The sequence below is a fragment of the Megalops cyprinoides genome, chromosome 3 (assembly GCF_013368585.1).
Source record: "Megalops cyprinoides isolate fMegCyp1 chromosome 3, fMegCyp1.pri, whole genome shotgun sequence".
NCBI classification, from domain to species: Eukaryota; Metazoa; Chordata; class Actinopteri; order Elopiformes; family Megalopidae; genus Megalops; species Megalops cyprinoides.
Genome location: NC_050585.1, coordinates 50539064 through 50669557, shown reverse-complemented (window position 1 = coordinate 50669557; position 130494 = coordinate 50539064). Strand labels below are relative to the sequence as shown.

At 44.2% G+C, this 130494-nt stretch overlaps 4 protein-coding genes across 8 annotated transcripts; 3 read left to right on the top strand and 1 right to left on the bottom strand.

The window, feature by feature from the left end:
* The first annotated feature begins 7854 nt into the window (after nucleotides 1-7854).
* Nucleotides 7855-18817, top strand: crk (v-crk avian sarcoma virus CT10 oncogene homolog). Its single transcript, XM_036524922.1, has 3 exons — nucleotides 7855-8397; nucleotides 12329-12912; nucleotides 17985-18817. The coding sequence occupies exons 1-3, from the start codon at nucleotides 8178-8180 to the stop codon at nucleotides 18120-18122; spliced, it is 942 nt and encodes a 313-aa protein (XP_036380815.1). The 5' UTR covers nucleotides 7855-8177; the 3' UTR covers nucleotides 18123-18817.
* A 7934-nt stretch (nucleotides 18818-26751) lies between these two features.
* On the top strand, nucleotides 26752-48314 carry LOC118774008 (14-3-3 protein epsilon-like). Of its 2 annotated transcripts, XM_036523090.1 has the most exons (7): nucleotides 26752-27006; nucleotides 40973-41172; nucleotides 41498-41604; nucleotides 42399-42605; nucleotides 42921-43057; nucleotides 44272-44314; nucleotides 47327-47404. In XM_036523090.1, exons 1-6 carry the CDS (start codon nucleotides 26943-26945, stop codon nucleotides 44277-44279), a joined length of 723 nt encoding a protein of 240 aa, XP_036378983.1. In that variant the 5' UTR covers nucleotides 26752-26942; the 3' UTR covers nucleotides 44280-44314; nucleotides 47327-47404. The 2 variants fall into 2 exon arrangements, with proteins under 2 accessions (XP_036378983.1, XP_036378982.1); XM_036523089.1 differs by lacking the exon at nucleotides 44272-44314 and having other exon boundaries at nucleotides 26753-27006; nucleotides 47327-48314.
* A 4765-nt stretch (nucleotides 48315-53079) lies between these two features.
* LOC118774375 (unconventional myosin-Ic-like) lies at nucleotides 53080-104509 on the top strand. 4 transcript variants are annotated; one of them, XM_036523718.1, is made up of 33 exons: nucleotides 56144-56159; nucleotides 56440-56654; nucleotides 82310-82465; nucleotides 83093-83208; nucleotides 84687-84885; nucleotides 85949-86029; nucleotides 86178-86357; nucleotides 87471-87569; nucleotides 88556-88669; nucleotides 88978-89049; nucleotides 89517-89636; nucleotides 90660-90742; nucleotides 91753-91858; nucleotides 92705-92785; nucleotides 92968-93059; nucleotides 93800-93894; nucleotides 94030-94076; nucleotides 94468-94548; nucleotides 95058-95163; nucleotides 95606-95723; nucleotides 96496-96609; nucleotides 97542-97618; nucleotides 97758-97826; nucleotides 98266-98350; nucleotides 99338-99497; nucleotides 99843-99926; nucleotides 100203-100296; nucleotides 100446-100501; nucleotides 101043-101178; nucleotides 102230-102300; nucleotides 102647-102744; nucleotides 103060-103159; nucleotides 103838-104509. In XM_036523718.1, the coding sequence occupies exons 3-33, from the start codon at nucleotides 82337-82339 to the stop codon at nucleotides 103862-103864; spliced, it is 3090 nt and encodes a 1029-aa protein (XP_036379611.1). In that variant the 5' UTR covers nucleotides 56144-56159; nucleotides 56440-56654; nucleotides 82310-82336; the 3' UTR covers nucleotides 103865-104509. The 4 variants fall into 4 exon arrangements, with proteins under 4 accessions (XP_036379608.1, XP_036379610.1, XP_036379611.1 ...); XM_036523715.1 differs by lacking the exons at nucleotides 56144-56159; nucleotides 56440-56654 and adding an exon at nucleotides 53080-53535; XM_036523717.1 differs by having other exon boundaries at nucleotides 56137-56654.
* Nucleotides 104510-109706: 5197 nt separating this feature from the next.
* On the bottom strand, nucleotides 109707-111436 carry LOC118774570. Its single transcript, XM_036523921.1, has 4 exons — nucleotides 111281-111436; nucleotides 110992-111093; nucleotides 110558-110767; nucleotides 109707-109934 (listed from the first exon to the last, which is right to left on the bottom strand). The coding sequence occupies exons 1-4, from the start codon at nucleotides 111434-111436 to the stop codon at nucleotides 109707-109709; spliced, it is 696 nt and encodes a 231-aa protein (XP_036379814.1).
* Nucleotides 111437-130494: the final 19058 nt, after the last annotated feature.

Sequence of the window (130494 nt, the reverse complement as noted above, 5' to 3'; positions counted from 1 at the left end):
TCATGTTTCATGTCTTTCCTGATATTGAAATTACAAGAAGATCACGTAAGAACGAAATGTCTTATGTTTTTTTTTCTGTTTTTTTGTCTGTTTGCACATGTGCTGTTGAATTTGCACTGGGATCAGTTCACATTGTTTGTTCACATGTAGTAAAGCGATCCTTCATTTTCCCCAGTGGTCCCTGTCCTTATATTAGGAAAACTATTATAATCTTTGTGGTCTGACAAGAATATTTTTTATCTAGAAATGTTCAGAGCAACCAGCTGGACGACTAGGAAAAGGAAAAACATATGTAACTATTGCCCGAGTGCCTGAGAACAGGAAAATGAAGCAAAGATGTGAAAAAGAATGAAAAAAATAATAAACTGAAAAAATAATTTATGCCGATGAATTGTCAAAAATAATCTCCAGAGAAAGGAATGGAATTTGTGGTGTTTCAAATATTGTGCACAGCAATGGATAACATTGTCTTTGCCTGAAGGTCCAAGGAAGGGATCACATGTGTCCATCAGGACAAAGATGTTTATCCCTGTAGACAGCAGAGCAGAGACAGGGGGTGGCAGAAATAGATGACCCATGAAACACTGGGTGTATGTTTTTTATACTTAGAAAAAGTTTAGCCCATCTGAGGCAAATTCAAAGCAATTATCATAAACTCCTCTCCCAAATCTTTGTTTAAAGCACCAGTAATTAACATATATAATAAATAATTGAGAATGAGTGACTCATATGAACATATAGTACAAATATTAAGTGCCTATAGATGCAATCCTTTCCCAGTTTATTGAATAGCTGTGACACCAAGGGGTCTCTGTGATTCAAGTGGCTGAAGATGAAATGAGCCAGAAATCAACAGAATGCCGATGTGGTATTTTCACCTGGTTTCGAATGAGCAGAATTAGGTGTGGGTTGGGCACTTCAGCGCTAGCGGCAGTGCATTTGTGTGTGTGTGTGTGTGTGTGTGTGTGTGTGTACACTTCTAGAAGGGAAAATGTGACTCTCTTTTCCTCAATCAGAGGCATCAGGTTCGGCTGCAACGAAACGAAGCTTAGAAATTAATTAAGCGGAAAAGCAAATAGATGTTATCAGTAAATGTAATAATGGAATGCCCTGACTTCCTCTCATGCCGTGCAAAAATAAACGAGAAGGAAACAAGTCTGTATATTAGCTGTCCTGTCCTGTTTTTTTTTTCCTTTGCTGTCATGTTCTAGATGGTTGCTTTTGGCAACAGGGCTTGGGGGACTACATCACTATTTGTAGCTTGTCTGCAAAATTCTCTCATTTCAAACAAGGGCATTTCTACTGCCGGTTTATTATGGCAATAGTGTACTTCCACTATTCTATTAAGCAAATTAATTTCATGAGCCAGCCAGCTAACAACTAGGCACAGCTCAACAGTAAAGGAATTAAACAACTTTTCTGTTACTGTAATTAACTGTTAGTTCAATTGGAGAGACTACTGTCATTAAAGGGGGGGGGGGGGGGGGGGGGTGGCAGAGTGTAGAACCTTGTTCATGTAAGCCCCATGCAGGGATGACTCCAGGGAATATGTGGGGGAGAGGGAGGAACATTACAGAGAGAAGGGATGATAAAAATTAATGGTAAGGAATGACCCTCCCAGATACACAAAGCACTGCAGGTAGTTAGTGAAAGTTTATTTGCACTGTCTGCTTCAGGAATTATATCTGTGCAAATTCCTCCCACCCACCTAGCTGTCTCACACTGTTTGCGTTTGTTTTTACGCCATTCATGCTCTGTTGATCACCTTCTGTAGGATCATGGTAATAATTCGATTACGCCGAGCAGTTGGCCTTGAAAAATGCAAGAGATTCATGCTCCATGACTTCACTAATTCAACCACAAATAACTTTTTCCAATATATTGAGTCAAAGCTAATGTGTCTCTTCCTTTCCCTCTACCCTCTCCCCACTGGAAAACACAAACGAATACATACGCACACACCCATGAACATGTGCAATTAATGCACAAGACAATCACACTCATAGTGATATGCCCAACATCAGGAATACAATTATTCTATCTGTGTCTTAATATTTATTTCTGGATTCCTGATCTTGTGCATTGGAAAGGCCAGGAATAAAATGAAAATGCAGATATGGAGATGTGCATAATTTCATAATGATTTGCAGATAAGAGCAGATTAAGGCCAGATTTCCTGTGAGACCCATACAAAATTTATTCCATAGTCATAATTTTGTACATCTACAAGATTCTAAAAGTTTTGTGAGAAGTGTATGAACCTGCTGGTAATACACACTGTCCTGAAATAGCCCAATAAACCAATGTCAATATCTCTTCAGGTGCTGCTGTGTCTCTCCTCATACTATGTATCAAAAATGAAAATGTAACAAATTGTGGGGATACATTTGCAACATATTTCAAAATATGTGATATATTGCAAAAAAAAAATGTAACCCCCCACTTCTATGCCTAAAAATTTATGTATACAGCATATGGTAAATTGTGTCCAAGCCCATCCCAGATCTGTAGGTCATCTGTTCTGAATGAGAGAGATCCCGGTTGTCAAGGCCACGAGGGAGAGGGGAGGTTACCAAGCGAGACAGTTGCTGTGGAAACAAAAAAGGACTTGATTTACTCCTGTGCGGATTGCTGTTCTGAAGGAGCTGAAGTTTTCATGAGAGTGGGTTTACCGGCATGCCTCGGTGGAAGGTATTGGAAAAGGAAATTGAAGCTCTGGATTCACTGTAGGTCATGAATGTGGTAAAGAGCAGGGCCAGCAGACACACCACGGCACATCTTGCATCCTCTATTTTACAACCCTTCTGTACTGAGCAACATGATATAAGTCTTCATTTGAAGTAATCTGAATCTGAATTAGTCCTATTATCATTTGAATAAGTCTGAAATTCCCTCACAATTTCCCGAAACTGTTACTAATATGTGTCGAATAAATCTATCAAACTATTTGTCTTTTTTACAATAAAAGCATCTAATAACAGGCTTTACTGGTGGGTTCTGTTGTGAATACCTTTTACACATTTTTTTTAATGTAACTGAATTCTAATTACAGTTGTAATGAATCAACAGTGATAACTCTCCTGTCTGACCCTGCAGAGGCTACTTGTTTGCCTTTCCCATCTACAGCAGCAGACAATGGCGTGGGTGTTAAGCACAGAGGAGTCTGACTCTATCAGTGATGCACCTCCGGAACACTCAGGTATCTGCAGCAAACAAAAGCACAGGTTTATATTGTTAGATAAAAATAACTTGGCCTTCAGCTTGATGAGAAAATAAGCTTAATAAAATAAAGTGAAGACCCCTCTACAAAATAGCCAGTTAAGGTAGGTTTTTCACATTGAAAGAAATTATGCCTTTCCTCAAAAATCATTCTGATGACATTCCTGTTGGTGCTTCATTGTGTTCTTTCAGTTAATACAGAAATCCTGAAGATTTTCCCAGTATATAAAGTCGCCCTTGGTGTATGAAGACATAATTCTTAAATTACTCTCTTCCCCATGTTCTCTGTTGATAAAATGTGAAATTACTGTAAATGTAATCTTTGCTCCCTATCAAAATTATGCTTCTTAGCTCCGAGAGTTTGAAGTGCATTGAGATAAAATCCATTAATTACTATGCCCGTTGTTCTTGCAGTAAATCTAAAAAGATATTGCAGCTGTAACCATTGCTTATTTTCTGCCTTTGCTCTTGTGCCATAAACTGTTCCACTTTTATACTGCATGTTGTACGTAGAAATTAAATATTGCAGTTATTCTGGGCTAGGTCACTCTTGATATGGGTATTTTATGGGACTACATGGTTAAATGATAAATACAAGTTAACATGGAATGACAAAATCTCCTCCTAAGATGCCCCCTATATTCCTTTAACCATCTAACCTCTTAAAAACCACTCCAGTCTTATCTTTAATCTGAGGTCCCTATCTTGGAAAATGGGAAAAGTACATCCACATTTCATTGCTCATTCTAGATTTTTTTAATGTAAATCTTATGACTGTGGATTGGTTTCACCACCAAAGTGTTGATGGAGAAGTGACATGTATTTGAGTGTATAGCTCAAATGAGTTCATGCATAATGTAGCCAGTGAATGTGATTACAGATTCTCTGCTTGTTCACTGGCACAAATTCATTTCATGTGCTGCAAGGATTGAGTAATCTTTACATCAGATAGGCAGGCTGATGGAGAAACCATATGCTTCAATTTGAATATCCATACACTATAAAGCCTGGTGAATCTGCACAGTGCCTGCTCTGATATCATATTTATAAATCACAGCTTGCATTTGGGTGCCGTAGAGGAGACAAGGCAGGAAAGTTGGCATCAATCTATAGGCTACCCTGCATGCACAACCGCTCTCTCATTTCATGCCTTTAATGACTATGAAAGGAGGAAGTCAGTGCAAGGTAATTGGAATCTGCATGAAAGAAGCTGTGACAGTCAAAAGCCGTCCTTTTCTCCACATTTAAAGGAAAAGCTCTTCACGGTTTAATGTCTGAGAATTGACATTCCTTTAAGTAAATCTGATTGGGGTTGTGCTCAGATTCCATGCTGAAGAGAGTTTTTAAAGCTAGAGTTTAAGCCTAAAATTACTCCTGCTTGTTAACGTGCTCTACACTGAACAATTGCTCACCGAAGAAACATTTATAATCTTTCCGAAAGCCCAAATGATTTATTTAACGTAGTATCTTCGGATATGAAAATAAGTCAGGTTGTTTATGACTGCATCCGAACTTCGAGGACTTGAGGGTTTAACAGTAATTTATTGAAAGCATTAAAATATGTTCACGGGATCCCGGAATAATTTGCAAATGAACGTCATAGGCCCTTTACTGTACTTCATTAGATTTTAATGTCTCGCTGGTAAGGTGCATGTTGCGAGGGAGCACTTGTGTTAAATTGGTAATTTACTCACAGTCATCAACAGTAGCTGCCAAAAGCGCAATGAGCACATCCTCTACGACTGAATGATCCCGCTGCACTTGCGCTCAGCGGTGCTCTGCCCCCTCCCTTTCCGTTATCCCCCCCAGGGTTAATGACGCTAAAATGTTTAAAGATATTACTGTTGAATATGCTTGAATAACATGTACATTTCTATTCATAGCCAAATATTTTCTCGCCAGCAGATCTGCCAAGACGTATGTATATATTTTTTGTTTTGTTTTGTTTTCCTCCATTTATTCGTGGTCTGTGGTTGCCTATGAATTTATACATACCCCAGCGAGAATTGTGAATGCAACGAGCACACATTATTAGACTGTCGCAGATGATTATAAATTTAAATGTTTAAAATATGGTTACGTTTGTGTTACAAGTATCTATTAACAGGACTTTGGTCTGATTTAGCTGACATTTGACTGACACCTGGCGATAATTTACTGAAACTGCGCTTCAGGCAACGTTTCATTGTGGTATAATAATAAGCATACCCATTTATTGCCTACACTTTACTCGCCGTTTACAGCGTTTAGGCTTGAGTTTCTTCTACTGTGGTATCACATCTGCTCTGTGTGTGTGTGTGTGTATGTGTGTGTAAGAAGACACCGAAACCAAAATGTATTTTACAACACAAAAAGGAACGACGAATCTTGAAATAGTTTTAATGTAAACTTTATATAATCTTTTGGCAAAATTTATATTGGATATGTAATTTAAAATTAAGAGTATTAATTAAGTATTAATGGCATTCTGCATATAGCTGCAGGGAGTAAAAAGTTAAGTGTGGCTCATAACGCTTTTTAGCCATAAGAGTATTCCCATCCTGCCAGGTATTATTATAGAGTCCTCACAGGTTAGGAATAGCCAGCAAATGGCTGCTGTAGCAGCACCCGCGCCATTTAGAAATTAAATACTTTTTATAGCTGTAAAAGGATGCAGGGCCATTGAAGCAGTGTTGTCTTTATTGAATAGGAAGTGTGTTTCTTACCTTCTTCGTAAGATATACCATAATGCTATCCATGCCATCATGTATCTCTTGGCCACAGGTGAAACGCAGCAGTGATGCCCAGTTATTTTGTTACATATTAGCTATGTGGCAAGTACAATATTGCTCCTCCTTGGTCTTTTTTTGGATGTCAGTGTCAACTAAAGGTAAAAATATTGAGGGCAAAAAGTGCACTAGTATTGGGCTATATTTTTAGTCATATCAAAGTTCTTTGAGGTAACTTTATGTTTTCAGTTGTGTAGGTACTGATTTATGAATAGTACATGTGAGTAAATTGGCCTTTTAAGCTGAGAGCATTTTTGTTTAAATATCATTGTCATTTGTATGGTGCCTGTGTGTTGAATTTGTGAAACACAAGCCAAGCAAAAGCATACAGAAATGTACACACACAATGAAAGCAATGATAGGCAAATATGTAGTACTGGACATGCAGTGATACACTTGTGCTGTAGGAGATATCCTTTGAATTTTTCCTAGTGGCAGAAAGTGGTGCAGAATCTATGTGAGTGTTTGCAGTTAAAGGTGTTGCATTACCATTTGAATTTTAAAGACAGTAAGTTGTACTCTGTCACTTTGGATAAAAATGTCTGCCAAACGAATAAATGTAAAATGCAAATGTAAATGTAGGCCAAAACAATTTTAAAGCTGCGCAGTTTGTGCTTCTCTAGCCATTTGTGGTCAATCGCAAAATTTTTAGCAAGGCAGAACATTCCAGTATTTTCCCTGCTGTCATATCCATGATGGCTGGATCTGTGATTTGCTAGTTGGCCACAATGAATATGCAGCTGTTGGCTGAATATGATGAAATAAGATATTCAGACTGGTGGTGAGAAGTATTACTGGGGGTACTGGGGAATTGGCAATGACATAATGCAGAGAGAAAACAAAGATGCACAGGAGGCAGGGGAGAAAGAAGAATAAAGAGAAGGAAATAAGAACGAAAGTATAAAATGGAGATTGTGTGCCTTCAATGAATTCTGTGTCTTCAAAATAAGATTAGATTGTACAAAAGTAAATATGAGGTAATTGTATTTATTTATGTGGGACACTGCAAATAGGGCCACACACTCCATGCTATGTTTGTATGGAGTATATTACCCATCAATCTGTTACTTGGAGAACGGCATACAATCCCTAATACACCACCACTGCCATCTCAGACAAGCTGTTGAACCTGAGCTTCTCGCTCTCCTCTGGGTGATGAATATTAAGATGCAAACTTGCCATCATCTTCCACAGTAAGTAAGAGTTACCTTTCGTTCATTATTTCCCTCCAAACAAAAGTGATCTCAGAATTCTTATTGAGATATATTCATCCACCAAATATTTAAGATTAAGGTTTAGTTTAGTTTTGATTCAGATAACTTTCAAATGTATGGTTGATCCTTTAATTATTATTTTTAATTTAAAATTTTAAAACTTTTGTTTCAAGTTTTTTTTTTAACAGCTTTTGGTTTTTAGAAAGGATCTAACCATAGACAACATATTTTCATTGATGCTGCTGAAGAAAAGACAAAAAACAAAACGTTCAAAAAGTAAATGATTTACTCATTTTTATATCTTAAGTTGTATTTCTTGAGAGATGTCTGGGCTTTGTTTTACTATTCTTTCTGAGTTTGTATGCATGTAACTGGAATTGTACAGCTTGATTTGATATATATTCGTACATGTGTCTATTATATTCACAGTTATTCTTGTTTGTCTCAACTCGGTTACACGTATGGCCTACATTAAGCATGATTTCAGAGAGGTTGGTACAATTCTGAAGAGTCTTTATCAGAACGTTTATCTATCCCGCCCATGTTTTTTTAATAGACGTAAGACCTTCCCAACATGAGTGCGCGTCTGCACCGTGTCTCAGCCGTAATGACTAACCCATTTCCGTCACATCCGGTGGATGAGGTCAATTTTTCTCCTCGCTCCGCCATTTCGGTTTTTTTAAGTTTCTGTGAGAACTTCTGGGATAATATTTAAAATAACCGGACCACATACGCTGAAGATTTGAGTCGTTATTTACTTCTGAGTCTGAGACCGATCTTTTTTTACTTCCGTGGGGACCCAGAATTTTTACTTTTAAGAAACGGGCAACAACAAAAAAGAAACCGTGGTGCGGATGTCGTGCATTTTCTGAGCGTGTTCCACAAGGAGCCAAAGTTTTTTGTATGAGTTGAATCCTGGTTGCGGATAGGGAGAGGCGAAGGAAGGCCTTGAAGCCTCGGTGTTGGAGTGGCAGCCATGGCCGGTAATTTTGACGCCGAGGACCGCGGGAGTTGGTACTGGGGGAGACTGAGCCGTCAGGAGGCGGTTTCCCTTCTCCAGGGACAGAGACACGGCGTGTTCTTGGTCAGAGACTCGATCACTTGCCCCGGCGACTACGTGTTATCCGTGTCCGAGAATTCAAAAGTCTCGCATTATATAATCAACAGCATCAGCAACAACCGACAATCCGGCACAGGTAAGGCATGCATGCGGACTGTGGGACAGTGGGGTTTTCAACCGTGGGTGAACGCCAGCAGCTAACGCTTGCTAGGCTGCAAATGAATGAGATCTCGTTGTTCGGGAGTAGCTAACTAGCTAACTCATATTCCACATGTGAGGTGGCTAGCCAGTCGATGCCGTAGATCAGATGTATGGATGTTGCAGGCTTCATGTTGATTCTCAGTTTGTTCTAACATTAACTAAATTGCCAAAGTTCAGAGAAATAATGTTTTATCTAGATGGCTAGCTTCGTATTTTATTACCTAACTGTTAGCTAAAGAGCAAGGTATTCAGACCCTGGGAATACAGCGCGCAGTTAGGTAGCTATCGTTATCAAGTTTGTTCAATGGAAGAATCGTGGTAGAATTTGGAAACGACCCTCATTTCGGTTCCGGAGGTATTAAAGCAGTTTTTGGCAGGTCAGCTTATACTGGAAGATTCTAGACAACGCTGCAAGCAAGCCAGCAATGTATGCATAACTAGATAGTTATCTGTGCATGCCGTTGGGCTGGCGAGCTAGCATTCCTGTGTTGGTCTCCGATATCTTCGACAGTTTCTCCAAGAAAAGGAAGGATCTGTATGTTTTTGGAAGGCCGTGCGTTAGCTAGCAAGCTGCGCTGCACGAGTGTCTCACTTGCATAGGTAGTGCTAGGAGGGTAAAATGTTTCTAGGGGCCATGGTGTTAGCCAGCTAGAGCTCTGTTGTTTGAAAACTAACGTTAGAAACATCCTTGGGATACGGCTTTATGAAAGACCCAGGTCGTTAACATAGCTGGCCGTGAATGGCTGTATTCGCGGCGCCGATTTGTATGCCCTAAAGGCAGCTAGTTAGCGACATGCTAACTGGAGCATTGATATTTAGCCTACCCAGGATTTTCACCTAGATAACATTTTCAAAGAATCGGCTGAGTGAGTTGTTGATGAGGATATGTTTTGTTTTAATTTTCGTATTATGTATCTTCCCTGTTTAATTTCCTACAACTCACCGGATGTCATAGCTTTTAAAGATAACGTTAGCCATCATATATTTAGATAGGTAAACATTCACCGGGCCTACTGCAATGTAGATCAAACAAAGTTAGTGGCTAGATCTGAAATTAACAAACAAAAAAAATCATGTTTTATTAAGAACGTGTCAAAGGGTGTGTCTCCTGGAAGCCAAACTCTGAGTGACTGTTTCCTCAAGAGCGTAAGTTAACCCGTTCAGGCAGACAGTCCATCTGGGCGTGTTCAACAGGTGTGGTGCGTGAAATGTGGCTCTCAGGTGGCTCCGAGGTTTGGGATAGACAGTGATCGCGATGCGATAGAAGAGTTTTTTTGGGCTGCGACTTTTACCGGAGCTTTACAGCATGTGCATCGCATTACATCCGTAAGATCGCAGTTAATCTGTAATTGACGGGGGGAACATAGATACATGACTTTAATTCAATGAACGCGGCAAATACTTACAAAGAATAAACTGACTGTGTTGGTGGTGAGGCGCAAGACTTGCCAGTACTGTTTCTGCGAATCATGTACCTAACACTGATATGATTTGAATCGTAACGTCGGTGAGTGTATTTTGTGGCAAGTGGTTCAGTCTCGTTTGTTTGGTCCTGGTATGGGCAAGTGGCAGCTGCGAACAGAAACGTCTCCCATAGCTCTCCCCGAGCAATTAATGTTAATCTTAAGTGTTGGTGACTAATAAATAAGAAATCCTGTCTCCACGCGAGTGAGCGAGTCATTTATCCCAGACGGGTTAGACTAGAGTGTTGTGATTAATCTTCTCAACCGTGACACTCGCAAATATGAATCACAGTTGAGTTTTGTTGTTCAGGTGTTCACAGAAAGCCACTTATCAGATGTTGTTTGGAAGTGCGGGTCTTTGAAACTACGCAGAGAAAGGTCCTCTCCCTTGCAGCCGCCAATTTTAGCCTGAGATAGGCTCACCCCACCCACCCTGACAGTCATTGTGAATGGGCTAGTTGGCACAATGGTGGAGTGACTGTTCAGAATGGTGTGTGTGGAATGTGTGTCATGCTAGCTCGTTGCCCAGCTAGCGGTTTGCCTGTGAGTCACTGAAAAAGTCTCAGTATGAACCTGAACTGTGCCCTAGTTAGGCCAAGTTCCCTAACGTGGTTGCATTGCACCTTGAATTCCTTGTTACAACAGAGTCTCCTTTTAGTTGCTTTTTGTTAGCTGGGGATATGCTTTGTTTTGTTGGGAGAGATAATAGCAATGACCTTGCAAATCAAGCTGATACAAGCCAGTACAAACACAGCCTAGATTAGGGATGTAAAGGAGGTATAAAGTTAAACGGTTAAGCAGACGTACTCTTCAGTTAACCACTGATCGATATATGAAACACGAGGTGAGTTTATGACCAAGTGAACTGATGAGGTCAATTCAACAATTAAGAGGGGAATTGCAATTTAAATCAACTGACGTTGCACCTGGCCCTGGTATTTTTATGCTGTTGAAATAAATCAGTTACCTATCTCATGCTATGTGTTGATTTTGCTCCTTGGAGGTCTTGAAATAACCTTTTATGACAAGTACTGGGCCCAAAAGAGCTTGTTTGACAAGCATTTTTATTACCTCTTTTACCAGCTGGTAGAGCAGAGGTTATGAATCACCTCTGTTTGCCTGTCTGTCTGTGAAAAGGATAACTGAAAAAAATGATCAGACTTTTCTGGCTTTTTCAAGCTTGGTGACTCAACTCGATGACTGGTCCTAAAGCAAAGAAGCCATTGAGCGATTTTAGCTTAGATGTTAATGCTGTTAAAAGGGGTGGGGTATCCTTTCTACTGAGAGCAGATCTGGTTTACAGCAGTTTCATGGGAGCGTCGCGTCACGTCACTCCTGAGTTGTAGCAGTGGCAAGGCTACTGTTTCAGTCTTCAGTCAGTGCTGGAGTAGATTGTTCATTGACCAAGGCCAACGAAGACTTTGAGTTGGGGAGTGTTAGAGTAATGTTGTTCAAGCATTGTTAAATTACTTTGCTGTGCGACGGTGAAGTGGCCAGGACAAGTACAGTGTCTTGACCTAGCCTGTGTATGTCTGGTTGGGAGAGGTTCCTGAATGAACTGTGGACTGTTTTGATTTGAATATGTATCTCCTTGTGTAGAGGGACAGCTACCAAGTATTTTCCTCCAAGAAGTACGCCTTATCCTCACTACACTGAAGTCAAGTGGCCACTAAATGGAGTGTTGCGATACTTTGACAAGCAAACCTGAGCTGTGGTAAAATTGACCAGCTCTGAAATAAGTGGTGTTTTCAGTACACCTTGTGTTTACTTTTGTTTTCCAGGCATAGTGGTAGCACTTCAAGTAGCGAGCGGTTTGACCCATTCCAGCTGTTGCGAGAACCACTCTGGTGTACTGCATGGAGAACGGATGATCAGTTTGCTCCCTACATGCTAACCTGTTTACATTACATTACATTACACTGGCATTTGACAGACTCTCTTTTCCAGAGCAACTCACATCGTTTCCAGTAAAACTTGGAATGGTCCAAACTTCCATGTATTTGGGGTGATCAAAACATCCCCAGCGTTCCTTTCCATTAAAACAAGTGTGAGTTTTCTAATATGTGGGCGACGGTGTAGCGTAGTGGGTAAGGAGTAGGACTCCTAGCTGAAAGGTTGCCGGTTCAAATCCCCACTGCTGTTGTACCCTTGGGCAAGGTGCTTAAGCCACAATATTTATTTAAGTAAATCTCCAGCTGTATAAATGGAAAACACATCCAAACCTGTCATTGATGTGAGTCGTTCTGGATAAGAGCGTCTGCTAAATAACGCATCTGCTAAATAATGCCAATAATGTAATGTAATATGACATGAACCATAACAGTGTGAAGCCAATCCGTCTCTAACCTTCCTTTGCTCTCTGTCTACCTTAATCTTCCTCAAACCCCGCCTCCCTCCTCGTAGGATTGGCTCCTCCACGTTTCCGCATCGGGGACCAGGAGTTTGATGCCCTCCCCGCCCTGCTGGAGTTCTACAAGATCCACTACCTGGACACCACCACTCTGATCGAGCCCATCAGCAAGGCTAAGAACTCGGGCTTCGTCAGCGCCAGCGCCGGCGGCCCCCAGAGGCTGGAGGAGGCGGAGTACGTGCGCGCGCTCTTCGACTTCCCGGGCAACGATGACGAGGACCTGCCCTTCCGCAAGGGCGACGTGCTGCGGGTGCTGGAGAAGCCGGAGGAGCAGTGGTGGAATGCGCAGAATTCGGAGGGCCGCGCCGGGATGATCCCCGTGCCCTACGTGGAGAAGTACCGGCCCGCCTCCCCGACCTCGGCCGGCTCCGTCACGGCGGGCCCCGGGGGGTCGGCCCCGCCGGGCAGCGCAGACGGGACGGGCGCTCAGCCCGCCACGCTGATGGGCGAGCCGGGCCAGTACGCCCAGCCCAGCGTCAACACGCCCCTCCCCAACCTGCAGAACGGACCCGTCTACGCCAGGGCCATCCAGAAGAGGGTGCCCAACGCCTACGATAAGACTGCCCTCGCTCTTGAGGTACCTTCTTTCCTCTTCCTGCCACTCCTTTATCTGCATCTTTTTATCCATCTTTTATCACACAGGGTGAGAGGGGCTTTTATAACACAACATCCAGGGCAAAAGTAACAACTATTTGACCCGTAAATCTCAAGGAATTAAGTTCCTGGGGTTTCTGTGCTTCATGCAGACAAAGGGCACTTAAGGCCAGCCATTACTGTCAGTTCAGGAAAAACTGATTTTGTAGAAGTTGCCCGTCCACACTGTCTGGTCTGTGCCAACAGGAGAAAGGGGAGCACCATTGATTTAAACTGCTGTGTCAGTGGAAGAGGGGGCAGGACTGCTGATTTAAATGGCTGTGTCAGAGCCATGCGTAACGGTATTAATGCTGTGTATGTGAGCACAGTGACCATAACTGACAGGTCTGTAACTCCATTGCAGTTGTCATTCCAACTGACGTTCAGAATTAATAACGTTTGACTTGGTTGTCAGGAGTGTGTTTGCAGAAACATTTGGTTGTGAGCTTGTAGTATGTGGTGGGGGGAAATATACAGTAACGGAGCTTAGCCAATCGTTAGCCAGTAGTGAGTAACATTTTAAAGAAAGGACTGAACACAGAAGAGTCACTCAGCTCAGCCGTTGAGCGGCTCCGGTAGGAACCAGAGAAGATTAACGGGTCGATCCTGCTGCGGCTGGCCCGGGCCAGCCTCAGCCTCGGCCTGCCGCTCGCTGACCTCAGGTCAGCGGCAGGACGCGCGTTCCGGGAACAGCCCGTTCGGGGATGACTCTGCAGGCGGGCAGACTCTGTGGCGGGCAGATCCGTCTGTGCTTTCTCCGTCTCCGTGTCCCACGCAGGCTCTCCCTGGCACGCCGCCCTCGCCTTGCACCCATTCCAGCATGGAAGGGCTTTCCTGAGGCACAGTATCGCACAGAGATTGATTCTGTCTGGCGTGTGTAAAGCTCGCCAGTGATTCCACGCGCTTAAAGGGGGGGCACAGAATCCAGGCCTGTTTTTATTTGTGTTGTGGGTACAGGATGGCAGTGGTGTTTTCGCTCAGAGCTCCTGATTTGAGACGTGCGGAGGAGGGTGCCTGACAGCTGCGTGCATTTGGCTGCCGTTCTGAGTGAGCATAGCTGATTCTGAATCAGTCAGAATCAGAACTTTATTCACAAAGTACAAATGTACAAGGAATTTCTCTTGATTAAAAACATGAATGCAAACAACTGTACAACACAAAACAGTACAATAAATACAGTACTGTACAATACCTTTAAAGAAACTGTGCAATGCCATTGGTTATCTACATTTGTGCAATGAGTTCAGAGTTTTACAGTTCCCTTTTGGGATCTTTGGGATGGATAATTGAAGTGTAAGTGTGCATCTGGACAAGAGAGTGGATATGGGAAGGGGCCTTATTTGAAAGGATTACAGCCTGGGGAAAGAAGCTGTTCAGGTGACGTGTAGTCCTAGTCTTTATGGATCTCACTTTGTATTTAAAGGGTAGCTGTTGGAAGAGAGAGTGGCCTGGATGTGAGCGATGTGAGTGTCTCTGCGCGATTGTAGTGTCTCCGTGCGAGCACGGCATCTCTGTGCGAGTGCGGAGGTCTCTGCGAGTGTAGTGTCTCTGTGCGAGTGCGGAGGTCTCTGCGCGAGTGTGGTGTCTCTGCGCGAGTGTAGTGTCTCTGTGCGAGTGCGGAGGTCTCTGCGCGAGTGTGGTGTCTCTGCGCGAGTGTGGTGTCTCTGCGCGAGCGTATTGTCTCTGCGCGAGCGTATTGTCTGCACGAATGCGGTGGTCTCTGAGCGAGCGCGGCGGTCTCCGAGCGAGCGCGGCGGTCTCCGAGCGAGCGTGTCTCTGTGAGTGTGGCGGTCTGAGCAAGCGTGGCGGTCTCTTGAGCGAGCGCGGTGTCTCTGTGAGCACGGCGGTCTCTGAGCGACCGCGGTGTCTCTGTGAGCGTGGCGGTCTCTGAGCGAGCGCGGCGGTCTCTGAGCGAACGTGGTGTCTCTGAGCGAGCGCGGTGTCTCTGTGAGCGCGGCGGTCTCTGAGCGAGCGTGGCGGTCTCTGAGCGAGCGCGGTGTCTCTGTGAGCGTGTCGGTCTCTGAGCGAGTGTGGCGGCGTCTCTGTGAGCGTGGCGGTCTCTGAGCGAGCGCGGCGGTCTCTGAGCGAGCGCGGCGGTCTCTGAGCGAACGTGGTGTCTCTGAGCGAGCGTGGCGGTCTCTGAGCGAGCGCGGTGTCTCTGTGAGCGTGTCGGTCTCTGAGCGAGTGTGGCGGCGTCTCTGTGAGCGTGTCGGTCTCTGAGCGAGTGTGGCGGCGTCTCTGTGAGCGTGTCGGTCTCTGAGCGAGTGTGGCGGCGTCTCTGTGAGCGTGTCGGTCTCTGAGCGAGTGTGGCGGCGTCTCTGTGAGCTGTGTTGTCGTGTTGTTGCGCTGCATTGGGCTGCATGTGTGCAGCAGGGAGGGCGTGCACGCTCCAGGTTCCCTCATGAGTCACTGGAGAACGCCGCCGCTCGGCTCAGACTTTCCCGTGTGAAGTGGGAAGGGGGGGGGCTCCTGAGGAGGCGGCCGAGGGGAGGAAATGCTTTGTGTGGCAGTGAGTTTCCTCACAGGGAGTGCTACGCCCAGCCCGGTGCCGTTCTCCCAGGAGCCACAACGGCTCCTCACCTAGGAGGGACGGCGTAGCCAGCGCGACTCCTCTCCCAGGAATCACTGCTCCGGAGCCGGGGGGGGGGGGGGGGGGGGAAAGAACCGGGAGGGGTCAGAACTGGCCCCGCTCCAGGCTCACTGATAATTCGGCGGGCACAGCTGGCTGTTCCTGTCAGTCATCTGTCAGTGGCGCGTCGGTGCGGTGCGGCCCAGCAGGCGGGGGCAGGCTCTCTGTTTAGGAGCCGCCAGAGCCTCACAGCTGAGGTCTGTTTCTCTAACTGCCCCTTCCTCTCGCGTAATGACAAGCTCCGGCTTTACAGCGTTTCCCTAACAGCGGCGCGACGGCCTGCCCAAACCTGATGAAATATTTATGCAATGTACGTTGCGGCAATATTTACGGGGCTGTGTAACGCTGTTTGAGCCGAATGTTTGCAAATACATTGCCGGTGGCTGGGAAGAACAGTGGGAAGTCTGAAAGGGGAATTATGTGCCATGGCTGCCCGGTCCCATAAAAGATTTTAGGTTCACGGCAGATAGAACTGGCTTATCCCCGGGTGATGGACCCCGCAGAGCTCGGCACAGCTCGGACATCGGCGCAGGGCAGCAGGGGTTGGAGTACTGGTGTTTTCTTGTTGTTTTCGGGAGGAATTATGAGGGATTTATTATGGGCAAGTCTCCCTGCCCATCTCCAAAACAGTGGCAATAGCCAGCCTCCCGTTGTTAAATTCCTCTGCCTCAGCTTTAATATGCGTCATTCTGAACTGACGTTAGGTAAAATGGAGAGGCTTCGCCTTGCTTGATCCCCCGTAATGACAAATGTATGTGCCGATTTCAAACAAAATGCTGAGAGGGGTGTGCATTTCCTCTCCAGGAGGCTGAGGGATTTACATCAATGTTTTTCCGTCGAAAAGAGTGAGTGGGATTGGCAATTACTATATTGCAGCACAGTGAGGCAGGTCCAGATGTGATCTCATTTTAAATGGCTGGTGATTCATTTCAGCTCTTTTCAGTGCAATGGACTGAGGACAGCAAGAGAGTGCACCTTAAGGATGAATCCTTGCTGCTGTTTCCTGACAATGGCGCCCCCGTGTGGGTCAGACCGGGATGTGCAGTTGGAATTTGTGTGTGGAGAGTGCAGTAATAACTTAACCAGACTGCTTTGGGTTAGGAATGTTGTGTAAAGCCCACCCACCCTACCCTTTGGGCGATTTTGTGTGTTATTTATTCAGCCCCCCCCCCCTCCCCCCAGGGGGGAAGAACGAAACGGTAACTCCAGATGCAAACTGGGACATTCCCCAAGCTGCTGGCGCTAGCAAGGGAGGAATGTGTTCAACTCATCAGCTAAACCTGGGCAAATGCTGACGTACGCACATTAGCCATGACCGCACTACATTTTACATGAGCATTATTATGCAGAGTAAGGTAATCTGAAGGTGACTCTGGTCTTGTGAGTGGCATTATTAAATCTGGCAAACGGCAAAGGTGTGTGGGAATAGCTGGTTGCAAGCAACGATGTGAAGAAGTTAAGTACGGTACAATGCATTTACAGTAAAGTTCAGTCACATTTAAGTTGTGATGTTGTGAGTGTGATGATTAACATTTTCCAGGACCACAGGGGTGATTGATGTCATTTGTACCTCTTCTTCCTTCCAATTAATTACAAACCATCAGAACCTTGTATTTTTTAAAGGGATTAACTTCATGTGCTTTCCATTGCCTTACCAGACATAATATGCTTTGCTAGTTTTTTGTATTCATTCTAAAGTATTGGAAATGTTAAGTCATTATTCATAGTAATGTCTACAATACCAATGTTTACAGTGGAAATCTTTCAAGTATAAAAGGAGGTACTGCCAGTCAGGCAAACATGCTTTGCTATAGTAATACCAAAAGTCTGTCTGTGTAGAATATAATGTCTGATAAATGTGTGCAGTACAACTTGTTTGGAGCCACAGTGCTCCTGTGATTAAAACAGTGTTGCATCTCATTGTCTCTGCCATCTTCACAAACTCTTATGCAGCCTGATTGTGAATGCGCACAACACTAAATTCCCCTCTTTAGGGAAATTCAGCAGACGAGTCAGTTCAGAGTGAGTCACTCTCCTTTGCGCTTCAGATCAGTTTTGGTTTCGATCTGCAGGACACTCCTTGAAGTTTAGCTCATTTGCTTGCGAAGAAGCACAGAATGAACTTCGATCCATGTGCGTCCCGGGCTACGGCAGCTGCCCTGCCCTTTAGTGTTCAGAAGCCTCCATGAAGATTATACTGTTGCATACACGGCAAAACCCTAAGCTGTGGTGTGTTAATTTCATGTCAGAGATGGCTACAGGCAGATCTGAAGCTGTGCCGCTGTAGGGCTCAGACAGGCTCCTTTAGGCCCGTGTCTGGCTGTGAGATGCAGCAGGTTGACAGGCTCAGGAGAGCCAGGTTCTCACGCGGTGTTCCCTGTCCGCAGGTGGGCGACATGGTGAAGGTGACGAAGATCAACGTGAACGGCCAGTGGGAGGGCGAGTGCAAGGGAAAGCGTGGCCACTTCCCCTTCACACACGTCCGGCTACTGGATCAGCACACCCCCGAGGACGAGCTGAGCTGAGACCAGCACGCACGCACGCACGCATACACACACACACACCCACACACACCCTCTGCAGCACCCGGCTCCAGTCATCATCCCCCAATTTCAGTCCGTGTCTTCACGGTCAGATGGTGCCATTTAGTCGTCTTCTTTCATAGACATCATTCATCAAAGCACATAACCCCCCCCCTCTTCTGCCATGTGCCATTCCAGTATTCAGTCTCTACACCCCCCGGGTGTTTAAGACACACCCACTCTGCTCTATTGATAAAACCTCCCAGTGCCCAGCCCACACGCATACATACTTACACATACAAACATCCACATTCAAGATAATGACAGTTGCACATATTCACCCCGTGCCCTCTCCTCTTATATACTGTATATACTCACAGAAGCCGTGTACCCTCTCGCCCTCTGCCAAACACAGTCAAATTGATTAGGGAACTTGTGCACATACACACATACAGAGACTGGCCAGTGGTGTGTGTAACCGGGACAGACGGACAGCTAGCTCGTCATCAACGTGTGAGCCATGGAGAGTGATGAGGAGGTGGTCACTTTGCCCAGAAACACGTCTGTGCGCCCCTCGCCGAAAACGGACCACTACATCACAGGATCTGCGCCAATGCAGCAGCAAGACCACTGGGGGGTGCCAGAGAGCGCTACAGTCTACACTACAGTCTACACTACAAGTTACAAACCAAGTTGAATCAAGCCAAGTCCTTTTTTTGTAATTAAGTAATATAGAAAGTACTATGATACAGATATGATATAAATATATATATATATATTTACCATTACATGCTGAAATCATTTTTGCCCTTTTTCATTTTGTGCAATCTGTGCACGTCCTCTTTTGGCCTGTTGTTAATGTATGTGCTCTGGAACACTTGGACTGACTGAGCGTCCAGTAAGGTGAGACAGAGGCACAAAGTCCGAATTCCGGATGGATGGATCATTCAGTTCGGGAAGACTTGGGAGGAGCAGCTGATCTCAGCTGTTGCGTTTGTTGGAGACGGGGGGGGGGGGAAAGGTGGGAGAACCCAGGTAATGGTGACTTGGACTTCCCGGATCATCACCCCTGCTGACTCCCCCCTGCTTCCACCACCGGTTCGTATGGCTGTTCATCACCGTTCTCAGCATCCTCTGCTCTCTCTTCTCAATCAGGAAGGAAACGACAGGAGATGGTGTGCCATGTGACATATTTAGAACACCTTTCATTGGCTGAAACCATGGCTGTTGTCAAGGTTGAATGCGTGTTTGTTGTGAGACCGTATTGGATCACACTCCCCACCCCCCCCACCCCTCCCCACCATATCTTAGTGTTTTAAAATGATCTGTTTTTACACACATTGCTAACCGTGAGCAAACATCCCCCTCTGTGAGCAAATCGTTATTATGCAATCGTGTCGGCGTACGTTGTGGTCGACCCCCTCCGTTCGTTTCTCTCGCACGCTCCCCGCGTCTCTCCCTCTTCCTCCCTCTCTGAGACTAATCAGGCCAGTCACACAGCATGCCCTGCCTCTCTCATTTATCTCTGTCTTTCCTCTCCAGCTCTGACTCACTGGGGAATTCTGCCTGTCCTGCCTCCTCTCTCTCTCTCTCTCTCTCTCTCTCTCTCTCTCCCTCTCTCTCTCTCTCCTCCATATCCTCCCCACCTGCTCTCCCTTTGTTCTGCCCTCGCCTCCTCCCAGGAAGTGTGCTGTCCTTGATGTCAGAAGGAGAGGCGTTCCCCCTGTCTGCTTTTCCCCTGAGCACAGGACAGTTCGGTGCGGTGCTTACCGCTCAGCCCCATTTCCTTGCCTTTTTTGCAGCAGCTCAGACTACTTTTTCCGCTACAGAGAGCGCTAAAGCGTTTTCCGCCAGATGGCTGTACAGGGATGTAGAGCTGTGTGGTGTCTGCGTATGAGATGCGGTTGCCCGTGTGCACTAAACAAGCAAGGGGTTTAAATTTTAACTCTGCATCACTCAGCGAGCGCGCGCCCCTCCTCGGCTGAACTGGCCCGCGTCAGTTGAAACACACAAACCAATCAAGAGTCTGACGTGATGGGTTTTCGTTAAAGGAAATATGACACTAGTTAAGTACAGAGCTCCTTGCTGCTCCTCCCCTCTCCCTCCTCAGCCTCAGAGCTTCTGTTCAAAGTGCCCTTGAATAACTGCCATGCTGATGGAGTCTTCACATATTACGCATGCTGCTGTGTTTCAGGCATGCACCAATCAGCTGTGACTCAACAGGCTTTTTTTTTTTTTTTTTTTGCATGGGCAACTCCAGTTCATGAGCAGTGCTGATTCTCCTGACTTTTTTTTTTTTTCTACCTCATGTCTGTTTGTCAGTGGTTTATTTTATAAACGAGAAGTCAAGTCACCTGATATTTTCCAGGTGTAAATCGGACGCTAATCGAATCAACTGCTTGACTGAAACCTGCAGAGTTTACCCGATATGTGACCTGACGTCGCTGCCAAAATTTGACAGACCCCGCTTTTAGCTTGGAGTGTGTGTATATGAGATTTTATATATATATATACACACCTGATATAGAGGATGAATTGATATACACTTAAGTACAGTGTGTGTGTGTTTTTATTATTGACATATATGACCAACCGGGGGTTAGCATTGAAAACCTGTGACGGCAGGAAGTAATTTTTTAACACATTAATGTGTATTGCTGTGTAAGACATGATTAAATAAAGTTATGCAGTGACATGTGGAAGCATTATTGAGGACATTAAAGATGAGTAGTTCAGATTTAAAGCAAAAGTAACGGAGTGTGCTGATTGGGCCATAACACTGGCCTTCGAAGACTGGAGTTGCCCATGGTTCCGCATTATAAATTTCTACCATTGAACTTCCTACACACAAAAGGTTAGACACTGACTGAGACTTTATTGACTGTCATAAAAGACAGGAATCGCGGCAATTTCTGGGGCTGGATAGGATTTTTTTTTTTTTTTTTTTAAATCTTTTTCGGAAATGTCATGTTTCCCTCAGGAACAGCTGTGGCTCTCGGCCCACCTGCTTCAGCCGCAGCAGGTAGCTGTGTTTGTGAGAGGAACTGGAATGAGCCAATAAAGGACGGCATCATCTGTAACATTCCCATTGACCACGCGTAGTCCCGCACTGGGTTAGCTGTAGACTCCACCGGTCTACTCGTTCCGTTTTTGTGTTGTCTGTAGTGTTGTGTGGTGTCCTGTGTTAAAGATGGAAGAGGAAAACCAAATGCAGTTTTTGCCTTTGTAAGGTTTTGTGGATAGCAAGAGGACAAAGAACTCTACCTTCGAGCTAGGGATGGTCCCATAACACCTTGTCATAGAAACAATATGTTTAAAAGTCAGTGGTTTAATTGCGTATTGCACATCAGGTTTTTTTTTTTTCGTTGTTGTCATTGTGATCCAGACAATTACCCTTGAAGTAGACAATTGACTAACAATGGTTGATTCAGAGTGTTGGGAGGGTTTTTTTTTTTTTTTTGAAATCTTTTTAATTATGCAAATTTAAGTGTGTTGTCCCTGAATAATGTTGTATTAAACAATCATGTACTTAAGTACTATTTCTTTTTTTTTTTTTTTTTTAATCATTGCTTAAGATGTCCTGGTTTCCCAACAATTATTGCCCCCCCCCCACTGCACAGAGAGCCTAGCCAAAACAAAAGTAAAAAAGGAAAGAAAACACTGGATTCTGTCAGAAAATATCCCTACAGCATCTTCAGCAAGCTGTAATGCTCCTTTGTGGTCTGGGACACATTTTTATTATGTTTGTTCATTAAAATGCCATCATTATGCATCCAGTTAGCCTTTCTACATATACAGCAGTATACCGCTATCTGTGTATCACTAAAACACAATCTCCTGATGTCAGCCATGGCAAATGACAAATACTTCTATTTTGGGTTTTTTTAATGGTAATACTCATTTCATCAGACTTTGCACTTAATAATATGAGCATGGTCTCATTCTTAATTTAGCTGTTTTTTTGTAGAAAAAAATACCATGCCAGATTTAAACTTCCAGTGACCATAATGCTGTTAAAAGTAGCTTACAGAAAAGTGTGCCTGCTACCCAGAGTCGTGTTGCACAATTGCTGAAAAAGACTTCCTTCAACTTTACCTTCACAGGAGCAGGAGAGGAAACAGCTGGTAAGTAATGAAGAGTGGGTGTATTGGGGGTATGGGCTGGTTAAATAAACAATCTTCGCTCACGCACGAGTTTTGGTGACAGGGCTGAGGTTAGCTCTGAATCGTATGCATGACGTGGGACAATTTTAACACGCTCTACTCGTGGAACAGCATCTTGCACAGTGAATCCAGTGGAGATGTTTTGCGTTGTTTGCAAAATGATCGTGTCTGTGTGAAAGGTACAACGGAGAGAACAGGTGTTTGTGTGGTTATAGTCAGACTACTTCAAAAAGACACATGGAAAAATGGGGAGCAAAACAAATTGTGTGTGTAAAGGCCTAAGTTGGCTTGACCGTGACTCCAAATCTAAATTCTGACCTCGTTCAGCCCACCCAGACAGTCTTAGTCCCTTTTTTCTCCTTAATTTTTCCAGTCTGTTTCCCAGCATGTTTAATGATCCTGTAATCCATGGTTCATTTTTAATCATTTACTTCTCATAGATGCCTATAAATATTATTAAAATATATTATTTTTTTTAATACCCATGGCAATTTTGTTTGCATTGTTTCTTTTTTTTAGGGGAGGGGGGGATTGCAAAAAGATATTGTGATTAAACTGATATCAAGATGTGCCATTGTACTATAACACTATATTCTTTCAAGACAATTGAAATTTACCTTTTATTTTCTGTAGCATGTAATGTGTTTATAATATACTTAAAAATAAAGCCTAATTGCAGATAAATACCATTTATTCATCCATTTGTCTTTATTTCTACTTGTTTGAATACAGGTGACTACTGATGTGATTGGTTTAAGTCTGGTCCAAAAGGAAAAAGACAATGTCCCAGTGCAGTGATGTGGATGCTATTGTATGGGGAAAGGCTGTCTCTTGTGTAGAATATTAAATCTTGACTGGATGTGTAAACATCGCCATTTTGACTGGTGAGATGAAAGCTTGCCTTTGTATTAACTAACTTGAGGAGAATCGCGAGTGGCTCAATCAGCAAGGCGTTCACTTTGTGCACAGATCGAGCCCTACAGCTAGAGTTTGAAACCAGCCGTGTCATTTCCCAACAATAACCAGGGTTGGAAGGTTGGGCTTCTTTACCTCATCACTCTCAGGCACCGTATGATCCATCAGATGTCTGCGAGAGGCTCAGATGATGTCAGTGGAGTAGCGCCTATCCTCCAATCAGTGCCCACTTCACTGTGGTGCAGCGTGACTTGTAGGGAAAAAAAACAGCTGTGGGCTGCATGTGAGTGTATCAGAGGATTGCATTAGTCTTGCCTCCAATGAGATCAGCCCTGTGTGGAATGGTAATTTCAAGACCTGCATAAAAGGGTGAAAAAGCATAGAAACTAACAAATTCTTGCACAAATGAGTTCTGTACAGTGCCAAATCTATTTCATAATGTACTAATGGGCCATAAAAATGCTACCCATGTTTGTGGTGGTATTCTTTGCTAAACAAGAACAGAACAAGATACAGATTAATTTCCATTTTAGGCAGAATCAGTGGACTCTAAAATTATGGCACATAATCAAATCAAAGGAGGTGAATTCAATATCTCATGTGGCCTGCACTGAAAATGATATGCCACTCATGCTCAATACCGAATGAGGGATGTCCATCTAAAACATATTAAACACGTAAATACTTAATTGTCTATGTAGTGACCTTGACCTTCAAAGTTTACATTCTTTTTTTCATATCGACAATAGTATTTAAAAATATACGTAACATTATGTAAGGTTTTCAGATGTTGGTCTAAAATCTACCAGACAGCAAAAATGTGAGATTTACTGTCTTAAATCTTAAGCAATATTAATAAATATAATATCTTTACCATATTCCTATATATTGTTGCAGACCCTAACAGAATAATGCCAGGGGGATCCATTTATAGTTTTATTAAGAATTTGAACATTTTTGTTAACATTTTGTTATTCACCATAAATTCTTATATTGGTCAACAGATATGAACGAGTAGGATAACTTATTGTTCATATACAGTAATTATATTTGAAGTAAATTGCATCGGGACACACAAACTGCCACATCTCATCTTTGACCCATATACCCCTGGATAAATATTAGAGCCAAAATTATTTTTGTGTTCTTAATGCCTCTCAGTTCACTGAATGCATATTTAGAGCTGTAATGTCATGGTCTTACTGTACTGTTATGAAACACCAAAGCAAATCGGGAAGAACAGTTCCCAACAATTTCAAGCCACAAAATGTAACTGTAAGGTCTGGTGCATGTCAAAATGGAGATGAAAAGGCTATTAGTTTTGACATGCTGAAAATGGCATAAAGCATATGTTCTATTTTTCCTCATTAAAATATGTCTTTTACTAATATGAAATTAAAAAAAAACACAGGTATAAGTATTTTGACTGATACATTTCTCCTCACTTGGGTGACAGAAAAAAAAAACTTGGTGTTGACAATTCAACTAATTGGTTGACTAACTGCGGTCTAACTGACAGTAATTAGCATCAGTTTACTGATAGAGGATATGCATAAATCATCACACCGATCTGTTATGGGTTATAACTGCAAGAACAGAAATGACAGGCAAAAAGGAAAGCTTTTTGGCCTTTCTTTAGCACTACATCTTGGAGAAAAACATTACTAGTAATGTGTGAATTTATTTTAACACAGCCTTGTTGTCTCCTTTTAGGCAATGGCTACAGCTTTCACATTGTCTTAGTAACCTTGCCGAATTCAAGCACTTGATTTCAGCTGAGCACCTGTGTTCCCGTTTTTTGTTTTCGTGTCTGATCTGTTTGTCACTCTCTCCTCCCACAATCGCAGACACATTCTGCTGCCTGCTGTATCAGCCCTGGGTCTGAATAATTTGTCTGGATGTTTAGGAGGAGGCAATGGAAAACTTTTCCTGTAAATTGATCTTTTGGGGGGAGAAGAGGGGTGTTAATAAGTGGTGGTGGTGGTGGGTGTTGTGCTCTGGATGGTTGCCATGGATCTGCTCTGGGAACTAAACTGCACACCCCCTCTCCTTACCTGATCTACCCCTTTTGTTCAACCTTTTTTTTCCCAGTTTTTTTTTTTTCTTCACTGCAAATACATCACCAAAAAACTGGGCTACTAAATGGGTCACTGCTGTATCCTTGCTGAAAGGAGAACAAGCTGAAATAACCGTACTCACTAACAGAACATATACAGATGGAGGTCACCCGATTTAATTCACTGAAACTTTCCTAAAGACGGTACTGGTGTGCTCTGAGGTGTTTCACAGGCCTTTAGACCTATAATTACAGCTGATATTTTGATATTTCAAGGGTTCAAAATAATCTGTAGACAGATTCTTCTCATGTATGACACAACTGCACTAATGTTCCATGGCAGTCCTAGTTAGATACATACGAAAAGAATAGCTAATCCAAACATAAACTCCTGAGAATACATCATATTTACATATCTGTCAGAACTATTGGGAGAGATATTACAGTGCTCTATATGGATGTACTCACCATAGTTACCTTACCATGATCCGACTAATAATAGTAGTCAACATCGTCGTCATCATGTGCCAGAATTAAACCCTTTGTTAAAGATGGTGTGATAAATTGAACAATCCATAAAATAGCTGTGTACTTCCATATGTTCTGATTTTAGAAACCATTAGCTAACCTATTAGTCTTATTCGGAACAGTAACTCATGAAAAGACTGGACATATTCTGACATTGACACTAAATTTATTTTAATGGCTTTAATTCTTCACTTGAATGTAACAGGATCTGATGACGGTGACATTCCTGGGATGCTACTGTTATTGAACCAGTGATTGGCGATTTTTTTTTTTTTTTTTTGGGGGGGGGGGGGGGGGGGGGGGGTCTTGTGATATGATCATTGAGGGGTGTGTCGCATGACACGTGCCTGTCAACAATGTCGCTAGTTAGCTATCTTCCTAGCTAAAGCTAATTGTGTGTCTAATCTGAGAGCAACCAAAACATAAAAGCCTCTTCTGTTTCAGTTGTTAGCCATCATGTCGTACGCAGCCAGCTATCACAATTATGTTGTCAAATTACATTCTGTAATCTTATTTGGTGTAAAGTAACCCAAATAAGAGCTTAGAGATAACAAGTCACTTTAATTAGATTGTGCGTAACATGCGGCTTCCTCACTAATTTGACCTTATTCTATTGCTAATTGCTTAGCCAGCTAGTCGGCTAGGTAGATGTCTGGAGAACACTTGTGTAACGAGAACATGCTTCCAAACGTGCATCGACAGCAAGCAAAATTAGCTGTCTTGAGCGCTAATATAGTTTGTCTCCTGCATGTCCCATGTCCATACAAAAAAAATTACGCCAAACTATTAGAATGGGGTATTGGGATTTTGTGAGGCGGGTTTGGTTATCTAGTTGGAAAACAGTAGGTTAACCTTTGTGGGTTAGGTTCTCAACGTCTCCGTCGTTTCCATGGAGTGGTTGCTATAGTGGCGAGCTGGCGCAAGATGGGAGGGGTGGAGATATGTGTGCGGGGAAGGGGGAGAGAGGGTGGTGTGTGGCGAGGACTGGGTTAGTTTCCCGGATGGAGTTCCGTCGCCATTTTTAGTCCAGTGCTACCGGTAGAGTCGGGACGCTGAGCCACTGTTGCTCCGCTAGGAATCGCTGACTGAGACAGACGCACCTAACGTCGAGCCTCTGCTCCTGCGCCCGGAAAACAAACGCCAGCCCCGGCACCGAACATCATGGCAGATCGAGACAACCTAGTATACCAGGCCAAACTCGCCGAGCAGGCGGAGAGATACGATGGTAAGGGGGTGGAATCGGTAGGGCTTTGCGACAGATAGTTGCGGAGGTTTTGTTGAATAGATTTTCCCCCGCACACGCTCGCTCGCTCCGTGTCCCCTCACCCTCCCTCTAGCGGGGGGCTTGGAAGAGAGGGAGAGGTGGTTTGAAGATGGATACGCTTTGTGAGGGATCGTGGAAGAGACAAAATGGCGGGCAATGGGAAAGTGTTTCAGGAGGGCAGAGAGGGGGGATACTACGTGGTATGGCGAGAACATGGAGGTGTTGAGGAGAATGACAGATAAACCACCTAGGCCACGCATACAGTCAGTGCATTTCTAATACGCAGCGAGCGTTCATGTGGCCGATAATTTTATGGGAATTGGCTAAGGGGCTTGCAAAATGGCGGCTACCTAGCTAACAATGGTTGATCGCTAAATTTCGTTTGCTGGTCAAATAAGCGAACTGAACAGCCGGCCAGGTGGAATTTAACGTTACCTTATTTTGGGTAGCATGTACAATGTGTAGCAAGTGATCTTAGTACACATCTTGGTTTCCAGACTAGTAGTCTTTTAGTGTTACGGTATGACAGTGCGTATTAAGAAGTTTATTCATTGCGTGGACTAAGACTTGACTGGCTGGCTTGCTAATTAGCAGATTGCCGTCCAGGTACTCCTAGGTAGCTAGTCATCTAGGTTGCTGGGTTGCATCTAGGTTTAGGCGCGACTGATAAGGAGGGGGTTTATAGCTAGCTGGCTAACTTGTAAGCTTGTTACGTTTTCCGTGGATACACGGGTGTGAATTTTCTGGACCGCTCGGTAGCGGGTTGCAGCTAGGTAGCTCTTAATTTAGCTTGCAAAGTTGGTAGCTTCTCTGCTATGAACTGTTTTTACAGCATAGCTTATTAAGTGTCATTGACGGGTGTGTGTCTTCAATATGGCGACAGCGATGAAATGGTAGCTAACGTTAGGTATTTGTTTTTAGATCGAGGGTCATTTATTTTTTTCATCTCGAATGAAGTCTTGCTCCATTAATTCCCTTCCAATTTAATTCGTATTTACTCTCTCGCTAGCTAGTTAAATCATGTCCTAGCTTGCTAGTTAGCAACCCATTTTAGCTAACTAGCTTGAGTACCCAGTTAACTGGCGATGTTGGCTAAATTACATCATTCATTTGATCCAAGATAATGTGGCTAACGTTAGCTAGCCAGCCAGTTGGTTAACTGGCTAGCTAAATGTCATGGCAGACACGGCGTGTCTGACACTGCTGACAAGTGCATATTGCTGCTAATTTTGGGCATGCCGTAACAAAAGTTGCAGCTAGTCACTTAGCTAGCTAGGTATACTAGCGAGCTAGCCATCGTTAACTGCTCTGACAGGGATTGGATGCAATTTTTAGATTTCGGAATGCTAACGTTAGCAAGCTAGCTAGCTATGGCTGTGGATTGCTTGTTAGCTGTCTATCAAGCACCGACACCCTTGCCTGCAAGGCACTGCAGCTGGCTGGCTATCAGTTTTTAATGTATAATTCACATAATGATAACTGCAAAACGTACATATTTCAGCAGTTTGTATGAAAGAATACTTTTGTTGCAATTTTATGTCTCTTTAGCTAGCTGGCGGGTGGGTGTGGTAAGCGTCGTGCGACATGCATTAGCTAGCCATATTAGCTACCCAGTTACAGGTTTTTTTTTTGGCTGGCTGGCTAGTAAACGATGATCAGACATCATCATGCTTTACTAGCATGCTTGCGATGTAGCTATATAACGACCTGCTCCCAGTGTGCATTAGTTGGGTAGAGTAATTACAGTGCTATACACTAAGCTTATAATTAGCCGTAGTCCATGTTGACCTGGGGGTTTGGAATTTAAGATAAAATGGCGATGGTGAAGTTAGCTAGCCAGTAAGCTAACGTTAGTGAAGTGTGGGTACCCAAAGCGAGTGTATATAGCCATTAACAAGGGACAACTCTAAATGCATGTTTGTCCGACATCTTAAAAACACTATTACACTTCGGTAACGGTGTAAAAATACGTTAAACATTTATGTTTTGCTAAGTGACGACAGTGGGAGAGAGGCCCCTCCCTGATTCTGAACGGCCTGCAGAGTTCATTCATAAAAACACTCTGACAAGGGGGCAAACTATAACTCTAAACGATAAGTCAAAAGAAGATAACATATCTGTGCACATGCGATTTACTTCCACGAAGAAACGGCACTAGTGCCATTAATAATACGTATAGACATGCTAATTAATGATTATGGCGTTACTTGTGAAAAGTGAATTTTACTGATTTAACAGCGCAATAAACGGACTCTTTGCATTCGCACACACCTTCACGGATATGAACAGAAGAATTATTTGTAGGCAATTACATAATCATTGTTTAACCAAGATTGCATTAAAGACGCAGTCATTTGGCGGCCATAAATTTGGTTTCATAATTCTCTACATCAGCCGGCCTTGTGCGCATGTAGGCTATACCATGTGCTTCAGCAAGCTATGTCGTGTGAAATCGGTCAGTGAAGATTAATATTCTTTTAAACCTACTTCTGTATTATCAACATGCATAGTATGTTGTAATTGATGTGTTTGATAGCATTTCTTGATGCTTAGGTATGCAATAAGCCTTCTTATTTACAGCTATATTACTAAACAAAATTAGCCCAAACACTTATTCCTTCGTTGTGAACTTAACCCTTTTTGTGCATACGTCCAGCATTGATTGATTATCCATCATGGATTTGTTGGGTGTTGCACTGTCACTTATTTGTTTTGAAACCCACCCCATGACCATGAGTGAAAATGCAGTGTCTGATTTGCTCAAAACTGGTATAGGAGGCCTTTGATGGTGATCATACTGGATGAACAAGGTCTTCGGTAATGAGGTCACAGGCTTTACTATCTAATGAGGCTGATGAAAGACCTCTGTCGGCCAGTGGCCTCCCTGGGGGAGTTCTTCCTCTGTGATTGATGGTAATCCAGACCAGAGGTAAACACTGATTTCACTTGACAAAGGAATGCTCTCAAGTGAACAGTAAAAAAAAAAAAAAAAATCTTAAGGTCTCCACCAAATGTTAAGATAAAGAGGGAGATAATATTTACTCGTCAGCTTCATAGGGAAAGGCTAAGAGGTGATCTGGGGCCTAAGGTCTGCTATGGGCCAACACTTCTATAAAGTAGTTTAATGCTTCATAGACACGAAAATAGCCGTAGCCTTATTTTCAGATGCCCTTTAAGGAGGAATACCTTAAATGTTTAAATGCAGTTCAGATCTTTGCTTCAGTTCTGCATAAGTGCCAAATGGCACTACTTGTGCTAATGTAATCTTTTATTTGTAGTATTATTTACCGTGTGGTAGCAGTAGGTATTTGTGCTGACCTCACCAACCGCATCACTCCTGCCCTCTAGGACAACAGGAAACTTAGCTGAAATCTTTAATGTCTCACTGTATGGGGGATGTAGCAGGAGGGGAGGATCGTCTACAGTGAGATTCTAAAAACAGTTCCTCACATCCAGCGGGAATGAATCTGAAGTATTGTGAATTTATTTATATATTTATTTTATTGTATTTTTTTTTTTTTTTTTGCTTTGGCCTAGTTAGGTACTGTGATGTGTTGGTAGACATAACAGGATTGTGCCGAATTAAGGAACTCCTCTCAATCCAGTTAGACAGAAATTTGTGTGGTTCTGTAAGTTCAGCCTCAGTTAAGGGTGCCTCCCTCCATCCCCCCTTTAAAAAAAAAAAGAAAAAAAAACCCAGATCGTAGGAATGCAGATAATGCCGCCAGGGGAGTATACACGCTGGGTTGTTGCATAATGCCCTCTTTACAACTCAAGCTGAGATCCGCAGGACAGATACAGACTTAATGGGCTTATGTACAGTTGTTGGTGTCATCTGCGCAGATTTGCCGCCCTCCTTGCTTACATACTCGTATCTGCGAGCAGCTGGACTTTCACCGCCTGACTCCTCAGAAGGGAGGGAGTGCCCGAGGCCCGAAAATCTGAAAGGAATCCAACAGTGTCATAATGGCAGCCCCTGTCTCAGTTGCCTCAACTTCAGATCCCTTGCATTTAAAAAAAAAAAAATTAAGAAATCACCTGTGAGTTGAGGTGATGTGTTTTTCTTATTTATTAGTTATCCTGCCCTCTTTTTATAAACAGTTTGTTTAATGTATTTGCAGTGCAGTTGGACGCAGTGTCTTGTTTCTCATTCCTGTGTAAACTAGTTAGGTGGCTACAAGAATGTGTGTGCTAACTGGAGCCATTGTGTCCAAAAACCCGACTGGAATTCTCCCCGTATCTGTTAATGCCTCCGGTGGGATTCTCGGGATTCTGCCCCCCCCCCCCCCCTTTTTTTTTTAACACGACATATCAATGTGATATTCACTGTTGTGAGGATATGACAGTTAGTCTAAGTAAATCATTATTAGGCATCATTCAGATCAGTCTTTGATGTGGGTTTGCTTCAGTGTTTCCCCAGCCACTCCACGGGGCTGAAAACCTCCCTGCCTCGTCTGTAAAGCGCCTGAAGAATTCACTTTACTGCTGAATAAATTCTTCTGCTAATGCGTGTAGCGGCCCTCGTGTCTTGACAGCCTGGGGTAAAGCTCTGCGGTAGTGCTTTTCAGAGATTGTAGAGGCCAGGGTATGCAGACGGACGATATTTAAAAGCATGTGTTCGATTTGTAAAAGCTGTTCTCTGATTGAGGTCAGTGTTTGTCATCAGACTTGGACAGAATACATGAATATTCTTAAGCAAGATCGTGTGAAAAGATGAGTCTAAACAAGCACGCCTCACAGTTGGATTACAGACACACATGCTCACATCTGTGTACGTAATGAATGAAATGTATCAGTCTGGAGAGCGTTTTTAATATTCACTTTAGTACACAAAAATGTACCTTGAGAAGTTTCAAACAGATTTACAAGCTCAGCAGTTTGCCTGCGAGTTCTTTTAAGTACTTTTACAAATGCTGCATTAGTGCTTTGATAACTCGGTACAGATCTCTACCTATCTGCTTGCTGTTGAGAGACAGCTGCATTTTATTGGGGACTTGCTGCCAGTGCGTATTTGATGCACGACAGATCTCCTTTAGTCCTGAACATGGACCGTCTCAGATTTTATCTCTTTGTAAATGGTCTAAAGAAATGGATCCTCCAGTTATATGTGGGTTCAATGTGCCTGAAACCCTAGGATTTTTTTTTTAGTGGGGTGAGGTTAGGACAGGTCTGTTCTCAGGCAGACAAAAAAGCAACCTTCATTGCAAAACGCGTAAAACACTTGCAAAAAGAATGTCTCTTTTTGCTTCAAAACACTAACAAGTGATCAGCGAGTTACAAAAGAAGACTTCAAGGCGAAAGGTGCAAAGTGCGAGTTTCGTTCATTATGTTCAGACAAGGAAAAGGCACATCTCTAATTCAGTTCAGACATCTCTCTTTGTTGTCACCCCAACCCCCCCCCCTTGTGCAGTGATGAGTGCTTTAGCTTCTTAGTACACCAGTAACAACAAGCTTCCACTCAGCTGTCAGCTGGCAGTTCACCAGTTCTTCCATTGCAAAGTAGCTGGCTGTGAAATGAGTATAAAGCGACTCTTGAGACACCCTGAGCTCAATTTTCTAAATGCACGATTCCCTAAAGCTATAATGTATGTGAAAGATGGCATTTTTACCCTTTATGGGAGCAAGGCCCATGCAGCTAAGCACGCCTAGTTGTTAGTAGCATAGTATCCCTGTTGAATGGTATAGTGTATTTGACTTGAGAATTGCATGGATTCCAGCTCAGCGTTCTGAGCAAATAAGCTCCTTATGACTTTCTGACCCAGCTGTTTGGTTATCTGAAATGGGGATTAAACAGAATTTGCAGTTGTTTTTTGACCATGAGAGTTAACTGCTAACTTTGATCGGTATTTACAAGTTTTAAACAAAAAAATAAATACAAGTAAAAACCAGAATTTGATCAATATTGATAAAGGGCCTACGAAACATGCAAGAATATTACTCATTTTTGGATACAGATGTGTTTAGAGTGAGTCCTTTCAATAGAATTTGTGTTTCATCTGCAGGGCTTTGATTTGTATGTTTGATCCCGAGAGCTGTAGAATGTTATCAGATGAACCGAAATGGCTATCCCTAATTTAAAAATAGAAGCATAAACTTTATTGCTTGAGGCCCAGTAACTTCAATGATTTGCAAGTTCAGTCCTGTTTTGTGTAATGTAGGTCGCTCCCACTTAGGAAATGTGTCTCTTGCAAATTGTGGTCATGATAAGAAATGTAAGCTTGTATGGTATTGTGCGTGCTTTGATGCATTCAAAATGCACAAGTATTGAACATCAGTACACTGCTTCCTGCAATCTCCGGAAAATGAATGGGTTTTACAATGAACTATCTCTGGCTTGAATCAGCACCGTCCCTGTGTGTCTCAGGCCTTCATTCTCTCTCGCTCTTTTTCTCTTCCACACTCACAGAGGGGAGTCCGATTACATAACCGGCTCTGTCCAAAAAGTTTTAGTATTCTTATCTCATTCCTGGGAAGTTAAGTCAGGGTCTCCTGCTCCAGTCTCCACTGGCTCTGGCTGTGACCTGCGAGGGTTCAGCCAGCAGGGGGCAGTGCTGAGATTCTGCAGGAGAGCTGATGATGAGAGGCACACACAGCCAATTCCAGTTTTGAGAAAACAGTCTTGTGTACTTTTGGATCGCTGATGACATTTAGGTCCTATTTAAAGCAGATGATCTGGTAAGAACAGCCCAGTCCTGTGCAAATTGGTGCCATGCGGATAAGATATCGGCTCTGGGGGGTGCCCCGCCTTCCTGGGGTGTGGGTGCACATCTCTTTTTCTTTTATCTGGTGGGGGCTAGGATGAGTCGGCTAATATGTTAAGATTTGACTGGGACCTACTTATTTGAACCAGTGAAGACCTACTTCACTGTTGTACAGTCTGTTGCGCAACACCCAGTTATGCATTTAGATTGAACTTGACACAAATGTTCTCCTCACTGGTCCTCAGAACCCTGTTGATTTTTCACTCAAGAGATCAAAGGGCAAGGTCACAGAGGTTCCTGGTTGTTCATTTCCAGTCTCTTAGTAGTCTAATTAAGCATATGGATATTGATTAAACTTGACACAAACCTTACGCTCATTGGTTCCCAGAACTGTCAGTTTTCAGCCCACTGTCTTAAGTGTTATGTTAATGATGGTGCCTGATAGGTTTTTCACTTGGTGGTGTCTCGTTTGCTCATTAATTTTGAGGGAATGTTGTGGAAATATTTTCCTCATACCTCTTCTTTAAATCCTCAGGTTAGAAGGCCAAACCCTGATGGTAACATTAGCCCCTTGTTCACTTTTCAGTTGCCAGTTCACTTGTTTGCAGTTTTCCTTCCACCATCTTTTTGCCTGTCCATCTGCGCTCTTCAGAGATCACTTTATCACAAGTTGTTCACCACCCTAGTAAATATAGCACTTCTTGCTACATAGATTACACTAAATTTGCCCAGGTGGCTGTTGTACTATATAGAATCACTTTGGTAGGGCTTGATTTAGTGTTAATTTACAGGTTATTGCACTTAACAATTCTTATGTAAGGTGTACCTATTTACCGTTGACCTTAATTGTAGGTAATGACTCTGTTACCTTAAGTGGCTGTAGCTACTGAATGGATTGCTGACACTGCATATGTAATTCCATAAATCTTGTACTGTGTCAAGTTGTTGTGGATACAGGCATCTGCTGTATGTTTGAAAATTTAGTTTCAAAATTTCTCACTTTTTGCGGTCTGAACATTTTATGTTGGTGGTAGTTTGAGAATTTATGCTTATGTTGGATGTCAGGATTCAGACTGAGTTGTTTGTGCTCTAAAGAGTGACTCCGGTGTACATTTCACTCTTAATATGTCGTTCCCTACGTTGAATGTGATGAGCGTCCATTTTAAAAAGCTCTCTGTTGGTTTTGATAACTCAGAATATGACCCATTTTCAAATCCTTTCGTGGTTTGCTAACACACTTTAGGATTTCTGACCTTCATACAAAGCCCAGAATGCTTTTCATAATGTCTCTTCCCCTTTGTGGATTGTATTACAGTTGCATATCTTATTCATACTTGTTCTTTAAAAATGGTTCTTGATTACTTCATATCCCTCAGAAGCTTTGCTATACTGTAGACAGACTCTAAATGTGTATGGTAAGCTGGTTTCTGTTTTAAATAAAATTACAATTGACCTGCACTGCTTCAACCTTTACCATAATAGGAATCCATATCAAACATAATTTAATCAATAAAATGAGTGCATTTGAAATTCTTTTGTGGTTTGTTGACCAGGTGATCATTGATGCAGCTTCCAACCCCTAGAAGGCATTTTACGTTTGTGTAGACCCATTTGCAGTTCACGTCACATATCAATTCAGCAGATATGCGTGCAGAATGTGATACTGTGATTATCTTTACATTTTGAGAGGGAAAGACAGGCTGACATAAAACAAAAGTCGCATAAAATGTCATGTTGGCTAGTCTTATACGGCCCACTGACGACAGCAGTGGGAACAGGTCTGGTCGGCGTCATGCCAGTTTTTTCATGCAGCATTCCTGGTTTTGTGTGGAAAAAGAATTGAACTGATATTGAAAACAAGACGTGGAGTTTGATGGCACTAAAAACCAGGGTCTTCATGTTGACATGAACTGTTTTCTGCAACCAGCATGTGCATGCATCCACCTACTGGGGCAATGTTTTTAAATCCACAAAAGGGGTTCATAGAGGGAGGCAGCTCAAACCACCTGCTGGAGACCAGAGACAGAGAGCAGCAATGCTGAAGAGACAACTGTCAGTTTCAGCTGAATTCTCACGAAAAAACAATCCCCCCTCTCCCATAAAAATATTAACAGATTAACTGGTGCAAGGCAGCCACCTATACATGTTTTTTGAGTTCATGTTGAGATACTGTACTGAAGGCAGTCAGATATCCATTCACGTCTTGTTTCTGGGATTGGGGAGATGTAGGGCCGGTACTTTATTCGAAATGATTGAGAAAGCAGTGGGCGAGTTCTCTACTCTTGAGACAATTCAAAGCACTTTGTGTAAAAGGAAAATAAGGTGTAAGGTAAGAAACAACATAGCAAGCATTGTTCAGGGGATTAGTGGCTTTTTAAGAGCTAGGCAGACTGAATGCAAGCGGTATGAGTAACATGCACTCATACATACATACAAGATATGTGTGTGCAATACCATGACTTTTGCCTGCGTGCAAGATCCACTGCCAACATTTGGGAAGTGACAATGTTTCCTTTATCCGTAAACTGCACAACATGTTGACCTCCTGATGTGTTCAGAACGTGAAAGAGAGGCTGGTTTATTGCTCTCCAGCATCTCCGCATCTAATGTCGCTCCCTTTTCTCTCTGTGATGAGTTCCCTCGTTAGCGCTTTGCGGGGGCTGCCATTTCAGGAAGGGTTTGTTCCAGATGCAGGAATCGCTTAAACCATATTTGACTGAAAATGCCCGCGTTTTATTCTGCAGCATTGTAGGGCTTCTGGTGTTGTCACTGGCTGTCTACTCTGGATTCCTTTGAAGATTATAAAGGAGTGATGAGTGAATACTGTTTAATGAAGGTCAGTGTTGTGTAACAAGTTAATATTCAGTCAAGAAAGTAGTGGGCTTATGCTTGTGACGCCATGGAAACCGTAAGTGACACGTCTGGGTTTTTTTTTTTTTTTTTTTTTTTTGGTGCAGTGTCTCAGTCACACCTTTGCTGAGCATAACAAGGCGAAGGTGGAACCACATGAGATTACCTGTAGGTGCAAGGGACAAAAATCCGTTGTGCCATACTGTACTCGTGTACATCAATTCACTTGAGCAGTGTGAAAGGGCCTTACCTCAGTTCCCATTTGTTGAGTAGCTCCAGCTAGCTTTATTAAAGGAAAAAAATCCCTTTCCTGTACTTTAATGTCTCTTTTGTGATGTCATGTAATTCATAATCTTTCAAGGACTTCTTGAAGTTGCAGAAACGAACACCTCACTCCATCTCTGGTAGGAGATCCTTCATTGTGGATTTTGCAACCTCTTTGTGATGTAGCTGGCTACACATTTTAACCTAGCCTGTTGCCTAGTGTCAGAGGTGATGACCTAGCTAGCCATGAGTGTTTTGCTAAACATATTACCTGCTTTCCATAGCTTCAAAGGCCTCATGACAGACTATGAATTAGATGAGCATGCAACAGTTATTTAATATTCTTTTTATGACTAAATCCCTTTTAGGAGAGACTACAGTAGTGAGATAAAAGGACCTCTGAATCAAGACTGGTGAACCTTTTCAGTTCTATAAATTTGCACATAATGTGTGCTTGTGCAGTTTATCAGTCATTTGAGGCTTGTGCTCGGCCCCTGTAGTTGCTGCTTGACCTGTGGTATTGATAGACTTTGCTGACACTTGAGATGTTTCCATAAATTCCAGCTAAGGCTGATGTTAACATTTTGGTAAATGTTTAGCCTGGATATTTACAGTTGTTTCATGCTCGGTGTTTGCTGGAAAATGCCAGTTATAAAATGCCAATACCAGTTCCTTCGGGTTGTGCTGATCGGGACCGTTCTTATGCCGTTGCATATTATTGAGGGTTGTCCGCTCTCCTCTGACGTATGTAAACAAGTGTAGCTGCATGTTGGCTGGAATGCATATTTGCTCAGTGGAATGTAGGGTATGGAAACTCGGCAGTTGTTCCCCAGCCCAGCAGGATTAGCTTGAATAGTCTCATATGCAAACACAAACGTTGGCTTTACGCTTTGGTTTAGTACCATCGTTAATGCCTGAATTCACAACGACCAGCCTTAACATTAAGGGACTTAACAGTCTCAGAACAATGGCAGAAAATAGCTCAGTATCTGAGGATTCCTCTGACCCGTGGTTGCTGAATAACTGGCTTGGAATCGAAGAGGTTGGTAATGACATCACTGGAAATTTCAGGACCAAACTCCTTTCTGTTTGTGTTTTGTTGCCATAGTAGTGATATCTTTACATCCTTTCATAAGTAAAAATGCATCTGGTCTATATTTTTTCCACACTTTCACACTGCTTTTGAGCCATGTTTTTCATACGGATGTTTAATGCATATTACCCATTCTGACTGTAGATGTTTTGAAATAAATTAATCATTAAATAAAATCTAGAGTCTCCAGTGCTGCAATATGGTCACTTAATGACTGATTCCAGACGCATGAAACCTCCTTTAAGATATTTAAGATATGTGGTTTAATTAAATATTATGATCACTTTATTGATGGAGTCTAATCTGTTGCATATATTTAAGTGCTTTCATGCTTTTCCTTATACCCTCAAATAATTTCACAGCTGAGTTCTGCTTTAATTCAGTACTGAAGTGGGTCTGGTTTCTTACACACGTGGGGGAACCGGGGAAAATCTTACACACATGGGGGAGAAAGTTCTGAAAGTTCAGTGTGCTCACTCAGAGGGTGACCATAGTTTTAAAAAGAGTGGAAAGGTCCTGGGCGTGTTTAAATGTAGGCATTTCAGCCATTCGGGCACCTAACCCCCCCCCCCCCCAGTGCTCCTGGCTACAGTAAAGGACAGCTGGGGAACATCTGCTTTAGGTCTCCTTGTCAAACGCAGTTTCTTAAATACTGCTTTCCTACTCTCTCCTTTCTGCAGCTGATCGGCACAACTCCAGCAGAGATCACTGCCGAGGGTGCCGAGTGCCATTTCCCCTAATCCTGGCTTTTAAATGACTTAGGGCCTGATTTACACCGACCTGCACAGGTGGCTGTGTGTAAGTCAGAGCTGGTGTATGGTACCGGCCCCTGTTACTCTCGGAGCAGATACGTGTGAACTCCCACACGATGTTTGACTTCCTGACATAGCATCTGGGTTCTGGAGTTCGCCGCGGCCCTGTCACGGCAGGGAATGGACTCCACAAAAGGGAGGCCTGCAGGCACAGTGCTGGGTCATAACGAATCGTGCATTATAAACACCCGCTGGATGTTTTCAGAAGCCTGGCAGCTGTTTTGAATTGGCTTGGATCAGAACCATTGTTCAAGTTAAATTGCAGTCGTCCGCCCATGACAGAAGCTGTCACCACCTTGGGCACTTTTTTTTCCCCCCGGTTCATTAGGTGAAATGCTGGTAAATACATCTTTCTTTGTTCTTGTTTATAGTTAATAATTGCATATGTGCTTCTGACTTCGCCCTCTACTCCCAGTGGTATCTGGTCACTGGGTTTCTGCTCTATGGTGTGTCCCAGCACTTTGTCAGAGGCTAGAGCCAGGGAGCTTTGGAACTTTGGAATGTTGTCGTAGTGTATTGTTGTACGCTTTTGTTTGCCTGCTCCAGCCACAGCTAGTTATGGCCAGACTTCCTGACTAGTTTGTTTCTTTGAAACAATGGGACCAATAAATTTCAAGAGCCAAAACCAGGGAGGCCTTTCAGGCACATGTTACCTGGTATAGGGCAGTAGAAGGCAAGTTTCAAACCATTGCTGAGCCTTAACATTACTGAACAATGAAGTTTGTTTGTGAGGAGGGTGGTGAACTTTGATTTTTGAAGAAAATACACACACAAAATGAACCACCAGAGGACACAGATGCCTGGATGGTTGGTGTTCACTCACCAAAGTGGTATAATTTTTTCCCTTGAAAATGGAATTATCACTGGAAATGGAGACACAGCAATCACTACGTGAAGCAGTCTCTACTCTTTCAATTGCAATATGGGAGCAGTGCCTTGTTTCCACTGGTCACATTGAGGTTAACATGTACCTCACACTCTTTTGGCTTGGACCCTTAAAAATAGTTGCATTTTCATTGAGATTCCACCAGCATTCTCATCATGTATCACAATCGAAGTTTGTGTGTGGCAGTTCAGCTACGACAGCTTTGATTGTTGCGTCGTTTCTACACCACAGTTGTGTTGTCTATACAAATATTTGAATGGGTTTGTGAGGCTGCTAATGAGTCCCTGCCCTGGTGGAGTCACAACAGCCGAGGGATAGGAGCGAATGGCACCGGGCCGGGATGGAAGGGGCGAGGAGGGAGCAGAAGGGGCAGGAGCCTTGTGCTGGCAGCAGGAATGGATGTACAGGACCCCACTGATAATGGAATGTGACTGTCTGTTTTTTTTCTGAGCCCAATGAAAGTGGCCTGTTGATGTGCAAGACGTGTGACCGGGCCCCTTGTAGTTTTGTTTGGCCCGGTCATGCTGCTCGCTAGTTTCTTTGGGGCATCGGGGTGGGGATGATGTGGGGGGGGGGGTATGGGTTTTAGCGGGCTGCCATTGCCTGTACAGGAGTGAAGGAAAAATGTGATGAAGCAAGTGATAAAGCACATCACAAGGTCTCTTCCCATGTCTCTGATGAGCCCCTAATGCCCCTAATGTACTTCCATAGCTTCATAATGGAACGATCTCTGTCTTTGCAAAGGTAAAATGGGGTTAATGATGTGAAATATTTTGTGAAAAACTGAATGGAAAATGTTGGTGAGTAATCAAGTGCTTAACATGAAACGGGTGAGTTGTGTGCTTAGCGATTTTTATATGCCACTTAAGACATTATTTCATTTTGCTTCATCAGATTAATACCCAACAAGTAAAGCATAGGTCGTAATTTTGAAATTCCATCTTTTGTTATAAACATCATTTCAAATGAGAGCACACAGCCTTATTTATCATGTCAGATCATCAACACAGAAGCACAGTTTGTGCCCGGTCCATGCCTCAGGTCACACAAGTCTGCTAGTGGAAATCTTATTGACATTGGAGGTTGAGTGACTTTGGGGAAGGGGCTTGTACCATTCCAAAACAGAAGATGAATAGGGGTTCTGAAAGTCCATTTTCTCAATCTGCAGATTAAATCTGTATTTTAAACATTTAATCAGTATTTCAAACATTTAATCAGTATTTTAAACATTTAACATGTTAAGAAAATGCTGTGAATAGATAAATGGTTTGTTGTGCCATGGTGACATACGGCTTCTCCCCCCCCCCCCCCCCTTCCGCAGAAATGGTTGAGTCCATGAAGAATGTAGCCGGCATGGATGTGGAGCTCACAGTAGAGGAGAGGAACCTGCTATCCGTGGCGTATAAGAACGTCATCGGCGCCAGGAGAGCGTCCTGGAGGATAATCAGCAGTATTGAACAGAAGGAGGAGAACAAGGGCGGAGAGGACAAATTAAGAATGATCCGGGAATACAGGCAAACGGTGAGCCAGCAGAGAGAGGGTGACTCATGCGGGGCGTTGCCTCTCGGATGGCAGGGCTCAGGTGGGGAACAGGCTGCTGTCTGACACATCTCTGCAGCGGCTTCTCGGAAATGTTAAAATTTGCTTAAAGGCCTCTGATGTCACGGTTTACTTTCTAATTTTGGTTTGTTTGGGAAAAGTCGTAGACTGCAGACTGTACACTGTCATTTTGAACCCTTTGTAAGGAATTGTCTGTAAATTCAAAAAAAAAAAAAATTAAGGCGGATAAAAAGTGCATTTACATTTTGTACCAGTAATTTTATTAACTCGATTCTTTTGTCTGAAGGTTGAGACTGAGCTGAAGTCAATCTGTAACGACATTCTGGATGTACTGGACAAGCATCTCATTCCAGCTGCAAACTCGGGAGAGTCCAAGGTTTTCTACTATAAAATGTACGCATGTCATTCCTTTCTGTACGCATTGGAAGTGGTGGAAATGCACGTGTCGCATAGAGTACGGAAATGACGCTTTTGCAGCGAGACTTGGTCTTGCACATACGTTGTGGCATCAGTCACGCTTGCTTAGCGATCTTGATAAATCCATTCCTCAGGCCTCTCACCCCCCTGACATCAGTTCAGTGTAAAGGCATTAAGTGCTTTGGCTGACCTATTTAAAACACGCCTTTGGAACAGTGCGCCCTCGCTCTTTCCGTGTACAAGATTTAAGTAGATTTGTCTACTGAGAATTCAGACAATGACATCATGCTCTCCCTGCAGCATCTCCAAGTTTTAATAAGATAAGAAAAGATATTAAAGATATGTAAAAGATAAGCCCTCAGAGTGTCGTCACACCTTATACATTTGTGTACATGCTAAACAAAACAGTGCAACACATTTTACATTACATTTACATTTTACATTTATTCATTTGGCAGACGCTTTTATCCAAAGCGACTTACATAGGTTACAGTTCTTTACAATGTTATCCATTTATACAGCTGGATATTTACTGAGGCAATTGTGGGTTAAGTACCTTGCCCAAGGGTACAGCAGCAGTGTCCCAGCGGGGATTGAACCGGCAACCTTTCGGTTACGAGTCCTGCTCCTTAACCACTATGCTACACTGCCGCAAGATGCCTGCAGTAGTCCTTTTGCATGGAAATGTGACTTTACAGGGTGTTGCTGCTATGCTTCAGAGGTGTGTGTGAGATGTGATCCACTGACTCTCCCTCTCATTGTCTTTGCAGGAAAGGCGATTACCACAGGTATCTGGCAGAGTTTGCCACAGGGAACGACAGGAAGGAGGCGGCAGAAAACAGTTTGGTAGCTTACAAAGCTGCCAGCGATATCGCAATGATAGAACTCCCACCAACACACCCCATCCGTTTAGGTCTTGCACTGAACTTCTCCGTATTTTATTATGAAATCCTCAATTCCCCTGACCGTGCATGCAGGTTAGTGCTCTTTTCTCTCTCTCTCTCTCCCTAAAGCCACGTTCTGTTTGTGAAGTTGTTTATCATAGTGTTAGGTGTGTCGATGACTCTCCAGGTTAAATTTTGTAGTCTTTTTTTGGGTGGTGCATCTTGTCTGTTGTAGGGGTGTCTGTCACTGTCAAGAAAGACATGCAGTGGCTTACGAGCTGAAAAGCCATTTATGTAAAATTCTTGATGCCTTTAGCTTTGTCACCAGTAAGATTATTAAAGTTGGCCAGTGTCTCAGAGTGATGTTTACACTGGGGGCATGAACAGCGTCACTCCTCACTGCTTCAGGTTGGCAAAGGCAGCGTTCGACGACGCCATCGCAGAATTGGACACGTTGAGTGAAGAAAGCTACAAGGACTCCACACTCATCATGCAGTTGTTACGCGACAACCTGACACTATGGACTTCAGACATGCAGGGAGACGGTAAGAGTGACGCTGCAGCGCGAAATGAGTCATTCAGCCTTTATCATTAAGCCGGTAGTGAGCCTAGGTCAGTTCCTCAGTCCTCACTTTCCCAGATTCGTGTTCCTCTTCTGACTGCCCATACAGTCCTACACTTGAGACACAGGAAAAGGTTTGGTGAACCTTAAATCTTTGCTTTGAAATTTCCATACTTTTACTCCCTGGTTGTAAATGAAGAGCTTCACCGGCTCTTGAAAATGTATATCAGATGCTGCTTAACAGCTTTACTGCTGTTTCTGCTCGGTTGCCTATGCAGGGTTTGGCTGCAGCGTTGATTTCTGGAAGAATGATGAATGTAGACCAAAACTGCCGAAGTATTTGGCTCCTTGGCCGGGCTTTTACAAGTGTGTGATCAGCTTCCAGTTTATCTATAAATATGGCTGCCGTATTGCAGTCGGGGAAGGTAGTGTTCCCTGGTTGTTGCTGACGCAGTAATCTGGTAAAGTGCTTTCCTCACTGTCTTAGCGTCGGAACAGCCTCTTTTGAGCCAATATAAATGAACTTAAAATGGTGTCTCCCATTCATCATCTGAGACGGCCTAAGTGCTGTTCATGGATGCAGCTAAATTAAATATAAGCAGTTAATTTGACTGAAGTTTTATGGCTTTGAATATTTCATTCATTTTTGGTAGCATGCAGATCCAGGGATGAGAGGAAGAACGCGTTAGAGCAGATAAAAAGTACAATGTAGTACCCTGTACAATTTTACAAAATAAATGGAGTTTTGAAAGGAGAAGGGTAACATGTCAGATAACATGAGCCAGCATGACCAAAAGTAAGATTCTTGCAAATATAATGTCATTCTGAAGAACTTAAATGCCTAAAATCACATTTTCTTGGTCTCTCTTAATATCCTATTTAAATCCAAGGGCAGTGTTGCTAAGTAGTAATAATCTTAATAGTAATCATGGTAGTGTAGTGCGTGTCCCTTGTTATGCCAACAGAGTTGGGGGTGTGGCTTGTAGAAAAGCAGCCCCGCCTCCTTTTCGCTGTCACTCTCCCCAGTTTCCTGCCCTTCTCCTGACTCACCCCACAGCAGACTTCCCATTAATACCAGCCGCTAGAACTCCCCCTCCCCTCCGACCCCATCACATCTCTTAAAAAGCGCAGTCCTGTTCTCCGCTCTAATGTCACTTTCATCTCTCCTATTTATCCTTTCATTCCCTTTTTATATAGATTCCTAAGGAAAAAAACTCCATTCCCTGTAAAACTGTACTTTGTAAGTCATTTTTTGCTGACTTCAGTGTTTTTTCTTTCTTTTTTTCCCCCTCTCTGTCGTCCTTCACTAACTCCTCTGCATCATCTCTCGCCTGTGTGGTAGGGTTGGCCAGATGACATGCTCGGTTGCTTACTAGGAGCTTGTGCTTTCAATTACAGCCGTTCACTTGGGATGTTCCTCTGGTCAACCCTACGTTCCAGTGAAAGAAAGTGTGGTGTGAAATGTCCAGCTTTGGTCCTGCGATGCTCTGGTTTTGCAGGGCTCCCGTTTAACAAACCATGGCAGTTTATGTTCGCCTAGGCAAGTTTTTCTCCATTGAGTATTCATCTGGATTTGGTTACGTTGTGTAATGAATCAAACAGGCTGGTTGAAATGAGATTTTTGTCCAGGTCAGTGGTGGAAAAACCAGTCACTTCTTCATTATCTTGCATAGGGCAAGCAATAATTTTTTGCTATCCCCTGCAAAATTGCTGTTTCTTAAAAATATTTTTTGTAGTTTTACAAGTTTGTCTAAAAGACATTATTCCTCATAGTCAAACACCACCCCATGCGATCAACGAGTGAGTCGCCTGTCTGTCTGAAGTTTGGCCTAACTGTACTCAGCGTGTCTCCTAGGGGGCGCTATAGGCTGCTGCATCACAAAGCATGAGAAGGTTTGTCTGAGTTGCAGGTGGCTAGCACATTTGACTGCACATTGAAGTGGTGCACCTTGCTTCCACCCACACAGGGCTGCACTGGGATCAGTGCACAGCCTGCACAGGAGAGGACAGCTGTGTGCTGTCACTGACCTGGGTACAGGCACTGGCCCTGCATCTTCCGGGGTGTGCTCTCTACAGAAGGAACAGAGCGTTTTACCCCGTGGAGGTCGTGCCTTTTCACAGCGTGCTGACTGTATGGCATACAGAGCCATACAAGTTTTCTCATATTTCACAAATGAATCCTAGGAATAGATTGCCCTGATTCTACATCATGTTACTGCAGGCATAGCTGTGGCAGTCACCTTAAATGTGGTCTCTAAGCTGAAAACTTTTAAGAGTGCCTTCCCTATGAATTTCACCTGAATTTTAGTTGACTTGCTGCCTAAATGAGACGTAGGTGTTTAATATCGTTTGGTTTTATGTAAAATTGCACGTGCTTATAAGTCTGCTGATTTTTGTCATTCCTGAATCTTCAGCTCTTAACATTTTCAGTATTTCTCTCAGTAATTTACTGACTAGCCCACAGGATTTGAATGTCTCGGAAAGTTGTCTTTTATATCTTAAAAGCTGAATGTACGTTTTGCCCATTCAAAGCAATATGAAGCCGTTACATGGTGAGTTATATAACACAGGCGTTCATTTCTACTGTTTTTCCAAATATTAATGTAATTTATGATGAATATTGAGGTCTAGTTATGTATAGCAACAAAAGGTATACTACACTGGACATGTGTGCCACTAGATGGCAGCAGTATCCCAAACTGTATCAAGATGGTTTGCTAAGATGGAGTGGACAAGGGCATCCTTCTGTTTAATTGCTGGTTGCAATATCTTGAAGTATTTTATCTTATTCAGTTCATGACCGTATATGTTGACCTGACATACATGTATACATAGCCTTGACAGAATGCAAAAGATTCAAGCTGATTGCCTGCACATTCAAAATGTTCTTTGTTTACAAATTGTCTGTGCTACAAGGTTTAAAGAAGAGCTTCCTGTAATATATGCTATAATTGCTAGAGGTGTTTGTTTTGTAACTGCATTTTGAAGTTTGAAATTCACATTTGAGGGAAATTGTAGAATGGATTAAAGGTTAATTTCAGAGCGTAGATTTAAAAAGGGAAATGATTTCCTTGCATTGCTCTGATTGCCTAGTCAGATGAAATGGTCCTGGATTTGGATGTGTAAGAATACTAACTGCACTTTATTACCCCCTCTGCATGGCTCCTTACTGCCTTGGGAGACCCTACGTTAGTGCGAAAGGAGTTGCCACGTTGTCTTTAATCATGAGCCAGTGATTCAAACAGGGCATTAAACCCATGTTGAGGGGGGTATATCAATATGCTGTCCGTTTTGGCCTGTACGAATAAAACAAGCTCTCTTTCCACTGGTCTCCTTTCGCCCAAATCTGATCACGAGCGTTCTGTGCATGTGCAGAAGCCACACGGCCTCCTTCCCACCACCACTACCCAGCACCGGATCTCGCCCCTCGTAGACAACACTCCACTGCCTCCCAAGCACCTGGCCCCATCTCTGAGGCCCAGTTTACACTTGGTTTTAAAATGCGTCTTGGGCGATCAGATCACAAGCGGACAGCTGAGACACATCGGCGTTTACACCTGTGTCTGTCATGCGTTTCCAAGGTGTCCAGCTGAACACTTGTGTTCAGATCTCGTTACTGCGTACGTCACTTCCGCTAGAAGGCCAAAGGGCCCCGCGCACAGTTAAGTCAGTCTGTTGCGAGACGAGCGCCAGATTTGTTTAGCACGGGCTAGCTAAGAAAACGGAAATGTTTCAAGAACTAATATACGTGTACGGGCTGTTCCAACTGTTGAGATTGACAGAACAAAGTCATTTCCATTTTTTTTCAAGCGTTGGCGCGCTGTCACCAAAACAACCACCATGTCCTGCATTGATTTCCCGTTACCTCCTTCTCGGGGACAAATCGGGGACTTTAGCGTTTACACTACAAAAGATATGTGGTCAAATGCTTCCCAGACCACCTTGGCAAGTGGTTTGAGTGACAGGATCACTGCGCATCTTGGTGGTCGTTTACACTTGTATTTAGCGCTGTCCACTTTTGATCCGATCACCCAAGACGCATTTTAGAACCAAGTGTAAGCAGGGTCTGAGTGTTGCGTTAGTGGTCCCCGACCGCACCTCTGGATACGTTTTGAAACGGAGCATTTGGACACTAGAGCATGCCAGGCACCCTTGGATTCACACAACAGCTGTGCATATTAGTAATTAGAATGTGCGTTGTCGTACGTCAGGATTTGTTTGAAAACGTTGTCGTTTTTCTGTCTTTCCGTAGGTGAAGAACAGAATAAAGAAGCGCTGCAAGATGTGGAGGACGAAACCCAGTGAGACTTCATGGCCAATACGAGACCCCTCCCCCTCCCCCTCCAGCCCCGCCTCCAGCCCCGCCCCCTGCCCCATGTCACAGAGAGAGCCACTAAACCCGGCTTTTCCCCAGGCTCTCCTCAATAGCTCAACGCCCCCTGGGGCCTCTTAGGGTTGACTTTTTTTTTTTTTTTTTTTTTTTTTTTTGCTTCCTTTTTTTTAAGGTTATTTTTTATTACCCATTTCATTCAAACACATGAAACTAAAACACTTAATTGATAACAAATAAAAATTTTGAAAGGCAAAGCTTAGAGTCCCTGGATTTTTTTTTTCTGGTACAGGCTGTCTTGATAATTCATAGACCTGGATCCCCCTTTGTTTTCATTTCTTTCTTTGTTTGCTTTTTTTCCACAGCATTTTATCAGTTGCTGGATGTATTTTGAGTATTGTTCATGTAATTACAGAAATTAATTTTTATTACCGAAACATCTGCTATAATTAGATGTGGGAACTGTAATATTTCTGTGTTAGTGCAAACATCAGTTGCAAATTAGAGAAAAATAAAGTTTTACAAAGGGCATTCTCATTTTAAAAAGGAATAAAGTGCTCTTTCTTTCATTGTTACTTTCTGTTACAGTTTCAGAGGAAGTTGGCAGAATTCTGAATATCCATGTGGAGCAAAATGCCTAAAACCTTTACACTTTAGTGGTTATCATGTCCTGTAGTGTTCTGGACTGTACTTTGTGCTAAAATACTGTATTGCGCACACCCTTGCTGATTTCAGGAGATGGCTGGTAGCGGTTTCAAAAATCCCAAGGAGCCTTGTTGCTTTGTTTCCCGTTCTCAGAAAAAAAAAGCAGGTCTGCATTGGCATTTGTCAAAAGTTCAAGTTAATTTAAAAAAAAAAAAAAAAAAACCTGCGTCTGTTATCGTTAAAGTATATTTAATTTTTTTCCTCCTCTCCCCTCTTCTATTTCTCTCATTCTGTCTTTCTTCTCTCTTATTCTTTCTTCTGTTCTTTTTTTCATTCAGTATATGTAACTTGAAGCTAATTTGTACTACTGGATATCTGACTGGAGCCACAGATACACAATCTGTATTCTTACTGAAACACAGCATGGAATTAACATTAAACTTAAAAATAAAAACGACCTGAATTAAAAATTCACTAGTGTCTTTTTTTTTTTTTAATCCAATCCCATTTACTTAGCCTCTGCAAGGATGTTAGTTTGAGCTGTAGTTTCATTTGCTGAAAGGGTATTTGCGAGTCAGTGGCCTTGGGCAATGTCAGTCATTGGTTGCCCATAGACTTCTGATACCAAAGCTGCAATGTCAGTCATTGTTGGTTGCCAAAAAAAAAAGCTTCATCAGGAACATGATTGCGTAGTGGGAAAGAATTCTCCTTGCAGTGTCTCCATTCTGATTCCGGGGCTAAACCCTCCTTAGGTTTCAAAATGTTTTGAGATCGTGTCAAGATAGCATGCCGTGATAAAAGTGAAGGCATGTTGATGCATTGTTCAGCTGTAGTGAACTGGTGTGCACCTTCCTCAGGGGAGAATTCTTTGCCCCTCTGATCTCATGTTCAACACTGAGCCCAGAGGAATCCAAGGTGCTCGTCAGTTGAAACCCCTCAGGCACATATCGGTGGTTTTACTTCAAATCCCTGAATAAGGTGGCTCTTTGTGGGATGTTTTAATGTATGCCTTTCCCACAGTTGAGCTGGAACAAGGGCGAGCTCACTTTCTTTGGGCTCAGAGTTTGTTTCCTGACTTTTTGTGGTCCTGACCTGCGTCTGCTTAGCCAGCTAGGATTGCTGGTGCTGGACCAGACACAAGCGAACTGAGGGTGGAGTCAACTAGACCACTTCTGGCCCCGTCAACACTAAAAACACAAGGAGATAAAACTATCAAAGAGGAAAGCAAGCTGCCATCACTGATCACAGTAAATACCCACACGCTGACAGAAGCAATATGGGGTCAGATTCTTTTTCTAGGAAAAAAATCGGCCTTTGGACGTGAGATGGAGTCCAGAGAGCTGTCGTGCTCTGGACAGATGCAAGGATTCGGTACTGTGCTTTAAAACTGCTTGATGGCAGAGGAATCGCGCTGCACCAGGTTAACTGGCTTTTCAAAAAGAGGTGTTACACTTGTTTCTCCCAGTACATCTTACCTGCTAATAAATGCATCCCTTTTAATCATAATAATCATGAGTGAACTTCTGAGTGGAGTGCAGTTAGTAGAGATTGTTAAATTGGGGGAAAAAAACACCACAGCCTTGAGCAGGGGCTGTTTTTACTTTTGTCAGGCATGTTAGAGTTGAAAGTTGTAGTTCCACATCCACTTATTCTGTTTTTATGCTGTTTGATGGAGGCAAGTTCTTGTGTTGGGACTTTGTGTTCCTAAATAGCACAAACCCATAATTAATTGTATAGGAGAAACATAAGCAAAGTAGTGATATTTGGCATTTAATGAAATGAGAGGAAAATAAGGTCTCACTGTCCACTGTTCCCAGTGCCTTACCATCGTGACTTAAATGGTTATGGAATATAATATATAATATAATATAAAATATAAAGGCTATAATATAGGATGGTTGGTTTGTTGCTCTTTATTACCATAAGAGGGCAACATACTCCATAAAATGAAGGCACTAAAGTCTTCTCTGCTGATCCGTGATCAAGACCTGCCATGAAATAGTGACCGGCCGCTGATCTGATCACCCTGCAGATCACTGATCTGAGGTCAGCACTGCTTTGGGCTATTAGGGGGCAGTTTGTAACAGTGCAGTGGTCAAAGTCTGTCCTCAGCTGGACCCCATGTAGACCCCATGGTTCCATCTGACTGAGCTCCTATTTATCAGAGACTGGCTTCAATGGCACACATCTTTGGCAGTGTAGCATAATGGCTAAGGAGAAGGACTCGTAACCGAAAGGATGCCGGTTTAATTCCCCACTAGGGCACAGTCGCTGTACCCTTGAGAAAGGTACTTAACCTACAATTGCCTCAGTACATATCCAGCTGTATAAATGGATAACATTGTAAAAAAAAAAACTGTAACAGATGTAAGTTGCTCTGGATAAGAGCATCTGCTAAATGCCAGTAATGCAATGTTATACCAGGCATGATTTAGCAAACATAGGGTGTAAATGAAGCAGATCAGATGTGTGCTTCTGGAGTAATGGCAGCAGGCTAGAGCAGCGTTTCCCAACCCTGCTCCTGAAGGCACACCGTCCTGCATATCTTCTATCTATCCCTGCTCTACCTACCTGACTGAACTCATCAGTGGCACTTTTGATTAGCTGAGCACACCTGATTTAGTCAAGCAGGAAGGATACATAGAAGATATGCAGGACAGTGTGCCTCCAGGAGCAGGGTTGGGAAACACGGGGCTAGAGGATGGGCTACTTGCTGCTTAGAAGAGGAGGAAGTGTTGAAACAGTTTGTGTATGATTCTCCCTCCTGATAAGCCTTTTGTCCTGTCAGCTTCTGTTTATACTGTTTATGCAACATGATTTATTTACAGGTTTCTTTTTATTTTTGTTTCCTTCAGTAGAGCTCATAATATACTTCATTACAGTTCTTATAAAACTAAACGTACCAGGTCCTTATTAGCGATATTGTACCTTTTTGAGACATTTTATTGCAGGAACGTTTTACCTTGTTTTTATTACATTACATTGCATTACATTCATTTAGCAGATGCTCTTATTTAGAGCGACTTCCAGCACTAAAGAACAGAAGTGTAACCATTCAAGTTGACTGAGCAACAGCGTCAGACCAGGCTAACAACACTCCCAGACCAGTGAGTGTTTTACGACTGACGTGTGCCCTGCTCCCTATTGCGACCGCTGAACACATGCTCCCAGCCTCTGTATTTTTCCCCAAATTCCTAAATCTTGATTTTATTTTTCGTCCTCGGTGCCCATGTACAGCAATGCCACTGTTTCCTGTTGAGAAGAAACATCAGAGGTCAAGAGGTCAAAGGATGTGTGCCAGTGTCCCATCCCCTCTTTCCACCTCCTCGCACATCGTCACAGATGCCCACTAACAGTGCACCCGTCACGCATACACACATGCATTGTTAGCTGCAGCTGCTCAAGCAGACAGACACATGAGCGCGTGCATGTCAAATACTTGCAAGCTTAATACTGAAGTGCACCTGTACATTATGTATAATAATATACTGCACACTGTAGAGAAATTGTACCAAACAGCCACAGCTATACAGTACCAGTCAAAAGTCTGGACACGCCTGATTAAGATAATGGGAAACATGCATTCAAAGACATTTTTATTTAAAGAGTTATGCTGAAATGCTTGAAATTTGTTTATAAACAGTGTAGTGAAGTTGAAGCCTATGCATGAATTTCTTTCCAAAAAGAAATTAATTTTAAAAAAAGTATTTTTTGGCTGCTTTGAAGAATCTTAAATTTAAAATAGTTTTGATTTCTTTAACACTTTTTCTGGTCACTGTGTAATTCCGTTTGTGTTATTTCATAGTTTTTATGTCATTACGTTAAATTACATGCGTTTAGCAGACTCTCTTATCCAGAGCTACTTCCATAACAATAGAACAAAATGCCTTAATCACATAATCCATCAAAATGTCTTTACTATTATTCTCAAATGTGGAAAATAGTGAAAATAAAGAAAAAGCAGGTGTGTCAAAACTTTTGACTGGTACTGTGCATACATGAGGAAACAACTGAAAGTGGACTGGAGATTGCATACCGGTCTGCACTCCAACTGTGACGCTCCTGCGTAGAAAATGCAGAGAGCTACCTGGCCTTGCAGCACTGCGGCATAAGGAACAGAAATGTGTGAATCAGGAAGCGAATTCCTACACCACAGGCCACGCTCACCGCCTGGCCCAGTCACCTCTCACTCACCAGCCGCCATTCACACGTTCGGCTGCTCGACCGCAATGAGTATACATTTCTCCCTCTTTCTCACAGCCCCGCCGCCATTCATGCGCACGTGCCAGGCAGCCGCGATCAAAACGTTACTATCTGACACATGCCCAGCTGCTGCTGATGAATAATATTTTCTCGCACACGACCACAGACAGATAAACTCCCTCCCCACCAGCGCTACCAACACAGAAACTACAGCTCACCACGCTTACTCATAATTCCGCAAACATGCCCCACTTGAAATACCTCATAATGTCATTGATATAACACGTGAGATGTTTTCTGTTATAGACGGCTGCTACGGAGCTGATAAGACAAGAGGAAGTCTCTCTGGAAAAGAATGACTTACTGATGAGATGAATGGAGGAATCCTATCACTAAAACACAAACAAGAACGCTGAGGTCACAAGGCGCTCGGTGTCAGAGTGTGGGTACGTGTATGTGCTCCCTCGGACCGCGAGAAGAACAATGCCTCATCTTTTCCCTCTGTTCACTTTTGTTTGCACAATTAGTCATTACTGTTTGTCCATCTGTCTTCCTCGGCCCCGTGTTTTTCGAAAAAAGGAAAACAGAGAGAAAAACAAACACCCACCAAAAGGCAAAAAAGAAACTTTATATGTGGTTGGTGGGCGTGTGTGCGATGCCGCTGTGTATCCCGGGGAAGTGGCAGTGGGTTCCTCCGATGTTTACCACAGCAGAGCTCAAGACAGGATACTGGGTCACAGAGGAAGCCCTGACAGCAGCCCCGAAGCAGGGGGGGGGGCAAACCCAGAGGGTGGGAACACCAGGCACACTGTGGCAGGACTGTCTGAGACTGTGTGGCGGAGGAGAAACACGTTATCCGCCGCCACGGTGCGAAATGCACCTTTGCTCTGCTCTCAGCAACAGGTAACTCTCCGTCTCCAACCCTCCGTGTGTTCGTCGGGATTTCGTCACCTGGAAACATATAGGTGAAAGACAGACTTCCATTTGCGGGTCTCACTATGGGCTGACAGTCCTGTGTTCTCAGATCCCAGCGCTCCCTCCCTCTCTCTCCCTCTCTCCTTCCCCCCACCCCTCTCTCTCTATCCCTCGCTGGCTGTGCCCAGCACACCCCCCCACGCACAGAGGACCTTGGCACCCATGCGGGAGGCTGCACCGCGGCTGCCAGGCAGACACACTGACGGACGGACACCACGATGGAGCTGAAAGTCCAGCTGGTTCCTTCGGGGGAGATCGTCCTGTCCCCAGGGAGGAATGGGGACAGCCACTGTCACGGCTTCAGCCAGGTCAGCACTGCACTCATATCTTTACACGCGCAACTATTTCTAAAGAGAGCTGGGGACGTTGCCTACTGCTTTACACTTTGTACTGAGAGGGTTGTGGCATTTATGAATAGTGTATGGCCAAGCAAACTACAGAACCAGAAAAAGGACTGTGTACATTTTTTACCCTACCATGCAAGAAGCAGCAAAACTGGTGTAGAATTGGTGCTGTTTTCACCGGCATTAGACCTGCCCACGTCTAACTGACTTCAGTGGCAGAGAACGACTGAAACATAAAAGTCACAACTGCATGCGGAAAAAAAAAAGGAATCTGTCAGACTCAGACCGTGTGGTCGTGTTCTGTGACCGGAGTTCCAGTGTATCCACAGCTCTCTCAGGAAGGAGGGCAGGCAAGCAGGCTAACAGATGTGTGCCCTGCTGAAAGATGGACAGATCGATAAACACCGAGCTGTGAGGGCACGGAGAGGGGTTGGAAATTATCCTCGAGTGTGCGCTCATGGAACAAATACTCAAAACATCACAACCTTTTTTTGACTGACACTGACAGAGGTGTAACAGAGAGCCTTGAAAGGACACAGCAGTTCAGAGCTCAGATTTCTCTTTGTGTATCTGTCTAATACTGCATTATGTCATATTCTGAATGTATATTTATTACACAAAAGAAATACACTTTGTGTATAGAAATTACAAATTGTTATCAAATTATTTTTACATGTAGATATTGTTGTCCAAAGTATTCATTATTGGGAATAGTGGAAGCTCATATGGGATAGGTAGCTGAAGGTACCTATCCCATAGCTGGAAATAACTGTTTATTTGCCAAATACCTACCTCAGGAGTGTGTGAGAGACTTAATATGTGAGGGCTGTCCACTGCAATTTAATAACACAGTCTGAAGAATTCAGTGATTGGCTATGATTCCTGTATGCCCTTGCACATAGCAAACAAAACCACAGTGTGTAGTTTACTTATTATTAATGGTTTATTGTTACTTTTGTTAATGTTGTAGTTAAATTGGTAAATGGTAAATGGTTTAGATGGGTGACACCATTGTAATTTTTCTCTCACATTTACTCTGGTGTTAGTTTGCTTTAACAACAGTCCTTTTCACCATACTAGATGTGCTTTCATGACACCAGATGTGTTAATAGTATAAAACTATGGAATTGCAGTGCCGTTACTCCACCTAGGATACAAGATAAAGATGGAATGAGGAGGAGTCGTGATTAGGCTTGCCATGTTTTTAGTTTTTTTTTTTTTTTTAATTAGTTGGAGCTGGGAGTGAGGAAGTATGCGAGTCTGTTTAATGTATAAACTGTTGATTAAGGTTCAGGAATGGAATGTGACCGGGGGTTGACAACATGGGAATTCCGGAACATGGTTTTTCCAGCATTCCGTCCAGTTCACATCACCTTCTGTGTATGTGTGTGAGCGTACTTTTGAGAGGAAGGGAAGCCGAGAGAGGGGTGCGGTCCGCACAGACGGAGTCACTGCAGAAATATGGGACGGGTGCAGGGCGACTAATAGCTACTTCCCCGGCGCTGTGGCCGGATAGACGTATCATTGTTTCGTTGTTTAACACGCTGGCCACGGAATACTAAAATCCGTAATACAGAAGAATCACTTGGAACAGTGTTGACATTCTGGGATGTCTCCTGAGAAACTTTCTCAGGCAAACTGTTACCCGAAATGGTAAATGTTGACGGAAACACAAATTACACATTAAATTCGATAACGACGTTATCGAGAAACTGCTAGAGACGTTAATATTGCTGAAGTCGCTAGTGTGATTCTTCTCCAGTTCTGTTCAAGTCACCCCTCCCAAACTTTCCTTGCCTTTAAGACGCGTTTTAAATCGGCGGATTGGCCACACCCTTCACTGACGCTCTAACAGCAGCTCTCAGAGAGATAGCGTCTGTGCGAGAGTTCAGACCAGCAGAGGGTGATAAAAACCATGTTCCAGATCTTTCGGACCATGTGGACACATTTCGCAGCTCAAGCACTTTGTGGAAAGGCTGCATCAAACGGCGTTTTCGCCAGGCTTTCCGTGCGGCAGCAAACTGTCTTCCACCAGGCGGTATCTGTATACAGACTGAGAAAAGGAAGATGTTGCTGGATAGGTCATTAAAATACGGAATCCCATGGTTTAATAGTATTGATTTGCACATTCATTTTTAAACTTCGGTCATATTTTATTATTCTAATATTTGATAACTGATATTTGATATCAGTTAATATAAACTTATTTTAAAAATGAGTGAACCAGTATAATAACCCACTTTAAACAATGTGTAACTGCATAGGCTATTTAGTCGGCCCATTCACAACTAACACATTCAATGTTAAGTCATATATTAGTACTGAAAATTGAATTCATGTAAATGCAGTTTACAAATAAACAGAGTCGCAGTTATCGCTTAATACACGCTATCTTTCTTTAATTTTTCTCATTTTGCGCTCTTATTTGAAGCGATACTATACTGTAAGGCTGATGATATCACCCTAGCGCGACTGGGATTGGCCAGAGAACTTCCTGGTAGTAAAGTCGTCGTGTTTGAAGGAGGAGGGAGGGGGAGACAGTCTTGCAAACATTTTCTTCCATGACTCAATGTGGCTCTGTGTTACTTGTATGTAGGCTATGTACCTTGCATCGTCTGGTAGATGAGAGTCTAAATTATTATTTTATAGGTTACAATACATTTCTTTCCTAGCCTACCCAATCTCCTTTCATACAGAAGTTGGCTTCTGTTGGTAGCTGGTTTGGGTTTTTTGAAAGGGTCCAGTGTTCAACAAATTCGCTGAGAAATAAATAATTATGGCTAACTGTCTTAATTAAACAAGCATACCGGCATGTGTGTGACAAGAAGGGCCTGACTAACACTAAATAAGCGCTACTCTGGCAAACAGGACGGCTCTCTGGATTAAGAAACCTAACTACCGAGAAACATCCAGCGGCGGTTAAGGAGAGCCGCTGAAAGGACTCACCGAAAGGATTCAATCTGGGTCTCCGGCATTTCAGAACGACTTCCGAATGACTGCACTGTAGTGTCTGAGTGGAAAATAGACTTTCTGGGCAAAGTACGTTGGTGGTGTTGACCTCGGCGTATAGTGATAACGAACAGGTAGGAAATGTTTCGAGTGCACCTTTTTCCACTTTCTTGTAATTTGCCAAGCCCCGATGCGGCTGATCTCGCGTTTAATTGTCGAAAAGTGTAAACGTGTCTGTACAAGTCAAAGTTAAAGATCGGCATTCCGTTTAGGTCCAAAGGTACCAATGTACAATGTTCCGACAGGAGTGCCAGCACTTCCATTGAAGATCTCATACCGTCGAAATATAGGAGTGCCGGCTGCATGGGACTAATAAAGGGACAGGCACTATTAATGTTCGGCTAGGCTACTGTTATTCGTGGCCTTCTTGTTAACATTTTCAAATGTATTCGTCTGCCATTACTTAGATGAAATTGTGTGAAACAACCTGAATCCGTGCCCTTTATGACTTGATCTTACCTGACTGCAGCTACACCCTACAGTTCATAAAATATGAGACAACTTCATGGTGTTGCTTCTCGACACGTGCTGTAGTTACTTGAAAGGGCTATACATATTTTGGGAGTGTATTTACTGTTATCAATTGTGTAAGCGTACTAGTATATCTAGTGGGGTAGGTAAAATACAGTTCAGACATCCAAGTCCTCATTCCTTTGCTGTGTGCGGCGTGGACCGTTCCGTTTGTTACAGAAGGTGTGAACTTTTTCCCTGGGTGGAAATACAGTACGCTCATTCAGAAGCTACAGTTTTAGCATATTAAATGCACATAAACCAGGGCAACTCAATTATCGATCGTGGAAGGACAAGAACCCAGGACGTTTGCAACCACCAACACTCAGGAACTGGAATGGAACGCCGCATTGGGGCAGTCACTGCAATCAATAGTTGAATCGGGGGGGGATATGGTTGGAGCGATGCCTGCGGAGACTGCAAAAAAAAATCCAGGATCTCAGTGAAGGAAAACGATCTAAGAATTTCACCATTGTTCAAAAATACAACAGTGAATGTTGTTTTCAGTCAAACGGGGGAAATATTCGAAAAAGCGTTTGTGTCGCCCGTTTTGTTCGTTTTTCAGTTGCAGCCCTACTAGGGCGTGATTAGGATTTATTCCTCTTACATTATGGGAACGGTATAGACGTGTCTGTCTGGAAAATGCATATTGACAATATATTTTGTAAGATTAGCCTCCATGCTCTATATACTGTCTTTCCCTTTTATAATTAATACACCTGATGGTGGACCACGCCAGCTTACATGCCTGCCCATTAACGCTTAAGCACTCTGGGTGTTTGCGTGTGGATGACATCGCTTAGTTTTTGTCTGCCATTTATCGTATATTTTAAAGCTTGCTTGATTAACGTAGGCAGATTTAAGATTTTCATTGGCACAGACCGCAGAAGACAGCTCACTCCAGTTAATGAATGCCATGTGGAGGTTGGCGGTTTAATTCTAATTAGTACTTTGAAAGTCTCAGTAATGCTGCCAGAGAGAGAGAGGGTATTACTAGGTTAGCTGTCATACCGGAGCAGGGCTGACATTAGTGATGTAACCGCAGTGTACCTGAGCAAAGTCCAAACCCCCCTTCGACCGTTGCAAGTTAGTTGAGAGGGTGTGTGTGTGTAACAGACTGGAAAAGACACGCACCTTTTTGCCAATTTTGCGTTTGCTGAGCCTGGAATTATACAAGCTATACAAGCTGGATGCATGCTGAACCCAGTAGTTGCAAAGCAAAAAATAAATAAATAAATTGAAATCATTGGTCCAAGATATTATATCCAATTGATATATACACTGTATGGACAAAAGTATTCGGACACCTGACCATTACACCAACAGGGACTGTAATGACATTGTATTCAAATACATATACTTTATTATGGAGTTGGTCCCCTTTTTGCAGCTATAACTGCTTCCACTCTTCTTGGAAGGCTTTCCACAAGATTTTGGTGTTTCTGTGGGAATTTGTGCCCATTCATTCTGTAGAGCATTTATGAGGTCAGGCACTGATGTTGGATGAGAAGGCCTGGCTCGCAATCTCTGTTCCAGTTCATGCCAAAGGTGCTGGATGGGATTGAGGTCAGGGCTCTGTGCGAGCCAGTCAAGTTCTTCCACACCGAACTCATCAAACTATGTCTTTATAGTCCTTGCTTTGTGCACTGGGGCACAGTCATGTTGGAATAGAAAAGGGCCTTCCCCAAACTGTTGCCACAAAGTTGGAAGCATAGCATTGTCCAAAATGTCTTGGTATGCTGAAGCATTAAGATTGCCCTTCGCTGGAGATAAGGGGCCTAGCCCAAACCCTGAACAGCAGCCCCATACCATTATCCTTCCTCCACCAAACATAGCAGTTGGCACAATGCAGTCAGGCAGGTAATGTTCTCCCGGCATCCGCCAAACCCAGACTCGCCCATCTGACTGCTAAACAGAGAAGCATGATTCGTCACTCCACAGAACACGTTTCCACTGCTCCACAGTCCTGTGACGGTGTGCTTTACACCACTCCATCCGACGCTTGGCATTGGACTTGGTGATGTGAGGCTTGCATGCAGCTGCTTGGCCATGGAAACCCATTCCATGAAGCTCCCGCCGCACAGTTTTTGTGCTTACATTAATGCCAGTGGAAGTTCAGAACTCTTCAGCTATGGAATCAGGAGAGCGTTGGCGACTTTTACGCACCATGTGCCTTAGCAGTCGTTGACCCCGCTCTGTGATTTTACGTGGTCTTCCGCTTCGTGGCCGAGTTGCTGTTGTTCCTAAACGCTTCCACGTTCTAAAAATATCACTTACAGTTGACCGTGGAATATCCAGCAGGGATGAAATTTCATGAACCGTCTTATTGCAAAGGTGGCATCCTATCACAGTACCACGCTTGAAGTCACTGAGCTCTTCAGAACGACCCATTTTGTATCACAAATGTTTGCAAATGGAGACTGCATGGCCGGGTGCTTGATTTTATACACCTGTGGCAACGGGTCTGATTGAAACGCCTGAATTCAATAATTAACAGGTGTGGCCAAATACTTTTGTCCATATAGTGTATCCATTGATTCAGATAATGTGATCCAAGCAGTTGGAGCTGTATTAAGCTCTGAGTTGTTGTGAATTTGAGGTAGCCAGAAGGAGAATGTGGTGGAGTTGCAAAGTCACATAGTCCAGTGTGCTGTTTTATTTTCCCATTTTCAATGAACGGTTATGTTTTTGTGAATTGGTGAACGCCACCTTAAGGCGTGGCATGGCTCGGATTTCATTAAGTTTGCTCTCACAAAGTAGAGTTTTGAATTAAGTTAGAAGAGTAGATCTGTGTTGATTCAGATCACATTATGCCCAGTTACATACAGATTCAAGACACATGGAATCAGACAACACAGTCATCTCGTAAATCTGTGTTTGACACGACCACTTGTTAATAGAAGCAAATAAGTCGTGGTTATCTGCAAAAGCAGTGGTAAGATAATAAGTCTAATTTTAATGTCATAATGAAGGAGGAGCATTTATGTTCATGGGTCTTATGACACGTCAAGGTCAATCTGAGGTCTTGTCCTCCCGTGCTCTCTCTCCTTAACTTTTAACTCTTCACCGTCCGCACTGAGTAGCTCTCAGGTTTCATCCTGTTTCTTTGGATCAGGTGGCCTGTTTTGTTGAAAGGGAAAGGAAGGTTATACAGAATAGAGTTGTAGACATCGCAGACGGCTATCGCAGTGAGTGAGTCAGGGCAAACCAGTGCGGCCTCGGATTCCTGTGGGTTTTTGCAGTCTCCGGAGGGGGAGGGGAATAAGATATGCTTCATATGGTGTTAGGAATTTCCACACAGAAATAACACCTAATTTACAGCCACGCCCTTTTGGAGCAAAGGGAATGTGGCATTCGTTCCGGCCCACAGTATCCTATTCCAATCTGAATCCTGTTTTTAGAACATTTGGTAAGGCGTAAAAGCTATAATTTAATTAGTGAGCTACGCTGTGGTGCATTTTACCCTGTCGTTCTGAGTTTGAGTTGGGCAACATCAGAAGCTGTCCAGTCCATGGCTGAAGCATTGTTTCTGCTGAGAGTTGGTTTTGGCACATCAGAGGAGTGTGGTGGGAATCTGCTTCGAGAAGGACTTGCACTGAAATGTGTGGGAAATGTTTTATAACTATAATTGGAATGATCAACAACTCTTTTATTAAATAATTACTAATATCCATACCTTTTTCCACTGTAACAGTTGTCATTTTCACTGTTGTACATATGGTTATTCATATATTTAATGTTCTGGGATTAGTGATTTGGTCATTGCTTTGATCTGCTCTGTAAAGCCCTTATCTGAAAGATAGTGTTGAGTGGCTGTAATTATCTGCTGAACATTTTCTGGCAGCGTGTTGGTCCTGTGTTGAGGGGGGTGTGACAGTCTCTGAGGGATCTGTCAAACTCATTGAGTTGCGGAACACCCCTGTCAGAAGGCCAGCCTTCGTTGTTTTCGATTTCTGCATGCGTTTGGGTCCTCTGGAGATTAGAGAGAGGATACACCTGTCTCCCCCCCACCCCCCACCCCCCCGCGGCCGTCATGGCTGGCGGAAAGCCTCAGGGTTACCCACGGGGGGGGCTGAGGGGTGTGGGGGGGACGCTGAGGGGTGTCCCGCCCCCTCCTGAGCGTGCTGTCATGGCAGGCTCAGTTTCAGCGTTTTTAACATTCTCTTTGGTGATGTCTGACAGAGAAAGGGGAAGGGGTGAGGTTTGGGAAGCGCTGGGTGTAAGCACGGGTTCCCTGACAGGGGATGGGTCTGCGAGAGGCTAATTTGTGGCAAGGCTGTGTGTGTGTGTGTGTGTGTGGCGAGGCTGTGTGTGTGTGTGTGTGTGTGTGTGTGTGTGTGTGTGGCGAGGGTGTGTGTGTGTGTGTGTGTGTGTGTGTGTGTGTGTGTGTGTGGCGAGGCTGTGTGTGTGTGTGTGGGGCGAGGCTGTGTGTGTGTGTGCGTGTGTGTGTGTGTGTGTGTGTGTGCGTGCGCGCGCTTCAGCACTTTCTCACCCGGCGACGCCCCTCAGCTGCGGCCCGCCTTGTTCTCGGTTTTTCCAGGGCAGTGCCCGCGGTGCTCGGGCCTGACGTGACTGATGTGTTACGGAAGGGCAGCCCCAGTATGCTTTGGGCTGTGGTTTGCACGGCTGGGGCCGAAGCTGGACGGCCCCCCCCCCCCCCCCCCGCCGTTCTGCCACCACGCCCCCCCATTCTGCAGAGAGTACATTATCTGCCCCGCGAAACAGGAACACAGCTGAAGACGTTCACAGTCATGCACTCTAAAGCAATTTGTTTTTCACTCAGCCATGTTTCCATACTGGTTTCGACTGTGAAATGTGTGACTTGTTTGTGGGAAGTGACCCCTGACCCCGTGACTGGATTACTGATCTTCTCTCATGACCGGGACAGCAGTGAAGCAGTTTTGGACGGGGCGTGGAAAGCCCCTGAGTGACTCAGGCTTTAGGATCATGCGAAGAGAAGCTTGTGTGGGGATTAGAGTGGAACATGGGGTGTTGCTGACGTGGCCGGGACATGGTTAATGATCACCGCGTAAACCGCGAGCCTCCTGGAAGATCTTATAATGTGAAGCTGTTCTGGTGACATGGAGCATTGCTGTGTGTGGGTGTGTGTAGGTATGTGAGCGTGCGTGTTGCGCGTGTGTACATACAGATGCATGAATGTGAGTGCTCAGTGCAGTGTGGTGCAAGTCGTTAGTTCGCTGGCGGCGTGTGCAGTTTGTCCGAATTTAGCTGCGGCTTTTCCCAATTGAGGCTCCCGGCTGAGGCCAGCCACGCCCTTGGACACCGTCCCGCCTCGTATCGGGAACAAACTGCAGCTTCGGAAAGTTGCTGCGGCATCGCTCGTCCGAATCAGAAAGTTTCTCTAATTTGTCCTCTGCTTCTCAACCTGAAGAAACCTGAACCTGGAAAAGATACTCCAGTGTTGTTCAAATACAAACTGAAGCACAGAAACAGGATCTAAATAGATCAACTTCTGAGTATAAGTAGGAGATAAATACCACTACTGTAGATATAGGCAGAGGAGGGTTGTGCGTGTAACTGATTCAAATGGCAGATGTTGCCTTTATTGTATTATTCTTTCTATACTATCAAAACTCAGTGACTTTTTTTTTTTTTAACCATAGTGCTTTGGTACTCTGTCACATGGTTTTCACTCCCATTCCAGGTGTCTGCTGTGGTTTCCCGTCATTCAAATTTACTGCAGAGTGCTGCAGGTGTCTCCGTGTCACCTGGGCCCTGTCGGAGCCCCTCGCTCGAGTTTACCTGTTTACTCACTACACTGAAGATTACAGCACCGCGAGGCGCTTGATGGATCTCTCTGCCCGCTCGCCCACCCTTTCTAAATATAGCACGATGCACGCTCGCCCTCTGTGGTCTCACAGTCTGTGTTGTAAGGGCTCGCAGAGATCTGCAGTTTGGGATTGAGGGGAGTAGCCCTGCTTATTACTCTCGATTCCCTGCTGCTTCTGACCTGCAGTTTACACAGACGCCACGGGGGAATGAATCCGCTTGGAAACACGTGATTTTTTTTTGGTTAGCTTTCAGTTTCTCTCTCCATTTCCTGCGTGCCTTGCTCCTCTCTCTCTCTCTCTCTCTCTCTCTCTCTCTCTCTGCCATTCTCTTTCTCTCTCTCTCTCTGGAGTTCTCTCTATCTCTCTCTCTCTGACACTCTCTCTCTGACTGTCTCTCTCTCTCTCTCTCTCTCTCTCTCTATCTCCCTCTGCCATTCTCTCTCTTTCTCTCTCTCTCGCTCTCTCTCTCTTTCTCTCTCTCTCTCTCTGACATTCTCTCTCTCTCTCTCTCTCTCTCTCTCTCTCTCTTTCTCTCTCTCTCTCCCCCTCTCCCTCTGCCATTCTCTCTCTCTTTCTCGCTCTCCTCTGCCATTCTCTCTCTTTCTCTCTCTCTCTCTCTCTCTCTCGCTCTTTCACTCTGTCTCACTCTCACTTTTCTAACAGCTTTGCAGGAATAAGAAAATATCTTGAAGTAATGAAGTTGCACTTCTGTGGTTTGCAGCTGTGGTGGTGTAATGGCGGTTAACTGTGCTCCTCGGCCCTGTGAATTCTGTGAAACCCTGTGGAAAAAAAAGTTGTTCTCAGAAAAGTAGACATAAGGACGTCTGCTTTAATGAGTGAAAATGGTTTTACTCTGATTCATGTTTTAAATGATCAGTGTTTTCCAGCTGATGCTGGAACACTATGGGCTGAGCACTTTGGACACCCCTCTTTGATTTGTTGGGAGGTCTGGGAAGGAGGCCTTAAGCCCTCACCCTACTGTAGAGTGTGAAACGAGGATGGATTTGTCGGCCAGTCGGTTAACGTGTGGTCATTGTGTTTCAGCCCTTTCGCTGCGCAGGGATGGAGAAGGTAGGTGTCTCAGTGGACAGGCATCTGTCCCTGTAGCCGCGTGTGCAGTGTATACCTGTGTGCAGTGACTGACCGCCGTTACAACTCACCAATAATGTAAAATAACTGCTGGTAAATCATATGGCAATCTTAAAATCTGGACTTAATACTTTTCCTGTAACGGATAGCAACACTGTGGAACATTATGTGTTCACAACAGTGTGAGCAAAACTGCTACAGCAGCCCAAAGCCCTGCATACACAGGCCACGTCCTTCCTTGGAGTTATAGTGCTGTGTGAAACCATGCTTGGTTAATGAATACAATTTATAGGTTTAAGTGTTTTCTGTTGCCTCTTCAAACCTAAATTGTTCATAGCTAAACAAAGGATGTGTGCATTTGGAAAAACAGTAACACTGTTTCAAGTTTGTTTTTTTTCCCCTTTAAATTAATGCCCTACTTACGGAGATGGCGCATGGATTGAATCGAGCAAAGCCGAGCTCATCTTTCTGACATGGTTATAGCTGCATTTGCATGGTGTGAGCTATTTGGAGTGGTATTTGCTTGCGTGTCATTTTTTGCAAGATGCCTGGTAGATTTGTTTTACCTGGACTGCCTTTTTCAATGGCGTGTGTGTGTGTGTTTCTTAGGAACCCGCCACTCTTCTGCGAGCAAACAGAACTGAAAGGTCTGTGTTAACCGTTAACCGGCTTCCCGGTGTCAGCTGGCAGAGGAGCTCTGTTTGTGCAGGGAGGGAGAGAGGGCCAAGAGCAGCTCTCTGCTGCAGATTGGCCGAGAGCAAGCCACGTTTTCTCACAGAGACCTCACAGATTCACGGGTGATAAATGCACGGAATAAGGCAGATGAAGCCAGCGCTGTAGGAATACGGGCAGTGGCGGTGAGGCATTGGTAAATGGATGGGAAAAACCGTAGGCAAACAGAGAGACACAGACACTGAAGAGAGCTGTGGAGGCCGAGAGGGGAACCCACAGCGCTCTGGAGTGAAGTCCACAGATTTATTTACAGGGCCCTCAAAGAAGCTTTTCCTGCATAACCCGCACTGGAGTCTGGTCAAATTAACGCACGTACACCATTATGAGTAAACATAAATTCTGTCTTACTCTGCACACCCAAGCCCCATCTCTCTCTCTCACACACACACACACACACGCACGCACGCACACACACATGCATACACACACACACACACACACACACACACACACACACACACACACACACACGTGTCACAGCGCTCCAGCTCTGTCCCCTCTCTCCCAGTCTGCTGTAGGGACACAAACAGGCCTGGCCAGTTCTGTGTTTATAAAGTATCATCTGCTCCGGTCTCCATCTGCAGTACAGCAATAAAGAAAAATCAACAAACATATGCAAAATGGCATATCCTGACAATACATGACACTGTGGGATTCATGCAGGCAGAGACATCTCTTACGCCAGGCGCACCAGTGACATAACTATTGTGTCTCCGCGGAGGGTGGGGTGTTTGATCTGCTGAACCGCGAGATTGTAGATGTTAATCTTTTTTTGTCTTGAATAAAAGCAGTAAAAAGAACTGCTTTGAATTTCACCACGGAGGGATGCTTTCATAGTGACATCACCACTTCAGGTTTACACCCAGAAAATCTCCCCTTTCTTCCACTTATGTCAAGCTGGTGTCGAGGGGGCTGTTCATTCAGACAGTCTGGTACTTTCCCACAGTCAGTAAATGAGGTACTAGAATCACATGGCATGACATAAATGATCTTTTATTTTATCTGTGATTCTGGTGACACAAGGCAGTGGGCAATCATGTGGTATATGTGCATCTGGAGGCAGGGGAACTCTTCTCTGTGTGCTGCTGAAGATTGTGGCACCCCCGCCTCTGTGTAGCACCCGCCTCTGTGTAGCACCCACCTCTGTGTAGCCAGCACAGCCATGGTGACATCAGTCTGCTGGCTTCAGTCAGGGGAAGTTCCTCTGCAGTTAAAAAAAAAAGGGAGGAGCAGACATGCTTACTGTCCTGGGTCTAACCGCGCTGAGGCCAAAACGCAGTGTGCTCCGAGTTTCCCGGGCCGTGGAGCACATGAGGAGATGCACGAGTAGAGATAAGAGGAGGCCGTGCAGGAGACAGACAAACCCGGCATGTTGGGACAAAGACGAGGCAGCTCTGTGCCAGTGAGCACACCTGATACACACCGAGTTCGCCTCCTTATGTTACTCAACACACACCGCTCTGATATGCGCTAAGCGCGTGTCTGTCAGTTACTCAACACACACACCTGTGATACGTGCTGAATACTGCTCCTTCTCTTACCTAATTAATACACACACTCACTCACACACACACACACACATCCTCTGATATATACTGGGTATGTCTTCTTTGATTATGCAATGCACACCTAATACAGTACATGTGCTGTTTATTATTCTGGTAAGGCACACACACACACCCCTGACACTCACTGACTTCACCACAGGGCTCCCTGTTCATTTATCACGCTCACATGTGCAGCACACTCCCATAATTTTCTGGCAAGTTCAGGTAACTGGAGAAAAGTCTTAAAGTCAGTATGTACCTCTACCTCTACCTCTTCATCTGCTAGATGTGTGTGTGTCTCCGTCTAAATCTCCTGAATGAGTTCCTTGCCCTGTAACCCCCCCCAACCATCTGCATTGTTCTCTCTCCAGGCAAAGGTCGTCCTCGCCCTGCACATTCCCGGGCATGCTGGGTATCTGGGTGTTATGAGGGCGATGTGTGGAATGGGCGGGCGTGGCGCCTGTCTGATCAATGCAGCGCTGTGTTGCTACGATCGCTGCCCTGTCTGCCCGTTAGCTGGTAATGATACCTCATGACCTAGCACAGACGGCTTTGTTTAGCAGAGAGAAAAAAACCTTGTTCTTTGTGTTTGAGGGTAATTGTGTGTGTGTGTGTGTGTCTGTCAGTTGTTCGTTTGTTAATAGTCCATGACTCAGAGGGCTGCCGGATATGGTGGGTATACGGATAACAATGTTATGCAAGTGCTATTCCAAAAATGCAATAATCTGCAGAGCGTCTGTCTCTCGACTGCCTGTGAGACAATTGGGAAAGAGCTCACACCTGCTGCAGTCCCAGAGTCTGGGAATTCTGTCAGCACGGGCCAGTCGAGTTTCAGGCAAGATTATTCTCATTTCTGGAAGAAAGCACATTACACACCTGAGCTCCCATTCTTGCATCAGGCTTGTTACTATATTTTCAACTTTCAAAGACAAAACCATGTGTGAGTGTGAGAGTGTGAGAGTGTGAGAGTGTGTGTGTGTGCGCGCACGCATGTGCATACATGAGTGTGTGTGCATGTCTGTGTGTATGTGTGCATGTGTGTGCGTGAGTGTGTGTGTTCGTGTGTGTGTGTGTGCGTGTTTGTGGGTTTGTGTGTGTCCGTGTGTGCGTGTATGTGTATGTGCATATGTGTGTGCGTGCAAGTGTGTGTGTCTGTGTGAGAGAGAGAGCTCCCGGCGGACAGGTGTTGCCTGGGTAGTGCTGCGCTGGTGGTCCTGGAGACTCCCACACCTGTTGCGCTCGGATGCCTGTCTGCACCAGCTCTCCCCTCAATATTTCATGAGGCCAGTTCTGTCTGTGCGTGCCGTGCTCTTAATTACACCCAGATAAAGTCTGCTCTCCCTGCACTCTCTCCCCTTTCTCCTTCACTAATTAAACGCGCTCATTAGCGACTCGTTAGTCAGACTCACTGAGTACAGAAACCTTTACTTGCCCTACAGTGGCGGTATGTTAGTGTGTCAGTGTGTGAATGCGAGGGGCCTGCATGTTAGCGTGTCTCTTATTGGATCCGCCTCTTGTACCAGACACGGTGAGGGGAAATGGAGCCTCTTACTGAGAAACAGAGATATGATATGGAGAGGGGTGGTAGGTGCTGCAGAAGCTAATTTCCATGTCCATTGTGCACTGTAATACTTTGTTGAATGATAATTGCTAATATAAAGAGATGGGATGCAAAGCACAGAAAACAAGCAACGTAGACGCAAATATTTTTTAAACATATTTGCCAGTAGTTTCCTGGAAGACCATTATAGACATCTACCGTTCAGTTCAGGCAGTACCATACTTTTCCTTTAGGAACGAGGGAAGGAAATTGTAGGTTTTGGGACGAGTCCCGAACTTTGTAGGGAGGGGCAGAGTATTCCTTTAAGGTCCCCTGGAGGAGGGGAGAGGGGTGAGCGTGCGGAGGCTGCAGGCTCTCTACGCTCCGTCTCTGGGGAGAACTCGCAGTCTGCAGGCCTGTCCCTTCCACGAGCAGCCCGACCTCACCTTATAAGGGCTTGTGGGCATTGAGAGGGTGTGGCGGAACTCGGACTGGGGGGGGAGGGGCCAGCAGCTTCGCTGTGTTACTTAATCGGTTTTGTCTCGGCGCAGGCCTACCGGATGAGGAATCAAACAGCAGCGGAGCCGGAGTGTGGAATGCAGCAAATGTTCCCAACTCCCCTTTAGCAAGCCCCGTCTTGTCCGACTTCAACAGAAATATCCCCCCCCCACCCCCGTTCCTCGTCCCTGTCGGAGTGCGTGTTAGTGGGTGCGTGCGTGTGTTAGTGGGTGCGTGCGTGTGTGCGTGACGCTGCTCTCATTACTTGGTGCATTGTTTTGTTCTGGCGGAGCTGTACCCTTCCTGCGCTGATAATGGGACAGAGCTCTGTGCAGCCTGAGTTCATCTCCATATGGAGCTGTTAGGAAATGCCTGTGGGCCAGCAGGACAGGAGGGGCGTGTGTGAGTTCGGGAGAGGAGCGCTGAGCTGGGAATGCCCTCCAGCCGCTCTCTGAGGTGGCTGTTTCTCGCCGCCTCTCTCTGAGGCGGCCGTTCTCTCTGAGGTGGCTGTTCTCTCTGAGGCCGCTGTTCTCTCTGAGGCGGCCGTTCTCGCCGTCTCTCTCAGGTCGGTGTTATATTTGTGGAAGTCCGGTGGAGGGTCGCTGCTGACTCCACACGGAAAAGCTGACTGGCTCCTCTGAGAGTGAACACTCACCCCCACGGCCGGCCTGCGGTGACTCACAAAACCCAGACGCTGGGAAAGAGGCAGAGGGGGGCAAGACGCATGCAGCCGTCTCCCTTGCTGGGGATGTGGCCTTTCTGCGGCCTCCCTTCCTCCCTTTCTCTCTCTCTCTCCCCTTCTCTCCCTCCTTCTCTCTTTCTCTTTCTCTTTCTCTCTCTCTCTCTCTCTCTCTCTCGCTCTCCCTCTCCATCTCCCCCTCTTTCTTTCTCTCTCTCTCTCTCTCCCTCTCTCTATCCCCCTCTTTCTCTCTCTCTCTCTTTCTCTCTCTCTCTCCCCCTCTCTCCCTCCTTCTCTCTCTCTCGCTCTCGCTCTCCCTCTCCCCCTCTTTCTCTCTCTCTCTGTATTCCTCTCTCGGCCTGCCATATCCTGCCCACAGTTCTCGCATTTCTTCATTGTGACATCACTGGATCTTTGCATGTTCTCCCCTCCTATCTTATGGTTTTTCGGTCTTTCCCCTCCTCTCCCTTTCCCTCCCCTCCTCTCCCATGCTGTTCCTTTAAATTGTTGTCCTCTTCCTCATTCTTCTTTCCCTCTGTACTTTTTTCCCTTTTTCCTTTAAGTCCATCCCTCTGTTTGCCAGCAGACCCTCTCATCTGCCTTCTTACACTGCTTAGTTTTGTCCCTCTGTTGGGAACCCCCCCATGCCCCCACCCTCCCCACGACCCCTCTTCATTTCAGCTTCCTGCATCATTTTCCCATAGCTGTTCCCTGTTCTGCTACATCCATGCCCTCAACAACTGCCTGCTTTCTGCACTAGCGAAAGATGCATTTGTAAGCAAATGTTTTTTGTGCTACAAGGGCAGTCACAGGGCCTTCCTTGTTCCACGCAAAGAAAGAGGAGGTTTGTTTCAGCGGGTGAGAGGGGATGAATATGGTGGTGTTCATCTACTGGAGTTTGCAGCAGATTGCGCCGTTGGAATAATGCTAGAATCGCACTGCAGAGCCTGTGTTCCCGCGGTGTTTGTTGTGGAAGGGTGTGTGCACGGACACATGAGATCTTTACTGTGACTCATCGCCCACTCGCTTCCGCACAAAGGCCGTGCCTCTGCCACTGAGGCGTCAGAACTCTTTTTCTCTGCGGTTCGTCGCCGACACCGAGAGAGCTTGCAAGGTGGCGCAGGAAAGGAGGGCAAAGCCGAAGGGGTGAAACGGAGGTGTTCCATTCACATCCTTAGTTACACGCAGCAGATATCCACAGTGCACCACGTTACAACGCGTTATCGTCTCCATAACAACCTTAGAACTTTTCGTAACCTTTCATCACTTTTTTCTTTGTTTCCCTCTCTCTCTCATTTTTCCGTCTCTTCTCTCTCTCTCTCTGTCAGTCTGTCTCTCTCTCAGTGACTGTGTGCGCAATAGTATGAGTCGCGCAGAAACACCGCAAATAGCTCTGCCAGAGAGCCGGTGTATAAATAGCCCGGCTGACGAGGAAGGCGGAGGGAGGGACAGAAATAGATGGAAGGAGGGATTAAAAAGCAGATTGAAAGAAAGAAGAGGACAAACAGCCTGATAGCACCGGGAGTGTTTTGTTCAAAGGTGCTCCTCGTGCATTGCACTCATTAAGGCCTTTATGGTGCCACGCTCTCAAGACTGCAAAAAGTCTGCCTTGACTTCAGGATGAACCATGTAGTTCAGTGGATTATTAGATTGATCTCTGGGATGGCAGAATAGCCAACTGGTGTTCAGAGTACTGTCACAAATGAAAAGTAATGAATTATTAGCAATACATTTCAGTTACGTTTCCACAGGCCTTTCATACATGTAAAATATTGTGGTGTACCTGTAAAACTCACACCTACATTTTCATATATTAACCTTTGGTATTTTACATTACCCCACTGACCTACTGTAGAAGATAGAGCTGAAAATGTGATGTCAACACATTTCAAGCGGTGAATTCAAATGAATTGTGGTTTATTGGCAAGACAAGTCAACGTACAGTAGTCATAAGTAGGCTTACAGTACAATATAAATGCAAATACGTATATATTCATAGATATTATGTATTCATAGATATTTTTTGTATTAAATGTGGCAGTGTGGCATAAAGGAGCAGGGCTTGTAAGCAAAAGGTTGCTGGTTCAGTTCCCCACTGGGGCACTGCGGCTGCACCCTTGGGCAAGGTGTTTAACCTGTGTGTGGCTTGGTAAATATTCAGCAGCATAAATGGATAATATGTGAAGCTATAACCTGTGTAAGTCACTCTGGATGAGAGTGGCTCCTAAATGACAAAAATGTAATATAAATGACAATTTAAATTGTTACCATAAATAAGACAATACAGCAATGTGGACTGTTAAGAACACCTCTATAGCCAGAGTGCGAAGGAGACAGGTGTACTTTTGTTAATAAATATAATAATAAATAAAATAAATTAAAAAAAAAAAAGCAAATGGACACTTTACTCATGTTCTAAACACTTTAATGCATGTTAATGCATACACATCTTAATTGATATGTTAATTGATTTGGGGATTTTCCACAACAGTCTAGGTGGAGCAAATGCTGTAAACCGAAGTGTTAGAGCTGGCGGTAATTGTGGGCGATGTAGTACGTGTGTGTTTTCAGACCCAGGGGAAGCAGTTTCAGGTTGGAGAGCGTTGCCATAACTGCTGGTTGAGTGTACATTCACGTTGACATCCCAAATGCTCTGGAAGTACCAGATGTAAAACATGGGTCACTGGAATTCTTGGTGCAACCCCTCCATCAGCCAGTGAATAGGGTGAGTACAATAACTGGAGGCCCACGCAGTCTGTGAGTGTGCAGGTTGTGCAGTGAGCTAGGAGAGTTCATCCTCATGTTTAGGAACAGCTATTTATTTTCTAAGTTGAGAAACTAGGGACAGATAATATTGACTGTTTTGGTAAGAGCCAGAAGAAAAAAAATAAGTTGGCGTTAAACGTGTATATAGTCTTTCAGTGCCAACCTTGTCAACATTGTCCATATTTGGGTACATTTTATTAAAGATGATTACCTGCTGTCAGTCTCAGATCCTGACAGCCGTTAATTATCTGGCCTCATCTAGGAGTGAGCTGTTAACAGCCACTAGCAATATTTAAATGTAATTTTTGCGGTTTACATTAGTACTTCAATTTATCTGCAGAATGAGGAATTTTGGCTAAATTAAGCACATCAGCATGGGCAAATTTGTCACAAAACACTCAGTAACATGTACATTTCAGTGCCTCTCCCAGCAATTTTTCCTCATGTGTCCTTTAGACTGTGACCAGTGGCTATATATTAAGTGCCTAGTGTGGGTATGGGCTGCTCTCCTAGCATAGCTGACATCTTTTTGGCATTAGTTCTATTTTTGAAATGGGGAAGACAGCAGTTGTCCTTTAAAGAACAGGCCCCTTGCATGGGAATATTGTAGTGAATGACTCGGTTTGTCTCCTCTTGTCTGGCTGTTATTCGAGCCCGTCGTTTCTGGCCGGCCATTTTTGCCTGTGCCTGCCCTTTTCAGTGGCCAGGCTGTGGTCTCCCACATGGTATCTGGTCAGGATCTGCCCTCTGCTTTCTTTTTTGTGACAGTGGCCAAGATTTTGTGAGGGTGTACTTTCTGTTTAGGACATGAAGGCACTCGATGGTCAGTCAAGTGCTTGCCGTGCTTTCTAATTTGGTTCACTCTGACTGGAAGTGTTGTTGCAGTGCTGATGTGAAGCTGACTGCTGACGGTGTTGCTCTGCTCAGGGAGTTTCAGGACCAGCTGGTTGAGGTCACTCCTCTCTGGGTTTCAGCTCTTGGTATTGTAGGCCTTTATAGAGGAATAGGTTCGGATTGCTGTTTTTGAAAGGAGCCCTGTATTTATATTATTATTTTTTTCCATCTTTTGAACATTGCTATTGTGGATAAAGGTCTATTAAGCCCTACAAGCATTGTTTTGAGGGTTTTTTTTGTAAATGTGTGTGTAATCAGATTCCACACAACGCTTTCTCTTTCTCTGTGTTTCTCTCTTTCTGCCATCTCACGATGACTGAAAAACCCCGAGACGAGGACATAGGCAGGAGGGAGACGAGGCCCACAGTAGCCTCCCTTGTCTGGACCTTCGTTTCTCCCTCTTCCTCTCCCTCGCACACGCTCTGCAGTTTCCTGTAATTCCCGCAAATTGGAGTCAGGAGATGTAGTCAGTGAGGGAAGGAAACCAGCAGAACAGGGAACAGAGGGGGAAAAAAAAAGAACGAGACTGAAGGGTGGCCCAGAGAGATGGGGAATACCACACAGAAAAGGAAAGGGAGGAAGGGACCCGAGAAAGGAGGGATTAGGGAAGGAATAAGGCCCGAGAGGCAAAAAAAAAAGAGAAGGATTCCGTTTCTGCTTTCCCACGGACCCCGCTCCCTGTGTTCTCGGCAGCGGATCAAACCGCAGTGTTTTTCCCTAAACAATCTGATCTGAGCTAGAAAATTTCCATAAGCATTGCTGCCCCTCCGAGAGGGAGGGGCTGGGTTATTTGAGCCGCTGCTGTTGCTCCGGTGCAGGGCGCTCTTTGCCTCGGCGTTCAGAGCGCCGGTGCCGAGCGCCGCGTGTTTTTGGTATGTGCCTTCCGCAGCTGCCTGTCACTCCACCAGCACGGATTCAGCTGCCGGAGCGTCGTTTGGCCCGCACTCCGGCACGCTGTGACTCCCTGTCTTTTAAGGACCAGCTGAAATGCCCTAAGCGCTCATGCCTGGCGATGTGTTAAATCATACCGTCCATCACATCTCCCATGGACATTACATTACATTACGTCACTTAGCAGACGCTCTTACCCAGATCATAAGTGCATCACAATGCTAAGAGTAGTTATCAAGAAGTATTACAAGAGCTCAGTAAGATACTGAGTTAGGTGCTAAACTAGTGTAGAGTAAATAGAAAATAGGGATAGATAGAGATAGATGGAGATAGAGAGGGAGGAAGGTAGACTAGAGATATAGCTTGTACGTCCAGCGTCATGACAGTAGAAGATGCCATTCTTCTACATAAAGTGCTGCACACTTCAAAACTGAAATCAGATTCAGATAAAAATAGAACGAGAAGTGTTGAAGGGCAGTTTGGAAACTGCAGACCAAAACCGTATAAAAAGGGGTAGTACAGAAACAGACGGACTTTTAGGGATGTATAAAATTAGGGATGTGCTAGTGTTTTTTGTTTTTTGTGTGTGTTGCCAGGATATATATATATATGTCCTTGACAGGGTGTAATTTAGTAGTTGTAATAAAGGGTGAATTTGAATAGCACCGTGAATGACATCAGGATGCAAGTACAATAAAGTAGGAAAGGGAGAGAGAAAGCTGGTTGTGGGGAGAAACCAATGCAGGGCTGGGTCAGTAACCACTGAAGGGACGTGCGAAGAGGTTTGTATGGGACGACCTGCTTGTCCCCAGTACCCTTGGTGGAGACTGGCAGAGAAAGGAACATACACTTGCACTCTCTGCAAAATGGCTCTTTGATTCCTGCAGGCCGCTGCTGTTGACAACAGGACAGGGGTGTGAATGCGTAAGAATGACTTACAACAATCTAAGTCACTTGTGTTTTCAAATATTTGAACATCGGAAACAATCACCGGCAATACTATAGAACTCTTTAAGTTCTGACTGATGCAGTTGTAGGGTTTGAAACAGTCCAACAGAGGGCGCTCAGCAGCCAGAGGTAGGGGCAGGTGACCTTGGCCAAGGTTTTACCTGAATAGGACAGGTGGTATGATTACAGGAAGGGTATGTGGAGAGAGTTGTGAGATGTGGGTGTCTGCAGAGCACAAAGACCCCTCCCTCCAGTGCACCCAGCCCTATGCAGGTAGCAGAAGGACGGAGAGCTCTTGAGTTTCTGTGTCTCCTGGAAGGGAAAATCAGTCAGGAAACCTGGTGTTGTTCTGCCCTGTCTCCTTTGAGAAAGCAGGAAAGTCAATGCCAGCCCTCCAACAGCAACTCAAGTGACAAATTGCATAATACAATAAAAAAAAAAAAACATGCACACGCACAAGCATGCACACAGTCATGCCCACACACACTGACATTGCTTCATCTGCTGGGACAGTCCCTGTTCCTGCTTAAAACACTGTATTACCCCCTTGTTTCTCCATGCCCCATACTGCTTTAGTGGTAGGGGCTCACTGTCAGTACATTATTTCACCTAATGAAGATCCAGAGCATACGCTGCAGATAATGTTCTGTCATCAGTATCATTATTATTCTTTTTATTATTGTTCATGACATGGGTAGGCTTTTTATAAGATGATAATGATCACTATGCTAGATTGATGGAATTCTTTGTTTTGTAATGCTCTGCCTGAGAGAGAGAGAGAGAGAGAGAGAGAGAGAGAGGGAGGGAGAGAGAGAGAGAGAGGGAGGGAGAGAGAGAGAGAGGGGGAGGGAGAGAGAGAAAAAGAGAGAGAGAGAGAGAAAAAGAGAGCGAGAGAGAGGGAGAGAGAGTGTATTTATCTTGCCAGCGTGACTGTTCCCTCACTGTTTACTTCAAATCTGCTGCAGCTTATAAAACCTGGCGAGAGAAACATAGAGAGAGAGTTGGAGGGAGGGAGAGAGGGAGGAAGAGAAAGAATGTGCTTGACTTAATCTTATGACATTTTTTTTTTAGGTTTCAGTCTCACTGGATGTTACTATTAGCAGACTTTTCCAGACCTTTTATATGACTTAATTCTCTTTCTTTCTCATATTGCCATCAGTCAGGCTTCCCACATTCAACACTAACAGACAGGGGCTTTGGGGGGTGGGGGGTGGGGGGTGGTTGAGCATTTTGTCTGGTCCAAATGTAAGACACGTGGATGTAGTACTGTTTTTTTTTTTTTAAATCATCTACGTCTTCGTTACAGGACCGATGAAATGGCGAGTGTGAGAGGCATCAGAGTCCGGGCTTCTTTTACCTGTCGCAGTGAAAGGGGAATGCCAAAATCGAGCGAGGGGTGGGCCGACTGAACCTGCTGCTCCTGGAGCTGGGAGGGGGGTGTGGACGTGTGTGTGTGTGTGTGTGTGTGGGTGTGTGTGTGACCCTTCAGAGTTACTGCTTCCTCTCCGAGGAGGTAGAGGGAGAAGCAGGAGAGTATGGCAGCTGGATCTGTCCCACGCATGAATCTGCAGGATTTATGAAAACAAACCTCGCGTAAGCTCTCTGACGTGGATTATCATTTCAAAGGTATCAGCGGCCGTAAAAAAAAAATAAAAAAAGACGAGACAAACAGAGGGTGTCAGCACTATGAAGTACCGAGCCATGGTAAGACCCGCGGGCCAAGCAGAACGGTGCCGTTTGCAGGGGTTTGTAGCTGGAGTGTGGAGGCATGAGTGTGAAGTGAGTGTGGAGGTGAAGGGACAAGTGAGCAGGTTACGAGCGTGCCTTCTCTGGCTGGCGGATTACAAGGGAGGACGGAGCCCAGAGGTGAACCACAGTCATGCTGGTGGAACGTGTAGTGTGTGAGTGTGTGGGTTAGTGAACTGTGATTGTGCGCATGATAAGTGACATTGTGACTCAAGCTGATAGAAATAGTGTGGTTGTGTATGTGCATTTCTGAGTTTATGTTTTTGTGTGTAATTTTTACCATATTCCTTCAAACAGAAAATCTAAAGAGTCTCAGCAGATGTGTGTCTGTCCTTCTCTCTGTCTGTCTGTCTATGTCTATCTCTGCAAGCTCGCGGTCTTCCATCTGATTGCGTACGTGTCTGCGTGCGTGTGTGTGTGTGTGTCAGTTGACATGGATTGTGTGTATGACTCTCACAGTTATGACTGTTTCTCAGTCGGTGCCAGTCCTTGTACCTCTGCGGTAACGGCCACTGATAGATACTCCTTGCACCACTTGTTGATGTTCATACTTGTGTTTGAAATGACGGTTGAGAAGGCATTTCCTGAGCTGCATGCCATTAAAAGAGCTGTTGGCCCTAAAGTGCATTTGGCATACCGGAGCAAAGAACGTAACCCAGATGTGATCTGTCGCAAGAGTTGCGTCTCTCTGGTCAAACGATATCTATCTCTTGTCTCTGCTGCCACTGAGTTCTCTTTCCTCGGCCGTCCCCATCTCTCAGCCGAGGGAGAGGAGCAGTGACAGGCTTTACTGATCGTAATCGTGAAGTCGATGAACGTCCTGTCGGTCTGCGAGGCTCTTACAGCGATGAGCGAATTCCTTCCTGTCACTGCCCTACGCAGTGCTCTGGTGAATGTGCTGCACTTGCATGGTGTTGAACGCCGCCCTGAGAGTCATGCACCCACTGCTGCTGCTGTCCGGAGTGTAGTAACCTGGGTTAACCTTTAACATGCTAGAGACAGAACTGTGTGGCACTGGTCATGTGGTTTTTTTTTTGTTTGTTTGTTTGTCATCTGGCAAAGATAGATAAAGAGTTAAAAATAGTCTTTTGGGAAATTTTGCAGTATATATGTGGGGATAACTACTGTCTGATATCTCCGGATTTATTTGAGTTCATAGTGTTGGTTTATATGTTTTTAATCAGGCAAATGGGAAGCGTTTTGTCTTTTTGCACATAAAACTCTGCAGTTGTAATGTGAACAGACTGCATGGTCGTGTAATGAAAATGACCCGCTCCTGTGTTCAGGTTTACTCATCGTTTGCGCGTTCCCGCTATCGATCTGTTTGTCGGCCAGACTTCCGTAACCACGGAGACTCGGTCGGCCCACCCGCCGCGCGTGACGAGCGGACGGGCAGCAGCGCTCCGACGCGCCGAACCCGAACGCGAGCACTCTCGCTCCCCGCCGCAGCTGCGCCCGGGCTCGCCGGCGGACGGGCGGCGCGGCGGACAGGCAGCGCGGTGGACGGGCGGCGCGGCGGACGGGCAGCGCGGCGGACAGGCAGCGCGGTGGACGGGCAGCGCGGCGGACGGGCAGCGCGGCTCTGAGCTGCGCGGCTGCAGAGGCCTTATAAGGAAGACGCAGCAGCAGAACCCTTCGCGGGCCCGGCCGAGTTGAGAGCGGGGGCCTGTGCCAAGTCCCACACCACAGCCCTCTCCGCTCCGCTCAGCAGCGAGGAATGCGCCCATGGCGGATATTCATATTAATATTTACCATCAACACTGCCGCGATTGTTAGCGACGAGCGGCGGGGGCCCCCGACTGGTTTCTCTTGGCTCGCCCGCGCTGTTTGCGAGTTTCGGCTCTCCACTCCGGAATTCAGATGCCGCATTTTATTGTTGTTACTGTAGTGACTGCGGAAGGATGCGTTTGCAATGTTTACAGTATCATAAGTATCGGAGTCATAGCAGGGAAACCTGTCTCTCTGCATAGCACGGGAGCTGGCTGCGGCCTTAATCAGTGAGAGTTAGACCCAATGAGTGACAGAGACAGTGTACAATACAGCGGCAATAACTTAACCAGATCAACTCACATCCTCTTAGGAGAACATAGTAGGGGTCATTTGTCCTGCAGTTAACACAATGTATGGCAGAACCTTCAATAATGAACGTAGGACAGTGTTATTATTATTATTTTTTTGCATTTAATTTGGTTTCACTTGGAAAAACAGAAAAAATTGTGGAAGTTGCAGTAAAAGGTAGCACTGCCATAAATTCGGCATTGAAGGTTAGTCTGCCTGCTTTGACTTAATCATCCCTCTCAATTAGACAGAACTTTTTACTGCTCATGAGGCAGTAATAGCTAGTATGTGGAGGTGGAGCACACCGTTACGATTCCATTAACTCTTGTCACCTGTTGAGAAGGCTGATCTAGAGGAGAGTTTTACAGGTGATGTGGATACCTGACATTCCCACACTCGGGGGATTCCGAGGTCATGCCGACAGCACCTCCTCTCCCTGGGGGGGACGGGATGGGGACTTTTCACGGGGGAGTTTTCCCTTGCAAAATCGCACCTGTTTGTGCAGTTACCTGTGAATGTGCTTATGTGCCGATTCCCAGCTGGCAGAGAGCTACCCAAGCCTGAGGGGGCTACTTTTACAGTAAAATGCAGAAATGTACACATAGAAAAAAAAAACAGATGTATCGAAGTCTTAGCCCGGTTCTCCCTCGTTCTCTGTACCGGAGGAGTGTGTGTACATGTAAAACCAAAGAACACCGGATTCAAATGGAGAGGCTGACAGAACGAATGTGACATGGGTGCAGGGGGTGAGAACGGAGAAAGAGAAACATTAGCAGAAATAACACGAGCAGTGAAGTGAAGAGTCTGCCCCTGTTTTCTGCAGAAGGTTTAGGAAAAACTGACAGCATTGTGGTGCTGGGGAGATGGCTGTGGGGGGGGGGGGGGGGGGGGGGGGGGGGTGGGCTGGCAGCGTGCTACACAGATCCTTCATGGAGGTCGGGTCAGGAAGGCGAAACTGCGGAAGCCCATCGAGGAACAATGAAGTAATGCAGCCCGGGCAGTGGTGTTGGGGGGGGGGGGTCGAGACGGGGTGCCTCTCCGGTCAGAGGTTCACCTCCGGCCTCTGGCTTTGGCTCAACTCCACTGTTGTCTTGCTGTTTTTTTAAGAACATTTTTTTTTTTTTTTTTCCATCGAGCACTATTAAGTGATGCCAAGATAAGGACCCCCTTAACGAGCTTAACGAGCCCTTAACGAGACCTCTGAGAATGCTGTGTTTCTCAAAGAATCCAGAACCGCCGGGAACTCCGGTCCCATTGTTCTTCCCCGAGGAACAATGTCAAATGACAGCACAGGACATCCAGCAGCCCAGAGTCTTTTAAGGACAGTTTAAGAAAACAGTCTCAGCTTGTAAAGAGCATTGCATTCAATTGTGTCAATGAAAGGAGGAGTTGTGGCATTTGAAGGGTTTTTGATTTGTTTCTGTGATGGGCCCCCCCAGTGAGTCCCCAGCAGTGATGAGCAACAGAAACTACACGAGCCACTTACTGGCTTGAGCTACTGTGGGCTGTCAATCATGGGCTGATCTCAACCATTAGTATTATATTATTTTTATTATTATTATTATTGGCATTTAGCAGATGATCTTATCCAGAGCAACTTACATCAGTTACAGGTTTTTACAATGTTATCCATTTAAACAGCTACATCTTCACCGAGGCTATTTGTGGGTTAAGTACCTTCCCCAAGGGTACAGCAGCAGTGCCCCAGCAGGGAATCGAGCCAGCAACCTTTCAGTTATGAGTCCTGCTCCTTAACCACTATGTGCTCCTTACCCACAAATATCCAGCTGTCTGAATGGATAAAGTGTAAAAAAAAAAAAAAAAAACTGTAACCTATATAAGTCACTCTGGATAAGAGTGTCTGCTAAATGACAATAATGTAATGTTATGTAACGGAGAGACTTCACTGCTGCCGGTGCACAGGTACATGGGGAGGCAGTGTATATAGATAAACTTTAATCTGACGTTAACTCTGACCGCCGTGCAGCAGCTGCTGTTTACAGATGCACAAGGTGTAAGCACGAGATGCCCCTGTTCTGGTTCGGTGTGCAGTTAAGTCGACACATTAAAGGGCAAGGTGTTAGCATTAAATGTCTGTTTACTCACCACGTGTGGGGTATCCAGCAGAAGCAGCGTGCAGCAGTGAGAGACAAAACATGTCAATTTAAATATGACTGGAGTTAGATATTCAAAGGAAGTGATCATTTTAAATAACAGGATATGATGACAGTTACAGAGTAAGAAGTCGTCGTATTGTATTGTATTCTGTAGTTGATGGCTAACGTACCTACAGTACTTTTTTCTAAAAAGAGTATCAATTATATACCCCTCCCTTATGGAGGCATCACCACCTAGGCCTGCTTATGTGTGAGTTATGCATGTTCATGCGGATAAAGGCATTTGCTGAATGAATCAGTAACAATAGTAGCTGTAAGAGAGAGACACCACAAGTGTGCATGCCCACAAGTGCACACACCCTGAGGGACAGGAAATGTCATTATAACCTCACTAGAAGGGCAGGAATACCAAGGAGTCAGGCCCACTTGTTGATGGTGAAAACAGTTTGGCAGTGAAACCTGTGTCCTTTCACACACAAATGCGTGCACTCACTCACACACACACACACACACACACACACACACACACACACACACACACACACACACACACACACACACACACACACACCCCTCTGCAGGTACATTGTGAAACTGCAGAAAGGGTGTGAGGCTGAGGTTCGCTGAGGAAGGGAGGAAGAGAGTAGTTTTGGAAAGGTGTGAATACAGGGAGTGATACCTCCTGGCACTATTCTCAGCCCCCTCATACTCTGTCTCAATCATTCAAAAATCCATTTTTTTCCCTCCCATTTTGTCTTCCTCTTATCAACGTTGCCATACTACACACACACACTCGTGCCGGAATCGCTCATCTCTGCAGCTGGCTCACCTCTCATTAATTAAAATGCTGTCAAAGGTACACTCTCCCTCTCCCCAGGGTGCTGAATGCCATGTCAATAACACCACAACAATAAGGGTAGCAGCTGTATTCACACTGTGTGTGTGTGTGTGTGTATGAGTGTATGAGTGTGTCTGTCTCTGTGTGGTTGTGTGTGTGTGTGCGTGCGACTTTAACAATTAAACCTGCACCTAGCAGACACACACCTCCAAAACGCTCACAGAACACAGCCAGTCTCTGGCTGTGCGGGTGCGTGTGTGTGAGTTTGTGCACACTCTGTGCGTTAGTGCAGTTAGACTGCAGTTTTCGGCCTCTTTGATTAGCACTGGAAAAGAGCTGCTAGCAGTCATGGATCTAAATAATATTCGGGAATTAATGCGGAAAACTCATGAGTCCATCTTGGAGAACGGCTTTCTTGGCAAGCGTTCGGAGGAGGTCAAGGTCTGGGCTGCATCTTTATGATACTAGATAGCATGTCGCTTGAATTTAAATTTGGGGATGGGTGGGGCTTTCGGTATTGCAGCCATCATGGGTTTTTGCCTTTTTAGTGACTGCCTTTGTTCCTAAGTACTGATGATCTTAGAGTGATTCTGGGAGTTCTGTGCTGGCAGATTGTTATTTGAAACACTGCTGAATTCAGACGTGCGTTTCTCTCCTGTCCTTTGTGCATGGGTGTTGTTCCCCTGTTGTGGGCCCTCTCTGTGTGGTTTGTATGTACACATTCATGCGGTGCTGTAGGGAGTGCGACCGCAGGTTGTTGTATATACAGCTGCAGTCTGGGTGCGGTAGGATCTCAGCGAGGGGAGGCTGTGTCAGGGTGTGTGAGGAGTGGGGGCGGGTGTGCGCGGGGGGTGGGTCAGGTGCAGCACAAGGGGGTGTGGGGAGGGTTTTGTCAGGACTGCTGGTCATGAATGCTCACAGAACGCTGGGGGGGGGGGGGGGGGGGGTCATTGCAGGTTGACCTTTAGTTTTCCATTTCCAGGTGTTATGCCTTTTTTAAAACTCGCCCTCGCCCTGACCTTCTGATGCATACCGTTCACACTGAGGCCGTTCTCAGTCATACCTCCCCCTCTTCCATGTGCAGGCAGTGACTACCGACGGGGTGCGGGTCATGATGGAGAGTGCTCTGACAGCCAGGGACCGGGTCGGGGTGCAGGACTTTGTCCTGCTGGAGAACTACACCAGCGAAGCGGCCTTCATTGAGAACCTGCGCAAGAGGTTCAAGGAGAACCTCATCTACGTAAGCCGCTTCCTCTCTGAGAACTTCTCCAGGAACCTCTTCTCTGCTTCTCTGCCGGTGTTACATTACATTACTCATGTACTGTAACACCAGCTGCGTCTTCTTGTTGATATCTGATGAGAAAATGTAGAATGTTAGAAGGTGGGATGTCTGGTTAGTTTTAAATTTCACTGGATAATTTCAGAATCAGTCAGTGCATACAGAATGGCCTGATTTCAAAGTACATTTTAAGTATAGAGATTTAAAACCTTTGTGTTTACTTTTTGCATGAGAAGAAAAATTCTTCCTTGAGGCTGCTCTTTGCATTTTATTACATTGCACAGATAATGACTTAATGTTTTGATTTATTTACCTACTCTATACAATTCCAATGGAATTCATACTTCTTGTGTAGTGTCATGAATACTTATAATAATTATAATTGTTGCAATGAGACATGAACATTTCCTAGTCATACCAATAAATAAATCACAGAAATACTCGTACAAATGCAATTGTACTTACACTGAATAATTTAAAGACAAAAAGTAAGGGGGACATGAGTGAAACTGAGGCCTTAGTACAAATGCATGTATGCACACATAGTAACCAGGTGTCCCTAGTGTTACCACATTTTTGCTTCCACAGACATATATCGGGTCGGTTCTGGTGTCAGTGAACCCCTACAAGGAGCTGGAGATCTACACCAAGCAGCACATGGAGCGATATCGAGGGGTCAACTTCTACGAGGTCTCCCCCCACATGTGAGTCGCCTTGGAAGCCCAGGCAATCGTGTCCCCCTCAAAAAACCACGTGCATGAGCTGTCCATTACCAACACCTCTATTGCAGTGCATGATGGGACACACATGACTTTCATTGGCATCAGAGTCTCTGGATTCATTCGAGTATGTCCCCAGTGAGGGTTTCAAAGCTAACTTAAGACATTCTTTTCTCTCACCATTCTAGAACTGTATGTGTTCTAGTCAACCTTCCTGTGGTAGGAAAGGCACCTAGACTAAATTACTGTGGCTAACTTATCAATTAGCCATTTAATGCTATTGGCATAAAAACTGAAATTCTCATATTTGGCACTTGCAGAGTTTGAAACAACCACTGTCAAAGTGAATTTGACTGTGCTATTGGAGATTTTTTGTGGTGTTTGTTGATAGATAAAGGAATATATTTCTTCTGAATTTTTTGTGAGAGAATGATGTGTGTTGTATATGGACATTAAATGCGTTTTATATGAGGATATCCTGAAATACTTAGGCACACTAACACCCACCCAGTGGATTCAGAAGGTATCCTGAGTCATTGAGACCCACTAAATCTCACCCAGTCAATTCAGACAGTATCTTTATTCATTGGGACCCATTAATTCTCCCCCTGTGGATTCAGAGAGTATCCTGATTCATTGAGACCAACACTAACACTCACCCAGCTGTGTGCAGAAAGCAGATCAGCAGTACTGTATTGGTGACATCGTGTAACACCTCCGAAGTCTCTCTGTGGCCTGCATGTCTCTGTCTGCAGTCTGTTTGAAAGCACGTGCGTGCGTGGATGCTTTGTTCATCTTATCGGTTACACGGGGCCTTTGGAATTCCTTGAAACATCCCGACATCCTGAAAAATACCCTTTCCGAAAAATAAATGATGAGGATTCTTCCATGAGCTAAAAGTTCCGAGCCTCCCCTTGCCTCCCCTGTCCTCCCCTCCCCCTCTCTTCGGAGCGCGGTAGTTCCTGTCAGAGCGAGGGGGAAGAGATGTTTTGGCAGAGGCCTGTAGGAGGAGGAGGAGAGGAAGGAGGCGAGCGAGGCCGTATCTCTGGCTGAGCCGCAGGGAGGGCTTTCCTCTGAGACAGGGAGAGCCCCTCCCACCCTTATGGGGCAGGCTGTTTTGCAGCAAGAGCCGAGCGGTGAAAGTTGAAGGTGATGAAACAATTATCTCAGTTTCCCTGTTATCCAGCTCCCAGGCAGTCTCCAAAAGAGGGTGGGAAAAACAACAGATCCTCCCCTCTAACGCCAAGTGCTAAATTCCTTCACCTGCTTTCAGATACTTCCTGATATCCACAAGTCAGGGCTGACCCCTTTTTGTCTGACCAAAAACCAAACAGCTCGTGTTGTTTCAGGGAGGGGTTGATTGAGTCACTCACAGAAGAAATTCCTCTTTGAGGACAAACATGCTTAATCTTCCACAGAACTGCACTGAATAACCCAACCACCCCCCCCCCCCCTCCCTGCAGCTACGCCGTGTCTGATAACTCGTACCGGTCGATGCGGACGGAACGACGGGACCAGTGCATCCTGATTTCTGGGGAGAGCGGGGCGGGCAAGACGGAAGCCTCCAAAAAGATCCTGCAGTACTACGCGGTCACCTGCCCCGCCAGCGAGCAGGTGCAGATGGTCAAAGACCGGCTGCTGCAGTCCAACCCTGTCCTGGAGGTAATGCACTGCTCAGACTCCTCAAGAGCACACTTTGCATTAAAATCTATCAGAGCGAATGCCTTAAGCATCACGTTTAGCAATAGTAATTAGAAAATACACAGCATTTATGCTTAAGCATCTGTTGGATTAGGGCTGGGCGATATAGCTGTCGTAATATAATGAATATCTGTTTTTAGCGCATAACAGCTATCCCCGGAATGTGGCGTTAGGTGTTCCCGTATTGTTTTCCCTTTAGTCATACCTGACGCAGGAGCACACCTCCAAAGTTCAGTTCATGTTTTTCCCCCCGGAAGCATTTCACATGGCCTCGGAAAACTGGAGGTGTGCTCCCGCATCAGGTTTGACTAAAGGGAAAAAAATACGGGAAGAAACCTAATGCCACATACCGAGTTGCACTAAAAACAGCTATTTGATATACTGCAACCGCTATATCGCCTAGCCCTATGTTGGAATATATATATTAAAACACTGTCTTTTTTAGCTTTTAGCTCTCAGTCTGCACCTACTCTTTCCTCATGTTGTTCCTGTTGCTCATTCGAACTGCGCTTAATAATTTTTTGCCATAATGACCTTGAAAGTCCCCTGAGATAAGTGCATCTGCCAAATAAATGCTATATATCATTACAAGCTACAGTACACAGATAATACACAGCATAGCATGATATCTGATCACTGAATTATTCATGCTGTCAATAACTGGGCTTTCCACTTTTGACCTTCTTATATAACCTTACTGTAAGTTATATATGTGTCTTTCTTACCAACATTTCAAAAGTAAAGAGGAGGGTTGAATGCATTCCAGTAAAATTAATTCATTCAATCAGGGGCCTAAGTGCAGAAACTCTGACAGCCACTGTGTGTGTGTTCATGCATGTGTGTGTGCAGTTTAGAAGTTAGAACAGGTGTTAGAATCTGATGGCTGGGGGTTCAGATTATCAGCAGGAGAGCAGCAGGTACCTCTGTTAATTCAGGGGGACCAAGCATGTTGAATACTGCTATTTCACTGTCTTATTTCTTTCTCTCTCCGTCTTTCTTGCCGTCTCTCCCCCTGCATCTCCAGGCTTTTGGTAACGCAAAAACTCTGCGTAATGACAACTCCAGCCGATTTGGGAAATACATGGACATTCAGTTTGACTTTAAGGTAAGCTGCCATTTTTTCCCCACCCACTCAGTCTGGAGCAGTCCTCTGCCCTTGACTCTGGGAGTGAATGGGTGTGGGCAAGGGCGGGGTGTGTTTCCTCTGGGTCTGGTGTCTCTGGGTCACCCTCTGCCCCTCTGTCCCCCTGCAGGGAGCCCCGGTAGGAGGGCACATCCTCAACTACCTGCTGGAGAAGTCCCGCGTGGTGCACCAGAACCACGGCGAGAGGAACTTCCACATCTTCTACCAGCTGATCGAAGGCGGAGACGAGGACCTGCTGAGGAGACTGGGCCTGGAGAGAAACCCCCAGCAGTACCAGTACCTGGTGAAGGTGCGCCCCAGTCCTGCGTGCGGAGAGGGGCTTCCCAGGCCATAGAGCAGGGTCATGACTGATACTACTCTGGGCGGCAGTGTAGCATAGTGGTTAAGGAGCAGGACTCTCAGGGGTAAACTGAAAGGTTGCCGTTTCGGTTCCCCGTAGGGGCACTGCTGCTGTACCCTGCTGCTGCAAGGTACTTAACCCACAGTAAAAACTGTAATTGATGTAGGTCACTCTGGATAAAAGCGTCTGCTAAATGCCGATCATGTAACGCAATGCACTCCTCCCACCTACACACCCAACTCCAGCCTCCTAGGACCAATCCGTTTGTCTCATAACAACTCTCCCCTCTCAGGACCTGACCCTCTCTCTCAGAAAAACACTCACCATGCACCCCTCCCCCCTCACTCCATTCACCTCTCCTTTCTCTGTACCCCTTCCCCACCCCAAACTTTTATTACGACAGCAAACCCCTCCCCCCTGTCCCCACTTCCTTCACTGATGCTCTGAAGTCTCAGGTCATGCTGAGAGCTCCTCTGAAGGGGCTTGTTAAATATCCCCTATCAGTTTATGCTGTAGTGCTGGAATGTGGCTTTACGCTGGAGGTGAAATCTAACTCTGACACTGCAGGGATCTGCATCCTGCCTGAAGTCATGACCACATGCACCCGTTAAGTATATGAGTATGCATATGTATAACACACACAAAGTACCCATGCACATATACATTAAGTACACGTGTATGCATACTTAAAACATACACAGAAGTACCCATGCACACATATATTAAGTAAATAAGTATGTATATCTATACACATACACACAAAGTACCAGTGTACATATACATTAAGTACACACGTATGCATATTTAAAATATGCACACCTACATTAAGTATGCAAGTATGCATATGTATACACAGACAAAGTAGCAGTCCACATATCCAATAAGTACAAGTACACATATGTGCAGCATGCACACCTACATAAACACAGTTTCTATATATAGTTATGTGTATGTATGATGTTTCCTCTTGAATGCTGTGGTCTGCGTTGGGATATTTGTACATGGAGTCATACGATGTAAGGATATGTGCGTGAAACCGATTCTGTTTTGCCTGTGCCCCAGGGTAACTGTCCCAAGGTGAGCTCCATCAACGACCGCAATGACTGGAAGGTGGTGAGGAAGGCCCTGACCGTCATTGGCTTCAGCGATGAGGAGGTGGAGGTGAGGCGTGTGACTCACCTGAGATTTAACACTTGATACCAGCTGTGGGGGAAAAAAATAATGCTATAATCACACATCATATACCCAATAAAAAGCACCCTTTGCATAATGACTCCCCCATGGAATAACCTGGTAATGGGACAGTGTGATATTGTGAATTCTGTTGCCATTCAGCTGTTAGTCTGCTGTTATTTGGAATGCCCAAAAGCCAATGCCCCCCCCCCTTTTCTTCCAATTTGGAATGCCCAGTCATATCATAGAAATGCCACTCATCATCACAACCTCAGCTAGCAATCCAAGCTAGCACAGCCATGAGACGGAGGAAGATGTTTCGTATGCAGCTTTATGCAAGCACTCTGTGGCCACCTGATTGACCAGCAGGGGTCGCTGGTGTGCGATGAGCCGGACAAACCCTGGCTGGTCCATCTGCCCCCTATCCCTGCGAGAACCAAGCCAACTTACAGGCTCCCGGTCATCAGCTAATGACACAACCCATGATCGAACCCAGGCTGTAGAGTTCAGCTTGCGCTCAAAGCAAACACCTTGACCCCTGACCTTCTCAGAAGCCCTTGAGCCAAGAGAGTTAGACAGAAGGGTGCAGTCTAGCCATGAAAAAGCCAGCTAAAATTCAGGAGAGCCCTAAAGCACTGACACAGTCTGATTTGTTTGTCGTTGGTCTTAACTGTGGGTCATTTTAATTGATTCCTGTAATACTGATGGACTCTGCTGGGCTGCACACCATAGATAAGAACTAAATTATTCCTGAATATGAACCAGTGCGCAAATAAAGATTTCACTTTCTTTCCTGTCATTCCCCAAGCAATTCCTTTTTTATCTCTCACTGCCTTCTCTTCCCTCTCTGTCCCTCCCTTACATCTCCCCCCTCCCTCCCTAAATAAGAAAAAAAGTTCTCAGCTGACCTTCCTCTTTAAATAAAGTTTAAATATTCTCCTCCTTTCTTTTTTTCCTTCTCCCTCTCCTCTCAGGAGCTGCTGAACATCATTGCCAGTGTTCTTCATATGGGCAATGTCCAGTTTGCAGCAGAAGAGAGCGGCAACTCTTTCATCACCACGGAGACGCAGATCAAATACCTGGCGAAGGTGAGGGGCACTACAGTTCACCTCTGCACAGAGGCGCTGGCTTTACATGCAATGTAATACTAAGAGCCTGCTAGATTACCCGCGTGTCATCCGTACACACACCTGAACACACGAGGGCCTGGCTCTAAACACTGTTAAACTAAGAGCCTGTCTGGATACACACTCCTGAACACACTCCTCTGCACACACTTTAACACCTTTAACAGCCTGTCTGTTCTACACACTTCAACACAAGTGGCTTGCCTAAGCCTCACTGCCAGTCTCGGCCTGTTTGGTGTGATTGGATTGACTTTTGCTGGTTTTTTCAGCTGCTGGGTGTGGAGGGGTCAGCGCTGAAGGAAGCTCTCACACACAAAAAGATCATTGCCAAAGGAGAGGAGGTAGGTACGACCCCACTAAACCAGCTGTGTTCACTGAGTGCCTTTTACAAGGAATACAGCCCTGCAAGAGTTTTACTGGGAGTGTTGTATATTCTGCCCTCATCTGGCTCATACTGATGTGTGTACTTCCCCTTGGGCCCAATTTTTAGGTGATTACATGACCTTGAGCGCAGATTATGATCAGGCACCTTGCATGAATGACACATTGAGCAGTGTTTTATGTGGATCAGTGACCTCACTGCCCTTGCAGTAGATTACTGTAATCTCTCTCACTGTCAGTTAAGGCACAGTTTATACATCTAATCTCTCTCCCAGCCCGAGTGAAGTAAGCTACATTGGTGATTGTAAGCTCTCTTAAAGGCTGTGTCAGTGAAATTACACAGTTAATGCGTGTAATTGCTCTGCGATGGAGGGGAGCTCTGGGATCAGTGTGTGATGACTGATGCTGTGTGTTTTGCATATTTCAGCTGATGAGCCCACTGAACCTGGAACAAGCGGCCTGTGCTCGCGACGCCCTGGCCAAGGCTGTGTACGGACGGACCTTCACCTGGCTGGTCAACAAGATTAACCTGTCGCTGGCCTTCAAGGTGCGGCCCAAGCTCCGCTCCGATTGGCTGTCCTCTCCCCCAGCTTTGCTCCGGTTGGCTGTCCTCCCTCCTATCTCCGCTGAGTCCAGCATTCTTAATGCTGTCTGTAATGCTCTGCAGATTCTGGGCCTGGATTCTTCTGTTCATCATACCCGGTTGATAAGACTACTTTTCATTTTATTGCATTACATTTAATTTACCTGACGCTCTTCCGGAGTGACTTACATAGATTGCAGTTTTACACGCTATACATTTATACAGCTGGATATTTACTGAAGCATTTGTGGGGTTAAGTACCTTGCCCAAGGGTACAGCAGTAGTGTCTAGGCGGGGACTTGAACCCAGCAAGCTTTAGATTATGAGTCCTGCTCTTGACCACTGTGCTACATAGCTGCCTATGATGAGACAACAGAACATAGGTAGATTGGCACTACTCCATGAAAATTAGTGGTTAAGTACACTCGGAGCTTCATTGGCCATATCTAATTAGATCAAATCAGAGTGATTCCTTTAATCATTTAGGAGACACCCGTATCCAGCGTGAGTTTCAAAGCACTGGAAAATGAAGTCCAAAAATCAAAATCAGTGTAACTCCTTGAAGTTGCCATCACTGTCTGAAGTCAGGTGAGGTACATATATGGATATCTACATTTTTACTGTAATTTGGCATATCATTGTATGTCTTCATTTTAAGTGCAGCTATGCAACTCTCAGTTGCTCTGATGATACGCATTTGAGAGTACTTGGTTTGCTTCTGTTTTGTATCTTTAGCGCCCCCCTGTGGAGTGAGAATTACACTGTAATGTCTATTGGGTACCATACATGTATTGGCTTTTGTCTGCTGCGAGCGGATTAACTTCGTGCGGACTAATACACTTGCAGGGTGTCAGGTGTTATTTTCAGTGTCTGTTTGGGAGAAGGGTGGGGGTGCCTGTGTGTGTGTGTGTGTGTGTGTGTGTGTGGTTTTGTGTGCGGTTGTGTGTGTGTGTTCAGAGCGTAACCGTACGCATTATGTTTTTGCAGGATGAAGTCTACCACACCAGTAAGAGCGCGGCAGTCATTGGTCTCCTGGATATCTATGGTTTTGAGGTCTTCCAGCACAACAGGTAAGACACGCCATCACCTTGTGTGCCACATACAGAGCCTCGCACCCCTACACTGTCCTGCCCAGATGTGCTGTTCCCCCTGCCTCAGTCTGTGTGTGTGTGTCTGCCTGGATTTTACAGCTGCTGTCTTACCCTCAGAGGGCCTGCGGTACAAGGATGATGGCTAGTGACACACTAATAATAGGAATAATAATAATAATGATAAACAGGAAATATATGCATATCCAGTTTCTCCAGATGTTACCCAGAGAGAAATATATCAAAAGGAATTAAATATGTGCTTGCTGTTTGTTTCGAAAATAAACTAATAATAAACTATTCTTATCCAGTGATGTATTTCAGATGGATGATGTAGTGATTTTTACATTGTTTTGAGCTACAACGTAGTCTGTCCACTTTCTGTGTGGTCTTTTATTAGACAGAGGCAATAAAAAGAACTTTGAAATGCGAGCTGACATTTTTCCATTCTGGGGACTCCTTGAGGTGGGAGTTGTTATGCGCCCAGCATTCCTCATTAAAATGAGTCTGAAGGATGTGGGCGTGTCTGACTGCCCGGTCCCCTGATACAAGGAGGCACAGTTTGTATTTGAGCTGGTGGGAACTTTTGCCTGTCTGCTTGAAGAATGAATAGAGTGACACGTTCTTAGAGTTCAACACGTTTAAAAATATGATGAAAAGCAAAATGTTATTAAATACAGGGCTGCATTTCCCTGTTCCCCTTCATTAACATGGAAAGTTTTGTTTTGACTGCAGGGGAATCACTGAATTTCTGAGTTCTGCAGGATGATTCAAGCTGGAGTATCAATGAACAGGATGTCCTTGTTCTGTATATCAGATATAGTTTAATCTCTGATATAATGTGCTGTGTCTCTCCGTTTCTCCGTTTGGTGACGCTGTATGATTTTTTTTGTCCTGTCTCTGGTGTGTTAATAACAGTTTGTCTCCCTTTTCGATGTTGCTGCGTCACTGATGACTCGTCTCTCTCGGTTTGTGTGTCTCCCACCCTGCAGTTTCGAGCAATTCTGCATTAACTACTGCAACGAGAAGCTGCAGCAGCTTTTCATTGAGCTGACGCTGAAGTCCGAGCAGGAGGAGTATGAGTCTGAGGGCATCACGGTGAGGACATTAAATTACTGTTGTTGGCGTTTAGCAGGTTCTCTTATCCAGAGCGACATACATAAATTGCAGGTTTTTACAACAGACAGCCGGACATTTACTGAGGCGATTGTGGGTTAAGTACCCAGTAAATATCCAGCTGTATAAATGGATAACATTGTAAAGAACTGTAACCTATGTACGTTGCTTTGGATAAAAGCGTCTGCTAAATGAATAAATGTAAATGTACCTTGCCGAAGGGTACAGCAGCAGCGCCCCAGCAGGGAATCGAACCGGCAACCCTTTGGTTACGAGTCCTGCTCAGACACTATGCTATACTGCTGCCTACACTGCCCCCTGAGAAAGAGGGAGAGGGAGGAAGAGAGAGGGATAGAGAGGGAGAGGGAGGAGGAGGGAGGGAGAGAGAGAGAGGAAGAGTGAGTGCACCTTATCCCCTCCATTTCATCAGAGCTCTCTCTCTGTTCTGTGCGTCCACAGCTGTCGCCAGTGTTAATGAAAGTACTTTTTTTAATATAGTAATGTCAGGCAGGGAGGGGCAGGATAAAGGAGTGGGCGAGGTTCATTTTCATGGGGGGAGAGAGTGCGAAGCGAGTCCGGCTTTCAGTCAGCGCTTTGATAAGGTTGTGACCGCAGCGGCACCACCGAAGCCTGTTCCACTCTGAATCACAAACAGAGCGGGAGAGACAAGGCTGATTGTTCGCCAGTGTGGGCTCGGTGATGTTCATGCTGATTTGTTAACATTTTCCAAATTCTGGAGATATTTCGCAGTGTGACAGTAAATGTTTATGGCAGCGCTGTCGGGAATGGAAAAAAAAAAAAATGTGTCCTGTTTTTCCTCTGACTTAGTGGGAGCCGGTGCAATACTTCAACAACAAGATCATCTGTGACCTCGTGGAAGAGAAGTTCAAAGGCATCATCTCCATTCTGGTGGGTGGGATCGGCAGTGTGTCTGTCTGCCTTCACCTATCTCAGCCTGTCTGTCAATATGGCCTGGGGTTCTCTGTGGACTCCTGATCCCCTGGTTTTTGAAACTTGAGCTCTCTTTTCCTCTACCCCTCTCCCATCCGCCCCTCTCTCCATCCTTCCCTCTTTCTCGTTCTCTCTCTCAGGACGAGGAGTGTCTGAGGCCTGGGGATGCCAGTGACCTCACCTTCCTGGAGAAGCTGGAGAGCACTGTGGGAGGACACGCCCACTTTGTCACGTGCGTTTCCCCAGCGGATTGAGAGTGTACAGCACCGGTCAAAAGTTTGGACACGCCTGATTCGGATAACGGGAAACATGCATTCAGACATTTCGATCTAAAAACTTATAGCGAATAAGTATAGAATATATGTATATAAATTTCTTTCCAAAAAAATATATTTTTATAATTAAGTTTTTGGCTTTGAAGAATCTAAATATAAGATTTTTAATTTGCTTAACACTTTTTTGTTGCTGCATAATTCCATTTGTGTTATTTTATATTTAATGTCTTTACTATTATTCTAACATGTAGAAAATAGTAAAAATTAAGAAGAACCCTTCTATGAGCAGGTGTGTCCTAACTTTTGAGTGTCCTGTACCTCTTATTCTCACAGGCATTACAACTAACAGGGATACAGTTGCAGTTGTGTCATTCTTTAATTAGGTACCTGCCATCAGAGTGTATATTTTATATGTGTATTCCTTGTCTGTGTATGGAACTGTATTTTCATTACATTACATTAAATTACATTACATCATTTAGCAGACGCTCTTACCCAGAGCGACTTCCAAATAAGTGCATCACTATGCTAAGAGTAGTTATCAAGAAGTCTTACAAGAGGTCAGTAAGATACCGAGTTGCTAGGTGCTAAACTAGTGTAGAGTGCTTTTTTGAACAACAGTGAAAACATCTATTTTCAGCGCACAGTGACTGCAGTTGGCAAGGCTGTGAAAATCACTGCTGCGTGTCTGTTTCAGCCACAAGCTGGCGGACGGGAAGACCCGCAAGGTGATGAGCAGGGAGGAGTTCCGGCTGCTGCACTACGCAGGGGAGGTCAACTACAACGTTAACGGTGAGGGATGCGGCCTGTCTGAGCGTTTCCCCAGATGTGAGTCTGTCTGCCAAAGCGGTCCAGGGTAGGGCTGAAAGGACAGGCGTCTGATTGATTTCGCTTTGGACTAACTGTTTTCTTCCTTCCACCTCTCAGGGTTTTTGGACAAGAACAATGACCTTCTCTTCAGGAACTTGAAAGAGGTAAAGAGGTTGGAGGAGGTTGAATCAAAAGGAAATAGCCAAACCACACAGCTGCCTGTATTTCCTGTGCGTCTTTTGCATTTTTATTTTTATCTGCTTATTTAACCTTTATTTTGCCAGGGTAGTTTCACTGAGATTAAAAATCTCTTTTTGAAGAGAGACCTGACCAAACATAGGAGCACGTGAAGTTTCAGTTAATGACACGTTTACAATACGAAGCATAAGGCATTATGGTTTAAAATAAAACATCAGTTTACACAGTGCAGTTTGCTAATGCTCAGCAAAAGGTGTGGTGCTACTATAGCTTAAAACATTTATGATCAGTATCATTTATTACTTTTTGTTGTGCTTTTCCTGAGGAGAATTGAGCTGAGTGCTTTTCTCTGAGCAGGTGATATGCCAGTCAGAAAACAGCATCCTCACCCAGTGCTTCGACAGAGAGGAGCTAACTGACAAGAAACGTCCTGAGACGGTGAGCGCAGGCATTTACACGCACACGCACACGCACGTGCACACGCACACGCACGTGCGCACGCATGTACACATACATACAATTGTGTGCACGCATACGCACACGCACACACACACAAACAATGCAAGCTGTTGATATGCTGCATGTTTGTTACCATGGTAAAATAACGTGTGACAGAGGTCACAGAGGCAACGGCCGGTGCCCACGCGCGCAGGAATGTCCTGACCCCGGCGATCACTCACAGGCCCCACGTGCAGGCTCCGCCCCCTCCACCCACCGGGCCAGAAGCCCATTGGTCACGAGTGGGTGGCGCAGAGTTATTTGTTGTCCGTTTGCCTGGTTTCTTTGTTTGGGCTCCCTCCACCAACGCCGCGACTGCCGGATCTGTTCTTCCCTGCTCTCCTCTCAGTCTCTCCTAGCTCGCTCCTCTGCGCCTCCGGCTCTCGTGGATCTCTCCGTTTCCCTCTCGCTCTGTCTTCTCACTTCTCTCTGTTTTCCTCTGTGACCAGGCTGCCACCCAGTTTAAGAACAGTCTGGCTAAGCTAATGGAGATCCTCATGTCAAAGGAGCCGTCCTACATACGGTGCATCAAACCCAACGATGCCAAGCAATCAGGTAACGCACGGATTCATTTGCATGTAGATCACCTTCTCTCACCTGTTTGTGTCTCACTCTCTGTTTCTGTGTGTGTCTCAGCCGGTTTTTGCGTATATTAGCATCCACAGATGTCCTCATACATGGGACACCTCTGTTCTCTTTCTCAGCAGAATTCGTTAATCCATAGTACAGTCTATATTTTTCTAATCACTGTAGTCATGGAAAGGATAAGTGATGATTTTTTTGGTTGTCTCTGCTCTGCAAGCAAGTTGTGTCATTGGAAATCAGAACGATCCGATTAAGTTTTTATTCTGTCGTTTGACTAAATAGCTGTGTTAACGAGGTACATCCGTGATCATAGTCTGCCTGTTGTTCATAGATCTGCTCATCGCTTTTAGTAGATGTTGACCCCCCACTGGATCTCTGCTCCCCTCTCCCTGCTCCCTCCCTCTCTCCGCAGGACGGTTTGATGAGGTGCTGATCCGGCACCAGGTGAAGTACCTGGGCCTGATGGAGAACCTGCGGGTCAGGAGAGCAGGGTTTGCGTACAGGCGGCGCTACGAGGCTTTCCTGCAGAGGTGAGGCGGGGCCCGAGCTGACGGGACCTGCAGCCGTGATTTGCACAGAATCGGTGCGCTTTCCTCCATCGGCACAGCTGTCTCCCAGGGGCAGGGCGGTGGGATCCTCTGTCCTCCCACTCATCTGCTTATCTGAATGCTATAGCACATCATCCGCATGTCATTCGCTGCTCCTCCACATAAGAATTATATTTTAGATTCTTCAAAGTAGCCAAACATTTTTTTTTTTTATGGAAAGCAATTCATACATAGGCTTCAACTTCACGATTTATATTCATATTTACGAGAAAAAAATTCACGCATTTAAGCGTAAGTCTCTAGATCAAGATGTCTTTGAATGCTTGTTTCCCCATTATCTTAATCAGTTGTGTCTGCCAAATGAATAAATGTAAATGTGAATGTAAGTTGTCTTTATGTCAAGTCTCTGTTCGTTGAGTTGCGCAGTTCATGTTTTCTGTATGAGAAGAAGCCATGTGAGCTAAACAAAGAGAAGTGAGTGAAAGCTCTAACCGGGATGCACAATAGGTGTGTCCTAAAAGCCAATAGGTAGCGGCAGTGGGTGTTCACAGTTGTGGTTTTCTACCTGCCAACGTGTTCAGAATCAAAACTGAAAGGGCATATGAGATAACTGATTCAAATTCAACATTCAAACGTGTGCCGCATTAGAGCAGAGGACATGATTGTAATTTGATATGGGTATGCCTTCTGTGTGAGTCACATCTTGAGACATGTTTCTGTGGGCGTTGGCTTATCTCTGCCCTGGCTCCCGCAGGTACAAGCCTCTGTGCCCTGAAACCTGGCCCAACTGGCCAGGGCGGCTGGCCGACGGAGTCTCAACGCTTGTCAAACACCTGGGATACAAGCCCGAGGAGTACAAGCTGGGCAGGTAGGGCCAGAGTAGGGCCGGAGTGGATCACGCGAACATCGCTGTGACCTGTAAGCTGGCCCACAGCCAGGCCCCACTCCACACCACATGATCCTCCTGTTCTGACTACTCCCTCTGAGGATATCCCAGTCTCATCATATTCCCAGCTGGTCTAACTTTCCATTGCATTCTGGGATGCGTTGCGTCCCATTCTGATCCCACTCCCTTCCTGCTCTTCTGTTTTCAGTCCACCATTTTCTGCTACATCACAGTCCCTTCCATTCCACCCCATTTCCATATGCTCTTGACAGATACAGCACCAGTCAAAAGATTGGACGCACTTTTCTTCCTTTATTTTTACTGGTTTAGAATTTTAGAATAATGCTACATTACATTTTAGAATAATATTCAAGACACCAACTATGAAATAACACAAATGGAATTATGCAGTGACAAAAAAAATGCTATAAACAAACTAAAACTATCTTATGTTTTAGATTCTTCAAAGTAGGCAAACTTTTTTTTTTTTTTTTATTTCTTTTGAAAGAAGTTCATACACAGGCTTCAACTTCACAATTTACATTTGTCAAGCAAAAAAAAATTCAAGCAAGAATTAAGTCTTTAGATCAAGATGTCTTTGAATGCATATTTCCCACTGTCTTAATCAGGTGTGTCCAAACTTTTGACTGGTGCTATATCTGTGTGTGTTCGTCAGTCTGTTCCTCCTTTTCTGGTACTCCTCAGCAGGTAGCGATCCTGGAGTTCATTCACTCGTGTGGTCTTTGGTTACACAGTCCATTAACTCCATTGTTCGGTGCAAGAACAGCGTCGTTTTGCTTTCGATGAACGAAAGCTTTCCTGGCCTGTTGTTGGGATGAGTGGTTTTTCGGCAAAGGGCAGCTTCTGTTTTCGGTCCTGATTGTGTATCGTTCTGTCCCGTCTTGTCTCCGCAGGTCGAAAATATTCATCCGCTTCCCCAAGACTCTGTTTGCCACTGAGGATGCGCTGGAAGTGAGGAAGCACAGCATAGGTGAGAGAGCTGTGGAGCGGGGCGGTGGTGAAGAGCGGGGCCGTGTGCTTCAGGCTCAGACACAGCGACCTCCTGCAGCTCTGCCCGGCGGCAGCATTCACACTTCCCCTCTCTCTCCCTTTCTCCTCTTTGCCCTCAGCGACCACACTGCAGGCGTGCTGGAGGGGCTACAGCCAGAAGTCCAAGTACCGCAAGCTCAGGCACTCAGGTGAGGCGCGAGGCTCACGGCTTTTGCCGTCAGTCAGGCTTTCTCTCGTCGCCTGTTGAGTGAAGATTTTTAATCCCGCCATATCTGCAGTGTACTGCAGTGCTGCTGATCACGTGCGATAGTGTAGCGTAGTGGTGGGGAGCAGGTTTCAAAAGGTTACTGGGACACTGCTGCTGTGCCCTTGTGCAAGGTACTTAACCCACAGTTGCCTCAGGAAATATCCAGCTGTGTAAATGGATAACATTGTAAAAAACACTAACCGATGTAAGTCACTCTGGATTAGAGCGTCTGCTAAATGCCAATAATGTGAAGTAACGTCTGTAAGGTTTTCTCTCGTTACCTATTGAGTGAAGGATTTCAATCCCACTATATCTGCAGCATACTGCGATGTTGTTTATAAGCCACAGTATTTTGACTGTGTGTGTGTGTGTGTGCGCAGCCGTCGTGATCCAGTCCTGGTGGAGGGCCGTTCTGGCGCGCAGGAGGGCTAAGAGAAGGAGACAGGCGGCCGACACCATCCGCAGGTACCCACTCGCCACGCACACTGGGGGCAGGCGACATCCAGCATTATCGAGGGGCTCGTTTCCCAACCCGTGCACCAAAATTTCACTCTAAACTGTACACAACGGTCATTTTCACACAAAGTGCATGCTTTACCTGCATACGTTTGCACGGAAGCGTTTGCATAATTACGCACGCCCCAAAGCACGCGCACAAACATGTCCTTTTGAAACGATGTTACTGCTACCGCAAATTTTCATCCTCTTTGTTGCATTTTTTCCAGTTAGATACTTCTTGCATGCAGTTCCATTTTGTGACAACACACGGTTCCCATCAACACAAATACAACATTTGAAAAGAGCGTTACAGAATTTGTCACAGGTGATTTTTAACTTACCGAGGTGGAAGTGAAAAAAGACCTAGGACTTCCCCTGTGATTCTCTGCTGCTTCAGTGAAAGGGGGGATGTCTTAGGAAACCCTCAGGTTTCAGGTACTCTCTTGTTATGAGGTATTCTTCCGTTTCTCACATTCAGATTCGACCAACCATTTATGAGATGCTCTCCTCAAGATGTCCGAAGTTGCCTCAGTACTTCTGTCTCATATCATCTCAAATATATCATTTTTCCTCTTTTTCTGATGGGCTATTGTGTTTCGCTGTAGCAGCAGCGAAAGACAAATTTGCAAAATGTTGTGGAATGAGAATGTCTCAGGTAACATCTCATGCAATAACTTGTATCTTAAATATGGGTACATATCTGCACAAGAACACACAGTTGGGCTGTATTATCAGTTAACCTGTACAAATGTGCTTACACAGGTTTGATAAATTCCATTTTTTTGTGCTGCTCATAAACACAACTGACATGAGCCCCGTGGAGTTTCGCTTTCACTTGGCTTTGCCCTGTTCCAACTCTCCTGCTGCTGCCGTAGCTTCCTTTTTACATTTTAAATTTTTCAAACACCCCCCCTGGGGGCTTACAGTGGTGTGCGCTCTGTCTGTGTCTCTAAGGTTCATCAAGGGCTTCATCTACCGCCACCAGCCGCGCTGCCCAGAGAACGAGTACTTCCTGGACTACGTGCGGTACTCTTTCCTCATGAACCTGAGCAGAAACCTCCCCAAAACCGTCCTGGACAAGAGCTGGCCCACACCCCCGCCCGCGCTCACCGAGGTACACCCCCCCCCCCCCCCCACTCGGCAACGCACACTGTTTCCCTTACACTCACGCGTCGGCAAGCTCTCATTTCCTGGCCCTTCTAAGAGCGCTCAAGGAGTGCGCTGTTCCAGTTTGTCCCGTTTGGGGTTTAGGTGGGTTTTTTGGGTAGGTTTTTTAGGTGAGTTTTTGGGGGGGGGAAACACCCACCACAACATCCTGTGTGACACTCTGATTGTAAATTGCACTGTACTAAGTAGAGAGAGACTGACTGATTGCTTGGCTGCCTGCGTCTGCTTTCTGAATGCGCAGCTCTCTGTCCAGCTCCCATCTGACCGCAGTCTCCTGTTTCCGCACACGCAGGCATCCGAACATCTGCGCAAGCTGTGCATGCAGAACATGGTGTGGACCTACTGCAAGAAGATCCAGCCTGAGTGGAAGAACCAGGTACGCCAACACACAGCAGTCAGGCCCGCCAGCGGCTCAGGGAACACATGTACAGTACACGAGACTGACTGTGTCCGTGCAGAAGACCATACTGTTTTTCTTATTTGTTACATATTTGTATTTGTTACCATTGATTATCATCAATTTCCTTTTTTAATTGCCTCTCACCATGGTTTTCTGTGTGTTTCTTCTGCACCTTTTCGGGTAACCCATCACTCTGCTCCCACCCTTCGTTTGCGTCACTCCCGACTCTGGGGCACTCCTCTCCTCTTCCAGATGGAGCAGAAAGTCGTCGCAAGTGAGATATTCAAGGACAAGAAGGACAATTACCCCCAGAGCGTTCCCAAGCTCTTTGTGGGCACCCGACTGAGTGAGTCCCACACACACACACACACACACACACATACATGGACTGTGATATAGACAGACAAATGGACACTCAGGTTAACAGACGGACCCTGTCTCCCCTCCCTGTCTCTCTGATGCATTGACTGAATCACTCTCTCCTCCCCGGCACAGACAATGAGGAGATCAATGCCAAGGTTCTTCAGGTTCTGGGGAATGACAGGGTTAAGGTGAGTACTGAGAGGCAGGAGTGTTTATGAAAATGCTTTGTGTGTATAACTGTGACCTTCTGTAAGACGCTCTATTTGTTCCTGTTTATGTAACACAATCTGTATAAACAGTATGTAGGTGTTACTACACTCTGTACACTGTATTTAGTGCTGTGTCTTGCTCTGCCTCACTGTGAGACACTTTACTGTATGAGCAAAAGCCTGTGTTACTGTCTCTGGAAGGCAAACCACTTAGATGAGGGTGGCAGTGTAGCATAGTTGTAAAGGGCAGGGCTCGTAACCAAAAGGTTGCTGGTTTTATTCCCCGCTGGGCACTGCTGTTGTACACTTGGGCAAGGAACTTAACCTAGAATTGCCTGAGTAAAATATCCAGCTGTATAAATGAATAATATATAAAAATGGTAACCTATGTAACCCAGCCTGGATAAGAGTGTCTGTTCATGACAATAATAAATAATAATGTAATGTTTCACGATACGCCTGGCTCACTGTGACCTCATGACCTTCCTTCCCCTCTCTCTCTCTCTTCTCCCTCTCTTAGTATGGCGTTCCAGTGACCAAGTACGACAGGAAGGGTTACAAGGCGCGGGCCCGGCAGCTGCTTCTGACCGCCACCTTCGCCGTCATCGTGGAGGAGGCCAAGCTCAAGCAGCGCATCGAGTATTCCGCGCTGAAGGGTGAGAGGGCGGGGCAGGGGACCGTGTAGAGCGGGTGCACAGGCTAACACCGCTCTCTCTCTCCCCTACACCACGGTGCACAGGCTAACACCGTTCTCTCTCCCCTACACCACGGTGCACAGGCTAACACCGCTCTCTCTCTCCCCTACACCACGGGGCACAGGCTAACACCGCTCTCTCTTCCCTACACCACGGTGCACAGGCTAACACTGCTCTCTCTCTCCTACACCACGGTGCACAGGCTAACACTGCTCTCTCTCTCCTACACCACGGTGCACAGGCTAACACTGCTCTCTCTCTCCCCTACACCACGGTGCACAGGCTAACACCGTTCTCTCTCCCCTACACCACGGTGCACAGGTTAACACCGCTCTCTCTCTCTCTCTCTCTCTCTCTCTCCCCTACACCTCAGTGCACAGGCTAACACCGCTCTCTCTCTCCCCTACACCACGGTGCACAGGCTAACACCTCTCTCTCTCTCTCTCTCTCTCTCTCTCTCTCTCTCTCTCCCCTACACCACGGTGTACAGGCTAACACCGCTCTCTCTCTCCTCTACACCATGGTGCAGAGGCTAACACCGCTCTCTCTCTCCCCTACACCACGGTGCACAGGCTAACACCGCTCTCTCTCCCCTACACCACGGGGCACAGGCTAACACCGCTCTCTCTCTCCTCTACACCACGGTGCACAGGCTAACACCGCTCTCTCTCTCCCCTACACCACGGTGCAGAGGCTAACACCGCTCTCTCTCTCCCCTACACCACGGTGCAGAGGCTAACACCGCGCTCTCTCTTCCCTACACCACGGTGCACAGGCTAACACCGCGCTCTCTCTCCCCTACACCACGGTGCACAGGCTAACACTGCTCTCTCTCTCTCCCCTACACCACGGTGCACAGGCTAACACCTCTCTCTCTCTCCCCTACACCACGGTGCACAGGCTAACACCGCTCTCTCTCTCTCCCCTACACCACGGTGCACAGGCTAACACCGCTCTCTCTCCCTCCCCTACACCTCGGTGCACAGGCTAACACCGCTCTCTCTCTCCGCAGGGATCTCTGTGAGCTCGCTGAGCGACGGTCTGTTCGTCCTGCACGTGCCCTGTGAGGACAACAAGCAGAAGGTAAGAGGAGTGGAGGAGCGTCGCCGTGACCTTGTCTGTTCAGTACACCTGCAGAAAGGAAGGAGCATGGTCACTGACTCATTAACCATGTGCTCGTATTTTAGAAAGTGCATCCAGGAATCACTGCCTCAGACCTCTTTGCTTCTTTCTTTCAATTTTTCAATTTTTAAAACTTCTGTTGGATTCAAATTCAAAAGTTACATCACAGTAAGGGGTTTTGCAAGGTAAGGCACATGTAGGATGTTACAGTCCTGTTCCATTAGTTTTTAACAGTTGATGTCACTTTGCTGTCTAGTTGCGCACAGTCTACGCAAAAGGCAGTACTTTTGTAACTCTGTGCTTCTAGGGTGATGTGGTGCTGCAGTGCGATCACGTGATCGAGACCCTGACAAAACTGGCTATGAGTGCCGACAAGGTCAACAACATTAACATCAACCAGGGGAGGTAAGAGAGTACGGGCATTAGAGAGCGCTGGATAACAGGCTACTCTTGTGGAATTGTGGGAATTGTCTAGATATGGATTTTCATTATTGGCTGTTTTCCTTGCTGAATCTGTGTTTAAGTGGGGAAAATAACCTTACTGATGTAAAACTGGAAAAAGATGAATCTCCTGTCCACTGATTGTATTCCTCCTTTGTCCTTCCCCCTTGTCCTGTTCCCTGCTGCTTCCTTCTCTTGTTCTTTCCCCCTTTCTCCTTCCCTCCTTCTTCTTTCTCATTCCCCTTTCCCTACCTTATCCCTGTCCCCACCCCTTTGCAGTATAAAGTTCACCATTGGCCAGGGGAAAGAAGGGATCATTGACTTCACCTCTGGCTCAGAGCTGCTGGTGGCCAAGGCCAAGAATGGACACCTGTCAGTGGTGAGTGAGGGTGGAGGGTGACCTGTTGGCCTGTGTGAAAGGGGCACCAGAGTCCTGGTCTGTTTGATGCCCTCACATCCCAGTTCATTATTTAAGTGTTTCAGCAGAAACAGGAAGCGAAACTGGGCTAAGTCAATGGAAACTGAAAGGTAACTGTAGAATTTTTATGCTTCAAGCCCTTGAAGGCTGGAGTTGTTTGTCCCTGCTCTACATTTTCTATATGGGTATATAACTGAAAATTCAAACTGGTCAATTTAAGGGCCATGTGGCTGTTACTGAGTGGGAGATTTCTATAATGGGTATATAACTGAAAATTCACACTGGTCAATTTAAGGGCCATGTGGCTGTTACTGAGTGGGAGACTGAGTGGGAGACTGAGTGGGAGACTGAGTGGGAGACTGAGTGGGAGACTGAGTGGGAGACTGAGTGGGAGACTGAGTGGGAGACTGAGTGGGAGGCTGAGTGGGAGGCTGAGTGGAAATTTGAATGGGAATTTGAGTGGGATGAATTTGAGGTTGAGTGGTTTTAGAAAAAGTACAAAGAATCATGTGTGTATGAAAGGAGAAGTAATAAAATACTGTGCAATAAATAAGGCAGTTTAAATGAAATATGTTAAATTTCTTTTAAAAATAATGTGTTAGTTTGGACGTGAGAACGCATTTTAATTTCTTTTCCCAGACTGCACCTCGGCTCAACTCAAGATGATGAGGAGGAGTGAACAGTTACAGCCTGCAAACAAAAAGGACCCTTCCTAATCGGCCTTTCTTTCCACCAGTGCGATGACGGCTGACCCGAGACTTCTGTCACGCCACCAGCTCTTTTGCCCTAGCCAATTAGATTCCACCTCTAGTCACGCCAAATGTCCATGCTCTCAAAGTAGTATTTACATTTATATTCATAATAACTGCAATTATTATTCTGCTGTTACAATTCCAGCTTCGAGTTCACCAAAAAGTTGGCACATTTGTTTTTTTTTTTCCCCCCAGCACCTTCTCAGACTGACCTGAGACTGTTGCATTTCAGTGTGGGGGACGGATGCAAGAGAGTTTTCTATTGCTTTCTCTCCTCCAGTCTCTCCTTGTCAATCTTCTCTGCAGTGTGACTTTCTTTATATATTATTTTAAGTTAATGGGAAAGTAAAATTACCAAAAACATTACCAAAAGGGAGCCACAAGTTGGATTTTTGTAAAACAGGAACTTGGAATACCCACCACCAAAGCTGTTTTACAATACTGCGATTCCAAGGTGCTCACTGTACTGCAGTTAAAAATTTTGACTAATTATTGGAATGCAGAAGGAGAGAGAGAGAGAGAGAGAGAGAGATGGGGGAGAGAGAGAGGGAGAGAGAGGGAGAGAGAGAGAGAGATGGGGAGAGAGAGAGAGAGAGAGGGAGAGGGAGAGAGAGAGATGGGGGAGAGAGAGAGGGAGAGAGAAACAAAGGCCAAGAGGCTGCTCTAACTTTCTTTTTTTTGCATTGTTCTTCCCTCTCCAAATAATGTGCCTTATATAAAGTAATTCCTGATGTTTATTATATTTATATGTTGTTTATATCTCTACAGACATATTTATGTGTTGGTAAGCAGACGTGTTTTGGGGAATGACAGAGACGTCCTCTCTAGTGTCAGCCCTTGCTCAGGTGTCATAGAAAGGCGAAAACAAGCACACAGAGACCCCTCCAGTCCTCATCAAAGTACTGAGCTCCAACTGTAACATGACAACCATTCCTAAAGCTACAGCCACATTTAAAATTCATGGTTTGATGAAGCTACGTCTGTTGTAAGGCCCGTGGCACAAGCTGCTGCTTTCCTGTCACATTATCTGAACGTGTTAGCGTGGCTTTCTGCTTATGGCTTTCATGGCGCGTGGTGTTGATTAGAAGGAATTTGTGTTTACTTCACAGTTACAAACTGAGACAGAGGACAAAATGTCAACACTGACTAAAATACATTACTGAAACTGCTATTGACACTGATTTCATATACGTGTATATGTTTCTAATTTCCACCGAAGATAACCAAAAAGAAGATAAAATTTGCACTTTTTCTTTCCAAAGCCACAATACTTGCTCCAATGAAAATTGTTATTAAGTGTATTATTGATGTTTATAGTATTGTAGTTACTTTGTGTTCAGTAGTGGTCTAGTAAAAGAAGAAGACTACTTTTTTGTTTCAATTGGGTTGGGCCTTAAAGGCAGCAAAGTGAAACTATTGTGTAGACCAGGGTACAAAGGAGTTCAGGATCTGAAATGTTTGACATGAAAAAGCCGTGAAAGAACTATGGCTGTCTTCAATCCACAGCTTTTCTAGCTATGTGCAATTATCATATTATTGATCTTAAGCTTTTTGTTCATTTTATTAATTGTTCTTACCTCTTTTTAATGTTGCATCTGACTATTGTTTATTTTTTTCTTTCTTTGTTTTATTTTCATTTTTGGCATGGAATTAAGACACTGCCCAGTAGCAACCTTTTCATAAACTGTTTCACCTTCCACGTAATATGATACTGTGCACTCCCATGTTAGAGTCGTATTTATCCAGCTTAATATGAGTTTCATTAGCAGGTTATTTCGACAAAGGGAGCATTTTAGTTTGGTCTGGGATTTGTTTTTGGGCTGCACTCCATGATCTTTGATCACTGTAAGCGGTTGATTGGTCTGAGTGCACATGAGCTTCCAGTCTCCTGGCCTCCGCCCCGCCCCGCCCCGCCCCGCCCCGCCCTGCCCCACCCTCTTGTCTTTTATGACCTCTGACCCCTAAAGTAAAAGCCGTTGAACAGCATGGAGCATGCCAGAGCAAAACTACAAAAAAAGCTTAAAGGTTTCACTTTTATGATTATTTATTGTTAATTATGTGAACTCACATTTTTTTGTGTGGTTGGAGGTGTGGTTTCAGAATAATGGAAGTGGAGCCAATGGAAATGCCAAGTGTGTGCTTACATCTGTCATGTGTAGGCTGTTAGATTTTCCCTTTTTTCCAAAGAATACAAATATCCTGCAATGGTGCCTTGTGTTTAAATATATATGTAAATGAAATATTTTTACTAAATCACTCAAAATCACTTTCTGACAGTGCCTCTTTTCTGCAGTTTTGTTAGTTAAAGGGATATCACAGTGCCATCAGACAGTTCTCCTCCAATCAATACCTTTCTGATATCACTGATTTCAGAGGTAGCTGGTGCAGTAATGTAAAGTAATGTAGGTACAGAGGGATAATCATAGAAATATAAAGCAGTTATGTATATATGTATGGACACATGCATACAGTATATATGACATACAAACACCAGCAACAAATTCATCATCAGTCATATTAATTTCTCTTTTCTTTCTGTGTTTTACCAAATCCTATGCTAAATGATTTTTAAGAAGCAAACACTCGGTATCAGTTCAATTATTGTATACACGTTCTTATATAATCAGAATAACACACTAAGATTAAAAAAGTGGTCATTTTCAAAATAAAAAAATCAAAACTCAGTGCTTTGTGTCAGCATGGTTTAATTTGTAGTGTTGTAAGATTTGTAGTGTTTTAAGTTTTGCACAATTATGACATAAGTACTGTTTTCATGATTGAAATAAATTATTGGGCAGGGTCACCTGTATGAAATCCGCTCAGGTCCTGTAACAGACACTCTTTGGTTGGACTTGGACACAATGATTACGTTTGCACCTCCCTTTATTTTGAATAGTATATTAACATTGAAACTGTTTTTCCTGTAAGCGTCTTTGCGGTGTTATTTCCTGGACCAGGCCTGCAAAAACATGGTTTTTCTCAGTAACAGTTTGAGACATTGGTGCAACCTGAAAAAAAAGTCTTCTGGGAATGCCCAGACTGTATGCAAAAGTGTACTGTTTTTGTGGGTATCCCAGTTATTGAATTAATATGTGGGAGTAAAAAAAAAAAAAGAAGAAGAAGACAGCAAAAAAAAAAAAAAAACGGGCACTTGTGCAAATGTACAGTATGATTCTTACTGACCAAATAAGGATGACTGTGGGCAGAGAGATAAGGGCGGCTACCAGCTGCTTGGTGGCACATGAGTCTGAAACTTGGATTTGGTTTGCAGCTTTGTACGGTCACATGACCTCCTGTCAGCACTCTCAACCACTGGGAATTTCTGTCCCAGGCTGTACTCACTACAGCTACACGCCTCTGTTACCCGCTGCACGGTGATGTCGGGTAAAGGGGTCTTCAACTTCCATGGAACATGCACAAACCAAGCTGTTCCAATGTAATATGAAAAAGAAAGAGCACAGTCAGAATGCCTTCCTGGTGGAAAAGAAATACAACAACGATGATGAGTGATTTCCAGGTTTACAAAATTAGTCAAAATCAGACGCCAATTACCAGTGTTTCTGCCAATATTCAAAACACTTGCTAGTACGTAATACAGAGGGAAACAATGGTTTAAAAAAGGAACAACAGCAGTTCAACAACTTAACTGACTGTTTAAAATTTGGTATTCAGTATAATTGCTTGTTTTACCGTTCAATTGCTGATTGTAGTAAGTCGCTATAAGGCCAGCCTTCGTGCGCTGCAACAAAGCTTCCAATGCAAAATGAATGTTGAAAGAAGAGAAAAGGTGAGAAAAAAGAAAGTATGTTCATGTTCAGTTTAGTTGGAAAAGGTTTACATGATGGAGGTCATATGGTCAAGTCATGATCAGAGATTCATTCCACATCTCTTCTCCTTTTTGTGTTATGATTGTATTTGACTCTCATCTCTTTCTACCTTTTTATGTCACATTTTACATTATAGCAGATACTGTTATTCAGAGTGTCAGTGTATGTAATAAGGCCATGTGACCCCACAGTATACATTCAGAAAATACCATGAACACATTAGAAGATAATTTTTGAAACAGTGCTAACAAAATCCATATTACTGTAATAGTGTTGAGTGGTAAATGTTACCACAATCAGGAAAATATCACAGAATACCAAAAATTGCAATGTGTAAAAACAGTACCATATCAATACACAGTCATATATTTTAGGTATGACTGGTGGCAGTGTAGCATAGTAGTTGTGGAGCAGGGCATGTAACTGAAAGGTTGCCAGTTCGATTCCCTGCTAGAGCACTGCTGCTGTACCCTTGAGCAAGGCACTTAACCCACAATTGCTTCAGTAAATATCCAGCTGTATAAATGGATAACATTGGAAAAAACTGTAACCGATGTAAGTCGCTCTGGGTAATGCCTATAGTGTAATGTAATGTAAAACAATGCCAAAGAGAAAAGCCAAGGGAATGTAGAAAAGCAAGACTTTAACAACACAACAATAAAATATTTCATGTGACGGCAATAGATTAGTGGCAAGTCTGATGGAATTTCAGTGCAAATTGAAGCATTTTTTAACTGGTGAGAGTCTAACTCAATCTGTTAACGGCCCAATGTACAGTGGCTCTTCATTCTTGGTTTACCTGCGGTCAAAATTCCACAAAGAATATTTGCTGGGCTCATGAATCACAGAGCATTTTCACAATGTCACTGTAATGTGTTTGGCAATGTTGCTACCTTGTTTTGGGCAAGACGCAATACCACGAAAACCCTTAGCGATAATCGGGAATCCCCTTCCGTAACGCTTACAGCTGTACTCGCAGGCGGATGCAGGGACAGATAAGAGGCCACGCGCAGATTCATTTCTTCCTTTCAATCTTTATTTTTGAGTTCTGTTCTGGTACAGTACAGTGCTATACTTCCAGGTAGAGCAAAAACACTTCCCATTCATTAATCACAAAAATACAAAAAAAAACATCTCTGCATAGCACACAGTGTAAAATAAATACCATATTAATAAATAATAAATAGATATTTCAATAAATAGGAATCTCCCAGAAGTCAAAGGGGTGGGTGGGGAAGGGGATCTTGGGTAGTGTCTTGAGGCTGTGGAGCTCTCGATGGCTCTACAGACTGAGGGAACACTGGAAAGTCTCAGAAATATCCAACAGCAACTTGTAGCTGCACGCACAAGGGATTGGGAATTTACAGAAGTTTTAGGTCGATGGGCACTGGGGTGGAACAAAAAGCATGAAAAAGATTAGTAGTCACAGTTCTTCACAGCTAGATCCCAACGGTAATAACACAATTACACAAATTAATCTGACGCCAAAAAAAGAGTTACATTCTGTTACAGTAAACATTCTGAAAGATTTCAGCTCAGGATTATTGTATATTGAATTTTAGCTGCCATAATATTACACATGAATTATAGAAGTGACCTGAAAATTCAAAGTAACAGCCATTTTCATACAAAAGATAATACTGTACATTCATAATACTGCCATACCACCAACACAGAATAAAACAGTACAAACCCTGTCATTGTCAAATTAAAAGAAATGTTTAAAGTGTCCTGTTTTGATAAAAACTCAGGGGAACCCTGACTGAGAAACCCTCATATCCAGGTATACTGAAAAAGCAGCAATGGTGTGTGTGTGTGTGTGTGTGTGTGACACACTCTGTTGAAGCCCTCTCTCATGGTCTCAAAGCATGACTGTCACAGTGAACACATGGGTGGGGCCAACACCCGTATGTGGTGCACAATCACATATCATATCTGTGAGCTGAAGGCCTTGCCCCTGCGTCTGGACTGTGTCAGGAGAATGAAGTCACGGGCCAGCTTGCCCAGGTAGCGATCCAGGTCTCGCAAGATGACGTAGCCCTCCTGCCGACTGGCCCAGAGCTGCCAGGCGAGGGTAGGCGTGGTGGAGGGCGGGGCCACTGAGGAGGCAGAGCTGGATGCGGGGTAGGGGAGGGCGGAGCTGTTCAAGCACCTCAGCTGCAGAGAAAAGGGGGAGGGGTTTATTCACGATTTAACATCAGATCTGTTAGAATGTTACTTCTTTTGTGAATGAAACAAGTCATACCTATTAAAAAAAAACAGTAAGCACATGTTGTGTAATACGTACATCATGAAAGAAAAGTCTTGATTTGCTGTATCCAATGCAGGGGAGTTTCGAAGAAGAGAAGTATTTATGACAAGTATGTGCAGAAATGCAGAAGAGTGGAGAACAGAAAAGTGAGCTAGCTGAGGTTGGATATACAGAATAGTTTCAGAAGAGAACAACACAGGCAGAACTGTCTACAGACAGCACTTCTATAGATCTATAAAGACTATCAGCAAGAGAAAGAGCCAAGGAAATGAAGAATGACATGCATAATTTTTTAATGTTTTATTTAGATAATTTGATAATAATTGATTTGATACGTGAATGAGAAGCTTAAGCACTACTTGACTCAAAGGTATCCTGGGTAAATGACTATTATCCTTGTATTAGCAGCAAATAGCTACAGTGATTCGGCCGGTAATGATATGATTCAAAATCATGCAGGTGGATTTGACCTTACTGACCAGGTATTCACACACTCTAATGGCTCACAATATTAACAATGTGTCTCTACCTGTGAGTTGACCTGTCGCATGAGATCTTTGAGGTCCCTTTGAATCCCAAACATCGCCTGAGTTAGAGAGGGCTTCTGTTGTCCTGTTTGAGACTTCCTCTTTTTCGGAGGATGACTCATCGTCTCAGCTTCTATCTGTCGCCTCTTCCTGTCCAGGTGAACCCAGAAGGTGTGCAAGTCTTTGGCTGCCGAGCTCAGTCGTTCCCAGTCCTGTAGAAAGTACCACAAAAGGCGCACACGCACTCACTGACTGAATTCATTCCAAGGTACAACATCCTCTTCTTAAGCAGACTGATGATCTCACACACAAATTCCCCCCTAACACACACACACACACAAGCACACACTTATAATAAACATTATGCAAAGAAAAATGTGCCTCCCCCCAAACTCTTGCTTATTGTTGCTATAGCGCCCGCTCCTCCTGCCCTTACCTCCATCCTCAGCCACTGGAGGGAATCAATGGCGATGGAGGGCAGGCTCTCCATTTTCAGACTTCGGTCCTCAAACTGCGGGTCTCCCAGCTGCTGCTCTTTCTGACCAGACATGGGTTACCACAGGATTATTAGATTATTATTATTATACAGGATTCTTATTGCTAGTCAGCTGTGGATTTTCAAGCCCGGGATGTGTGTATATGGGTAAGTTTTTTCTGCTGATGCAGTTAAAGTAGACTGTGACCGCTGATGCCGGTGTGTGTGTGTCAGGGTCAGGGGTACGTACATACTGCGGCAGCAGGTCTTGGACGTGGGCAAGAATCCTCCGAGTGAAACGTAGGGAGTATGAAAGCCTCAGCTGTCCCTGCCGGCAGGGTGTGGCAGGAAAGCACATGGGCAACGACCACAGGTGGAACAGGAAGAGGGGAAACAGCACTCGCATGCCTGTCATCCTGGAGAGAGGGGGAGTCCGTGAGAGGAGGAAATGGTGATGGAGAGATGGCGAGGAAGCAGGTATGAAAGTAAGAACATAGAGAGGAAGAAGATGACAGGAAGCAGGTAGCAGGTATGAGAGTAGGAACATAGAGAGGAAGAAGAAGACAGGAAGCAGGTATGAGAGTAAGAACATAGAGAGGAAGAAGAACACAGGAAGCAGGTAGCAGGTATGAGAGTCGGAAAACATAGAGAGGAAGAAGGAGACAGGAAGCAGGTATGAGAGTAAGAACATAGAGAGGAAGAAGAACACAGGAAGCAGGTATGAGAGTAAGAACATAGAGAGGAAGAAGAAGACAGAGAGAGGAAAAGGGAGGGATAGTCTAGAGGAAAGAGTTTAGAGACTTAAGATCTCTCTAAGAGCAAGGGATTGAGGGCAACACTTCAGAATACTCCACAAAACGTTTAATCATACAATTAGAACTATGAAAAATGAATACTGTTTTATTTTTATTACAAAGCTGAAGTGACAAGAAATACCTTAACAGAGGATTCTGGTCAAGGTTCCTTAAGATCCTTAAGGGATACATTGACTTACTAAGGTGTCACATACTGTATGAGAACAAACAACAACCATTTAATTTAATATAATAAGTTTTTGTTGTTGTTTATTCACAAACTATATAATTCTGCATGTGGCCCCGTGCTTGAAATTTTTAATGAGCCATGAGCGCTCAATTTTTTTTCATTCTTAATGAACTTAAAACTCTGAAATTGTTCAGATAGATCACTGGTATTTGACAGCTGTAATTTATTATTATTATTATTATTATTGGTTTTCATATTGTTAGAAGACTTTTGCCATCCACAGATTTAAGACAAATATAAAACAAAGTAAAGTAAAATGATCCAGTAGCCTATAGCTAAAAGAGAGCTACAAACAATATTAAGGTTTTTATAGTATCCAGTGATCACTTGCCCATCTCATTATCCCAATAAAAACAAAAATCACGCTTACATCATTATTTTAAAAAATACTGCTGTAATATGTTTTATATGATTCGAAGTAGTGTCCAAAGACTACTGCAATGACTATAATTTCTAACTTAATTTTCAATATTTATAAGATAATTTGTTTATAGTTCACAGACATAGAATATTAGTACCGTGCCAATTCTTAATGAATCTGACATGAGTGGCTGTTTTTGTCATTATTATTTTTGGTGAATTTTTATGATTAGAATTCTACTTCTGCTGCCTCAGTTTTACCGCTGATGGGCAGTCATGTGGCTCAGTAAGGAGCAGGGCTTATAACCAAAAAGGCTGTTAACTCAGTTCTCTTCTGGGGCACTGCTGTTGCACCCTTGAGCAAGGTACATAACCCACGATCGCCTCAGTAAATATCCAGCTGTATCAATGGATAAAATTGACACCTATGTAAGTCGATCTGAATAAAAGCATCTGCTAAAAAATAACAATAATAATGGTACCAATAATAACCTCCAATAACCTACCATTTACTAGGAATAGTGTTATTGCTGGTTATTTAATTGTATTAGCAGTAGCAGAAGTAGTACCATATCTTTAAGAAAGCAGTGCAAAGACAGAGACCTGGAGCAGCATGTCATACCTTGTTGTGTATATATGCAGCAAGGTCTCTTCTCTCTCAGTGCCGTCTTGCGTCTGATGTCAGACTATACTGTGCCCCTCTACTCCATATAGTATATATTTCCCTTGGTCTCTGTTTCAGTTTTAAATGTGGTTAGGTTTTTTTTCTACGTCTAAATTGCAAGACTGATGATGCAAGTTTTGGAAGTTCCCTGTTTTTGCCCCACTGATGCAAAAATGTTTAAAATTTGTCTTAAAATAGGCCAAGTATAGGCCAAGTATATACAAGTATATACAATAATAGTAACTTTCTTTTAGTAAAATAAATACAATGAAAATTTATATATATATATATATATATATATAAAATTTATTTATTTATTTATTTATTTATTTATTTATGGATATTATAATGTTATAATCTGGAGGAGGTGTATGATTTCCAATAAGATTATGACAAAGAATTTTACTTTGTAACAGTACTGGAGCAATTCAGGAACTATTTTTTCTAGAACTGAAAATCTTGGTGGTCTTGTGTTCCTCCTGGTGTAAAAATAACCCCAGTGGTCAAAGGAGTACTCTCGCCTTCTCTCTTTGCCACGCACACTGGGAAACTTGCCAGAACCTAAACCCTGGGATTCCCTGACGCAGAGAATTCAGAGTGAACCCTCTTTTCCATTGCACAACAGAAACAATGATGCAGAACCGATCCAAAGCTTGCATAAACTACAGCATTATCGAATTAACAGGACACCCATACTGAAACCAATTAGTGAACGCATTTGAGTGGTGCAGCCATGTGATGTAGGAACGGTTCTCTGAACTTATGCCAGAAGCTGTTTTATGACATTTATAGAATGTCCTCTTGAAAACACACATTAAATAACATGAATTTGAACCTGTCATACACATGCTACCCCAATTCTTGGTGCCATGTTAGTAGAATGACTTAAGGAAATAATGCTTTTATTGATCATTGCTAAGCTCCATGTTCAGTATAGTACAAAATATGTGTTATTTTGAGGAGACTCACCGAACATTAGGTTATTGCCAGGGCTCAGACACGGACTCAGACGCAGTCCACGAGTGCTTCAGGTTCCAGGCGGCTTTTATTTGAATCGCTGGACACGAACGCAATGGCCGAACAGGCAGGGTCAAAACCAGGCAGGTAGTCCGAAGGCCAACGGGGATCAATAACAGGAACAGGCAGAGTCAAACCAGGTTGGCAGGCGGATCAGGCAATCTGGGCAAAGCAGCAGGCAGAGGCAAAGTAGAGGAACAGGCAAAGTCGGCATAGAAAATTCCAAGAAGAAAAACACAGGCGGGAACAAAACAGGCACAAAACACAAACTCACAAAAAGACCAAGCCAAGCAGGGTGGATATAGGGCTGGGCTGAGGAGGAGATGGGATGCAGGTGGGCAGGCAGGCACGTGGAGGTGATAAGGTAATCAGGTGGGCAGGGACAGGGCAGAGAGCGGGGCAGGGCTGGAACACACGGAAAACAGTAAACAAAAGCACATGGACCACATTGACAGACAGGGAGAACACTAAAACAGCAGTTAGGGGGCCGGAGTACTGACAGTTATATTGTTCATTTTATTTTAAGAATGCTTTTCATCTGTTTTCTGTAATTCAGTCTGCTCTTTACTTATTATATAACAAAAAATATCTTCTTGTTATTGCCTCTGCTGTGATGCATTCAAATTATACTTCCATGTCGGCTCTATAAGTCATTGTGGTCAAAATCATCCTCCAAATGAACAGATACTAACAATAATGTGGATTCTAATCAGGGAATCATACATCTGTACTAACACAGCATTATCTAATCAGGTAATCATACATCTGTACTAACACAGCATTATCCAATCAGGTAATCATACATCTGTACTAACACAGCATTATCCAATCAGGTAATCATACATCTGTACTAACACAGCATTATCCAATCAGGTAATCATACATCTGTACTAACACAGCATTATCCAATCAGGGAATCATACGTCTGTACTAACACAGCATTATCCAATCTGGGAATCATACGTCTGTACTAACACAGCATTATCCAATCAGGTAATCATACGTCTGTACTAACACAGCATTATCCAATCAGGGAATCATACATCTGTACTAACACAGCATTATCCAATCAGGTAATCATACATCTGTACTAACACAGCATTATCCAATCAGGTAATCATACATCTGTACTAACACAGCATTATCCAATCAGGTAATCATACATCTGTACTAACACAGCATTATCTAATCAGGGAATCATACATCTGTACTAACACAGCATTATCCAATCAGGTAATCATACGTCTGTACTAACACAGCATTATCCAATCAGGGAATCATACGTCTGTACTAACACAGCATTATCCAATCAGGGAATCATACGTCTGTACTAACACAGCATTATCCAATCAGGGAATCATACATATGTACTAACACAGCATTATCCAATCAGGTAATCATACGTCTGTACTAACACAGCATTATCCAATCAGGTAATCATACGTCTGTACTAACACAGCATTATCCAATCAGGGAATCATACATCTGTACTAACACAGCATTATCCAATCAGGGAATCATACATCTGTACTAACACAGCATTATCCAATCAGGTAATCATACATCTGTACTAACACAGCATTATCCAATCAGGGAATCATACATCTGTACTAACACAGCATTATCCACACAGAATAACAGCCAGCAGGACTGTCTTGTTTTACACGGCACTCAGCGGCAGTACATAGCTCTGTATACTCGATATTTCTGCACTATATTAAAAATGGCTGCGAAATAGTACTGGAAACATTAACCATTATTGTAAGGCAATGGGATCTGGGAAAAAGAAGAGGCCTCTTATTATAATCCCAGTTTATTGTTAATGATGTCAATCATTCCTCTTTTTCTGTGTGTCCCACCAGAAAGCCCCTCTGACAGCCCTCTGAATGCACAGTCAGCACGCAAGTGCTGAGGTAAAACAAAACAATCTTTGAGAGAAAACTTTCAAATTGAAAGGGAGAACTAACCGACCCCCCCCCCTCCCCTCCCCCGCCCCCCAACAAGAGGCCTACAGAGAGAGAGACGTCACACCTCTAAAAAGTGAGGTATGTCACTTCTTTGCACGTACAATGCACCTCTCTTCTTCTCTCTCTTTCTCTTTCCAGCTCTCTTTTGCACGTGCTGACAGGGTGGACTCTAGTTTTTTGGGGGGGCTTCAAGGGAGATTTGGTCGGGGGCCCCCCCCCCGCGTTGTGAACAACTGTAGTAGGACAGTCAGTCCTGTTCAGTGGGGATATACATTAATTAGCTCAATTAAAATTGCACATAGTTGTGGCAATGGAATAGATAGCCGTGTACTCAATTGTAATTGTGAAAGTCTATTGTGACACAAATGTCATTTGTGACACAAATGTAAATGTGACACTCTCATTGTACATAGTTTAATACAGAAAAAATAATTACTCATGGGCTGTTGCTCCTTGATAAATTGGCTTGTAGCCAGTTTGCAATTGCCAGAAAGGGTCAGTATCAATAAAAAATGGATTTGAAAAATATTGAGCAGAGGATATTGGTGAAATAGTGTTCGATAGCTGTTCTCCTTAAAAGTTGGTCTGTCAGTAACAAGGACACTGCAAAATGAAATAACAAATTGGGATTTCAGTTGTAAGCTGGGCAATCGTGAAATCTTTTATTTAGCTAACTTTGTGCTCAACAGCTTCAGGTTCCTGTGAAGCCATGCTGTGCTGGCTGTTAGGAGGTTCAAACGTCAACATAGTGGAGTCACTAATAAATGGAGGTTTTCAGGTATAAGCGCTGGTGAACGCTTGCAGGAATATAGCTCACTGGCAAAGTTACACTATTAAAATTGCACATTTGTTGCACATGCAGTCAACGGAAAGAGATCCATTGTGTGAAGAAACTGGCTGATGCTTCTCACATAAAGAAGCATCAGCACAAAAAAAACGAAACCTGAATTCACAAAAACCAGTCAGACTACAGCCCACAGCCAACCTGCTCAAAAAGTGTCCCTCTCCTCTCCAGCCACAGACCTACACTAGGGTCCAAAATTTTTGGGACACCTGGGCATTTTTAAGTGTGGATGTATCCATGTAGCTATTAGTTTTATCACTCGAACCTAATTTATGCGGTGTGGCGACTATTTTAAAAACATCTCTTTATGTGGTTGGCACACGATTGCCTGATGACTACCCTTATTTACAAAGACTTTTTTGTGTGCATAGTTTGCGGGGATGGATGAAGACACTCCCGGACATAGTGATATACGTATTGTTTGGATCAGACTGTGGTGGGAATGGCCTGGGAACAGGAAGGTCTTTCTATAATCTAGCTGCAGAACAGACACTTGGATTTAGGCAGGTAGTGCCTGGCCTCATTGTGGAAACAATAAATATGTGAGGATAATGTTGACCGCATGCCAATGCTTTTCAGGTTGAAAACATTGGTAGATTATGAGTGAGTGCAACACCATGTAGGGTTTATACTCACCTCATGAGCTTGCAAAATGCACTTTACATAAATGACAGGGTAACACTCGCATACACACACACACACACACATACACTATCTCTCTCTCTCGCTCTCTCTCTCTCTGAAGTATCTTTTCACCTGTTCTTTTAAAATGAAAAAGAGATGGAAAAGTGCGCTGTAGGAACATAAGGAGGATTAAAGTGGATTAAAATGAGGATTAAAGTGATTTAAAGAGTGTGAAGGAGAAGAGTCACCTGCCACTTCAGGTAATAGTCCCAACTGTGAGATTACACAGTTACAATGTTAGGATCTGCTAAAAGAAGAGAGAGAAGTGTCTGCAATATACAGAGTTAAATTCACAGGTGTAGCTACTGGGGGCGGGGTGGACGGTACTACAACTTTGTGTAATCCTTTTGCAGAATATTTTCTAGAAATTAAGCCCCGGCATTTTATGTGCCACGGTTTCAGTCTTTTTATTTATTTATTTATTTTCATTGATTTCCGCATGCCAGCTGCTTTTTGGCCCACAAGCAGACTGTGACAAGTGTGAAATCTACAGCGGAGCAGAGGTGTCCCATGCAGGTTGTATGTCATTTACATACGGGGTCACATGCTCATGCACTCACGCTTGGATGCGCAGAACGCCACACCCTGAGAGTCGATACCCTTGTCTATTCTATTTATTCATCAAAGACGTGATCACCAGGCCAGTTTCAGGGGAGGGTGGCAGAAAGAGAGAGAGGGTAGATGGTGGTTTCAGACCTGTCACTCTGTGCCTGTTTGGCTTTATGGGACAAAAGAGGAACTGCCCAGTCATGTGAAATGATTCAACTGCCCCACCGAAACTGCATAAGGACCCTGCACCTCTATTACGACCATCTGGCATTTTTCAGACACTCTTATCCCGAGCAACTTACATACCTCACAATTTTGTTTACATTGTTATGTGTTTATACAGCCAGATATTTTTTCACGGAGGCAATTGTGGGTTAAGTATCCTCCCGAATGGTACAGCAGCAGTGTCCCAGCGGGGAATCAAACCGGTAACCTTTCAGGCTACGAGTCCTGTTCCTTAACCACTACGCTACACTGCTGCCCCGTTCGTTTATAATAGGCCGTGTGCCTTCATGCAGGGCACTGCACATGGCTCCAAAGTTTTTGTGTGTTCAAAGTTGTTCAGCGCTGAAACATGCATACATACAGTGCAGATGCCACACACAGCCTCCAGCATGTAGGAAAGCATTCTTACCACGAGAGACATGCCTCTCCTTCCTGTGTTTGCACGCTCTCTCTCTTTTCTGTGCTCCTTCATGCTGCCAGAGGCCTGTTTGCATTTACATTTACATTTACTCATTTAGCAGACGCTTTTATCCAAAGCGACCTACAAAAATGCATATAGTGGGCAAGCAGGCACGGGCACAAGGGCAAGATGTGTACAGGTCATACAAAGCAGATAGTGCTGAAGCTGAGCACAAGGTCAGTGTAGCGAAACAGAACTAATCTGATCTACATACAAGGGTACATATATCGAATACAATCACTAGGACAATAAAGTACCGCTATACTACCTAGGCAAAAAAAACATGCAACAAATACAAGGAAAGAGATAGATGTTTGGATAGGAGAAACTGCCTGGAAGAGCCGGGGCTGGTGAGAAATGCCTCTGTAAGAGCACCGACTGACCAGCGACTGAATTTCCCGGAAGGGAAGCCGTGTCCGGAGGCCAACACAGGCGGGGGTGTCACGGGCAGGCCGTTTGTCTCTGGGGATTCTAAGGCTGACAGAAACGCATAGTTCCTCTTTATTGTTTTTCACATGCTTCTTGCCTTGAAGGCATTCCCTCGCACTGTTACAGTAAAAAACGTGAAAAGAAAAAAGGCTTCACACGCGAGACCTCCCTGCCTTGCTTTCTCTTTCCCATCTTCATCCTCTCTTTTCATCATCTCCTCCGAAAACAGATCTGACCTTATTTTCATCTTCTCTTGCCCAATAACAGCATTTTCATGTTTAGATTCATAGTATTTTGGTCTCGAATGTGTAGCTCGAATGTGGAAAAGACATGGATGAGGTGTCTCTCATTTTGTAGGGAAATCAAGTAGGCCTTGAATATGTCCTTCTATACGACTGAGAAGAAACTTTAATCTTCCATTACCACAACTACTCTTTTCAACCATCTGAAGAGCCCCTGGTCATTCAGAGCCAGATCGTGAAAGAATGCAAGTTGTGTGGTCTCCCAGGTGATAGTGGTTTGTGTCTTTTCCTCACATGAGCTTTCGCATGTATAAACCGCTGCTTTATTTGCACTGAGCACAAGTGTGACAGTTATAGACGCTTCAAGCATGTGTAATATCCTGTGGTTTGAGGCTTTGCGGTGTGACCTCCAGGCCTTCAGACTTCAGCATTTCTCTTAAGTCAGACCCTTCTTATCAGACCAGCTGGACTGACCATACATTTGCTTTAATTTATGAGAAAAACAAACTGGCAAGTTACTGTTTATTAATAATAAAATTATAATTCATCTTCAAATGATTTTTTTCTATAATTGTTCTCCTTTAAATTATACATTGGTTCTACTCTTTTAAATAGCAAAAGACTTCACACAGGGCAAATTAACTGGCTCTTATTTTCCCATACAGTATACAGCTGGATAATTGGTCAGAGGAACACTTGTAGCGCCTCAACTACTGCCAACTGTGTCAGCAATGTTGGTCATTTATATAATCCAATTAAATGTTTTTTTTAATCAAATTGATCTTTTTACATTTTTTAGCAGAGGTGAAGGTGAGAGAAACAGAAGAGAAAAAGAAGACATAACAGCGTTGGTGAGAGCATTACAGATCTTATACAAAAACACAAGCATACACGCAAGCACACACGCATACACACACAGTGGGCTGGCCTTGTACCTCCAGGGAAAGCCATTCAGTGTAGTTATAGGCAAAAGAAGGCAGTGTCCTCGTGAATAGACTGGAAACTTGTGCAGTCTTTTTTTGAACCAAATTGAGGGCTAGTTGGCAATTGGGTATCTGAACTAATCAAAAGAGAGTGGGCATAGTCTGTGTTGAAAAAAGGTACACACCAAAGTGTATAACCTCTATGAGAAGTCCTCAGCACAGCATACTAGAAAACAGTTACTTCTAAGCACAATGTTTACTTGCATGAAGCCTACCCTTAGGCTATACGTTCTACTAAACTACACAAACATCACCATTACCTTGCCATCTGCGGCAATCAGAAAGACCACACTTAATTCACAATTTCAAACATGGCTGCAAATAAAAGTAGCAGCAAATAAAGTATTTTCTTCAAAAACACAAAGTCAGCATTTTTTATCTTGCTTTAACTAATACTGCATTTTGTAAATCCTCCTCTGGCAAGAAATACATCCACAAGACACTTTCTGTTGTGTTTTATGAGGTTCTGGAACATCTGACTGGGACTTTTGACCATCAAAGGTCCTTCAGATCTTTTAGTTTTTCTTTTTGAATTGCTTTCTTATTTTGGAACCACAATTGGTGCATTTTATTGGCATCTGGGGTTTGAGATGATCGGTTTGAAACACTCATTTTGTGCTCATTTGTATGATTGTTCAGATTTGTATGAATGCTGTTTCAACTGTTATGCTGGAAGACCCATTTTCAGTTAAGTTTGAGATTCTTGGCGAACAGAGTCAAGTTTTGTCTAAAATGTCCAGGTATGTGCTGGGGTTCATAACTCACTCTATCGTTACAAGGGCCTCATGAAGCAGGGATGCTAAACAGCCCTAAAACTCTCATTCAGGCAAATTTGACTTGCCTCTTTTTGTTGCTTGCCTTGAAATGAGACCCCTGTCTTGCAACCAGGCCATTCACATTCTCTGAAAATACTGGTTCGTCCAACTCCAACTTCACATTGAAGGTTGCTTCCCAGACCTTGTCTCACAGCCCATGGTGGCAAGATAGACATACACTGTCTTCCTTGCAAGGCTGTCACTGTACCTGTAGCCTTACATTTTTTAAATAATGGACACTACAGGGAAAGCAATAGATTCAGCTTCTTCATATAATTGTCATTTTGCTATTAATTAATTAAACTATTAATTAATTAATATTTTGATTTTTTTGCACATTTGAGCCCATTCACAGCCCATCCTCACCGACTCACCCCGTCTTTCCTTACTTTCCTTACCTCCATATAGCCTATGCTTACTAGTCATAGTGATGTAGTAATGTCGTAGACAAACTTGGTCGCTAAAAAAGGCACCACTCCGCCCATCTGGCAGTACGTTTGGGCCTAACGAAAGGGGACAGCCACGAAACACTTCTGAAGTGGTGTGCAGGATTTGTTCTAATGTAATCTGCGCGAAAGATGGACAGACAAATCTTCATGACCATTTGCGTGTACACCATCCCGCGGAATACGCTACATTACCATCACGCGCAACTGGCCCCATACGCCCAAAAAAAAAAAAAAAAAACCATACCCGGGGCTTTTGCGAAAAGTACAAAGTGCAAGCGTGACAGTGAAAGATGGAAGCAATGTACTGATGCTGTAACTCGCTACCTAGCAAAAATAAATGGTTTCTTTTAATACGGTATTTTGTTGTTGTTTTTGTATAATTCGTTTCGTTCGTGTAAGATCTAGTATAACTCGTTTAAGATAATTGCATAATTCGTTTTGCATTTTTGCACAGTAAAATCTGGACTGTTTAAATTGTGTTAATTGAACTGTTTCGAATGTAAAATGGAAATCCCGAGTTTTAGCCTATAAAGGGTGCTCTTGTTCTGCCCCCAATGTAGCAGAGAACGAGAGGTAAATTTTAATCCTCAATTTCGCGATACAAATAAAGATTTGCCTCCTGATTTCCTGAGGTAGGTGCAAACCAAGCAGATTTAAAAAATATTTTTTTGTTTGCGCCTAAATTAAAACATGCTTTCACTGGGCGGTATACTGTGATTAAATAAACTTTTCCTTTAAATCAGGCGCAAGGAGCTAATAAATAATTATAATAAACCCATCCTTCATTTTTGCGCTCTCTGGCCGACACTCCTTGAAATACATATTCATCAGTTCTACGGCTCAAGTTAATCCCCGGGGAAATCCCCGCAAATACGTAAAAAATATATGTTTCTACGTTATAGCAGAGACACTGGAATTATAGTGTGTATATCGCAGGGAAACAGGAGATCCTTGAATGCCTCTATATAGTTCCAACAGCGTCAGCTGATCTTCCAATATGCAAATGGAAGGTTTAGATTTGTTTTTTTTGTGTTTGTTTTGAGACGTTACTTAAGGCTGTGAATGAATGTAGCCCTCGTGTTTTCTGGATTCAGTTTCATTATTTTTGAACACCCTTAATTTTTTATGCAGATATAATTCCAATATGTACATTTTATAGCATGTTTACCCCGACGCTCATTGTGCCGTTTGAAGTTGTTGAAGTTTGCCGTTCGAAAGTATATCGTACTAGTTGCCCTTTAGGCTGTAATTGTAAAAATCTGATAGTACTGCGTCCTCAAACAGACCTTGCTCTCAGCTGAGAACTGTCTCATTGTGGAACTGTACACATCCTGTCCCCGTACTGTCGCTGTACCTACTGTATGCACTTTTGTAAGTCGCTTTGGATAAAAGCGTCTGCTAAATAAATAAATGTAAATGTTTATCTTCCTATTTAGTCAGGGGTACATATACATGTGGATGACACAGTGATTTCAATATTTTTAAAAATTCAATTGTGTATAACTTCAAGGACCAATGAAGAGTGACCACATTACCCCAGAGGTACAAGTCAAACCAAAAAAGCCAAGCATACACAAAATATTTTGAATGCTCTTTTAATAATGTTATTTTCAGGTATAATAATGTTATGTTCAAATAAATACCAGATTGTTCACAAGATCAAATAAATAAATAAGTAAATACGTACATAAACAAATAAATAAATAAATAAATAAATAAATAGTCACAGAATTTCACAGTTATGTCAATAAATACCTGAAATAGATTTTTTTTAAAAAATCTGTTAATTAACGAATAATCACTTTTAACTCATACACACACGGCTGCACCTGACACACAAAGACACAACATTGCTCCCCAGCACTGACTCTACCACTCTACTAAAGGAGAAAGGTGCAGATAGGGTCGTGACGGGAGAGAGGAGGAGGAAGCACAGCCGGGACAGCAGCTGGCCGGTCTCTGTGTGCCTCTGTGTGACGGTCACTGCTGACGCTGGCTGGCCAGCAGGGTGTAGTCCCTCACCACCTTCTGCAGACACCTCTCCAGGTCCCTCAGCACGATGTAGCCCTGGATACGGCCGTACCACAGAGACTGTGTTCTGCACACGGAGGAGGGTGCAAAGTACAGACCTGCTGCGGAGACGGCCGGGCGCTGCAGGGACTTCAGCTGAAACAGGAAGAGAAGGGAGGCTTGTGTAGACATTATCATCGGTGAAACAGCTAGAGAAGTATTCCTTACGCAGATAAAGTGGTTGATTGTGGTGTTTATAAGAGATTGAAATACCACCGTTTCTTCATCATGGGTGATTGATTGTGTATATTGCATTCATAAGGAAGCTAGTTGCGGACATCTTAATAGTTTGGTCAAGGACAACCAGTCCAGGATCATCATGGATTGTGTTTTGTGATGTTAGGGTTGGGGTTTCTTCAGCAGAGATGAAGGTGAGTGAGGTTCAGGACTCAGTAAAGACTCCTACCTGCTGGTTGATCTGGGCACGCAGGTCTCGGATGTCAAGCCGCAGCAGCTCCACGGCTCCTCTCAGGTGACTCTGTGCGTCTGTGTCCGCTTGGTCCTCAGACAGACAGCAGGCATCAATATGGAGGCCGAAAACCTGCAGGTTCCAGCCATCCTGCTGCAGACGGACTGCTTCCTGTGAGCAGAGAGAGGAAGAGATTAAAAAACAGTGTTGGTGAGAGAGTTAATCGCACACACACGCACACACGCACACACACACACGCACGCACACACACACACATGCACACGCACACACACGCGCACACACGCACACACACGCACAAGCACACACAAGCGCACACACACACACACACGCACGCATGCACGCACGCACACACACACGCACAAGCACACACACACACACACACGCACACTCACACACACACACACACACACACACACACACACACACACACACACACACACAGGCACACACAGATGGCCTTCAGGGCTGGCCTTGTACCTCCAGGGAAAGCCATTCAGTGTAGTTGTACGCGCAGGAAGGCAGGGTTCTCATGAACAGGTTGGAAACTTGTTCTGTCTTGCTGCCCAGTTGTTCCTCCATCTGCAAAAAGGCATCACTCTGTTTCTACTCTTCTTCTGACATGTCATCTAAATCCTCCTCATTGCATCTATTTATCAATGTGAAGCTGCACTGTACTTACTTAACTACAGTCCAAATACTGGATAATAGCTTGGTTTGATTATCTGGCATACAAATATATGTAAAAATATATAGTATCTAGGTTACAGAATTATTATCTTGGCTAAAACAGTGAGTTACTATTTTTGATTGTTATGTTCTCCACATAAACGTAATGATACTTGTATGGTTTTAATGTATTGGTAAATATTGTCTCACGTATTTTGGCAGCAGGTTCTGCACGTCGCGGTGGATCTTGCGGGCCAGCGTCAGGCTGTGGGAGTAGGTATCATGAAGCGTGCGCTGCCCGTTTGCGGCCATATGGGGGAGCGCGGAGGCCAGTGAGCACAGAGAGAGGAGGATCGCCGTGTACAACATTGCAGCAGACTTTGGGTTTCAGTAGGTAAGATTGGAAGAGAGAGACATGGAAAAAAAAACTGTGATTTGAGAAAAAGAACCCCCCAACTTAGTGAATAAAGTGCGCCATGTTGTATTGAAAATATATCAGAATAACCAACAGGGATGATCTTACGTGTTGTGGTGTGAGCTTGTCCATACGTTGGTGTGCCTTTCTCTCGTCCTATCGAGGATCACTGTGTCAGACGTCCGCTCTGGTTGCTTTCGAAGCTTAGAGTTAGTCCTTCAAAAACCTTCCTCTGTTGGTGCTCGGGAAACTGTTGGCTCTCCCAATGCCCATCCTGAAGTTTTTAAACCCATAGCCAAGGCAGTAGTTTCCACAGAAAGAAGAAGTAGACACCAACACCTCCTCGCAGGAAACATTCTACCTTTTATTTTCATTCTTTGTTTTTGTCAGAAAAAAAAATTATCAAACCCCAAGCTGCAGGAAAAAAAAACAATGACTGCAGAAGTTTCTGTGGTTTCAAAAAAGTTATGTAATATCAAAGGTGTCTTTTGGGGGTGTTTTAGGTGCCAGAGAATTACATTACATCACATTATTGTCATTTAGCAGATGCTTTTGTCCTAAGTGATGTACAGTTTTTACATGCTATCCATTTATACACCTGGGTATTTACAAAACCAATTCTGGGTTAAGTACCTTGCCCAAGGGTAGCAGTACGCCAGCAGAGAATTGAGCCAGCAACCTTTCAGCTACGAGCTCTGCTTTTTACCACTATGCTAGACTGCTGCCCTTGTGAACATATTTTAGATAAAATATTATATGTGATACATAATTTAAAGGAGCCTGATATATTCTAACAATTTGCAATTTACAATTTCTGTCATAGAAGATGCAGGAGATATTAACATCTGCATAAACAGTGATGCAGTCTGTTAATAATCACAAGAAACTATTAATCAAATAGTGGCAAAAATGAGATATATTGTAATATAATGAGACATACAGTACCTGTCAAAAGTTTGGACACACCTATTCATCGAAGGGTTTTTCTTCTCTTTTTATGGGTTTTTCCCCATATTTTATTATAATAGTAAACACATCAAAACTGTGAAATAATAAAAATGTAATTATGCACTGACTAAAAAAGTGTTTAATCAAAACTGATGTATATTTTAAATTCTTCAAAGTAGCTAAAAAATAATTTTTATAAGATTTTTTTTTAAATAAATTCATACATGTTGAAGTTGAATACATCAACTTCACTATTTATATTTGTCTATGAAACAAATTTCAAGCATTTTAGCATAATTCTTTAGACCAAAATATCTTTGAATGCTTGTATTCCATTATCTTAATCAATTGTGTTGACTGATACTATATATTTTTCACCCAGGAATATAATGAAAATGTATTTAAAATATATTTATTCAGAGCAAAAACATATTACGATATACCAAAATGGTAATAATCTGCATATTTTTGATTTGATGTTGCATAAGTTGAGTAGTAAAAAAATCACAAATATGATAAAAATGAATAAAATATCAGTTAAAATATCAGTTAACTGAATCCTACACAAGATTACACACAGAGTATCTCCAGCCTGGTGAACAATTCTCAACAAACATAATCAAACTTATCTATAATAAAAATAACACACAGTGTATGGAATATAAACATAGACATTACATTCCAATATCTTTGAAATATTTTTATAGGCCACTCAATTTTGATTTGAGTTTGATGTGTTTCTTTTTCTCTTTCATATTGATTTAGAAACTTTCAAAAGAAAAACTGTCAAAATATGCCCTGACTGACAGGGTTAGACCCCTGAGGAGTGACACATGATGACACAAGAGGTGTCACATCAGGGTTTGAATAATGTCAGAGACTTCAAAAAATTCATGGTTTCTATTTCGATCCTCAAGCTCAAACACCATTTCTAAGAAAAAGGTTCAAATTGCCATGTATTCCCCTGAATACCTCTGTCCTACTCTACATTTGCATCAATGTGTGGGTGGATACCTAGGGCTTGCCTCGGAATAACCCTTAGTTATGGCCCATTTTCTGTGGAAACATCACATTGGAACTATGAGGCACAGAAGTGACAAAAATGAATACTGTAACTTCAGACATCTTCAAGTACTCCTAATACTGATATTGCTACCTCTGATACATTTACATTTATTCATTTAGCAGACGCTTTTATCCAAAGCGACTAACCTTACATAGGTTACAGTTCTTTACAATGTTATCCATTTATACAGCTGGATATTTACTGAGGCAATTGTGGGTTAAGTACCTTGCCCAAGGGTACAGCAGCAGTGTCCCAGCGGGAATCGAACCAGCAACCTTTCAGTTACGAGTCCTGCTCCTTAACCACTATGCTACACTGCCGCCCACTATGTTAACATTTCACAGACACATTAAGGGAAACATGCTGTCTTTGTATTGCAGGTAAATTTTGATCATTCATACATAAACTTATTACGTTGGTACAGTGCAACCACTTATAAGAAAACTTATAAGAAATTTGCCTTAGGGCAGAACCTCCTACATCAGTATATTGAGTGTTCAGTTTTCACACAGTCCCTTTACCTACATACCAGCAGATTCTCAGGGACAAAGGATAGCGGTGACCAGTGGCATCGTTAGGTCCGACCATTCGGGGCTATAGCCCCGAATATTTTAAGCCTAGCCCCGAATATTTTCGCCCCGAAAAAGGAGGTGTTTCTAGCAAAACAACAGATGTATTGTGTAACAGAGGGGAACTTGACTTGCAGCGTCCGAAGGTGTGATAATATTTATTTATTATAAAGGTAGATACAACCTCCCCAACCTACTGATGCCGATCTCCCTTAAAAATTGTCTGTGTGGCTACCACACAAATCTCAGACAGCTGGAGGACATCTGACAGTTGCTGACCCCAGGCAGTTGCTGCCATGGCTGTAGCTACAATCCTAAAAGAGTTGTCTGCCTCTTTTGTTGGTAACACCTGGCATTCGTCTTCATAGGTCTGGGAATCAACCAGCCAATGAGACTAGCGCTGTTTGGAGAGGGGAATGGTAGATCTTTCTTAATCAAACAAGACGAATAATTCTTGACAAAATATGTGTCCTCTTCACATATAGCTTCAGAGCCTGGATGGGGCACAGCATGTTAAAATCCAAAGAGGGCAGGTGAAATTATTCAAGGAAATTAATCTGATTGATACGGTGGGGTTAGAGGACCTTTGGCAGGAAAGCCTGGTTAGACTGTAGGGCCTCAGCAGAACCATCTGACGCAGCCCACCTTGGCTATTTTTCAACAGCGCCTATGGTCAACGGGAATGCAATTCCTGACAGACAACACAGTCAAGAGGTTCATGTGGAACTCCGGGAAGGAGCCTGAAGAACCAGGAGCCCATCACATCACATTATTGTGATTTAGAAGGTGCTCTTATCCAGAGCGACTTACATAGGTTACAGCTTTACATGTTACCCATTTATAAAGCAAGTTCGTGGAGATGGGGCAGGTGGGAGGGTAGACTGTCCCTGTCTGCACATGAGGTAGAAGATCAGAGCCTCAGAGAGTTGTCCCTTCAATGATACCAAACAAAAATGTACTGTAATGAATGCAACAAGCTTGTGGAAAACATGACATAGTGGTGTCAAGGCTGTAGCGAGCATCAAGTGGCATCTTATGATTTTTTTTTCCTGGTAATATGGTACACAATAGCTGTGAACTCTTGAATTGGTCTAATTATTATCATACATTCAGGGGACCATGTGCTTGACAATGTGCCTGGGCCTGCCCTGTATTTGCAGACAAGTCAAAATTGCCAATGCTAATGCGTAAGTGGCAAAAGGTGATGCCATTTCCCAAATGAACATCAATGGATAGAGAACGAAATCAGCAGACATGGCTTTTAATTTCATTTAATTTCCCCCTACTTTGACTATTGTTAATTCAGCATTAACATCGCTGCTGACCCAGGACATCTTCCCGTACTTGAACAGTATACTTGATTTTCTCACTTCATTCACTTTATCACTGAAACAACCACAGACTGAAACACAGCACACCGGGTTTACTGAAACTGTGTTCTTCTTTGGGGATCGCTCAGTTTAAAGGACTGTGTACCATTTTACAATGGGGTTGGTAACTCTGACTGTTTCAGCTTAGCTGCCAGCTGGAGCATTGCTCCTGCACCCTTGGGCAAGGTACTTGTCTTGAATTGCCTCAGTAATTATGTAGGTGTGTAAATGGAAATGACGTCAAATACGAGATATACACGTCACCTGAGACACAGTCATTTGCTGATGAAATAAGAAGAATAAATTCTTGTGGCTGTGGAGGTACATGTGTACTGCAGACATTGTTACCATTTCCTATCAGTTTGTCCATGCTGTTTTAATGACTTACGGTACATGCTTATATGAACAAAGCTGCATGGTGTAAGTGCAGGAAAACGTCCTGCCTTTTGTCACAGAGCCTCGCTCAGTTTATTTTCAGATTGCTGCCAGAACCCTGAGTTGAGAAAAACTGAGTTGATTCTTCATGTGGTCAATGGCCACATTGTGACAGGTTTTAGACAGCGGACATGGAAATTTTCGATTTTGCTTTTTGCTTTGAGTGGCCACTGGGGACTAAACGCTTTGATCATTCGAAAGATCAGCACCAAGCTATGGAAATATGGGGCCTAAAGAGGCATAGTTTGATTGCAGAACTGAAAAAAATGTATGCACACCAGACATTTTAAATATTTTTAATGTTTGCATTGATTCTCAAGTACAGAATGTCACAATAAATATCAGTTTAAATATGAAAAAATGATTGGATGACTAAATCAAAAAGTATATAAATAAACAAATAAAAATATAAATAAATAAATAAATAAATAGAGAGACAGGGAGAGAAAGAGAGAGATAAATACATATGACATGTCAAGGTTAATTAAAGTTGTCAATAAAAAAAAAAAATCTACATCACATGACACACAAAGACACACATTGCTGCCCTGCTCTACCATGATTTCTCCTCTTCTGGCCCTATACCTAAAGGAGAAAGGTGCAGATAGGGTTGTGACGGGAGAGAGGAGGAGGAAGCACAGCCGGGACAGCAGCTGGCCGGTGTCTGTGTGCCTCTGTGTGACGGTCACTGCTGACGCTGGCTGGCCAGCAGGGTGTAGTCCCTCACCACCTTCTGCAGACACCTTTCCAGGTCCCTCAGCAC

What these genes read in the sequence shown, in the direction of transcription:
- crk (XM_036524922.1), top strand. Translation starts at nt 8,178, where the DNA reads ATGGCCGGTAATTTTGACGCCGAGGACCGCGGGAGTTGGTACTGGGGG. An exon ending in CAACCGACAATCCGGCACAG is followed by an intron (nt 8,398 to 12,328) that starts GTAAGGCATGCA and finishes CCCTCCTCGTAG; the next exon opens with GATTGGCTCCTCCACGTTTC. An exon ending in AGACTGCCCTCGCTCTTGAG is followed by an intron (nt 12,913 to 17,984) that starts GTACCTTCTTTC and finishes CCCTGTCCGCAG; the next exon opens with GTGGGCGACATGGTGAAGGT.
- LOC118774008 (XM_036523089.1), top strand. Translation starts at nt 26,943, where the DNA reads ATGGCAGATCGAGACAACCTAGTATACCAGGCCAAACTCGCCGAGCAG. An exon ending in GCAGGCGGAGAGATACGATG is followed by an intron (nt 27,007 to 40,972) that starts GTAAGGGGGTGG and finishes CCCCTTCCGCAG; the next exon opens with AAATGGTTGAGTCCATGAAG. An exon ending in TTCAGACATGCAGGGAGACG is followed by an intron (nt 43,058 to 47,326) that starts GTAAGAGTGACG and finishes GTCTTTCCGTAG; the next exon opens with GTGAAGAACAGAATAAAGAA.
- LOC118774375 (XM_036523715.1), top strand. Translation starts at nt 53,446, where the DNA reads ATGGAGCTGAAAGTCCAGCTGGTTCCTTCGGGGGAGATCGTCCTGTCC. An exon ending in ATGAGTCTGAGGGCATCACG is followed by an intron (nt 91,859 to 92,704) that starts GTGAGGACATTA and finishes CCTCTGACTTAG; the next exon opens with TGGGAGCCGGTGCAATACTT. An exon ending in GGTCAACTACAACGTTAACG is followed by an intron (nt 93,895 to 94,029) that starts GTGAGGGATGCG and finishes TCCACCTCTCAG; the next exon opens with GGTTTTTGGACAAGAACAAT.
- LOC118774570 (XM_036523921.1), bottom strand. Translation starts at nt 111,436, where the DNA reads ATGCGAGTGCTGTTTCCCCTCTTCCTGTTCCACCTGTGGTCGTTGCCC. An exon ending in TCCAGTGGCTGAGGATGGAG is followed by an intron (nt 110,768 to 110,991) that starts GTAAGGGCAGGA and finishes TACTTTCTACAG; the next exon opens with GACTGGGAACGACTGAGCTC. An exon ending in TGCGACAGGTCAACTCACAG is followed by an intron (nt 109,935 to 110,557) that starts GTAGAGACACAT and finishes TTTTCTCTGCAG; the next exon opens with CTGAGGTGCTTGAACAGCTC.